The sequence below is a fragment of the Lepidochelys olivacea genome (assembly GCF_965140295.1).
Source record: "Lepidochelys olivacea isolate rLepOli2 genome assembly, chromosome: 2".
Taxonomy (NCBI): Eukaryota; Metazoa; Chordata; order Testudines; family Cheloniidae; genus Lepidochelys; species Lepidochelys olivacea.
The window spans coordinates 187,727,718-187,871,896 of record NC_140412.1 but is presented as its reverse complement, the minus strand read 5'-3'; the positions used below and the strand labels follow the sequence as shown (position 1 = coordinate 187,871,896).

The 144,179-nt window shown below is 42.0% G+C and overlaps 1 protein-coding gene across 1 annotated transcript; it reads left to right on the top strand.

Annotated features, from left to right (window-relative positions):
- Nucleotides 1–87,753: 87,753 nt before the first annotated feature.
- Nucleotides 87,754–139,063, top strand: TMC2 (transmembrane channel like 2; the record flags this gene model as incomplete). The annotated part of the gene is made up of 19 exons (XM_084621108.1): nucleotides 87,754–87,799; nucleotides 88,114–88,161; nucleotides 91,325–91,661; nucleotides 93,686–93,841; nucleotides 95,891–95,981; nucleotides 96,990–97,071; nucleotides 97,208–97,314; nucleotides 103,347–103,445; nucleotides 108,498–108,640; nucleotides 110,112–110,259; nucleotides 114,151–114,339; nucleotides 119,465–119,644; nucleotides 121,557–121,709; nucleotides 123,931–124,059; nucleotides 128,989–129,056; nucleotides 129,852–130,091; nucleotides 133,481–133,606; nucleotides 137,704–137,782; nucleotides 138,929–139,063. The coding sequence occupies 19 exons, from the start codon at nucleotides 87,754–87,756 to the stop codon at nucleotides 139,061–139,063; spliced, it is 2,556 nt and encodes an 851-aa protein (XP_084477234.1).
- Between the last annotated feature and the right edge of the window lie 5,116 nt (nucleotides 139,064–144,179).

Below are 144,179 nucleotides of genomic sequence, written 5' to 3'. Positions count from 1 at the left end.
AAGGTTCTACTGAATTATTACTACTTTAATAGATCAAGATATGGACAGCATAGCCCTTTGCATATGTAACAGTAGATATAACAGTCTAATCACATGCTACAATCAAGGTTGTGTTTTCTACATAACACTTTTGTTTGAGTGTTGTATGTCTCCTAAGATTCAAATCCAGCACATTGTTTCCTACACGAAAAAAACTTCATGTACTAAAGATGACATGATGCTAATCACACAATATGCGAAGTTAAGTAACTTCATACTCTACTATCATAATGCCATGGCATGGTCAGCATAGCTTTCTCCCACTCGTCTCTCACACCTGAGCAGATGTGTAGAATATGACCTAAACTGTGGGTTTGTCTACATACAAAGTGGCACTGGTTTAACTTGGCGTTATTTTAAAGTGATATGGTTAAACTGGTGCAAAATACTGCAGACTCTCTTATTTCAGTTTAAATCAGACATATGTCAGTTTAGGTTGAGTGGAATAGGAACAAGCTTAAACTAACCTGAAATAATCCAGTCTTTAACAAAAATAGCCACACCACCACTTGCACTGGTTTAGTTATGCTGACAGAAGTTTGTGTGTAGACCAGATCTGATGTCGAGTCTCTTTCCAAAATAGCACTGGTTTAACTTTAACATGCAACAAGTATGATTTTAATTGAATTTAGTTGAACTAGTGCAATTATGTGTGTTGACACGCTTAAACAGATTTAAACCTATCTTATATCAGTTTAGCTTGCCTCTGTAAATTTGCAAGGAGACGCTAAATTAAGAGAGCCAGCTTTAAACTGATATAAATGTGTCCACACGGGGATTTGCAAAGGTTTAACTAAATCAGTTGTGTATAGACAAGCCCTCAAGTCAACAGACTCCTAAGGTCTCTCAGACAACACACATACAGGAGGGTAGAGCTTGCAATGAATGACAGCCACTGCTACAGATGTCTTTCAGAGTGAAATGGGGACAAGAACAGTTTCTTGTTGAAGTCTATGTCTTTTATTATTACAGACACTTGCAGATTCAGTATCATTAATATACCTATATAAGAACATAAGAATGGTCATACTGGGTCAGACCAAATGTCCATCTAGCCCAGTATCCTGTCTTCCAGCAGTGGCCAATGCCAGGTGCTCCAGAGGGAATGAACAGGTAATCATCAAGTGATCCATTCCCTGTTGCTCATGCCCAACTTCTGGCAACAGAGGCTAGGGATGCTATCCCTGCCCATCCTGGCTAATAGCCAGGGCCGTCATTAGGCATACACAGCATATGCGACCGTGTAGGGCATCCAAAAATTTGGGGCACCACTGGGCTGTGGGGCCCCGGCTTGTTCCGCTTGTGCTGTGCTCTGACTCCTCTGTCCCTACCCATAGGCAGGCTGGCCGGGGTTGCGTGCAGTTTGTACCCAGCATCTTCCTTGCTGCAACCAATCAGCAGAGAGGGTGGGAAATTTTAAAAAAAAATTAAAAAAAGCGGGGGGAAATGGAAGAAGCCCCCTGGCCCCTCCCCCGCACCCACTGCTCACTCCCTTCAGCTCGCCCGCTGGCCGGAGGGCTTCTCTCCACCCCCTGGGAGATCAACAAAGTAGGAGCTGGCATGGGGCTGTGGGAACCAGGAGGGAGCCATGCACACTGGAGAGCGGAATATCTCCTCTCAAAGCTGGGTTCATGGGGGGGGCCCCAGCCAGAGCTTCCATCATTTCCCCATGCAGATTAACACACTGGCCAGTAGGGCACTGCCCAGAGCCCCTCCCACCCAATATGAGACCCCCAAGCAGACAGCCCAAGCCACAGGGTGGAAGAAGCCCTGAGTTCGCTTGGGTGCCCTGGCAGAAGCTGCACTGAGGGTGCAGCGGAGGGAAGCCGCGCTGGGCAGGCAGGTGGCGGAGAGAAAGGTGGCAACGGGAGGAAGGGAATTGGGGGGTCTGCAAGCAGGGATGGTGGCTGTGCCCCCTTGACACATCAGTCAGCTGTGCTAGCTGGGGACCGCCTTCCTCTCCCTCATCCCTCAATATCCCCCCTCAGGTAACTTGCATAGGGCCCCATAAATCCTGTGGAAAGCCCTGCTACCAGCCATTGATGGACCTATCCTCCATTATCTAGTTCTTTTCTGAACCCTGCTATAGTCTTGGCCTTCACAACATTCTTGGCAAAAAATTCTAAAGGTTGACTGTGCATTGTGTGAAGAAATACTTCCTTATGTTTGTTTTAAACCTGCTGCCTATTAATTTCATTTGGTGACCCCTAGTTCTTGTGTTATGAGAAGGAGTAAATAACACTTCCTTATTTACTTTCTCCACATCAGTCATGATTTTATAGACCTCTATCATATCCCCCTGTAGTCGTCTCTTTTCCAAGTTGAAAAGTCCCAGTCTTATCAATCTCGCCTCATACTGAAGCCATTGCGTGTTCCTAATAATTTTTGGTTTCAGAGTAACAGCCGTGTTAGTCTGTATTCGCAAAAAGAAAAGGAGTACTTGTGGCACCTTAGATACTAACCAATTTATTTGAGCATAAGCTTTCGTGAGCTACAGCTCACTTCATTGGATGCATAAGCTTTCGTGAGCTACAGCTCACTTCATCGGATGCATGCATCCGATGAAGTGAACTGTAGCTCACGAAAGCTTATGCTCAAATAAATTGGTTAGTCTCTAAGGTGCCACAAGTACTCCTTTACTTTTTGCTAATAATTTTTGTTTCCCTTTTCTGAACCTTTTCCAATATATCTTTTTTGAGATGGGGCAACCACAACTGCACGCAGTATTCAAGATGGGGGCGTACCATGGATTTATATAGAGGCAATATGATATTTTCTGTCTTATTATTTATCCCTTTCTTAACGATACCCCACATTCTGTTCACTTTTTTGACTGCCGCTGCACATTGAGTGGATGTTTTCAGAGAACTGTCCACAATGACTCCAAGATCTCTTTCTTGAGTGGTAATGGCTAATTTAGATCCCATCATGTTATATGTATAGTTGGGATTATGTTTTCCAGTGTGCATTACTTTGCATTTATCAAATTTAATTTCATCTGCCATTTTGTTGCCCAGGTACCCAGTTTTGAAAGATCCTTTTGTCACTCTTTGCAGTCTTCCTGGGACTTAACTATCTTGAGTAGTTTTGTATCATTGGGAAATTTTGCCACCTCACTCTTTACACCTCTTTTTCCAGATCATTTATGAATATGTTGAATAGGTCTGGGCCTAGTACAGACCTCTGGGGGACACCACTATTTACCTCTCTCCATTCTGAAAACTGACCATTTATTCCTACCCTCTGTTTCCTATCTTTTAACCTATTACCAATCCATGAGAGAACCTTCCCTCTTATCCCATGACTGCTTACTTTGCTTAAGAGCCTTCGGTGAGGGACCTTGTCAAAGTCTTTCTGAAAATCTAATTACACTATATCCACTGGACCCCTTCTTGTCCACATGCTTGTTGACCCCCACAAAGAAAATTCTAGTAGATTGGTGAGGCAAGACTTCCCTTTTCAAAAAACATGTTGATTATTCCACAACAAATTATGTTCATATAGGTGTCTGACAATTTTGTTCTTTACTATAGTTTCAACCAGTTTTCCTGATACTGAAGTCAGGCTTACCGGCCTGTAATTGCTGGGGTCACCTCTGGAGCCCTTTTTAAAAATTGGCAGCCCATTAGCTATCCTCCAGTCATTTGGTACAGAAGCTGATTTAAATGATGTTATACAACCATGTCTCACTCTTTTCTTGATCTCTATTACATTTTCATTTTCACCTCCCATTATAATCCCCTTCTGATTCCAGTATAAATGTTTTATTACTCAGAGTTCGTATCCATCAGTCCCTACATATCTTAATATACTGAGAATTTGTAGTGGTAAATTCTGTCAAATGCTTTTTGGGAGTCAGTGAAACAACTCTACCATTTTCCCCATGTCAGTTGATCTTTCTAAAAGGAGTTTCATATTCAGAATAAAATGTATCATTCCCTTTTGACCTTTGAAGCCATATTGTTGGCTTTGTATTTCCTTATCAATCTTCCCTTGTATTTGCTCTTGAACAACTTGCAAAAGCGTCAATCTACATCTACAGGGACAAATGACTAACAGCACAGCTGCAGCTGGCCCGGGTGAGCTGACTCAGGCTGACAGGTCTCAGGCTGAGACACTAAAAATCACTGTGTAGACATTTGGGCTTGGACTGGAGCCTGAGCTCTGGGCCGTCCACTCTCCCAGGGTCCCAGAGCTCAGGCTTCAGCCCAAGCCTGAATATCTACACAGCGATTTTTTAGCTCTGGAGCCTGAGTCCCGCCAGCCAGCAGCTAACCCAGGAAAACCACAGGTTTTTATCCCTGTGTAGACATAGCTTAGTGTTGCATGCTTCTAAGGGTAATTGTTTTGTAGTTTTTACAATCCATAGCATTCTTCTTGTGGGGGACTTGAATACACAGTGAGGTTGGAAAATCTTCTGGCAATTCTCCTGTCTCAAACATATTCTTCATTACCTCTGACAGGGCTGTGGCAGCTACATTAACAAAGGTGAATATATATTTTATAAGGTGCATAAAACCTAATGTTTTAGAGCATAAGTCAAACCCTAACAGACTGGGTTGGGAAGAAACATCTCCTATTGGCAGGCTATTCCACGTGTGTCCAGTATGGGGTTTCTTCTATCTTCTTTAGAAGCATCTGGTGCTGGCTGCCACTGAAGACAGAACGCTGGATTAGAATGTATCACAGGTCTGAAGCGGGGAAGGCAACTGTTATGTTCACAACTCCACTTTTTCCCCTCCTGTCATGTCTCTAACATCCTCCATGTAAACTGAAGTTACAGTATTGCCAATTTAGGTGATCACTTGTCAGTTTTAAAAATGTACTCACCAGTTGCATGGCATAAAAGGAGTTTACAGATTAAAGAGTCTCCATTAATAGAACCTTTAGATTCATGGAGGGGAATCCTGAGTCCTCTGAAGTCAACAGCAAAACTCTTCAGTGACTTCAGTGGAGGCCAGATTTCACCCAAGATTCCAGTTAGCTATGCACCTGGTGAGATGTCTGAATTGGTCCACCCTGGACACAAACACTGACACTGAAAAAAACTCCTTAATTAGTTGCTTACAAATGTCTGCTGCCAATTCATAAATTCTTCCTGCAATGCGATAATTAGAAAATACAATTATTTTAATTTCCTTGGCTGCAGCAGAACAAAAAAGAGTTATTTCTGTCTGTTGCACAAGGCATAATTCAATTGTATGCTACTGTGCAAGGACTTTCTTATCTTTGCTGCTGAGAGAGGCTTTCAGGCCTTTTAATGAAATATTTGTTGGGTTTCACATTGTAATTTGTTGTTCTGATATTTTTAAATACAAAATTGACATTCAAAAATACAATCTTTAAAATGTTAACGGAAAAGTTTGAAGTCATGTTTTCTTAATAGCTGAGTATATGGATTGGCCCCTTCCATCTCAACTTGCTGTTCAGAAATGACTGTTTTTAGCAAAGAAAAAAGTGTTCTGTCTCTGGCAGCGGGGAGTATATAGTGCTCATGAACAAAGCAGTTGAGAAGAACACTTTTAAATGAAAATGGACAGTACTAACAGTTAGACTCAACCTTGGATTTCACACAACCTAGATTTTCATGTGCTGCTTCACATTGCCTTCTATAAGGAAAAAAGATTACATCAACTGAGTAGCTTCTGTACCTTGCAGACATCTGAAAGATGAACTGGTTTTCTGACCCAAAAGGTTTTGAGCAAAGATGCTTAATACAGATCCAGGGAAAGCCTTTACATTAAAAGGTTTAAGTTACAAATAAAGGCATTTAAAAAGCAAATCAACCCACTTTGGAGCCAAAAAAAAAAAAAAACCCAAGGGATTGAACTGTATACATATCCTATCAAAGGCAGAGGTGGATATAATACAACAAGACTCGGATACCTGAGAGTTCTCATACTGGGGCTGTACAACATGTTAAGCCAATGAAGTATTATGGATATGAACTTGATTTTGAGAAACAGTGCCCTGGGCCAGTCAATCCTCCATTTTAAACAAACAAAATTGAGGGGGCTGGAATAGTTTCAGAGATTGGTGATGGGTTGCAGTCTTATAAAACATAACAGTCATTAATCAATAAATAAATGAGGGTCCTGATTAGAAATGACATTATTAAAAAGAAAATCAAGAAATGGCCTTCACTGATATATTTTAAGTGTGACCAAAGTGTAGTAAGATTAAAAAAAAATTTGAGGTTAGGATATCCCCTATCATCACTTGTTACACAAATACTTACATCAGGGAACTGCTCTGAGCACAGCCTCCCATAGCCAGAAAAGAGACACAGAATTAATGAAATCCATGAAGGACTAGGTGTTACCAGTCTGGGCACTGCTCAGATACTGTAGAGATGGGTGCCAATAAAAAACCCTGAACTAGAAAAGTAGGTAACTAGGGATGTCCTGAATTTTCTTAGTGTAATTTGAGCAGGGAGAAAGCTATGATAAAGTTAAAAAGCCAGTGTGATCAAGTGGATAAGACACTAGACAGGAGATCTGTCTCTAATCCCTGCTCTACTGTAGGACACCTATTGTGTGACCGTTTGCAAGTCACTTCCCCACTCTGGTTCCTCTCCCAACCTTTGTCTGGTCTGTTTAGATAGCAAACTCATCATGGAAGGAATGTACCAATGCAGTGGTACGTGCCCCAGTCTTGGTTTGAACCTCTAGGCACCGCCACAATACAAACCATAACATGTGAAAACAACGAGGAGTCCTTGTGGCACCTTTGTGACTAACACATTTATTTGGGCATAAACTTTTGTGGGCTAAAATCCACTTCATCAGATGCATGGAGTGGAAAATACAGTAGGCAGGTATATATATTACAACACATGAAAAGATGGGAGTTGCCTTACCAAGTGGGGGGCAGTGCTAACGAGGCCAATTCAAATAGGGTGGATGTAGCCTATTCCCAACAGTTGACAAGAAGGGGTGAATATCAACAGAAGGAAAATTACTTTTTGTAATGGCCCAGCCACTTCCAATCTTTATTCAGGCCTAATTTGATGGTATCAAGTTTGCAAATTAATTCCAGTTCTGCAGTTTCTCGTTGAAGTCTGTTTTTGAAGTTTTTTTGTTGAAGAATGGCCACTTAAGTCTGTTATTGAGTGTCCAGGGAGATTGAAGTGCTCTCCTACTGGTTTTTGAATGTTACAGTTCTTGATGTCTGATACATGTAGACAATGGATCGTGTGATGTGGTCTGGGTGTGTGATGTGGTCTGGGTGAAAGCTGGAGGCATGTAGGTAAGTTTAGCAGTCAGTAGGTTTCTGATACAGGGTGGTGTTTATGTGACCATTGCTTATTTGCACTGTAGTGTCTAGGAAGTGGACCTCTTGTGTGGACTGGTCCTGGCTAAGGTTGATGGTGGGGTGGAAATTGTTGAAATCCTGGTGGAATTCCTCAAGGGCCTCCTTCCTATGGGTCCAGATGATGAAGATGTCATCAGTGTAGCACAAATAGAGTAGGGGAGTTAGGGGATGAGAGCTGAGGAAGTGTGGTTGTAAGTCAGCCATAAAAATGTTGGCATACTGTGGGGCCATGCAGGTACCCATAGCAGTGCCGCTGACTTGAAGGTATAAATTGTCCCCAAATCTGAAATAGTTGTGGGTGAGGACAAAGTCACAAAGTTCAGCCACCAGGTTTGCTGTGACATTATCGGGATTACTGTTCCTGACAGCTTGTAGTCCATCTTTGTGTGGAATGTTGGTGTAGAGGGCTTCTACATCCATAGTGGCTAGGATGGTGTTTTCTGGAAGATCACCGATGGATTGTAGTTTCCTCACGAAGTCAGTGGTGTCTCGAAAATAGCTGGGAGTGCTTGACAGAGTCCACATAGCCATTTGCTGATAAAGACTAACACGGCTACCTCTCTGAAACCCATAACATGTGAGAAGCCTTACTCTTGGCTTATCTTCTGCATTGGATCTAGGTGTGGGATAATGTACCACAACGAACAAGATGTGTGTTGAGTGGGACCATGATGCAACAGAGCATGTTATTTGTATTCTGGTAGCACCTACAATGTGCTAAGTACTGTTCACATGTAGAGAAAGACAGCTCCTGCCCAGAATTGTTCTTAATATAAGAAGCTTGCAATAGTCACAGGATCTCTTAATGCTTTTCAGCTTCCTGTGGAATTTACCAAGCTCTATATCCTTCAGCAATGCTGGGAACACAGATATGCCTTAAAGAATAGTGATCATTTCTGTGTAAGAGCAAATGACTCACTCCAAGAATATGTTTTGCTCTGTAGACCCAACTAAAAGCTAATCAAGGGAGTCTCATGAAAATTATCCATTTCACTACAGTATGTCAAGGACTTCTGATTGAAGAGTAAATGAATGAATAATAGGCCATTTGATGTGAAATATCTACTGAGTTGTCATTCATCAATAGCAGATTTAGTTTATTACTCTGACATTTGCCAGTGACTCGAGAGCTCTGATAACATGGTCTGTACTACCAGAATCCAATTATACTACAAGTTTGTCCACTTAGTAGATGTACTTAGAAAAAGACAAATTTAGCTCGTATTTCCAAGTTGACAAACCTTGTAAAACAGATCAGCCAAACAGTGAAGTTATTTTTTTCTCATTAAAGATCATAGCTGTGGATGGCCACCTTGATTAAAGAGAGAATTCCTTTTTTATCTGATTCCATTTTTTCCCAAAAAAGATTCATACCAGAGCTTTTGTATTAGGATTCTATATTTTGAACACACCTTGAAAAGAACATCCTTGCCATGATTAGGTTGTAATGAATCCATAGCTGCAAATAACAAAACACAGTTGCCAACTAAACTGCACACATACAGTATCGGGGATAAAATCCAGAACCTTCTGCTAAAAAGGAAAAACAAAAAGAAAAACCTGAACACAGCCAGAGGCCTCTGCTACTCTAGCTAAAGAAGAATTTCCATTATGTATATTCTCTTTGTAGAACAGCTAGTAGAAGGAAACATTGCTTGAGTAGACCTGACATTCCACCCAGTATTAGGCAATAATTAGGTCTGTGTATAAAAAAAATGAAATGAGAGAACATTAAAGTGAACACTGAATCCATCATGCAAAAAACTGAATTTTTGTTTGGGGTTTTCAAAAATGGTCCAGTGTTGCGAAAAACCCATCAAATGGTTCCAGTTTTATTATATTTCTGTAAAAAAAAAAAAAGACAGTTCTGGAGAGAAAAATGGGCCCCCCCTTTTTTTTTTTTGCACAAAATTGATTTTTTTTTAAAATTTCAACATGCAAATGTTTGGGTTGAAAATCAAACTACAATTCTGCATGTTTTATCAAAGAAACATAGCCTACTATAACAAATTGATTTACAAAAGAATCATAATTTGGTGAACAATCATGGGGGATTAACAATAATGAGGTCACCGTCAACGGGCATACTTTCCCTGTAGCAACCCCTGCTGGCTAGCATGGTTCTACTGAGGCCTGTCTCAGTTTCCTCTAAACTCAGGCTCCCTTACAAAGTCCAGATAGGCCACATGTTCAAAACATTCCCCTTCTGGGGTACAATTTATTAGGTCCTGAATGGAGTTTTCAAAACACAAAGAAACTCTCAGACTTACAAAGTCTTCTTCCCAGTTTCAGCTGGGGTCAGCCCCTGCTCCCTGTGGGTCTGTCCTCTCTTTAGAAGTTCATTTCTTTCACCCCACTCCCAAGCAGAACAGAGCCTTTCCTACCTGAGGGTCTGTCTTGCTTAGGGTTACCATATGTCCATATTTTCCTGGACATGTCCAGCTTTTTGGTTCTTAAATTGCCATCTGGGAGGAATTTTTAAATATCTAAAAACATCCGGGATTTTGCCATTATTATTTTTCCCCAAAGAAGAGTTGATCATTCAAGAAAGAGAGTGAATGTTGATCATTTGAGAAAGAAAGTGAATGTTGATCACTTGAGAGAGTGCCCGCTTTTCCCCCCTAGCTCCCAGCGCTTGCGCCGCTAAACAGCTGTTTCGCACAGCTGGGAGGGAGGGGGCAGGAGGGGGAATGCAGCGCACTCAGAGGAGGAGGTGGGGCTGGGGCAGGGATTTGGGGAAGGGGTCCCATGGGACAGGGAAGGGGCAGAGTTGGGGTGGGGACTTTGGGGAAGGGGTTGGAATGGGGACCGGGAAGGGGTGGAGTTGGGGCGGGGGGGCACGAGCAAATACCCCCCACCCCCCGTGGAAGGTCCCCTTTTTTGAATGTTCAAATATGGTAACCCTAGTCTTGCTGCTCACCCTGGAGTTTGGCCTTGTCCCTGGCCTTCCCCACTGGTGCTTCTCCCCCTGGTGACTCAGAACCCTGCAGGAACCTTCTTACTCCCTGCAGACACCAACAATCTGCAGCTGTCTTCACCTCCCCACCTCCCTTTGTAAGTCCCAGATGCCCTCTGTGAAACCCTATTGGACAGCAGGTAATCAGTCTAGGTGCACTAAACTCTCTCAAAGAGGTCAGTCACCTTGTGACAGATTCCTATTGTCATCTTTCGAGCTTCGTGCCTGATTCTCCAAAACTTCATTACACTGGGTCAGAATGAGGAGCACTTAACTTACAGGACTTAAATGAGGAAATCAGTAATCAGTGGGACTATTTTTGTAAGTGATTGCCGGCATGGTGGCATCCTTAAGGTACAGAAAGCTTGGATTTCACAGAGACATTATTCCTTTATTCAAGTGTTATGTAACATAATAAGCAGAGCTGGCTGAAGTCTGAATTTCCCTGATTTGTGCCTGCAGTCTGGTGCCCTGCTTTCCAATATAGGGTTGCCAAGCATCCAATTTTTGACCGGAATGCCTGCTCGAAAAGGGACCCTGGCGGCTCTGGTCAGCACTGCCGACCAGGCCATTAGAAGTCTGGTCAGCAGAGCAGCAGGGGACCTGGAGCTAAGGCATGATTCCTGCCTGCCCTAGCTCTGTGTGGCTCCCGGAAGCAACCACCAGGTCTCTGCAGCCCCTAGACGCTTGGGCAGTAAGGGAGGCTCCACACGTAGCCCCCGTCCCGAGGGCCAGCTCCGTAGCTCCCATTGGCCAGGAACCACAACCAATGGGAGCTGCGGGGGCGGTGGCTGCAGGCACAGGGCAGCGTGTGAAGCCTCACTGGACACCCATGTGTCTAGGGGCTGCAGGGACCTGGCGGTCACTTCCTAGGAGCCACAGTAAGCGCTGCCGGTACCCCATACCCCAAACTCCCTCCTGTACCCCAATCCCTTCCTGCCCCAGACCAGAGTCCCCTCCCACACCCAAACTGCCTCCTGGAGCCTGCACCCTCCCCCAACACCTCTTACCCCAGCTCCCTCCTCCATCCCAGAGCCTGCAGCCCCTGCCAAAGTCCTCAGCACCCGCCCTGAATCCCAGCCCCAGCCTGGAGTCTTCTCCCACACTCTGAACCCCTCACTGGCCCAGCCCAGAGCCCACACCCCCAACCAGAGCCCTCATCCCTCTCCCACATCCCAACCCCCTGCCCCAGCCAGGAGAAACTGAGTGAGGGTAGGGGAGAGCGAGCAACGGGCGGCGGGGGTGGGGAATGGAGCGAGCAGGGGTGCAGCCTCAGGAAAAAAGGGTGGGGAAGGGTGTTCAGTTTTGTGCCATTAGAAAGTTGGCAACCCTATTCCAATATGAAGGATGACCTCTGATCTCTGTAGACACACCAACATCCTTCTGCAACGATGACAGCTACTCCACACAACCAGGATGAGTAAGAGCTCCACAACTACACACACTGAGTTGTACTTACTTATACAAACAGTCCTATTGAAGTTAATGAGACAACACACACAAGTGCTACTCACTATGAGTAAGGGCTCCAGAATAGGGCCATTAAACAATAAATATGTGAATTTACTGAATTCAGTGACCAAAAAGAAGTTTCCCCTACCTGTCCTTCCTGCACCCCCTGGACCTCCATTTTTTTTTCAACAATGCCCCTTTCCCTTTTCCAAAGGAGATTTCCTCTCAAGAGGTTCCTGGCCAGCCTATGCAGAGAAGACTGCATTTTTTGCTGGATTTAGCCTAGAAAAAACAAGCTAGACCATCTATCCTTCACATCCCTCCTAGACAAATTCATCAATGAACAATGACAATCACAGTGGAAAGTAATGTACAGTGACAGAGTCTAAGATCCTGAAGTAGACATTTTGCAAAGCCACTGAGCTCGGGGAGGGAGAATAGCAGGAGTGGGGCTAGAGCCCAATTTACAATCACTAGCACCAGCAAATGAACTGCAATAGGATCAATTCCAGTTAAGCTCAGAGGGCACACTTGACTGACCACTCATTCCTCTCAACACGTGATCATATTATCATCATAATAATCGCGAACAATGATCACAGAATCAAGGAGAACTAAACACAATTTTCCCTTAATTTTGGACCCAAAGATAATAGGAGAATTAGAATATTTCAGTATTCACTCATCTTGTATATCCATGAGCACAGAACTTTAACATCATGCTCAGCCTGCTGTGCTCTCCCACGCCATTCATGAGGGACTTGATTCTGCCACACTTAAACTGACTGAATAGTACCTTCCGATGAGTTGCAATTAGCCAGAGTAAGGCTGATAGAATCAGGCCCCAAGTGTGCACGCTGTTAATGAACATAATGACATGAAAAAGATTGTCAAGCGTACTGTAAGTATACTATGGGCATTATCTTGTTTCTAGTGAAGTCAGTGGCAAAGCTCTCATTGAATCACGGGGAGCAGGTCCATGCCCTGTGTATTTGCAGAAATTTTTTCTTTAAACAATTACTACATTTGGAGGGGACTTATTCCCTCAAAGATTCATCATACAACTGTGTAGGATAAGTATAAAATTAAAGAATTAAAGTTAGCTTAAATCCGGGTAAGGACATGTGTGTGTTGTAAAGAAAGGCCCTGACTAGCAAGTAGAAGGAAGGCCTTGAAAATAATGAGTGATAAGGCTAGAAGGAACAAAGAAGGAAGGATTCCTGGTTCTAAGAATAACTAATGTAATATGGGAAATTTTCTAATATAAAGGCCTCTGACCAATAGGGGTGTCTGCAGATGGTTTTTAATAAGACAAACAGAATCTCTCTTAAGAGGAGCCAACATGGCTCTTCCCACCCCACATGCCAGTGGTATCTCCTATGGGAAGCCAGGTGCAATGGAAAACCTGTTGGACAGCAAGAAGGAGAGGAGGAAAGGCTGTGGAAAGAAAGGAGGTGGTAAATCTTATATGGAGTAAGACTGAAAATAAGGGTGAACTGTCTCGAATTGTTTTTGAACTAAAGTCAGTAATTGGCAGTGACATCACTTGTTTGTTAAAGGGTATAAAAAGTGAACTCTTAAAGCATTCACTGCTAATACTTGCCTGACCATGTTGGCCCTGACCAATATGGGTCTAAGCACCCCTGGGTTTAAGCCCATTTGTAGGTATCTTGATCAAATGCTTAAATGTTTTGTTACTGTTTGGATGTATTTAGGCATGTTTAGAGTAACTGTGTAAATACCATTTGGCCTCTGGATTTAAGAAAGGAATTTATATTTACATTAGTAGTTTGGTTGTTTCCCATATCAATATTAATAATTTCAGTTATTACTAATTCCTCCACTCTGCCTCCACTCTTTAAATTAAAACAGTTTAGGAAAAAGAGGACTTGAAGCCACTGATTTCCCCTGTCTCCCCTCCAGAGAGCTATTTCTTTCTCCTTTTCTCTGATAGACCTTGTTGGAAACCAGGAGAAAAGTTATCAAATCCTTTCCCTATTTTTCATTAGAAAAAAAGATGTGGGTGGAAATTTTCTGGCTAGCTCTGCTTAACATTCCAGTCCTGCAGAATTAACAAAAGCCACAAGAGGATAAAATGGTAAACAATAACATTCATGTCTCAGCATAATTTCCTTTACTAGTGTCATAAGCTTAAAGAGACTTTTATTTCCCGTCTTTCATCACATACTAGTCTGGGTATTTCTAAATTGTTCATGTCCACACTAATGCAAACATGGCACAGTTACTCAGCAAGTTACAGTACTGGCTTTTCACATCTAGACCAAATTCTGCTCACAGATATAGGTGCACAATACTGATTGAAATCAGCAGTTGTGAGCAGCCTTTGGCTCCTCTGACGTGTCACTTAGTTTGATGTTTTTATGCTAACATCTAGGGTACATTTGTCCCCATTAAAAATTCACCATTTTGTCACAATTGGCAGTCTATGTCCCAGTGAAGCTCTAGACTTGCGTAGCAGGGCTAGAATTTAGGCACACTGACAGATCTATGTATATTATCCTTTTCTCTAGTGCTTACCTCTCACCTTTCTATCATTTGAATGTTGTTTAAGGCAAGGAATATAGAAAAGTACATGCCAATATTACACCTGGATGTTCTAGCTAGTGCTGTTTTCATTTTTGAAAATACTAAATATGTATACAATACAAATGCTGGGCTGAGAGCCCTTTTTCATCCCCTCTTTATTGTAACAGGAGTGTGCTATTTTCCAATGGATCAAAAGTGTACTTTTCATGGGTAACAAAAGCATTCAAAGGGACTGATGCAAGATTGCTCTGGGAGACAGCCAAGTCAGTGACCAGAGAGAATGTAATTTCATTAGTTGTGGCTAAGAAACATATAGTGTTGGCTCAGCATAGGGACTTTCAGATCTATTTAGAAAATTTCAACAAAGCTCTTAAAGTGCTCACTGAAGAAAAATGTCATCAAGGGGGGCAGGAGATTCCATTATATTAGCAAATACCTAAAGGAAATCTATCCAGTGAAATGAAAACAATTTGTTCTTCATATCAAATAGAAGTGTTTCCAAGTTTACACAGGGTATAAGGAAAAGGTTTGCTGCAGATTCTGTAAAGATGATCACTAGATTTTTTAAATGAGCCCCTCAGTTATTTCTCCTTTTGAAGATTTCTATTTCAAAGCATTAAAGTTTGAGTTGCAAACAAGAATGTGTTTCAGAGTAGCAGCCGTGTTAGTCTGTATTCGCAAAAAGAAAAGGAGTACTTGTGGCACCTTAGAGACTAACCAATTTATTTGAGCATAAGATTTCGTGAGCTGTAGCTCACTTCATCGGAATGCATCTGATGAAGTGAGCTGTAGCTCACGAAAGCTTATGCTCAAATAAATTTGTTAGTCTCTAAGGTGAAACAAGAACGTAGGACTTGTGATACGGAAAGAGCCCAGTGATTCAGAGTCTGGCATCCTGTCCCCAACAGAGGATGAAGTTCCAGAAAAGCAGTCACCCACTGCGTTTCCTCAGCATGAAACCTGATCCTTTTTCTTCAGTTCTGCCGATCATATTACACAGTGTGCCTAGGTCTGCCATTTTTGACATCTCAAGAGAAAACTGAATTTCTTTGAAAAAATGGGATGACTTGATGATTTGGAATCTCTCCATTAAAGAAGATTCTCCTAGACAACACTTATTAGGTGAAAATAAAAATTCACTTTTGACCTAACTGTTCTTTAAAGGTGAGGACAATTCCAATCTGATTGCAGGGAGGTGGGGGGGAATGGTTGGAGTATTATACTGTGTGTAGTCAAATCCTATAACAGCACCTCTTTTATAAAATAATTCTTTCAGACTAAGGATTCCAAATGGATTTTCACAGATGGTGTTGTGGTAGCCCCTTGAGGCCCCAATCAGGAACCAGGGCTTCATTGTGCTAGGCACTGTACCTACAAATAACAAAAAGACAGTCCCTGCCCCAAAGAGCTTACAGACTTCAAATAAATATAAAGGGGCTGCTTGAAGGCTGTGTTCAACAAATCAAAGAAAAATGCTTCTAACAGCCAGCATCATCCCCTCATCCTCATTCAGATCTGGCTAACCCAAACCATTCAAATACTGAGAGCAAGTGACTCAACAGCTGATGTGTCCTTTACTCCCTGCTCATGGAACCATTCTTCCCAACTGAGCCCAGCTACATTGTCCCTTGTACATTCTCTGCTCTGGGAATGTTAACCCTTTTCTTGCCAACCATGGGGTGGCTTCCATTCACCCCATCCCAGGAATCCAGCAGTACAGTGAATTTTCCTGAAATCCTAGCATGTATTTCAAAGGATAAAACCACTCTGTTTAGGAGCCAGTTCTGCTGTGATGATTACTGTGTTATATAGTTTAGTATTTGATAGACCTTGTGATGTGATTTCTAGGCCAAGCTTCTCATGGCACTGTCTGTTAGTGCAGTTTCACAGAGTTTGTCATTGCTATGTTCTGTATACAGCACAGCATGGATCTGTCATATTTTCTCATGTTTCAGAGAAAAAATGAGTGGGGCAAAGGAGAGAGAAAAGCTCTCTGCTGATATAGTGAATTCCCTGCAAAAGTGATTTCTTCATGACAAATAGGAATTCACAACGAGATCTTTTCATGGTACTGGCAACATGGTAAAATTAAATGCACAGCAGAGAAGATTTGCATTGATTTGGATAGAATTGGGGCTGGATTTTGCTAAATAAAAGCTCTGCCATTTCAAACAGGGCATATGCCTGCCAGCAAAACTGCATGCAGAGGCTGTGACACATCTCGAATAGAGGGTAGCCCAATAAACAATAAGTTAAACTTGCAGTAAAGTCACAGGCAAGACTTGAATCCTTAGCTGCTTCTTTTCTAGGTGTTCTGCCAGTGAGTTAAAGTAGCAATTCTACTATCTCCAGCATCCCTAATGCAGAAACTCTGGTCATGCAGCTAGCTATTGCATGGATGAGAAATTTACTTCTGCATGACAATTTGAAATGATGTCTTGGAATAGGTTTTAGTGAAAGATTTCAAACACAGTAAAAATACCCCAAATATACATACACAATATGTATGATTATATAAATGTCAAAGAGGTACAGTCAGGAAGGCTAAGATTCTGACCGGATTCTGCACTGATGCTGGTTTTACACGTAACTCCAATGATGTCAGCAGAGCTACTGACACCAGTTTAAATCAAGAGTAACCTATGTGAAAGTCAGCTGAGTTAGATCCAGGCTAAACTAGTGTAAGTGAGAACAGAACCAGGCCCCAACGTATTCTGTAACGTCATGTAGTCTGTATGGACCAGACACTAGCTAAAATGAGCTCAGAATCAGGCCTAGATCTCAACATTCGGAACCATGGTTGTGTAAGGTATTTATTGAAACAGCGATTGTATCCCAGAAATTATTCTTCTAAAGATCTCATTCATGGAATACACTGTTCTCTTAACAAGATATTGTGAACAGGATGAGTATCTACCCCATCCTGACTCAGATTCTCAGCCGGTGTAAGCTGACATAACTCCACTGACATCAAATGAGTGACACCAATTTGCACCAGCTAAGAATATGTTCCTTTGTGTCCAAATTTATTCAATCCCTGGAGTATGATTTTTTTTTAGTAACGCAAACAATGACAGCTGAACTTAGCCATCCCAAGGGTTTCCCTATAGTATCTTTTCTTTCCTAGTTCCATCTCCTTCTCCACCTCCCTTGGATCTCATTTGGAGTTAATGAGCCACACTGCCATAGTGAGTCAAGAGGTCCTCAGCAAATTCTATCATCTGCTGACAGAGCAGGTCAACAGAAGAGCCCTGACACCAGGCTATGTATATATGTGGAGAGTATGGAAGCTGTATGATATTTATTGATATGGCCAGCCCACCCTAAGGGCCTAGCCAAAGACTGATCTGGGTAGTACTTGATCTGCAAGGAGGCCACATCTTTTGGATTTGCCATGATGATGACGATGGCTATTTATTGTGAGCTATCAATGTCCTCAGTCCAATGCACTCAGTCCTAGAGGAAGATATGGTTTCTCTCTCTCTCTCTCTCTTTCTCTCAAGGAGGTCAAAATCAGACACAGACAACACAATTCAGACATATACAAAAACCCAGGCTGAAGGTACAGATTCAAACTGGTGAAGATTTTAAAAAAAAATCTATTTTAGGAAGATTATAGAAAAGCTCCACAATGGTCGTCTATCTGAGGGAAGTCCAGGAGACCTGTGCATATATAAACCACCAGCTGGCTTCATTTTTGGAGGAGGATGTAGAGGGGCTCAAAGAGTTGTTGGAATCATAGGGAAATAACAGAGAAACTATTTCAATTGAAAGATAAGAGAAGTCCAGATCTGAAGAAGAGCTCTGTGTAGCTCGAAAGCTTCTCTCTCTCTCTCTCTCTCTCTCTCTCACCAACAGAAGTTGGTCCAATAAAAGATATTACCTCCCCCACCCTGTCTCTCTAAGAGAACTCATGTCAGAAACCTTGTAGGTTGAGTCCATGCATTAGATACCTACAAATGAGGAAAACAGAAGTTAAGCTAATGTAGCAACTAGGAAGAGTGGTAAGAACAGAAGCATAGAGGCTTTCAACATAGTCACCCACAAATTCAATGAGTATTATTTCTTTGAGTTGACAGAACAGACTGAGAACTAGCTGGTACCACAGCCGGAAACTGACTACTTGAGTACTGAAAGGGAAAATGTGGGTGGAGGGAGAGAGAGAAGTACTTCTAAACTGATTAAACTCCAGTGACTAGCCTAGCCCAACAAATCTGTGACCCAGATAAAGAGAACAGGATTGACCCCTGGATGACAAGATCTGAAATGTGACAAAACAAATGATGAATATCCTTGAAAACACAGACTTACTCCTACAATTTATAGCATATGTGGGAAGAAATAACATGAATAAAGAGAAATCTGTTAAGATCAAGGATGTTTGCAGGGACCTGGAAAGAGAAACAAAGACTAGGGTGCTCATGTAATCTCATAAATCCTTTTCTGTGCCTAGCATTCTTCCCTCTATCTCCACTAAAGGAGGTCAGATTGAGCCTGTGGATTCTGACTGGAAGGGGTACAAAGAGGCTCTGGCTTTGTGTGCTGGGAATCGGTGCGGCTCTGCTAGAGTCTCTCCTCCTACCTCTGAAATCCAGACCAAGATATTGCAGACAGTTAGTAATTTGTGGAGGTCTGTCCTCTGTGCTGTGGAATGCCAAAGGAGTTCCACCAGAGCAACAGTTGTGTGAAGTGTCCCTGGCAGCATATGGCTTTTGCAAGAAGTCATAGGGAGCTAGGTGTGTGTGGGTAAGATGGTAGTGCAGCAGCAAGGAATCTTAGTTCAGATCTCAGGAACAGTGCTGGTTTAGGCACCTGAACCACTAACCATTTTTGCTTTGATGGGACAAAGCTGGTCTGCACAAAGGAAGAATAAAGATTCTGATTCTCTACATAGAATAGGTCTTGCAAGGAGAATGAGGGCTCTGAGTATGTAAAAAAAAAAAAGATACACAATACTGGAAATCAACCAACACATGACAATGTGAAAACACTCATGACATTATGAGTCTGGATTAGATGGTCTCCAGTGAAGCAGAAGGAATGTTGGTACCAATGTGCTGGTCTGAAAATTAATTCATCAGACTTTCAAATGCACAGGAGGGGGGGAAAGATCTTTATCCTAACTCAAATACATGCTTGCATCTAGCATACAGAGTAAAGCTGAAGATGGAGTTATTCTGAAAGAGCAAGATGGAGAATGGGAGGAACATTTAATGTACGAAAGCAAGGAGTGTGGAAATGAAGCAAAAAGAACAAGACATGATAGTAATGATGGAGTTTACAACCAAGTGGGCATAACTGAAAGCTGATGGGATGATTCCATATGTGTGAATGAATATACCTGCATGCTATTTATATAGGAGAGGTAGAAATACTTCAATGCATTTGAAATTTGTACATATAGAACAGCCACTTCAGATGACATACATCCTAGGACAATTCAGGGATTAGCAAAGGAACTTAATGTACCACTGACAATCACTTCTGAAGACAAAGTGGTAATGTGTGGCACAAAGAAGACATCAAAGGATATTTTATTAGCGCACACAAGCAGCAGTGAGGATTTCAGAAGTGCCACACTGCGCGATAATGAAACGATATGCTCGTTTGTTGCAAAAGCCAGAGCTCTCACTTCTCAGTGAGCATGCTGAAGTAGTTTTAAAAGGAGCCTTGATTAGAAGAGTGGAAGTTGTCAACAGAAACAGCAGTAGTTTGAGAGTGGGCTAAGCACAATCCGGGATGGGCTGGGAGACATGTGGACCTGAAAATAGATTTTATTTTTCTAAAGATCAGCAATAACATAGAATATGTTTTGTCTATTTCCCTTTTTAATCAGGACACATTCGCCCACACTGTTGTGTTTCTATCATTATTACCTCTCAAGCACTCAAGGTAAGAACTGCTCTTCAGGACATAGAACGATGTCCTTTTAATGTTTAGTGTCCTGGATTTGTAACACATCGGGGAGGAACACAAGAGGAGGATGTCACTTTAATCAGAACATGACAACCATTGGAACATGGGAAAGCAGGGCTGCAAACAATCAGCACAAGAAGATGGAATATTGTAAGAGAAACTGAGTGAGCACCTTGCTTAAAGAGCATTTTGCAGTAGATGTCAAATGTGAAGTCCCCAAGGTAACCTGTACTGAACTCTTAGCTGTATGACTCATCCTGCTTTGCACACTTTACCTCTGTTCACCCCCAATGGGTGGGCAGCTTCATTAAGTGACAGATTATTCCTTTTTGTTGCCTTAAATTAAAACTAAAAATCTCTCTCTCTTTTGCACACACACAGACAGACACACACCCCTACCTCCCCGGCACCAACACTACCTCGTTTTAGGAAGTACAAGGTTTCCATTACCCCTATATCTTTTTTGGAGGGTACACAAAAATATATTTGTAAAAACTGCAGATGATACCAAGATGCAAGTTTCTGATCCAGGTTAGAAGTTCTCCAGAATCTGGGGATGTTCAGAACCGCTAATCTGGTTACAGAGTAGCGGCCGTGTTAGTCTGTATCCGCAAAAAGAAAAGGAGGACTTGTGGCACCTTAGAGACTAACCAATTTATTTGAGCATAAGCTTTCGTGGGCTACAGCCCACTTCATCCACTGCATGCATCCGATGAAGTGAGCTGTAGCTCACGAAAGCTTATGCTCAAATTAATTTGGTGCCACAAGTACTCCTGTTCTTTAATCTGGTTACCACATTCATTCTGTGATTAAATGTAATACTATGCCTAACAAAAGCTATTGTGCAGAGACAGCAATTTGGAATGAAACGGTTTAACCCCAATTTTCACATGAACACTCAGTTAATAGAAAATGCCCTTTTTATCCTTTTGGAAAGGTGAACTCTGTGCATTAAATGTCCATTTTTAAAAATCTCTATAATATTATATATAAAAAAGGCAAAGATGACACAAGACAAGATTTTCAAAAAGTGACTTAATGATTTTGGGTGCTTAGCTTCCCACTGAAAATTAGGCCCCTTTAAGCTTTGTTGCCCCTTTTCGACCCGAACCGCTAGTCAAATTTCGAGACTTTGAGGATGTTCCACTTGGAAGTAGAAATTGATGGAGTTTGGCATTTTCTTTGTACATTCCTTGTAAATAAACAGGATTACATCAAAGTCCTGCTTCTCCAAACACAGGAGAAACCAAGAACAAAAGAAGCCATTTCTTAGTTTATACCCGCAAACCTCTTTAGCTAGCACTAGACCCAAAAACACACACTAATTTTTTCTGAGGTCACACTGCTCACAGGCTACTGCTTGGCTTTCTTGCCTCTGCCTCTCCCTCTCTTCTCAGTTTCTGTGCATTCTACCTTCACACACACACACACGCAAACACAAAACTCAGAAAAAGCCTTCTATACCTTCAGTCCAAAACTCCTGGATGTGTTCACAACTATTCTACCTTAGGTAGGGGCTTGTGATAAATGTATCTTTACAGTTATGTTAACTGAAGGATGAGTTCAAATCCATCAATCTCAGCAAGTTTTTAACTCAACCCATTTCAAGGTTTCACCCAGCTCATAACAAGTTTCTCAAGATGGGAATCTAAAAATCACTGAAAATCTTTCATAGAAATGTAGGGCTGGAAGGGACACAGAGAGGTCATCTAGTCCTTCCCCCCATGCTGAGGCAGGACCGAGTAAACTTAGACCAGTGCTGACTGGTATTTGTACAACTTGTTCTTGAAAACGTCCAATGACAGATTCCAGAACCTCCCTTGGAAGCCTAGTCCAGTGTTTAACTACCTTATAGTAAGAAAGTTTTTCCTAATATATAATCTAAATCTCCTTTGCTGCAGATTAAGCCCATTACTACCTGTCCTGCCTTCAGTGGACATGGAAAACAATTGATCACCATCCTCTTTATAACTGTCTTTAACATATTTGAAGATAGTTCTCAGGCTTCTTTTCTCAAGACTGAACATGGCCAGTTTTTTTAACCTTTTCCCATAGATCAGGTTTTCTAAACCTGTTACCCATTTTTGTTTCTCTCTTTTTGACTCTCTGCAATTTGTCCACATCTTCCCTAAAGTGTGGTGCCCAGAACTGGACACAGTACTTCAGCTGAGGCTTCATTAGTGCTGAGTAGACCAGGACAATTATCACCAGTGTCTTGCATTCAACACTTCTGCTAATAGACCCCCAAATGATATTAGCCTTTTTTGCAACTTCATCACTATTGTTGACTCATTCTCAATTTGTGATCCGCTATAACCCCAAAATCCTTTACAACAGTACTACCACTTAGCCAGTATCCCCATTTTGTAGCTGTGCATTCGATTTTTCCTTCCTAAGTGTACTACTTTGCACTTGTCTTTATTGGATTTCATCTTGTTGATTTCAGACCAAATCTCCAGTTTACCAAGGTCATTTTGAATTCTCATCCTGTCTTCCAAAGTGCCTGCAGCTTGGTGTGATCCACACATTTTATAAGTATACTTTCCATTCCACTACCCAAGGGCTGAGGAAAAGCTGACAGATATGGAGAAGCACATGGTTTGGACAGAGACATCCCATAGGAGAAGATCTATTAATAGGGATTCTCAATGTCCTAGTAAAGAGGAGAGGATAGAAGTTGGTAAAGTACAGGTAGCAGATGAAGAAAAACAGTCAAATGAAAAAGAAAGTCCTACTATTCAGTTACATCACAGAATGGCAGACAGCTACAAAGTGACAAATTTTATAAATGCTTGTATACAAATGCTAGAAGTCTGAATGCTAAAATGGATGAACTTGAGAGCCTGAGATTAAATGAGGGTACTGATATAATAGGCACCACAGAAAGTTGGTGGAATGATGATAATCAATGGCACATGGTAAGACTAGGGTACAAAATATATAGGAATGACAGAGTAGGTCATGCTGGTGTGGGAGTAGCACTATATCTGAAAGAAAGCATAGAGTCAAATGAACTAAAAATCTTAAATGAATCAAACAGTACCATAGAATCTCTGTGGATAGAAATTCCATGCTTGACTAATAAGCATATAGCAGTAGGCATATACTACTGACTACTCGACCAGGATGGTGACAGGATGCAGAGATAAAGTTTCTTGACACCATTAATGACTGCTTCTTGGAGCAGATAGTCCTGGAACCCATAAGGGGAGAGGTTTCAGAGTAGCAGCCATGTTAGTCTGTATCCGCAAAAAGAAAGGGAGTACTTGTGGCACCTTAGAGACTAACAAATTTATTCAAGCATAAGCTTTCATGAGCTACAGCTCACTCACGAAAGCTTATGCTCAAATAAATTTGTTAGTCTCTAAGGTGCCACAAGTACTCCTTTTCTTTATAAGGGGAGAGGCAATTCTTGATTTAGTCCTAAGTGGAGCACAGGACCTGATCCAGAAGGTGAATATAGCTGTACCGCTCAATAATAGCATCAGTAATATAAGTAAATTTAACATCCTTGTAGGAGGGGGAATAACAAAGAAGCCCACCACAGTAGCATTTAACTTCAGAAAGGGGAACTACACAAAAATGAGGAAGCTCATTAAATGGAAATTAAAAGGTACAGTCACAAAAGTGAAATGCCTGCAAGCTGTATGGAAACTTTATAAAAACACCATAATAAAGGATCAAATTAAATGTATACACAAAATAGAGAACATAGTACGAGGACTAAAAAAGTGTCACCATGGCTAAACAGATTTAAAGAAAAGTAAAATTGGAAGTCATGTCCTACTGAGGAAAACAGAAAGAAGTATAAACTCTGGCAAGTCAAATGTTGGGTTGGCAGGCCAAAAAAAAAAAAAAAAATTTGAAGAGCAACTCGCAAAAGACTCAAAAATGAACAGAAAAAAAATTGTAAGTACATCAGAAGCAGGAAACCTGCCAAACAACGAGTGGGGTCACTGGACAATTGAGATGCTAAAGGAGCACTCAAGGGAGATAAGGCCATTGCAGAGAAGCTAAATGAATTCTTTGCATTGGTCTTCACTGCAGAGGAGTAGAGGGAGATTCCCACACCTGAGCCATTCTTTTTAGGTGAAAAATCTGAGGAACTGTCCCAGATTAAGGTGTCATTAGCGGTGGTTTTTGAACAAATTAATAAATTACACAGTAATAAATCACCCGGACCAGACGGTATTCACCCAAGAGTTCTGAAGGAATTAAAATATGATATTGCAGAACTACTAACTGTGGTATGTAACCTATCACTTAAGTCAGCTTCTGTACCATATGGCTGGAGGATAGCTAATGTGACACCAACTTTTTTAAAAGGCTCCAGAGGTGATCTTGGCAATTACAGGCCAGTAAGCCTAACTTCAAGACCAGCAAATTGGCTGAAAACTGTAGTAAAGAACAGAATTTAGACACATAGATGAACACTTTGTTGGGAAAGAGTCAACACGGCTTTTGCAAGGGCAAATCATGCCTCACCAATCTATGAGAATTCTTTGAGGGAGTCAAACAAACATGTGGACAAGGATGATCCAGTGCATATAGTGTACTTGGACTTTCAGACAGCCTCTCACAAGGTCCCTCATCAAAGGCACTTAAGCAAAGTAAACAATCATGGGATAAGGGGGAAGGTCTTCTCTTGAATCAGTAACTGGTAAAAGAAAAGAAACCGATTAGAAATAAATGGTCGGTTTTCCCAGGGGAGAGAGGTAAATAGTGGTGTCTCCCAGAGATCTGTACTGCGACCAGTCCTCTTTAACATATTCATAAATGACCTGGAAAAAGGGGTAAACAGTGAGGTGGCAAAATCTGCAGATGACACAAAATTACACAAGATGCTTAAATCCAAAGCAGACTGCAAGGAGTTACAAAGGGATCTTAGAAAACTGGGTGACTGGACAATGAAATGGCAGATGAAATTCAATGTTGATAAATGCAAAGTTATGCATATTGAAAAACATAATCCCAACCAAACATACAAAATGATGGGGTCTAATTTAGCTGTTACCACTGAGATTCTGGAGTCATTGTGGACAGTTCTCTGAAAACATCCACTCAATGTGCAGCAGCAGTCAAAAAAGCTAATAATGTTGGGAACCATTAGGAAAGGGATAGATAATAAAACAGTAAATATCATAATGCCATCATATAAATCCTCAGTACGCCTACACCTTGAATATTGCATGCAGTTCTGGTTGCCCTGTCTCAAAAAAGATATATTGGAATTGGACAAGATACAGAGAAGGGCGACAAAAATGATTAAGGGTATAGAACAGCTTCCGTATGAGAAGAGATTAAAAAAGACTGGGACTTTTCAGCTTGAAAAAGAGATGACTAAAAGATAATATGATAGAGATCTATAGAATCGTGAACAGTGTGGAGAAAATGAATAAAGAAGTGCTATTTACTCCTTCACATAACAGAAAACTCCGGGTCACCCAATGAAATTAATAGGCAGCAAGTTTAAAAACAAACATAAGAAAATACTTCTTCACACAACATACAGTCAACCTGTGGAACTTGTTGCCAGAGGATGTTGTGAAGACCAAAAGTCCTAATAGTCATTATCATTAAATCCCTGATGCAAGGAGAGTGAACTCTAGGATCTATCACTTATTATGACACAGAATCTGTTTGGAGAGTGAAACTGAATATTCATGCTGTAGCTCACGAAAGCTTATGCTCAAATAAATTGGTTAGTCTCTAAGGTGCCACAAGTACTCCTTTTCTTTTTGTGAATATTCATGGCAATTCAAATTGATTCAGGAGTAGACTTTGCAGTCACCTTCAACCACTCCCAGAGTTGAAGTTACCTGACACAGCTCTGCTGAGCCCAGGAGGCATTCTGAACTGCACGGGCCATTTCACCACAGAAACAGCTTACAAAGACAAAACCCATGCATTCAGAGTGTACGTGGCCAAAGGACCACAGACCAACAGCTTTCTCAGCTGCAGCGTGACAGTCATGATGAGCCTAAGGAGAAAGGTGGAAGAACTCAAGGGAATATTTTGCGATATTGGTCTTTTGAAAGGAGATCCAGTACAAATAACCTTAAGAGACAGTGTTGAACCATAAAGTGTACATACGCTTGGCAGGATTCCTATCCCATTACTTTATAAAGTGGAAACTGAGTTACAGAGAATGAGAAAAATCTCTGAACTAACACAATGGTGTGCCCCAGTGCTACCACATCCAAAGACAAATGGGAAAATATGAATCTGTGGATCTTAAAAGACTTAATTACGCAATTGTGAAAGAAAAATATCTGCTCCCAACACTGGATGACCTTCTCACCTAAGCGAAAGGGACCGCAGTGTTCTCCAAGCTGACTGCCTCCAACAGATTGTCAAACTCCTTTTGCCAAAGAAAGTGCTAAACGGACTACATTTAAATTGCACTCTTTGGGAGACTTTGCTTTCAAAGATTACCTTTTGGGATTACTGGTGCAGCTGACATTTTCCAAAGAAAGATGGCAGAAGTGGTAACAAATACAAATGGAGTTGTAATTTTCATGGATGATATTTTGATCTATGGGTCTTTGATGGAAGAACCCAACAAAACTGTCAAGGAAGTTCTAAGCCTAATCAGTCAGTCTGGACTGAAGCTCAACAAAGAAAATAGCATGTTCTGCCTACCCTAAATTGAGTTTTTGGGACAGACAAAGAAAGATGGAATCAGTCCTAGCTTTAGAAAGTAAAAGCAATTAGAGAACTGAATGCACCAGCTAATGTACCAGAACAGACACACACAGTGGGGATGGTAAATTACTTTGGTTGATACCTACGAGACTTTTCTACAATGATAAACCCCCTGAATGCACTATTGAAGGGCAACACAGCTTAGTTATGGGGGCTAACTCAAGAAATTGCTTTCAAAAAAGGTAAAAGGAATTATTTCAACTGCTCCAGTTCCCAAGTACTGTGATGTAAACAAGCCCACCATGGTCAGTGCAGATGTAAGCAGCTACAACAGTAGTGGGTCTCAACCCCAAGCTGGTCATTCCATCAGCAGATTCGGTCATGGCAAGCCCTAGTTTGCAAAGGATTTCGTTTTGCTGTGCACAGCATGATCTTGCATATACGGTGCATGCAAAGCCATGATGGAGGACAACATTTTGCTCAACAAAATGGTGTCCTCTGCACAGCGTGACCTCACACATATCATACATAGGAGGTCATGCTGTGAAGAGGACACCAGTGGTGTTCTCCATGCTGTTTAGGGTCCTGGGAGAAAATAATTCATTAAAATGGGGACACGACGACAAAAAGTTTGGGAACCGCTGAGCTATGACCTAGATGGTGTATTGTTGCAATAACATGGCTCTGAATGAAAATCAATTGCATTTTGCTCTCACCCACAGACAGAAGCATAAAAAATAGACACACAGATTGAAAAGGAGTGCCTGGCAAGCCTATCAGCATGCGAGAACTTGTACAGGTCTCTGTGAGGATCGGATTAATTTACACTGATAATAAATCGCTTATAACCCTCATCAACAGAAAGCACCTGGATCAAGCACTCCCACTGCGACGTCAACGTCTATTGATAAGGCTAATGCAATTGCTAAATATGTTCCTGGGAAAAATCTGGTAGTAGCAGACACTCTGTCACTGAGCCCAGAATCACACTCAGCTACCTGTGAGCTTGAAGACGACGTAAAGTTGTAAGTGGATGCTGTGGACACATACAGATGGGTGTCAGGAAAAGAAAAAAAGACTACACTGGCTACAAAACACAACTTCAACAGGCATACATCTTCAAGAATTTCTAAGTTACATTAGATGTGGCTGGCCCAAGTATCTAAAAGACACTAAGGAAGTGACAAGAGAGTACTTTGCAATATGTGACAATTAAGTGACAGACACCTTCAGACATTTGGATGATCCTTCCATGATTGAACTGACAGCAAAATCTAACCCTACCTGCGGAAATAAATATTGCTCCTGCTTAAAGCAAGCATGGGTTATTTAGCATCTAATATGGTGATGTTATTGAAAGCAGACAGTACTATTAGTGGAGACAAGCACAAATTAGAATTCCAAAATATCTGATTTTTTGAAAGGGGGAGTGTTGAAATACGAGCCAAATCTGCATTAGAATGTTGAGAGTCAGGCTGATCTCTAGATGTGAGTGATTGATTTCACAGCATCAAATACAGATACAATATCTGTAATAAAAAAAATTAGAATGAAAGTAATTAGAAAAGTTTTCTGACGTGGAGTAGTTCCAAAAAATATCCAAGTACAGAAATAATGGCAGCTGACTTTGTCTGAAACTCTGTTTAAAAGAAATGTTAAACTTAAAATTTTCCAGTGCCCTAAAGTCAGACATCTTTTCAAAGGGAGAGGCAGCGGGTAGCTTTCACAAGGGTTCCAGAAAGGCTTTTAAATCTTGCTCTTCAGATTTTCCACTCTCTTCTTCCCATTGTATTTCTCCTTTGATATAAACTCTTCAAACAGCGAGTGCCCCGCACTCACTCTTTGCAGTGACAGCATGCCAAGCCCATTGCATAAAATGTTGTGACACTTTAGTCCAGGGAGAGGTGGCTTCTAGTCTGTTGGACTGTGTGTGGAATGTTATTTACCAACAGAGATGGCAATATTGAAGGCTCAGAGCTTTCAGGCTGACTTCCCCAAAATAGTCTGCAGTTTTTAGGGCAAGAGGCATCTGTTTTCTGAAAGACAACTGGAGCTGATTTTAACCTGAGTTCTCTTTTTGAAAGAAGTGGCTTTATTTGTGTGTACTGCATAGGACACTTCCCTTAAATACAACTACCACCACAAGGAATATGCTGCAGTTCAGAAGTAACCCAGATGTCCACTGGACAATGTTCAAACTGAAGTGAGAGTTGAAAAGGAGATGGGATTCTCCCTATCTCTTCTCAAGATACTGCTAAATCATTCCTGGTAAAGCCAAGAGAATGTATATTCTTGACTCCTAAAATCACTTTGGAAGAGCCCATATTACGCCTTTGGAATTCAGCAAGAGGGAGATTTTCAAAGGCATAATAAGGAGTTACGCGCCCACCTTCCAGGCAATGTCAATGAATACCTTGCAGTCCTTTGTGCTTTTGGAGGCTGCCCCACAAATGAATTAGCCTTATTATTAATTTGCATCTCAGTAGCACCCACAAGGTCCGTATGCATTGGAAAACAGACAGATTTTCAGAGCTCACTAGGGGATTTAGACTCATAACAGCCACTAAAATTCATGGGAGTGGTCTTTCAATGAGACTTGTGCTTCTAATTCAGAGCCACTTTTGAAATTCCAACCCTGTGTCTCTAAATCTCCTAGTCAGATTTGAAAATCTCCATAGTCCTTGTCCCAAAAAGTTTAGAATCTAAGATGACAAGTAACATATAAAGGATGAGGGATTCGGTCACAATGTGCATAACTGTATAGAAATGTCAATTAAATAAATATAAGTAAATCTGCTAATTGCACCAGAGTGTCACACTCAATTATTTACCCTGGGGAATGTTCAGATAACATTATGTTAGATGTGGGTATATATGGCTGCCCCAAGTCTAATAGCCTCAAGTTAATTAACTAACAGTGCTATTTCACCTGACCTCCAGAAGCCTTGTGAAAAAAGAGTCACATTTTGCCTACTTCTAAATTCTGATATATGGTTAATTACATCATTTGAATGGGCTTAATTTCCTGTTCTTGCCCGATAGATGCTTTGCTGAATATGGACGACAACCGAGATCTGTCACTGTGTATAATAATTTCAGCTGACAAAAACAAAACTGCCAGGTCATGAAAGTAGAACTCTCCTCCAACTGAATTAGAATGCCTGAAAAGAACATCATGCACACCTGCCGCACTGCACATAACTATGAAACTATAATGCCTTTGCTCTGTGAGTACTGTGTCTTCAAATCAATGTGAGCAGATGTAATGACACCCTCATTGGGTCATAAGTGGAGACTGAACCCAGGATCTCTAAGTTCACAGTTACCGTTTGCTCCATCACTTGAACTAAAAGTAGGGTTGCCACTTCGCTGATATTTGGCCGGCCAGACTGGATTTTTTTTACGTATTTGCCAATTGCCAGAAAAATAATTTAATCTGCTGGGGTTTGTTTTTATTTTACGTGGGTCTAAAGATTTGCATCATCATGTACACTAGGATATCTAATGTTAAAAGTTTCTGTGCTCAGCTAAAATTGCTGCAGTGTTTCCACTTCCACAGTTTAAGTGATAACAGATCAAAACTGTTGAAAATACAGCAGGTGTCTTCCTACCAACAAACAAATGCACCATGCATGCGTGAGAGAGAGAGAGAGAGAGAGAGTTTGAGTCATGCAAGAGGGAGGAGACATGCGAAGCATATTAAATAATGGAAGATCAGGGTGATGGTGCAGGTGATCCTGCTACATCTTACCTAGGGAGGTGGTGGAATCTCCTTCCTTTTAAGGTCAGGCTTGACAAAGCCCTGGCTGGGATGATTTAGTTGGGAATTAGGTCCTGCTTTGAGCAGGGGTTTGGACTAGATGACCTCCTGGAGGTCGCTTCCAACCCTGATATTCACACCCCCGGAAAAAAAGCTCACATCAGAAACTGCACATTCAATGACAACTGGCTAAATGAAATAGACTACAAAGACGGGCTGGCAAAATGTGCTGATAAAACAAATGCCCATTTGTTATCAATGAGGTTATCAATCTTATCTATATGTATTATCTCTGTAGATACTATAAGTGGCTGATGAAGGGGAGGAGTTGTGGAGTTGTCTTATGGTTGGGGTTGCAGCAGGCTTGCCTTGTGCTGGGGGGGTGCCTTTTTTGCATTTCAAATGTGGTAACCCTTGGTAAAGGACTAAGACTGTCTGCTAGGAGAAGTAGCAGGTCGCTTATTTCTGTGGATTAGCCACAGAGGGAAATGACATAACACACGCAGCCATTGTGTTACACAGGAAGAGCCACCATTTTGAATCTTAGAGATTCTGCTACCTGTTAAAAGAGAAACAGACTGTGCTCTATCTTACAGGAACTTTACTTTTATTCCTTCTCATTGTGTTCCTTAATCTCCTTCTCATTGTTGCGCTTCGTGTGCAGAGAAATTTAACGCTTACGGTGGGAAAACTTTCATCCTTAAACTGTGCTAATCAACAATACAATATTTTCATGGGCAAATATATATATTTGAAAGCAGGCTATATCTCCACAGAGATTTCTGTCATCTTTGACTAGGGCTTGCTTTGTGTCATGCATAGAATGGTTAGTCAGGTGTGAGGGCCTCTCTGCCTATTCAGGGCATTCTTAAGTAGGTGATGACTAAACCATACATATATGAATGCATTGATCCTTAAGTACATTGAACACTCCACAGGACTGAGCTCCAATGGATCAAACATACAGACCTGTCTATATGTTCATTGTTCATGTCTCCATACTGATGTTTTCTATAATCTATCCAATCCCCTGTTCCTATTGCATATCTGGAAGGCCTGTGAACTGTTGAGTATCCCCAACTAATGCTACACTGTAAAGCATTTCTGGTTTATAATAAAATATATTATTCAAAATGTGGATTTCCCTGATGAATACATCACCTGACCACTTCTCACCCTTCTGTTACCAGAGCTTTACTCCATGCAGAATAGACTAGCCAAGAAATTAACTCTGTATGCTGGCATACATGCAAGTCCCTTCTAAATGTTTCAGCACCATGCTGGAAGTTTGAGTGACCCTCTGTCCGAGGAGTTGAAAGACCATTTTGTGTTTGGGGTTCAAGACGACAGCACAGCATGCATAGGCGACCTGTGGAGAAGTAACTGAATAATGGAGATGAAAACAGAGTTATTCCTTATTCATACTTACTTGAATAATTCTGAAGTTTGTTCACAAGGAAGTTGAAAGAGTGTAGCTCTTTGGGTAGATAAAAATCTAAGGGCGATTGCAGAAGTAGTTCAGAGACAGGCAGGGCAATATTAATCAACTACAGAGTAAATGGGCTCAATAATAGGAAGTTCTACTATTTCCGGCAAGTTCTGAAGTGAGTGACAGGAGTAACAGGCTTCATCTATCAAAACCTCAATTACTCCCAGGCTTGCTTCATGTCAGCTTTATGCCTTTTGTGTCAGAGGATTTGTTTGTTTCCCAGTAAACTTGTCAGCTTCTGTAACAGCAATTTGATGACAGATACATTCTCCAAAGCACTCCAGCTGAGGGACTAACAGCAAACCCTGCTATAACAAGAGCTGATGCTAACACGCCAGAGGATTCCCTGAGGGAATCCTTTGGAAAGCCAGAGCTAAGTTTGTATGTATCAATGACCTGTGGAGAGAAAGATGCCCTTAATAGAACAGTGTAGTTAAAACACAACACCTCAAAGCCTGGAAATTCAGTTACACTGGAAGACATTTTCAAAGGCACAAAGGAAAGATAAGCATCCACTCCCATTGACTTGCAAAAGGATAAGGGGGGAATGTTTATCCCCTCAACCCTGCCCTGCTCTGTCCCTCTCTCATGCAGATCACCTTAAAGGCCTCTGTAGGCTGGGGGTGTGGGGGGGTAGGGGAGGAAGGAACACTGCTGCTGAGGTGACTATGTGCCCTTTCCACGCAGAAGAGGGGATCTACATACAGAGCTCCCCTCCATCTGTGGGTTTCCAAGGCACAATCAGGTTCTTAGCTTTGTCATTTTCTATATGCCTGCTGTCAATCACAGCCTGTGTTACACAGGAGGTCCAACATCATGATTATAATGGTTCCTTCTGGCCTATGAATCACTGGAGGGAATACTCTGAGGAATCTGATCCCAGAATCTTAATCCTATTTAGATATAGATACATATGCCTCCTTCTCTGTGCACCTTAGCTCAGGGTCTCCGTTCCAAGCCCACATGCCAGCACAGAGAGGGGTTGAAGTAGTAGGGACTCTCCCTGGCCAGGCTGTCTTTGGGCCTCCCTGGGTGAAAGGATAAAGTCCCAGGCTGAATTATTTTTCCTGGGGATTCTCTGCAAAGATAGAGGGGAAGACAATATACACCCAGAGGGGCCCCCACCCCCGCACCTTCCCACAGCAAGAGAGAAAATAAAAAAGCCTCTGTAGGAGCCAAGAAGGATGGGAACGTGCCAGTCCTCCATTTGTACAGAAGGGGTGAGATCTGTGCTTAGTAAGTTCCCTCCATCTACTGAGCTCGGGGGCACAATCTGGGCCATAGTTTTGTGACATTAATAAGATGGTTACCATCCATCACTACCTTTGTACCCTATGTACTACAAATATTATAACGTGTTTATTTTTTGTGCTCAGTTCACTGAAGATATGAAAGATACATAATGGTCTCACAGCTGATGTTCATGAGTAGGACTGGTGGGCATTTGGAAATTTAATGAGATCAAAATTTGTCTTTGGAAGCCAAATATATCACAAAAGGACGAAAAGATGTCAAATGGTAGCACATAGAAAGAGCAGTTAGACCAACAGGAAATATCATTAAGGAAACTCAAGAAGAATTTGTCTTAGAAATATGCGGCCAAAAGCAAGGTTTATGTTTCTTTTCAAAGAGAGTATAGGAAGACCTCCATTCAGTCAATGTCTCACTGCTTAAAAGGTTTGGGTCTAAGCTGGATCTCATTTAAGTCAATAGGAATTTAGTTCAGTAGGACCAGGACTGGACACTTAATTAGGAAAATACTCAAATGTCTGCAGCAAATGGCTTCAGAGGTATCTACCGGAATAAATCCAATAGGACTGCTGTCAAAAGGGCTCTGTTTCTATTCAACAGCCTGAAATAGTCAAGTCCTAAAGTTTCTGTCAAATGAAAGGTCTTGATTGTCCTCTCACTTATACCAGCATAAGACAGAGGTTATGTCCTTAACAATCCAGGACTTCATGATGTAAAATCAGCATAGTTTTTGGACTTCAATAGAACTTTGCTTATTTAGGCCATCTGAAGTCCTGGTCCCTATGGATTTACATCAGTGTTCAAATAATAAATCCTGATTATCCTTTTACTAAGATTATTTGAACACCAGGGCCCAATCCAATAAAGTATTTAAGCAAATGAATAGTCCCATTGCGTAAGGTTAAGCACCTGCTTAAGAGCTTTGCTGGATAGTGAATTTCCCCCAGTACTTTAGAATAAATGGAGATCAGTGTGCTTTGATATCACACTAAATATTATTTTACTATATTTTCAGTGCAGGCCAGTTTCAGTATCTACATTTTCTTGATTTTCATCATGGGCGTACTCCTGTTCTCATGGAGGTTAACAATGGACAAACTCCCACTGATTTCAACAGAAGCAGGCCCTACCTTTGTATATACAAAAGAAATAGAACACCACACAATAAATTAAATTCACTGATGAGGTAAAATGGTCATGGCCATTACACACATTTATAATTCATTCATATAACTTAATTCACACAGGACTGAAAGAGAGTGTAGTAGGAATTGGGTGTCAGTAATAGGTTGACCAGAAAAGGAGGTATGCAGGTTGTACATGGATGCAGCTTGCACCAGTGAGGCATTCAGCGGGTGGGCAACTCAAGTGCTTAGATAGTAAGGGTGGGAAGGTCAGTATTTCACAAAAACAACCAACAGAAGAACATATAATAAAGCAGTTCCTGCCACTTTACTTTACACGCTTCTGATGTCTACATCTGACCCTCCAGCAGTATAAATTAGGGCTGCACAGCTGGAGCCAGATTTGTCCATTTGGTCCAAGTTCAAACTAATAATGCCTCAAGTTTCCCCATGTATAAAAATCAATCAATAAATAACCACATCCCTTTGCAAAGTGTTTTGAGCCCCCCTACATGAAACACACTGTTTAGGCTTCCTGAAATATAATTTTCACAAGATAATCCCTGCGTGTAATTCCATAGTCTAAAAAATTGAAAACCTGAAAAAACACTGTTCCCTCCTAGGATTTTTCTTGGGTTTTTTTTGCAGGCTAGTCCTGTATTTTGTCACCTGCCAAGATGAAGATCATCCCTGGGATTTTCAGATGTGAAAAGATTAGCATTATAGAAACTAGCCAATGGAAGGAACATTCATGAGCCATCCCCTGTAGTCATTAAACTAGCTTGCTGAATACATCAATTTACTAAACATGCAAATGCAAATGTTTAAAAATAAATCAAGCCACATCATTTCTGTTCTACCACATTAAATTCAAGACTATTTAATTAAAACAGATATTCAGTTTCAATGTGCCTGGTACAGAATGTGCTAAAGTACAATGAGAGCCACTTGCAGAAGGAAGTGTTGAAGGAACAGATATGTTAAGATTACATGTGCACTACACCAAACAAAATATATACAGAAATACAGCAGAGCTCTTTCAGATAAGTATCTGCTCAAAAAAGCTCCAAATGGAAAGATACAAGGAAAAAAACACAGCAAAAACTAACCTATAACCAGGAATCCAACTGACGCAATGCCTGGGTTTGCAGACCACCTGAAACAACAGCTCTAAACTGTGTGATTGCTCCTGGCCATCTCAATGTAGCATTAAGTCAGATGCCCAATGAAAATCACTTAAAATGTTAACATTGTTGCTAAAGCATGTAAAAAGGAAAGGAATGAGAGGAAAATTTACATGATCTACTCTGAGTCTATGTCTACACTACAGCTTTTGTCAGCATAATTTATGTTGCTCCAGGGTGTGAATCACTCACCCCCCTGAGCAACATAAGTGATACTGACATAAGTGCCAGTGTGATGGGTTGTACCACTGAGCCCACCTACTCCACCATTCTGGGCTCCCTTACAGTGGCCTGCTGAGCCAGGCCCTCAAGCCTCCTCCAGCACACACAGGTAGAGACACACCCAGCTGCAGAAAGACACAGACACTGAAATCACCACTGCATGGGAAGGCTTCAGCTAAGGACTTGCCCCCTCTGGAGTGTAAAACTGTACAACATAAGCTCGTTGAACTCGCTCCCTCCCTCAACGTGGAGGAAGATATGCACAGCTTTTTGCCGGCCCCCCCTTTATGAATTCCACAAACTGGTTTTATAGAAAACAAAAACAAGTTTATTAATGACAAAAGATAGATTTTAAGTGAATGTAAGGGATAGCAAAACCGGTCAAAGCACATTACCGAGCAAATGAAACAAACACGCAAGCTAAGCTTAATATACCAAAGAAACCGGTTACAAGTAGTAATTTCTCACCCTAAATGTTGCAGAGGTTCTTGAAGGCAAGCTGCTCTTGTTTGCAGTTTAAGACTCCAGGTATTTTTTTCACAGGCCAGACACCTTCCCAGTCTGGGCTCAGCTCTTCTCTCCTGCTCAGTCTTTGTTTCCTAGATGTTTCCAGTAGTCATCCTGGGCAGGGATTCAGTGAAGAACGACCCCTCATTTTGTCACTCCCCTGCCTTAAATAAGTTTTACATATGGCAGGAATCCTTTGTTTTCCAGGGTGGTTCCTCCCCCTTTCAGTGGAAAAATACTGGTATTCTATCATGGAGTCCAATACTAGGTGGCATGATCACATGACCCTGAAGTGTCAAAGCAGCCCTGAGTCAAAGGCTGTCTGTAGCATCCCAGGAAGGTGGAGATTTGCATCTTCAAAGACCTATTGTTCTCCCTAATGGTCTATTGACTTGTTTCCAGGTAGCCAGCCAGATTGATTGCATTTTGTCTGGTGGGCATTCCCCAGGTGCAAACACTTTTGTAGTACAGATGTATAGTCAATATTCCTAACTTTAGATACATGCATACAAATAGGATAATCATATTCAGCAGATCATAACCTTTTCAATGATCTCCCATGCCTTATCTTGCATAAAACCCATCTTAGTTATGCCGTACTCATATCATAACAATATCTCTATGAAAAGCTTCTCCTTCCAACATAGCTTCTGCCGTTCATGGGGGCTGAAGTAGTTAAACTGATGGGAGAGCTTTCTCCCGTCGGATTAGAGTAGGTACCTTGGAAAGCTTACAATGCAGCTGCACTGCTGTAAACTCGCTAGTGTAGCTATGCCCTGAATAACATCTTATTATGGCATCAGGAGTGGGTGACACTGCTTACATTTTTACCCCAATCAAGGGTGAACCAAGTCCAAGGAGCTTAGTAGGTGTCAAGGAATTTATAACAGCAAAGAATAGGGCTCATCATTTCCTGAATAACCTCCTTCAGATGATCCAGAGTGAAGAGATGGCTGTGGCTGCCAATAAACACAGGTACCGAACATTCAACAATGCAAACCTCTTGTGCTCGCTCCAACTCTCTACAACAGAGAAGTCCCAGTTCTGAGTCAGAAATTGCAATGCCTTACTAATGCCAACAACCCTTATTCATGTGAGTAGTTGTATTATACATTTCAGTGGAGCTATTCCTGGGAAGATGTGATTTACTTCACATGAGTGAAACTTTTCAGGACCTGGCCCTTAATGTGGCAGAATAAAGACTCCAGCTATTCAAATCTGAATGTGAGATTTAGGCATCTCGGGGTGAGGGGGAAGGGAGGGGAAGACGACAGGTACTATACTAGAGAAAATAAAGTACACCTCAGATCCTCCATATCTTTTGGCACAGAACAATCTCAAACCAAGATCTATTGACACAGTGCAGCCAAGAGGACATGAGCACCATCATTGCCAGGAGGCGCTGGAGATGGATTGGCCATGTGCTTTCGATGGAAACTGATTCCATCACCAGAGTAGGAATAAGAGGGACAGCTGAAGATAAGGGAAAACGAGGCCACCCGAAAACAACATGGAGAAGAGCTGAGGAAGCCGAGCTGAAAAACCTGGGGCACAGCTGGGGAAACCATTGAAAGACCTGCCAGAAACAGACAGGAGTGGAGGAGTTTCATCACTGTCCCAAATCCCAGAGGCATAATGAGAACATGATGATGACGATGACGACTACTTCTTGTTGTTTTTTTAAAAAGACCCCACAATTCATCACCCTTTCCCCTTGTGCTTTTCTTTTCCTCTCCAATACACAGGAGGGAGACACCTCTAGAGCAGCCTAAAATCCAACACTAAACACACACTGCAGGCTTTACGCAATTATTGATTTTGCTATTCAAGTAGAAAAAGAGTAGTTACCATAGCAACTCTAATACCACATGGTGTGTACAATATCACTGGATCTAAAATACCAAACCCCCCCCCTTTTTTTTTAAAGGCATAGACATTCATTCTCAAACTGCTGGCCCATGAAGAGGATTTTACTTTAGCTTTGCATGGGCGTAGGTGACCAGACAAGACACAAGACGTGGGAGAGTCAGGATCCTTGTTTGTGGCTGCTTCAAAATACGTCGCTTTCCTGATATTACTTTTCCGTATAAGGAAATGTTATAGTTGCCTCAGAAATGTGGTGCTGCAGTCAGCATAATAGCCAGTGGAAAGGGGAGAACAGTCCACAAGATGCTATCCCTGGCTCACACTGAGAGAATCCTGATATAGAGGTTCCATGCTTTACCCTCTATGGGATCCATGCCAAACTACACATGCATCATTCCCAAAAATGGCTGAGAAAGGGGGCTCTCCATTGTTCTCAGTTTTACTGTCTTGCTGAGGTTCCTCTCATTGTGACTGAAGAACTTAGACTTTTAAACTATTTGTCCACTGCAGGGTACACTTGAATGAGAGTCACCAGAATTCTGCAAAGGAGAAGACCCTGGTTCACCAAAACTTTGCTTATATATACACAACAAGTTAAAACTGGTACAAGTGAGAGATGAATCAGGCTCAATGTTCATTGTATTTCTCCCTGACATTTTGTAAGCTTTATAAAAATGAGGGTGTAAACAAACCATAACATTTGGATTTTTCTAAAAAATGACATCACATTATAAAAATAACCACTCCTTCTCGCCCCCCCCCCCAAATAAACTACTCTGGATGTTCATTGTACTTAAATTGTACCTTAACAGCATGGGCCAAATCCTCAGTGTAAATCAGTGTAGCTCCTCTTACCTCAGTCAATCTTTGCTGGCTACACCATCTGAGGATCTGGCCCCATCTCAGAGAATGCCAGGAAAAGGAAATTGCTTACAAAAACGTGAGATGGTACATCAGCATTTTGAGACATGTAGGGGACCTCTCAGTAAAATCAAAGGCATTTCACATTCTGGTTTGCATACTGAAGCATTCCACAGTCCATGTCATAGCAGACAAGCCAGCATGTGATATGGCTTTATCTTCACTCAGAGGCCTGCCACATGGCAAAATATGCTGCAGGCTGGACTGAAAAATGTTGTAATACATACTGATAAGTAGGATCACTGAGCTACAGTCTATGCAGTTCATGACTAACTGTCACACATGGCCAATAGGAGAAAATGTTAGTGAAGTTTATTATATTTTCCATACTCAAACAACACTAAACCAGTCTGGCTGAAATGTACACTTTTTTTAAAAATCAATATTTGAGCAGAGAATAAAGATGGAAAATTGCACTCCAAAAAGGTATTCATTTAACAAAAATAAAAACTGAAAAATTGTTGGAGAGATGTGGCGTTAGAAATGGAAGTTGCAATTCAACCTTATAGCTAGTTTGCTCTGCCTGTAGTCACAATAATATTAGATAGAAAAAGAAGGCAAGTGTGTGCACGCACACACACACACACACACACACTACGAACTAGATTCTTCTGACTGAACCCAACTCCACTTGTAGAGTCATACAGGCTACCTGCATGTCTTGCTCCGCTAAGGGGTGTGGAGCTCTGAGCTAGCAAGATCTCTACAAAGTGGGTTGGGCTAGCCAGAGCAATTAGGGTCAGGCCAGCCGGGTAACACATTTATTCAGTGCAACTACTCTGTGAGAGCTTTCACTCGGAAGGCACTTACGGAGTCCTGGCTGGACGTTAAAGTTGCCCTATCTGTCCAGGTTGAATCCCCTCTAATGGAGCCATAGATTTGTTACACCTTCTGGCACAGTTGTTACTCATTTGGGCAATTCTGGCTCTGTGTTTGGAGACATGAGCAAGGAGATCAGAGTCTACAGAAGAAGTTGGCTTTAATGATGCCTTTGGAGATGGAGAGGGAAAACACAACAGGCAAGAGAACAACTCCTTTTCTAAGTATGAGGAGTGGCATGAAAGAAGACATGAGGGCAAGCATAGGGAAAGGAAATGAAGGGGCATCCTGAGACAGGGTTGGATGAAATGAAAGCAGAGAATTAGGCTGGGGCCAAGTTATATCGTGCCTTGAACTGGAGGAGCTGGATGTGTTAAAAAGCAGAAAAGCAATGAAGGAATTTGAGGAGAGGAGTGAAATGCTTGCAGCAGTAGAAGTGGGTGTAGATATGTTTTGAATAGATTGAAATGAGATGAGGAAAGCAGCAAGGAGGCCAAAGAGGTTATCGCAGCCAAGATGAGAGACTGCCAAGATGTGGACAAGGATTTTATAGCAGTGATGATGGGGAGGAAAGGGTAGGTTTTGGTGACATTAAAGAAGAAGATACAATGGCATTTAGTAAGATCCTAGTTATGGAGGTGGAGGAGTAAAAAATGACAGCAAGCATTGTAACCCTAGGTGACTGGGAGGATAATGAAGTGACAGACAAGGGGTGGAATGGAGAGGGATTATAAGGTAAAATGCAAAGCTCAAATGTTTCCATCCATCCAAGAAGCCAAAGGAGTTACAACAGGAATAGGTTTAGTCCACTAGGTTTGAAATAGTGAGAGACTGTCTAGGAGAGGATAGCAGAGTGAGCTGGAGATGCAAGGAAAGACATGGGAGAAGTCAGGTGTATAGAGAGAATCATCACAGAGGTGGTAACTGAAACATAACATAGCAATATAGATAGTAGGGCAATGGATTCTCTAGAAGTACTTAAGATGGACAGATATTATGGATGAATAGACTGTTCAATATTTCCTATATGCTCATGTTGATAAGCTGTTTGAATCCTGAAGTTTCAGAGATCCATCATATAATGCTGTTAGTATGCAAATATTATGTTCAGGAAATAAATGGTTACGAAGCCTATGTTAATGGAGACATGCAGATGAGAGAGAAAAAAATACATGGAGAGATGGACAGAGATACAAATTAAAAATTTTAACATATTTAGTAGACACACACTGATCTGCCAAGATACAGCTGAAAGATATAGGTCTCTATTTCTAACAGCGATTGCTGTTTTCTAATAAAGTTCAAAATTGAAATATATGCTCCAAGGGAATTTTTTTCCTACAAAGATATACTTTCCCCAATAATTTTATGCTCATTTTCCGCCCTCAGGCTGTTGAACAAATATACAGGTGCCTCTTCATAATTCACTTGGTTGGCAAAGTTGAAAATTTCTGGCAGCTGGTAAATATTTTCTGTAGAATAGTATCCTCCTTTCTGGGGTTTTTCAATCAGGTTTTTTTAGCTGGTTGGTTTTCGGGGATGGGGGGGGGGTTGTTTCCAGGGGTGTGTGTGGTTATCTTATTTTATTTTGTTGCTAAAAGTAGGACAATGGGGAATGTTTTTTAGGACAATGGGGAAACTTGTTAGCTGCCTAATATGTGCAGTTACAATTTGTGTGTTTTAAACTATTCTCTTACACTATTTTGGCTTTGCTGCACTGTTTGGGCCCAATTCTACAAATCCTTACTCATGCAAACGGTGCTTATTCACGCAATTAGTCTCATCGACTTCATTGGCACCAGTAATGTAAGGAAAGGTTTTTGGAATTGTGCCCCACATACAGGAAACCAGTGGCTGCTATAAGACACGACTTTGTGTCTCAGACTGTAAGCTCTGGTCACAGTTTAAGCAGAGGTGGAGAAAACTGGTTTGAAATCCATACCTTTGATTTCTGTTCATGAACATATGCTCCTTCTAAGCGGTACTAGCATGATTCAAAATAAAACATCAATGACAGTTTATTTTTTTTAATAGCACACTCTATTTATCCAATATCAATTGCCTACAGCAACGAAAATTTCAGGTTATTAACAGTACTTTCCGCTTCCCATCCCGCAAATGACCTCTCAATTTCCATTGATTTCAATGGGAGCTGAAGGTTGCACAGCATTCACAGGATCAGGCCCCAGAATGGTATCAAGAGAGAAATAGTTTTCTGTCTCCTCCTCAAATCGAGATGCTTTGATATGAATAATCAAACTTTCAGCATCAGCTTCTGGATCTACACAGAGAAACAAGTAGCAGCTGAAAAATTCTTTAGGAATAAATATGAGCAGCAAGGAGCTCAGTGCAAAAGGCTACTTTATTATCTCAATCAGAACCCAACCTGCTGTTGGCTAGTATCATGGAAACAGAGCTGTGTCGGATAGATATCTATTTACTAGACCGCTGTCATAAAACTGATGCAGGTGACTGTGTAGGGAGAATATAAACCTTCTGTCTGGCAATCTGATCACTGTATTGTTTATGGCAGGAAAGCTGTAGCAAAGAATTTTTATTTTTGACTTCACTGATAAATAAAGGCCAGGTGCAATAAAAACCGTGGGCATACCATACAAAAGGCCATATCAGCTATGGAAAATCTTTTTGTTCAGAGTGCCCAAGGCCTTAGTCAGGCTTCCAAAGCGCAGAATCCAGACAGAATCCAGATTATTCATTTACCTATTCACACTCCAGAATAACCTCCCCCTGGATGTGGAGGGAGAGGAGAGTAACTAGAGTCTGCTGGTCTTTGTTGTAAAAATGGAAGACAACGAAGGAAGAATCATGTCCTGTCTATAATGTACCAACCTATAAATTAGTCACTACAGGCCAAGTCTCTTTAGGATATGTGCACTACAATCTTTTAATTGGACTAATTTATGAGCGTGTTTCATGGTCCAGTGTATCAATTAGTCATAAGTTAAAGCAGTGGTGCTCAAAGTTTTGTACTGGTGACCCCTTTCCACAGCAAGCCGCTGAGTGTGACCCCCCCTTATAAATTAAAACCAGTTTTTTATATATTTAACACCATTATAAATATTGGAAGCAAGGCGCCGTTTGGGGTGGAGGCTGACAGCTCGTGACTCCCCGTGACCCCCTGAGGGGTCCTGACCCCCAGTTTGAGAACCCCTGAGTTAAAGGGTTTGTTCTTTTCGAGTCAGGAAAAACTCAGCTCCCACATCTCGGCTTTGGGCTCCAGGCACAAATGGCAGGAAAGGAAATGTTTTCTCTCTACTTGTTAGCGCATAATATTCCTTTCACATGTCACTGAAGCAGACTTCACCCAATTCCTCAGCCTGCTGGCAAAATAGTAACCTGTGGGCCTCTTGTAGTAATTCAGAGAGTTAGAATAAGGGGTGCAAAGAGTTAAAATGCAAAACTCTAAGCTATTGTAGACCTACTGTGGATCACTCCAGTGTAAAAGAGATCAGAATTTAGCCCCAACTACCTACCCTTGGGATGCTACATGGTAATGGGATACAGAGCCTTTCATCCTGACTGATACCAGTCAATCCCAGGCACAGGCACAAAATTTCCAAAGTGCCGGGGATGCTCAACCCCGGGCACTGTCCCAGGCCCCATCCCTGCTCCTCCTCTTCCTGCCCCCGCTCCACCCCCTGCCCTGAGTGTACCATGTCCTTGCTCCTCCCCCCTCCCTCCCAGCCTCTTGTACGCCATGAAACTACTGTTTGTAGCAGGTGGGAGGCATGGGGACAGAGGGAGGGAAGGGGGGGCACTGATCTACGGGGCTTGCTGGTGAGTGGGAGGCACTGGGTCGGTGCGGGAGGGAGCTGATAAGAGGGCTGCTGGTGGCCCGTGGGTGCTTCAGCCCCAGAGCACCCATGGAGTCAGCTTCTATGATCCCAGGTCTAACAGTAAAATTATGGTTGTTAACAGCATATGTTAAAAAGACCGCTGCCAAGTAATTTAGGGCCCCAGATCTAGGCTCTGTTTAGAAAAAACAGCTAAAAATATTCATCCATAGTCGATAAAGATCAAACACAACCATGATTGTTTCCCTTTTAACTCCTTTTTTGCCCGATGTTTCATACTAGTGGGCAGCAGTGTCCCACCCACATTTTCAGACCATAGGGGCACATACCTCTGACATGGAGGACAGAAATACACCTTCACATAAAGCCATTAGCCTTTTTTCCCCCCAATGATCTGGGAGAAGATAAAAAATCATTGTTGATAAAGTTAGCAGACATGAAAAAAAAGTGGTGATAATTAGGAATGGTCAGTTCTACAGAGTGATCTCTGGTACAGGTGAGTGTGACACTGCACCCCGTATTTACCATGGTGATAGGATTATGATATGTTTTGTATAAATTTATGCCTTGTGAGGTGTCATTTTAAAAGTCTTAATCTGTTGAACATTAATATCCTGTTAAGTTGTACGTGCTATCATTGTATATGAACTTAAGAAGTTTTGCTATGTATGATTTAGTTGGGGATTCATCCTGCTTTGAGCAGGGGGTTGGACTAGAGGACCTCCTGAGGTCCCTTCCAACCCTGATATTCTATGATTCTGTGTGCCACTGAAACATGTTGTGAGATTGGGAACACCCACAAGCAGCCCTTCAGGTACAACAATAAGAAGGCCAAACTACATTAATGGCCTTAAGGAAAATACAAACACTCACAAGGATTATCCCAGGAACTATGTACAATGGAAACCTCTCAGAGATAGCACATACCTAACAGAGACTGTTTGACTCATGTCACAGCAAAAGATCTTTCCAGCAAGTTGGAAGAAGATCTAAAAGAGGGAAGAGACATCATCGCTTGGCCTCACTCCCCCTACAACAACACAACACCTGGAAACACCTTAGGAACAAAGACTGAACTGGGAAAGGGCGGTCCCAGGAAGGAAAGAAGTAAGCCTGCCTTTCTATGGAAGCTTAGTGGACTGTTTGTACTATCTAACAGGGTGAGACACTGCTTGATGCAAATCCTATCCAGTTCAGAAAACTTAGATTGTGATTTTGTTTATTTCTTAGGTAATCTTCTTTGATCTGTACGCTATTACTTATAATCACTTAAAAATCTATCTTTCTGTAGTTATTAAATCTGTTTAATATTTTTACCTAAAACAGTGTGTTGTTTCAAGTGGTAAAGGGAAATCTGCTCAGGAGCAAGGGCTGATGCACTGTCCTCTTCACATTCAGGGAGAGGTGGACAGGGTAATCAATTCATAATGGTCAGGCTTTTGACCAGGGTAAGACAGTACGGCTCTGGGGTCCTAGGCTGTGGATCTGGGGAGAAGCTTTTATGTAACTGCAGCTGAGTGTGTCCCTTCCTGTGTGAGTGCAGGACGAGGAGCAGTCCGCAGCTTTGTCACAGCAGCACAGTGTGAGAAGGAGCCTAGGCTGGTGAGACAGAGGGCTCATTGGCACCCTAGTTCCAGGTTGCACCACAGGGAGGCCTGTCACAGTGGGATCATTTGAACACTCTTTTTAATACAGCCAAATGCTAGATTATACATCTTGGAATAAAGGCTGCAGGTCATACTTATGTAGGCATGGCAGAATTCAAACTTCTTAAAATAGATTTCAATTGATAATATGAATGTTTACTTATAAGCATTTTTCAATATTCATTGATTTAAATTTTCTGAGTTGTGCAAAATTATGGTGTTTAAGCTATTTTATTTTTATCTATTTATATTTTCCAGTTGGAGAAATTATGGGGGGGTGTCGGACAAGAAGGGAGGTCACATAATTATTTAATAACAGTAGACATTTCATTAATATTAACAAGAAAGGGGAAGGAACGCAGACCAAAACAGAGAAAAAGACAGGCTAAAGAGTATTTAGATAAGTTAGATGTATTCAATTTGTCAAGGCCTGATGAAATACAACATAGGGTAGTTAAGGAACTTGCTCAAACAATCTTGGAACCATTATCTTTGAGAACTCATGTAGATCAGGTGAAGTCTCGGAGGACTGGAGAAAAGCAAATATAGTACGTATCTATAGGGGAACAAAGACGACCCAGGGAATTATAGCGCTGTCAGCCTAACTTTGATATCAGGAAAGATATTGGAACACATTATTAAACAATCAGTTTAATGGGATGGTAAATAACGGGATGATAAGTAATGGCCAAAATAGATTTGTCAAGGACAAATCATGTCAAATTAACCTAATTTCTTTCTTTGCCTAGTCAATGGGAGGAGGAGAAGTACACAATATACCTTGAATTTAGTAAGGCTTTTGATATAGTTCCATATGACATTCTCATAAGCAAACTACGGAAATGTGGTTTAGATGAAATTACTATAATGTGGGTTCACAACTGCTTGAAGGACAATACTCAAAGTGTCATTATCAATGGTTTACTGTCAGACTAAAAGGACATATCTAGAGGGGTCCCGCAGGGGTCAGTCCTGGGTCTGATACCATTCAGTATTTTCATTAATGACTTGTATATAGGAGTGGAGAATATGCTGATAAAATCTGCGGAAGACACCAAGCTTGGAGGCATTGTTAGTCTTTGGATCCCAGGATTAGAATTCAAAACAGCCTTGACAAATTGGAGAATTTTTATATCAGACCAAGATGAAATTCAAGTGAAAAGTACTACACTTAAGTAGAAAAAATTAAAAGAACACACACAAAATGGGGAATAACTTGCTAGGCAGTAGTATTGCTGAAAAGATCTGGGTGTTATAGTGGATCACAAATTGAATATGAGGCAATAATGTGAAGCAGTTGCGAAAAAGGTTAATATAATTCTGGGGTATTAACTGGAGTATTAACTGGAGTGTCACGCATAAAACACATGAGGTAATTCCCACTGTACTCGGCACTGGTGAAGCCTCAGCTGGACAACTGTGTCCAGTTCTGGGTGCCAGTTCTAGAAAGATATGGACAAACTGCAGAGAATCCAGGAAAGAGTAACAAAAATGATAACAGATATAGAAAAACTGACCTATGAGAAAAGGTTTAAAAACTGGGCATGTTTAGTCTTGAGAAAAGAAGACTGAGGGGGGCCTAAGAACAATCTTCAAATATGTTGGGACTGTAATAAAGAGGACTGTGGTCAGTTATTCTCCAGGTCCACTGAAAGTTGAACAAAAAGTCATGGGCTTAGTCTGCTGCAAAGGAGATTGAGGTAAGATAGTAGGAAAATCTTTCCAGCTATAAAGGTTACGTTCTGGAATAGTCTTCCAAGGGAGGTTGTGGAATCCCTGTCATTAGAGGTTTTTAAGAATAGGTTGTGCAAAAAGCTGTCAGGGATGGTCTAGTTATACTTGGTCCTGCCTCAGCACAGGGGACTGGACTAGATGACCTCACACGGTCCCTTCCAGCCCTACATTTCTAGGATTTAATAAGTTCTCAAGCAGCATTTTTCTTAATTTGCCTACCTGCATATTTCAACTTTTATTGATGGAAATATTTTGTATTGGTTTGTGTTTGTACAGTGAAATGGACATTTACCATAAAAATCTAATCCTTCCTTATCTAATCCTTATCCTATACATAGGATAAGGGACAGTATTGTGGAATACAATACCTAGCTGAATAAGCAAGGGTATATCAAATAGAAATAAGGAAGTTGTATTACCTTTGTGTACAGTTTAGTGAGACCATTGCAGAAGTACTGTACCCAGCTCTCAGTACCACACTTCAAAATGAACAGTGACAAACTGGAAGGGGCTCAGAAAAGAACTATTAGAGAAATTATTGAAGTACTAGGAAATGTGCCTGATAGTGAAGAGACTAAAGCAGACCAATCTATTTAATTTATCCAAGAGAAGGTTGAGAGGTGATTTGATCATGGTCTGTAAATACCTGCAAAGGGAGAAGATTTCTGATAGCAGAGGACTCTTCAATCTAGCAGACAAAGGGATAACAATATTCAATGGCAAAAGGATGAATCTAGGTAAATTCAAACTAGAAATAAGGTGCAAAGCTTCTAACCATGAGATGAACTGATCACTGGAATGATTACTTTTGGGTATGGTGGATTCTCCATTACTTACTGAAGTCACTAAATCTAGACTGGATATTTCTCTCAAAGCTATGTGCTAGGTGAACCAGAGGTTTTAGGCTTATGCAGGAATTGCTTGGTGAAATGAAATTCTATGGTCTGTGTTACACAAGAAATCAGACTGAATGGTCCCTTCTGGCCTTTAAATCTACAAATCAATTCCTCTTTGGGGATCAGTACTAGCAGATATTTCAAGATTTACCTGGGTTATCTGTGATAATTTCAGTCTCCAGTTACAAAGGGAACTTTTGCTTGCTAAACAGCTACCTGTTTGCACAAATCACTTACAGCAATCCATTCACGGATGCCTACAGATCCCAAATGATCTGAGAGTTGCTGGTGGTCAGACCTCTGTCCCATCCCCAAGTAACCAACTTTTAAAATGAATAATTGTGCATGTCTGTTTTTTTATTCAGCTAGACCTAACTTTTCAAAGGGTCCACTAATTTTTGAGTACCCCCATTTTTGGGTTTCCAGTCAGAGGCACATAGGGACCGGTTTTTCAGAAGTACATGAGCACACATCTCTGCTGGCTGAAAAATCACGTGATAGATTAATCAAATTGGACACTGTGACCCAAGAACCTTGTAATGCCAACTAGCAGAGAGCATGGGGTGCATAAAGTTTACAGGGATTCACTGGGTCTGGTATTTACATTTGTGATAACTGAAAAGGGGGTAGCTCCCTTTTATGGACACCCAGCTAGCCAGTTAGCTATCAAATCCCTGTTAGTAGTGGTTCTCTACTTGCTTTACCTGTAAAGGGTTAAAAAAAGCCCATAAGTAAAAGAAGGAGTGGGCACCTGACCAAAGGGGCCAATGGAGGGCTAGAATTATTTTAAATTGGGAAACAGCTTTCCCTTTGTCTGTCTGTTGTTCTCCGGAGAGAGGGGACAGAGCAGAGACAGGGCTAAAGCTATGCTGTAAAAAGCTGTGAATCAGGTATGAAAATCACCAGATCATACCTAGAACTACTCAATTTGAAACCCCAGATATGTAAGTAGATCAGGAAATGTCTGCAAAGACGTGATTAGGTTCTTTCTTTTATTTCTGTAAGGTGTGGCAAATTGCCGGCACTACTTTGATGGGTCTCGCGCTTTCTCTTTTGGGGAGGGTTCAGGGCACCGTTTCTCACCCCTGAACTGGGGTATTAACTGCCCCACTAGCAGAGTGGAGAAGGAGGGATCCGGGCCCACCCTCTATTCCAGGTCCCAGCCCAGGGGCCCTAGGGATAGCGGTAAACGGCTTGAACTAGCGATACCTTCCCCTGGGCTACTTCCCTCTCCTGCCCTTCAGCTTGTGGGGCTTCCTGCCCTCCCTCTGCACAAACCAGGTGTCCCTTTACCTAGGGTCTTGGTCTTCTTAGCCCACTGCAGCACTTCTCCAAACTCCCCTCTGCTTCCCTCCAAACTGCCCTCTGCTCCAACACCAATCCACTCGGCTTCAACTCCTCCAAACTGCTCTCTACTCCAACACCAATCCACTCTGCTTCAGGTGCTTTAATTAATCTATAGCAAACTTCCTTCCCTCTACAGGGAAGAAGGCAGGCTCCCTTCTAACACTCTCCTGCTGCCCTCTGGCCATGCTGTATCACAAAGGCTTGTGGACTTCTCTGTGCTAACCCCCAAATGCTTCTGTTTTGCTGGTAACCATTAAGCTGGACCTCAAGAAAACCATTCTTGATGCTAATTATTATATTTGCTCTTTTTAAATCTAGCAATAGCCTAAGTTCCAGATGTACTTTCTTTCTTTTTGTTTTCAATAAAATTTCCCTTTTTTAAGAACAGGATTGAGTTTTTTGTGTCCTAAAAATCATCATAGAATACAAGGGTTGGAAGGGACCTCAGAAGGTCATCTAGTCCAACCCCCTGCTCAAAGCAGGACCAATCCCCATTTTTTGCCCCAGATCCCTAAATGGCCCCCTCAAGGATTGAACTCACAACCCTGAGTTTAGCAGGCCAATGCTCAAACCACTGAGCTATCCCTTCTCCCCCCACAAAGAGGTTTGTGCATATGTTGTTTCATTAGATGGTGGCAACAGCTGATTTACTTTGTTTTCTTTCTCAGCTCTTCCCCAGAGGGGGAGGTGAAAGGGCTTGAGAGTACCGCACAGGGAGGAATTCCCAAATGCGTCTTCCTGGGTTCAAAGAGTTGGGTTTTTTTGCATTTGGGTGGTGGCAGCATCTACCCATCCAAGGTCAGAGAAAAGCTGCAACCTTGGGAGTTTAATACAAGCCTGGAGTGGCCAGTATTAATTTTTAGAATCCTTGTGGGACCCCACCTTCTGCACTCGAAGTGCCAGAGGGCAGAAATCAGCCTTGACAACATTCTAGTTCACCAAAGAACCTCAGATAAAGGTTTCTACTGAAAGCCTGTGTCACACTGGTGATCATCATCTTTGTGAAGTGTCTGTGTTGACAATATGTATGGAGATGTGCAAATGTATTGTCCACACAGACATTGCACAAAGATGATGGTCACCAGTGTGACACAGGCTTTCAGTAGAAACCTTACGTGAGATTACATATATATAAGAAATTATAGAAACCTTATATGAGGTTATATATATATAAATAAAATAAAGAAATTATGTTACTAGGGCCTTGCAATTAAAGGCAGGTCACCCAGAGGTAGCGTGCCTTAAGGCAGGTTCTAACAGAAAAGGGGTTGAAAACACATCTCCTTATTTGACCATTGTGTGTCTTCCAATGGGACTCTGTGGCACTCTGTACCTCAAAACAGCACCCTGCAACTCCCATAATCACCGCTGTCATATAATAATGATATTTTTGTACAAAGTACATCTTGTGAGGTATTATTTTAAAAGCCTTGATCTGTTGAACATTAAAATGCCGTTGTATTGTATGTATTATCTGTGTATGTAAAGTTATGAAGTTTTTCAGTGTGTGTTACTGAAATACGTTGTGAGGTTGGGAACACCTATAACCAGCCTTTCAGATATAACAATGGAATAGACAGATGCACTAATGGCCCAGTAAAGGGAACCCACACTCCCAACTATCATCCCAGGAACTGTACACAATGCAGACTTGTCAGAGATGTCACAGACAATGGAAAATGCTTGACCAATGAGGGTGGACCCCCATGTCACTAGAAAAGATCTTTCCAGCAAGCTGGAAGAAACTGTAAAAGAGCGGAAGTGACATCACCACTTGGCCTCAGTTGCCCCACAACTCAACACCAGGAAACACATGTGGAGGACAAAGACTTTGAACTGGGGAGGTGGTCCCAAGGTGGAGGAGACTTCCAGCCTGTGTATTGAAGATGTGTGACCTATTTGTAATATCTGTCAGAGGGAGACCCTGCTTATCAACAGGCACCAGACTCCTTCCTGGGAGAGGCAAGAGCACATCAAGGTCACAGAGGGGAGCTGTGCTGCCAGCCCTGTCTGGGGACCACCTGGCCATACAGAAGTGGCCCAGCTCTGGGAGCAGGGTAGGGAGGGCTGTTCAGCAGCGAGCCAGCACCTCGGCTCCCACGGCGCAGAGAGTCAAGCACTCAAGCAACCTTGGCAGCTCCCACCAGCTTCCGATCCGCTGGCTCCTGGCAGGTGATAGTTTGCAAACTCTAGGGCATGCCCTAAAACCTCTGTGCTAAATGGAGGCAGAAATCGGTTTATTGTTACATTCAAGGTACCCTTGAGAATTATTTTTCTGTTTTTATATAAACAGTTTACATTTAACTTTATACAAGCTGTAACCCTGTAACCTTTATACAAACCAGTAGATGAGAGACCTCAGAAATTACTGAAACTAGAGGTGTCATAATGACTAACACCATAATGCAGAGGGCCTGTGGGGAAATTAAAAGGCACAACTGAAGTGGAAGAGGGCATGATTTCAGAGGGGTTCTGGGCTCCTTTGCAATGGCCCAGATACCGTACTGCCTATATTCTGCCTTTGTTAGAGGGATAGGCCGTCCAATTCCTCTAACAAACAGACAGACAGTGCTCTGGCTCCCGCAGCACAGACAGCCAGGGCCCGAGTGGGCCGGGCAGCTCCCACCATCTTCAGATCCACCCGCTCCTGGCAGGAGGTGACAGTTTTCAAACTCTGGGGCATTCTCTAAATTACATTAAAACAATGTCATATCGGGCTGTTAAGAAGGCAATCCTGTCCTAATAGTACCCACCATCACCAGATTAAGAATGAGATCTTAAGACGTTTAAAGAAAGTTTTGTTTGATAGCATTCTGTCTGCCAAGGACAACAGTTGTGGTTGTGAAATCTCTACTACTTTACTGTTTTGTCTTTATGGTCCCCACTTCTCTACTGTTTATCTGTATGGTTTCTTTCTGTTTTTTTAATTGTTTCTGTCTGTTGCATAACTAACTTTGCAAGATTTAAATCAACTAAGGTGATGGGGTATGATTGGATAAAGAATTATTTTGCAATATGTAAAGATTGGTCAAAGAATTATATTGTAATATGTTAGAGTCAAGGTTCCTTCCCCACTCTGAACTCTAAGGTACAGATGTGGGGACCTGCATGAAAACCCCCTAAGCTTATTTTTACCAGCTTAGGTTAAAACTTCCCCAAGGTACAATCTATTTTAACTTTTGCCCTTGGACTTTATTGCTGCCACCACCAAGCGCCTAACAAATATAACAGGGAAAGAGCCCACTTGGAAATGTCTTTCCCCCCAAAATCCCCCCCAAGCCCTACATCCCCTTTCCTGGGGAAGGCTTGATAAAAATCCTCACCAATTTGCATAGGAGAACACAGACCCAAAACCTTGGATCTTAAGAACAAGGAAAAAGCAATCAGGTTCTTAAAAGAAGAATTTTAATTGAAGAAAAATTAAAAGAATCACCTCTGTAAAATCAGGATGGTAAATACCTTACATGGTAATCAGATTCAAAACATAGAGAATCCCTCTAGGCAAAACCTTAAGTTACAAAAAGACACAAAGACAGGAATATACAACCAGCACAATATACATTCAGCACAACTTATTTTACCAGCCATTTAAACAAAACAGAATCTAATGCATATCTAACTAGATTGCTTACTGACTTTTTACAGGAGTTCTGACCTGCATTCCTGCTCTGGTCCCGGCAAAAGCAACACACAGACTGAGAGAACCTTTGTTTCTCTCCCACTCCAGCTTTGAAAGTATCTTGTCTCCTCATTGGTCATTTTGGTCAGGTGCCAGCGAGGTTTTCCTAGCTTCTTAACCCTTTACAGGTGAAAGGGTTTTTCCTCTGGCCAGGAGGGATTTAAAGGTGTTTACCTTTCCCTTTATATTTACGACAGTTAGTAAAACAATTGGTTAAGGGATAGCTAAGCAGGACTCAAGTTTCACTATATAAACTGAGGTCCAAGAAAGAGACCAGCTGGGAAAGGAAGGAGAAGGAGAAGAAGAACTCGCCTCGCCTCGCCTCGCCTCGCCTCGCCTCGCCTCCAAGACACAGCCCAAGATCAGAGCTGCAAGAATCCTATGCCTGAATGTGACATGCAGCAACTAGAACCCAGATGAGACTGACCTTGCATAGCCATTAGGGAAAGTCTGCCTGTGTGAGCAGGATTGGTGAGCATAGCATTGTATGCTTAGTGTGTGTATTCTGCTTGGTGATTGTTAATAAATAGAGGTTAAGGATATTACTGTATAAGGCTCTTTCACTGGTAAAAGGTTCTGCAAATCCACAGAAGAGTACGCCCTGAGCCCTGGGAACTGTGTGAGGTGCCCTAGAGCGTATGGGTAACAAATTTGGTGGGGAACCTAGGCAACCTAAGGTCGTTTGGACTGAATTGATCTAGCCTAACAAAATAATAGCAGCAGAATACTGGTGCCATTTTGTCAAAAAGGGTCACTACCTGCTTGGCAAAATGTCTACCCTGAAACAACAGGTGGAAAAGAAAACAAAAGCAAAGGGACCAGGATGGGTAGGGGGGTTAGCTGAAGAGCCCACCTTCCTTGCTAAATGGGTAGCAGAACAAGGTCCATGCCCACGACGCAAGATTCTTTCCAGGGGAGGGATTCCCTTAAGTCTGTTTGTAGGAGGTGTGAAGCATTCTGTATGTACATGAGGCCAAAACCAAAGAAAAAGACTATAAAAGCAGCAGCTGCATGTGCATTATGGAAAGCTGTCACTAATCTCTCCAGCCTACTAGCACTCCAGGAGAGGCAGTTGTAGGATTACAAACTGGAGTTGGATATTGTTAAGGATAATTTGGCTCAGTATAAGGCATCTCAGCATGCCCGTGGAGCTTCAGCATTACAGAATGCAACAGCTTTACAGATGAAAAAAGAGAGTGTGAGAACTGAAACTAGGAAACCTGGTTGGGGGAAGTAGCCACATTGCACATGAAGCTGGGGCATGCTCAGGCAGCTGTCAGAATAGTTTTAGAAGAAAATAAGGATCCCACCCAGACAAACAGCAACAATACAGTCTACAGGCAGCAAGCGGAAACTAGAAAACATGTTGGGAATCCAGCGGGACACAGCAGCAGCAGCAAGAGGGGGAGTAAATGCTGGCACCAGGGACATAGATATCTGGGATAATATTTGGAAGGGAGATAGTTGGGTCGATCCCGAACAGAGAGCTCTTGGATGGTCATACCCCACCAATGCTTTTCCTGAAGCTCCCCCATGCCCCTGTAAAAAGGGAATTGCAGGATTTGAAATTAAAGGCGTGACAATTCAATCCTGTGGCTCCAGTTACCTTTAGGGTGGTAACAAAAACAGAACCTGGCCCAAATAATGCACAATAACAAAGGGAAACAAGGCAAAGTATTACAGAGATTTCCAGTTTTACCCAAGAGCAGGTTTGGGGAACTGCTCAGTTACTGGGACCCCTAGATAGGGATATGTGTCTGGACTGGATGATGAAGGTGTTGGTGTGATCTGGTGGAGGCTGGCAGACTAGGAGGTTTTAGCCTAAGCATGTATTAAAGCTTCAGACTGGGCAGTAATATGGACCCCTGAAGAGCAGTTAGGTATGAATGGTGTTCTTGCTAGAGGATGGAAAGTAATGACATCAGCCTGACAATTGGGGAGGTTTTTTATGTATCAGAACAGGGACCCCGTGAGCCTCTGGAATTTTATCTTATTAAAAAGGAGGTATATGGCTGCTGGGGTTCTGCCAATGGTATTTGGGACCCCCCCAATTTCAATACATTAGCTTCTAAGATTGCATTGTTAGACAGTTTGAATTCAAAAAGGAAGGTGATTTCAGGATCCCTAGATCCAGCTAGGGGGTACCGCGAGTTAAAACAGGACATTTTTCGAGTGGCTGTAGTTTTGAGACACTCAGGGGTGAGCTGTGATGGGTTTGGTCACAGAGACGTGCTGAATTTACCTCTGAGCCCGTTTTCCCTGCCAGCTTGGGACTCCAGAATCCTGCCTTGTTGATCCAGACACACCAGCCTGCTGCAAACACAGACCCAGGTCTGGTCCACACCTCCAAAGCTGCAGATTTTAACCAAAAACTGCTCAGCAGGCTACCTATCTCCAGCACCCAGACACCTAGCTCCCAATGGGATCCAAGTCCCAAATAAATCCGTTTTACTCCGTATAAAGCTTATACAGGGTAAACTCATAAATTGTCTGCCCTCTGTAACACTGATAGAGAGATATGCACAGCTCCCCCAGGTATTAATTTTGCTCCCCCAGGTATTAATCACTTACTCTGGGTTTACTAATAAACAAAAGTGACTTTATTAAGTATAAAAAGTAGAATTTAAGTGGTTCCAAGTAATAACAGAGAGAAGAAAGTAAGTTACCAAACAAAATAAAACAAAACGCGCAAGTCTAAGCCTAATACATTAAGAAACAGAATACAGATCAATCTCACCCTTAGAGATGTTCCAATAAGCTTCTTGCACAGACTAGACTTCTTCCTAGTCTGGGCCCAATCCTTTCCCCTGGTACAGTCCTTGTCAGTTCCAGCTCATTTGGTAACTAGGGGATTTCTCATGATTGGCAGCCTCCTTTGTTCTGTTCCACCCCCTTTTATAGCTTTGGCACAAGGCGGGAATCCTTTGTGTCTCTCTGGGTTTCCACCCCTCCTTCTAAATGGAAAAGCACCAGATTTAAGATTCCAGTACCAGGTGACATGGTCAGATGTCCTGTGAGACCCCCTAGTCTCCATTCTTGCAAGGCTGGCCGGCACATACCCAGGAATTTTTGCAAGTAAACAGAGCCATTCACAACCAATTGTCCTATTTAATGGGATCCATCAAGATTCCAAGCCACCATTAATAGCCCACACCTTCCATAATTACAATAGGACTTCAGAGTAATACTTCATATTTCTAGTTTTAGATACAAGAATGATACATACATACATATGAATAGGATGAACACACTCAGTAGATCATACACTTTGTAATGATACCTTACAAGAGACCTTTTGCATAAAGCATATTCCAGTTATGCTAATGAGTGTGAATATAATGTATTTCCATAAAACATATGGAGTGCAACGTCACAGAACAGGGAAAGGAAATAAGGACAGAAGAATGAAACCCGCCCATGTGGTAACTTTTGCCAACAACAGGCCCCCATGGGAAAAGGGCCTGATGCATTATGGCACTTTACAGGAAGAGGACAGGGAGGTGCAGTGGGCAACAGTGGAGCAAAAGGAAGAAATGGGTATGAATAGAAGATGCAGAATAGAGGATATATGGCTGAAAGTGGAAAAGATACATTGAGAATGGAGGCATGGAGGAAACTCATGATGGCAGGAGAACTAAAAGAAAAATAGGATGGGAAGCCCACAGGTGAGTTACTGTAGAGGGAGGTCCAGTTATAGAGGCAAGAGAAACTGATTGACGGGGCTCCTGTATCTCCTATAATGGACCCCAAACCATTGGCATCACCCTGATAGGGGTGCCCACCTCCCCACACTCCCATTGAGGAAGTGGCCTAACTACAGTATGACAAATAGAAGTGTCCCATTCTAGGGGCAATAATGGGGAGATTGGGAAACAAACATGCCCCATTATGTTAATTGACACAGGTTCATTGGTATATGTGCTTGGAGAGCAGTGGCTTCCTGGGGACGCTGTGGAAACCAACAATTCAACACAACTAGTATCATATACAAGGGAGACAGTGAAATACTAATCACAAGACCGATCCTGACCCATATAGAAAACTGCGCAGGAGTGACAAGTGGCTTGGGGAGCATCTCATGGCAGTCAGGCTTCACATTCAGGGGCCAGCTCCAAGGATGTCGGCAGCTGGCGCCAGGCTCCTTCAGGGAACGACAAGAGCATATCAGGGGTGCAGCTCAGAGCTGTGCCACCCACCCTGCCTGGGGAACGCTTGGCCGTGCAGAGGTGGCCTGGCTCAGAGAGCAGGGTAGGGAGGGCTGCTGGGCAGCCTACCCACACTCCAGCTCCCACAGTGCAGAGAGCCAGGCGCTTGAGCTGGCCAGGCAGCTCCCAAGAGCTTCTGATCCCCTGGCTCCTGGCATGAGGCAATGGTTTTCAAATTGTGGGGTGTGCCCCTGTGCATGGCGCATCCCACAGTTTAAAAACCTCTGTGTTGAAAGGATGGCAAAATTTGCAGGGGGCATGCGACAGTGTGTCCCCCAACACACCATCCCTTTTTTTCCCGCCCTGTGGCTTTGTACCCTGGGCAGCTGCCCTGCTCACAGCCTGGCAAAAGAAGATTAAGGCCAAAGTTTTTTAAAATGTCCACTAATTTTGTTTTTGGGTTGGTTTCCCTCCCCCCCTGTGATACCTCCTAGAGGTACCTATGGTTGTCTGGCACCTCGCTACCACCAGCCATTACTGTGTGATAATCTTGTCTGTACCTACCAGGGGTCAGATTCCGGTCTCTCCCAGCCACTGGCAACACAAGAACTCCCCTCTCAGCCCACATGGGCTCCACAGTACCTGCTACAAGCTAGCAGTAGACACTTTCCAACCCTTGAGGCCTCTGAGCATCCCCCATGGTATCCAGGCCCCTAACCACTGGACACTCTCAGAATTACCAGACCCGCTGTCCCCAAAGGAACAGTACACCACAGCTTACTAATTACACCTTAGGGCACAGCACCACTGAACACACAGCCCTTCCATTGCTTTACAGAGAAGGCAAATATAAGTTCCTTTAAGAAAGAACAGAGAGACAATAGCAAACAGAAATATTAGTAACAAGGAGTTACATATAAAATACAATCATAACACACATCCTAGAGACTAAACTTAACTAATAAGATACCCCCTTGTGTAATAACATCCTGCCTACCCAAAAGTCCTTCTCACAGTGTTCTTCAACCAGGGTGCCTTTCATGAGACCAAACCCACTGGCAGGCTGTCCACCCAGGTAAAGGATGCCAGTGCCTCTGTCTATACCCCTAGATACACTAGACCAGCCCTCGGTTTTTTACCTGTCAGCAGGGTACCCTCCCCTGCTGTTTACTTTTTCCTTTTAATTTCTTCTCTTGAAGTCCCTGCCATCTCTTCTTTAGAATTTGACTCAGTATGCAAATAGACTCCCATTGGAAGACACAATGATCACCTAGGGCAGGGGTTCTCAAACTGAGGGTCATGATACCTCAGGGGGTCATGAGGTTCTTATGTGAGGGTCGTGAACTGTCAGCCTCCACCCCCACACCCCACTTCGCCATTTATAATAGCGTTAAATATTTTGTTAAGTGTTTTTAATTTATAAGGGGGATTGAACTCAGAGGCTTAGTGTGTGAAAGGGATCATCAATACAAAAGTTTGGGAACCACTCACCTAGGGAGATAAGTGCCTTCAACCTCCTGTCTCTTGGGACCTGCCTTCAGTTACAAGGGCTTGAGAACATAATTTCATATATTTATATATGTGTGAGTGTGTGTGTGATCATGGTCTGTAAGTATCTACAAAGGGAGATGATTTATCATAGCAGAGGGCTCTTCAATCTAGCAGACAAAGGGATAACAATATTCAGTGGCTAAAGGATTAATATAGGTAGATACAAACTAGAAATAAGGTGCAAAGCATCTATCTGTGAGAGGAACTTATCACTGGAACAATGACTTTGGGGTGTGGTGGATTCTCCATCACTTGAAGTCTTTAAATCAAGACTGGATATTTCTCTCAAAGCTATGCACTAGCTCAGCCAGAAGTTTTGGGCCTATGCAGGAATTGCTTGGTGAAATGAAATTCTATGGTCTGTGTTACACAAGAAATCAGACTGAATGGTTCCTTCTGGTCTTTAAATCTATGAATCAATTAGGGTGACCAGATATCCTGATTTTATAGGGACAGTCCCGATTTGGAGTCTTTTTCTCACATAGGCACCTATTACCCCCCACCTCCTGTCCCAATTTCTGACACTTGCTATCTGGTCAGCCTTGAATCAATTCTTCTTTGGGGATCTGAATTAGCAGATAACCCAGGTAAATCTTGAAACATCTGTGATTTCAGACTCCAGTTACAAAGGGAAGTCTCCTAGAAGACAGCTTGGACCATCTTGCTTGCTAAACAGCTCCCTGTTTGCACAAATCACTTACAGCAATCTGTTCATGGGTGCCCGCAGATCCCAAATGATCTGAGAGTTGCTGGTGGTCAGACCTTCATACCATCCCCAAGCAACCAACTTTTAAAATGAATAATTGTTCATGTGTGGGTTTTTACTGACCTAGGCTGAACCTTTCATAAAGTATACTAATGAGCACGCATACCTCCACTGGCTGAAAACCAGGGTTTAGATGTATTAAATTGGATACTGTGACTCAAGATCTTCTTAATGCCAACTAGCAGAGAGCACAGGGGTGCATACATTTTACAGGGATTCCCTAAGTCTGGTAGTTACATTCCAGTTCACTAAAGAACCTCATGTCAGATTTCTACTGAAAGACTGTGTGACAATAGTTTTCTTTGTGAAATGTATGTCTGGGCAATATGTGTGTGTGTGTGTGTGTATCTATATTGGAAATTATATTATCAGGGCCTTGTAATTAAAGGCAGGTCACTCAGAGGTAGCGTGCCTTAAGGCAGGTTCCAAGACAGGAGGTTGGAGACACTTATCTCGCTTGGTGACCATTGTGTCTCTTCCAACAGGAGTCTATTTGCATATTGAGTCAAATGCTAATGAAGAGATTGAAGGAACTTCAAGAGAAGAAATTAACAGGAAGAGGTAAACAGCAGGGAAGGGTACCTTGCTGATAGGTAAAGAATAAAGGGATGGTCTAATGTATCTAGCCTGTAGACAGGCCATGGCATCTTTTGTCTGGGGAGACAGGCTGCCAGGGGGCTTGGTCCCACGAAAGGAGATTCTCAGCCATCCTGGTTGAAGAACATTCAGAGAAGGACTTTGGGGTAGGCAGGACCTTATTCCACAACAGGGCACCTTGTAAGTGAAGTTTAGTCTCTAGGATGTGTGTTATGATTATTTTACAAGTAACTCCTTATTGCCAGTATTTCTGTTTGCTATCGTCTCTATCCCTGTTCTTTCTTAAATGAACTTATATTTGCCTTCTCTGTAAAGCAATGGAAGGGCCGTGTGTTCAGTGATGCTGTGTTCTAAGGTGTAATTAGTAAGCTATGGTGTATTCTTCCTTTGGTGACCGTGGGTCTGGTAATTCTGTGAGTGTCTGGCGGCTAAGGGGCTGGGTACCTCAGGCACACTCGAACCTCAGAGCATCTCCCTATCGCTAGCTTGCAAGTGAGACAACGGAAGCCATATGGACTGAGAGGGGAGTGCTTGTTTTGCCTGTAGCTGGGAGAGACAGGGGGCTGGCCCCTGTTAGGTACATTCAAGACTATTGGCCACTGAGCGCAGGTGGTAACAAGGTGCCTCACAACCCTGGGTACTTCTGGGAGGTGTGTCAGAGGCCAAAAAACAAACAACATTACTGGACATTTCTAAAAACATGGGGCTTAATCCTCTTTTGCTAGGCTGTAACCAGGGCAGGGCGAGTGGGGCAGCTGCTGGGGGCGGAGAAAAGGGGAGACGCGGGGTGGGACACACAGCCACGTGCCTCCACCTCGGTTTTTGCCTTCCGTTAAGCACAGAGGTTTTAGGCATGCCCCACAGTTTGCGAACCATTGCCTCCTGACAGGAGCTGGTGGATCTGAAGCTGGATGGAGCCGTCTCACTTGCTTGGGCCCCAGGCTCTCTCTGCTGTGGGAGCCAGGGCTCTGTCTGGCAGCCATCCCTGCTCTGCTCCCCGAGCCAGGCCACCTCTGCATGGTCGGGCGCTCCCCACGGGTTAGCTCCTGACACTCCCAGCCACAGGCAACACAAGCATTACCCTCTCAGCCCAGACAGGCTCCTCCTGCAAACTAGCGATAGGCACGCTCCAACTCCCAAGGCCTCCTAGTATCCCCCTGCAGTGTCCAGTGTCCAGCTCTTTAGCCACGGAATATTGTCATCCCTTTGTCGGCTAGATTGAAGAGCCCTCTGCTATGATAAATCTTTTCCCTTTGTAGGTACTTACAGACCATGATCAAGTCACCTCTTAACCTTCTCTTGGATTACGTTAAATAAACTGAGCTACTTTAGTCTCTTCACTGTCAGGCATGTTTTCTAGAACGTGAATAATTTCTCTAATAGCTCTTTTCTGAACCCTTTCCAATTTATCAAAATTCATTTTGAAGTGTGGGCAGCAGTGCCGAGCACAGTACTTCTGTAATGGTCTCACTAAACTGTACACAGAGATAATACAACTTCCTTATTTCTATTTGATATTCTCCTGCTTATAGAGCTAGGAGTTGTCTCGTCTATCTTTACACTGGCCCTACCAAACACGCACACATTGAGAGCTTACATCCCTTCTGAAATTCCTGCATTCCTGGATACTCTCCCTCATCCTATAAATAGGTTTGGAAGCATTAAATTTTTAATTGGAAATGACAATTTCACAAACTGATGAAAAAAATATTTCCATGAATAAAAACTGAAATTTACAGATAAGCAACTTAAGAAAAATGCTGCTCAATAACTTATTAAATCATAGAACTGTAGGGCTGGAAGGGACCTTGAGAGATCATCTAGTCCAGCCCCCTGTGCTGAGGCAGGATCAAATAGGACTAGACCATCCCTGACTGTTGCTTGTACAGCCTATTCTTAAAAACTTTTAATGACAGGGATCCCACAATCTCACTTAAAAAGAAAAGGAGTACTAGTGGCACCTTAGAGACTAACCAATTTATTTGAGCATGAGCTTTCGTGAGCTACAGCTCACTTCATTGGATGCATTCAGTGGAAAATACAGTGGAGAGATTTATATACATAGAGAACAAGAAACAATGGGTGTTACCATACACGCTGTAACGAGAGTGATCAGGTAAGGTGAGCAGGAGAGCGGGGGTGAGGACTTCAATAGCTCAGACATAGGTGAGATGTTTTTCGCAGGAGTGAGTGGCTGACATTCTGTGGCCTGAGTTGTGCAGGAGGTCAGACTAGATGATCATAATGGTCCCTTCTGACCTTTTTTCAGAGTAACAGCCATGTTAGTCTGTATTTGCAAAAAGAAAAGGAGTACTTGTGGCACCTTAGAGACTAACTAATTTATTTGAGCATAAGCTTTTGATCGGATGAAGTGAGCTGTAGCTCACGAAAGCTTATGCTCAAATAAATTGGTTAGTCTCTAAGCTGCTTCTGACCTTAGTATCTATGAATCTATGAACAGCCTTAACATATTTGAAGACTGTTCTCAGGCCCCTCTCAGTCTTCTTTTCTCAAGACTAAACATGGTCAGTTTTTTTTAATCTTTTCGCATAGGTCGGGTTTTCTAAACCTATCATTTTTGTTGCTTTCCTCTGGACTCTCTTTAGTTTGTCCACATCTTTCTAGAAATGTGGCACCCAGAACTGGACACAGTAGTCCAGCTGAGGCCTCATCGGCACTGAGTACAGTTGGACAGTTACCTCATGTGTTTTACGTACGACACTCCAGAATAATATTAGCCTTTTTAGCAACTGCTTCACGTTATTGACTCATATTCCGTGCGTGATCTGTATAACCCCAGATCATTTTCTGCAGTACTACCCCCAGCCAGTTAGACCCCATTTTGTAATTGATCTTTCCTTCTTAAATGTGGTACTTTTCGCTGGTCTTTATTGAATTTCATCTTGTTGATTTCAGAGCAATTCTCCAATTTGTCATGGTTGTTTTGAATTCTAAATTTATCATACAAAGGATAGCGACACCTCCAAGCTTATTGTCATCCACTTAATTTCTAAGCATACCCTCTACTCCACTATTCAAATCATTAATGATAATATTCAATTGTGCCAAACCCTGTAATCAGCCTGTGGAACTCCACTAGATACAAGTGACTCTAGTTTTACTTATGACATCTTCATTCTATATGGAAGACATTTTCAGTGATATGAAAACACTCTGGTCCCACTTACACTGGTAACTCCCATGGAGTGGAGCCTCAGTCAGTGAAAATTCAAGGGATGTAGCTGACCTCTGGTTAAACAGGAGTTTTAGTTAACTGGAGTTTGGGAAAACCAGGGTTGCCCTAAGTGGTACTGGGTGTCTAGAAATTTTTCAAATAGCCCGATCTGCACAGCCCAGATTTCTGCTTTAGACAGAGAAGGACTCTGATTTATTCCTGTACCCCTGCTTACGTGCAGGCACTATAATCAAGTGCAAAAGTGATTATACTGTTTAGCCAATAGGCAGCACTGTGTTTTAAATACCTTATATAAGCTAAACCTTAGCTATACCTGGCAGAGCAATAAAAAGGTCTTATAATGAACACATCTGACATGTATCTCTTTAATAAGTAAGCTCTCTAGTCAGTCTATATCTGACACAGAAACCTGACCTGCTAGTAGCAGCCCTGCAACCTACTGTGTACAAGAAGTATATGACATAGTGTCAGAAGTAAACTAGTGCCGGAGGAGAACAAACAGAAGGAACAAAGCAACAACAGCTGCAGGATTTCATCTATATGCCAGTTGCCCCCAGAGAACATCAACTTTGAAAAACCTTGACAATGGACATACTGGAAGCAGTATTTTGCAATATTTTGAATTGCTATAAAGCTCCACCAGGAATGAGATATTCAAATATCTTTAATTTATGGTACAGGGAAGCAAACAGAGCATATCTTTAAATCCTTTGACTTTACTGAAGACAGTCACAAAGATTACTATGAAAGGGATTTGGCTATGTCTGATACATACTTTATGCTTCAAAGAAACATTGTTTATGAAAGAGCATGTTTTCACTACAGTATTTACCAATCAGGGAAAAATGTTAATGTTTTGTAAGAGCTCTGCATGCACTGGCTAAAAACTGATTTTTGGAACTGGAAAACGTGAAAATATCAGATAAAGGCTGGTTGTTAGATTAACAGATCAATTTTTACAGCAGCTACAACTGAAGACAGATTTAACTCTAGCCAGAGCTACACAGAGAGCAAAGCAGTCTGAACTAGTCAAACAGCAGAACAAAAGGCAGAAGCAACTTGAAAAACCTAAAACCAGCTCAAAAGCTGTAAACATACACTTGAGTTTTAAACAGTCATCATCATAAAACCCCTGAAGCAAGGAGAAAGAACTCCAAGACTAAGAGGGACAAATTCCAGCCTATATGCACAAGGGGTAGAAAAAAAGTCTTATCCCAAGAGAAGATACTTGTCCAGTCAGAGGCACATAGTGTAATAAATGCACAAAATATGGGCATTTTGCAGATGTTTGATGCACCAAAGCAGTTAGGGAGTTGACTAATATTAGAAACTATCAATAGTCATTATTTCTGGGATCTATCACTTGTTATGACACAGAACCTGCCTGGAGAAGGGAATTGAATATTCATGGAAAGATTATTGACTTTCAGACTGATTTAAGAGTAGATGTCACAGTCACCGCCAAAGGGATTTACAGTCCCCTTCAATCCCTGCCACAGCTGAAGTCACCTGACACAGCTCTGACTAGCCCTGGAGGCACTCTGAACTGCATCGGCCATTTCACCAGAGAAACTACTTGCAAAGACAAAAGTTATGCATTAAGAGTGTATGTGATGAAAGGACCACAGACCAACAGCCATTCTTTGCCACAGCATGGCAACCATGGTGGGCCTAGGGGGAAAAGTGGAAGAACTCAATGGAATATTTGGTGATAGTGGACTTTTGAAAGTAGATCCAGTACGAATAACTTTAACAGACAGTGTTGAACCATAAAGTGTACATATACGTCACAGGATTCCTATCCCATTACTTCATAAAGTGGAAACTGAGTTAAAGAGAAATTGAGTGGATTGGCAAAAATGAGAAAAATCTGAGCCAACAATATAATGTGCCCCAATGGTACTCGTTACAAAGAAAAATGGAAAAATATGAATCTGTGTGGATCTTAAGAGACTTAATGAAACAGTTGTTAGAGAAAAATATATGCTCCTAACACTGGATGACTTCCTCCCCAAAGTGAAAGAAATTACAATAGTCTCCAAGCTAGATTTCTCAAGTGGATTCTAGCAAATTCCTTTTGCCAAAGTGCTACACAGACTACATCACATCACACCCTTTGGGAGATTTTGCTTTCAAAAATTACCTTTTGAAATTACCAGTGCAGCTGAAATTTTCCAAAGGAAAATGGCAGAAATGTTAAACACAAATTGTGTTGTAATTTGCATGGATGACATTTTTATATATGGGTATGATGTAAGAATGTATGGGTAAGAACACAACAGAACTGTCAATGGAGTTCTAAGCCTGATCAGTCAGTCCGGACTGAAGCTAAAAAGAGAGAATTGCATTTTCTGTCTACCCCAAATTGAGTTTTTGAGACAGACACTAAAGAAAGATGGACTCAGCCCTAGCCCTGAGAAAGTAAAGCAATTCAAGAATTGAATTCACCAACTAATGTACCAGAACTGAGGATGGTAACCTTGGTTGATAACTACAAGACCTTTCTACAATAGCAAAACCACTGAACGCACTATTGAAGTCCGACACAGATTCTCTTCCTAATCCCAATCAAAAACAGGGATTTGGGTGGGAAAAACCTAGGTAAGCCTGGCTTTTCCTTGTTGGACTTCGTCATTATGATTAATATGACAAATAGGAGTTTGGTAGGGAATGGATCAGAAGGGATTACATATGCTAGAATGTAATATGCATGGGTGTATCCAATAAAACAAAGTTCTGAAACCTTCCAAAATCATTTTTGGTGTTTGAAAATCTTGTCTGAGTTCATGAGCCTTCCTCCTCTCCCCCTGCCCCATCATTCAAATCCAAGGGGACTTCCCCCATTTTCCCAAGAGCTTAATTTTAAATGAACCACAGCAACACATTTTGTGAGATAAAGGGAAGTCTGTGCTCTTTATTAGGTGATAAAGAATCTCTCAAAGGCTAGACTACCACAAGTGAATACCTTATATATGATATAGATTTATTTATTTTCCATTAAATTATCTCTGTCATTCCTCTGCACTTCTTCCCTCCCCAACAGAATGTGAACCAAATTACTTCTGAGTGTGTCTCCAACTCATTATGGCTCCAGATGTGAAGAAATTTGTTCCATCTAAAAATGACTTTTTGTAGATTAAGGAAGAGAATAACATAATGTAGGTGTCTGCTGAAGAGCACAGTGTGTGGGTGAAATAAATTCGATACAGTCTGCAGCAGTTCCAAGAATTAAATGGCTGCAGCACTCTGTATACAGGCAGAGTCCTTAGATATTTTAAAGGTTCAGTACTCCATAAACAGATGCATCACATTTGCTGATGTAAGCAGGGTCTGAACGAGTTCTCCCCTGACAGCTAGCTGGGAGGGAGAAGAGACTTCAGCAGCAAACTGTATTTATGTTAACAAACCTACTCTGCCAGCATATCCAGCAGATAGAGGTGTGTTGCTCAAAGTGATAAACTTTGGCTGGTGTTGGGTTATAAATCACTTTAGTACTGAATGCAGCGGTAGTGAAATGTTATCAGTGTTGTCGTCTTTATTGTATTGAATAAAGGGGAGCAGAACTGTACTTAACCTGTCCCAAATGAGGGGGTCACCCTCAGCTGAAAGGACCTCGTTAAGCCAGGAGCTCAAATGCCAGACCCCTGTGAAAGTAAGAGGGATGGGGACAGGTGCCCCAGCCAGGAGGTGTGGACTCTCACTAATGGTCCCAGGTCTGATTTAACCTGATCCTCCCCACTGTTCAAAGATAGAGCTAACTAGGTTTCATTGAGAGCCTTTTGTTATTTTTAAGTGCTCAAATGAGAGCTGAAATCACTTGTGGTGGGACCATGTTTCTGCCCAGCCTGCAAAGAGCTGAAAATCACTAAGACACTGAGGTGCAAAGGTCACAGCAGACAGGCAGGTGGCAGCAGAAGGTGACTGACAGTCGGTCGGTGAGCGGAGCGGAACGAGCGGCTGGTGGGTCGGCTAGCCAGAACAAGTGCTCAGATGGCAGAGCAAACAAGGTGCCTTCTTCCCCAGGTAGGAGGTGAACTCACACAGATGCACCTCTGAACCCTGGGTCCTCACTGACCCAGGCCAACCAATGTGAGTGGGGTATGGTGGGGGAGCAGAGAGGGGCACAGAAAAGGAACTTTTGGCTGTAGAACTCAAGAACATGAGGCAGAAGAGCCTGCCCCATGCACTCTGGGGTGGGTATCCTGCTCAAAGTTTTATGATTATGAATCCTGTGTGTGGCATTTTCCCTAATTAATGTCGAGTGACTTCCCTTCTTTCATTAAAAGTCTCTTTTCTACACTCAGACTCTGTGCTTGCGAGTGGGGAAGTATTGCCTCTCAGAGGTGCCCAGGGGTGGTGTGTGATTTTCCCGGGTTACTAGGTGGGGGCTTGAGCTGGTTCTGTGTTGTATTGTTGAAAAGGAACCCCTAGATATTAAACCCAGCCCTGGTTGCTGCCGGCTCCACCAGGCAGAAGGGTTACACTTAAGTATTTTCACATCCACACCAGAGAAATTCTAAATCCTGCATGTTCGAGTGGAAGTAAAATTAACCGGAATGAGTTGGTGGTTGTTCCAGTTTGGTAATGCACTTTTTCATATTAGTGTGGGTCCCAAGTGGACACAGAGCGACTGACTTTATGAATATCCTCTCCTTCTCTGAAAAGAGCCTAAGTTCTTTTCCTACTGAACAGGGAATGATTCTGCGAGCTGGTGCTATGTACCCTCTAAACTGAGTTATCAAAGGAGCAAAAAGGAGCGTCTGTGCTACCACCACTTTCTGAAATCAGGAGCTCAAAAATTAAATTAATTCCTGTTGTCTTTAATGGTGATTTTGTCAAACTATGGGATCAGCATGGTGTTTCAATATCTACACTGCTTGCTTTTGCCAAATTTGACCTGGAACACTTCATTATGAACAGTCTCTCTCTTAGCCCTGTGCTCAATATCTAGACAAATGATGGCAATTGGTACCAGCGATGACTCCTGAACACCAGGCATTGTAGAAGAGCCATTTGCATCTCACTCTCTGCAGCTATGGGCTAGGTGGTGTAAATCAGTGTCACTCCATTGAAGAGAACAGTGATAGGTGGTGTAAATTGGGCCAGGCTTTGAGGGACTGACTACCTTAGACTGCAGTGTCTGGATAGGTGGGAAATAGGGTAAACTAAAAATGGATTTTTTTAAAAACAATCCTAAATACCCTTTTGAGGTCTAATGGGTGGAATAGATGCTTGGGGCTGGAAGACAACACTCTACACAACAAGGCAACAAAGTATACCATTAATATGAAGCTGGCAATTTCTCTCCCTCCCCCACCCTTTTTTTTTTCTGGAAAATTTTGCCTTCTAGTTTGACCAGCTTCCCTAGAAGAATTAGATTCCTTTTATAAAGGCTAACTGATAGGTATGAGTGTTAACTCTTCCCCAAGCCCTAATCCTCTCACACTTTGATTTCATCTCTCTGGTCTCAATGCCTGCAACCACACACACACACTCAAAAGGAGGTCACCCTCTTTAAGTTTCTCCACTGGCTCCCTCTTTTCTGGTGCATCAAACACAAACCTCATGTTGTTACTTTCCAAGCCCTTCACAAGTTAGCCCTGCTCTATCTATTATGACAAAATTGACTCTTTCCTTCCCTCTACGAATAATGCCAGCCTCGGTCACCCCCTTCCCTGGCAAGCATTTTCATAATTTCTCCTATGCTGCCTCTGCCCCTTGTGAGTTGGAAAAACTCCCAGCCAAAATCTAGAAGGCCATCTTGTCCTTTTTCAAGTCCAAGTCCCTCCTCCAGCTCATCTCAGCAGTAATGCTACTGCAAAGTACAACCTGATAATGGCAAGGTGGGAAGAGGGCTGTGATCACGACTGCCAACTGGCTACAAATTGTGCACATTTTTCTTACCTTCCCTGCACGTCTCCTCCCCCAGCCTGCTTGTTTGTCTCATCCACATATTACATCTTGCCTTTTGGGCTGTATGCTCTTTGGAGCAAGGTCTGCCATTGTCTTGATGTTTGTAGGAGTATCAACCCTGTTGGCCTTCAGGTTCAACCACAATATAGATGTTAAATAATAATAAAATAAAAAAGTGGTCTGTGCATTAAGGTTCAATGAGAATCTAAATATCACAGTTTTTCTATTTGTGTATTTCATAGGCTTGTGGGTGTGTGTTTTAAGATGCCATTTATAGGGCTAAGTTAAATGCTAGATCCGTCTTCTTATGGTATTTGTACCATTCAGATACAGAAACCTCATACAAAAAAGATCTTGTGACTTTCCACTCCATAAATTGTGCCCTGAGACATTTTTAAAATCGATACAGAACCTGCACACCTGTTTACCGATTTCATCTCTTCCCTCTCAAACTGAAATTACCTCTGTAAGTCGACTAAAAAGAAATTCAAGTGTCATTTGAGATTCTCCTGTAATATTCATCTGTAATAGATACATCCTAGTACAACAGCCATCACAAGTTTAAAATTTGTGGTACTGAAAGGAAGAATTCACCTCAAAAAAGTTTACTTTTTAATGGGCATACTTGGCTTATTTTGAAGAATAGGATACAGTAACATAGTTATCTCTTCTGATTCTTAAAGCCTCATAACATCTCATAGTCAAAGCAACACTAAAATAAATGTTCCTTAACAGTGCATTGGAAACAGAGCTGTGTGGCTAATTTAACCTTCAACACAACAGCCAAAAGCAGTGCAGCCAGTTCTGAGAGAAGAGGCTTTGAATTACTGCTAACAATCTCAAAAGAAAGCAGGTAACTGACAAGTCAGTTTATGAGAAGTAAATATAATGGACTCTGTTATTCTCAGGTTGTAGTCACACACAAGAATCCCAGTCCTCATTGCTGGGGCTTGCATCCCACAGCCATAGCCAATAAATAGCCTTTGCTACTCAAAGTGAGCAAGGGTGCCAGAATCTGTCCCTCCGTCTTTTTGTGCCTTAGTTCTCCTATTTATAAAATTCGGATAAGACGACTTCCCTGCCTCACAGGAGCATTGTGAGTAGGGTGACCAGATGTCATGATTTTATAGGGACAGTCCCATTTTGGGGGCTTTTTCTTATATAGGCACCTATTACCTCCCAACCGTCCCGATTTTTTACACTTGCTGTCTGGTCACCCTAACTGTGAGGAAAAACTCATTAACATTTGTGAGGCGCTCAGACACTACTGTGATAGGGAGCAAAGGAGTGTCTAGACACTCAAGTAGCGAGTATGTTTTCAATACTTCTGTCTTTCAACCCATCTTTGGAGGTTTGGCCATTGGTTTCTTTGGTGATTAAAGAAACAAGCAGCCAAATTCTGTGCTCTGTTACATGGTTGCAATTCTGGAGTAATTGTATTACACTAAGCAGAGTTACTCGCAATTTACACCAGCGTAACAGATCTGACTCTGGCCCAAAAGCTCTAGAAAATGCTCCTTTTTGGGATCAGTGCAGCTTCCAGAGTGCTACAAGTACTATTGCCTTTACATGCTAACTGCCTGGGGATGTCAAAGCATAGCAGTGTGTGTATGTATGGGCAGCCAGGTTTGGTGGGACTGAACAGCAATTGAAAGTGGCTCTTTTAAATCTTCAGTTTGGTGTGTTTATAGATGCAGTGCATTTAGGGGGTAATATTCACGGCATAAGAATAATATCGCTATTGTGTATTTAAGTAGCAATTGGGAATGTCACAGGGTGGCAGGCCTCTGCAATTCAAGTAGGTGCAGTTCCCCTGTGCCAGAACAGATAATCCCAATTGGGCCAATTAAGGGGGTGGGACTGCACCTGGAGCAGGAAGGAGCTCTGCAGAGAGAATCTCCTATCGTGGTCCCCGAGGAAGGGAGTTGGGGCTGGGTAAGAAGACCCAGCTTAAAGTTGTGTTTTTCTATTGGGAAGGAAGCAAAGAAGATAGACCAGGCCCTGCATCTTCTCCAGTGCTCAGACAGCAGGAAAGGACAGTACCTTAGAAATGAGGGACTGTGCCCAATTTAAGGCTCGGTGGAAGAGTTTTGCTGTTTGCTTTTGAAACTGTTAATAAACTCAGACTGCCAGATGGACTGTGATCAAATGAGACAGGCTGTGTGGAGTTGTTAAGGGGCCCTGAGGAGGGGAAACTGTCTAGACAGACTGCCACAGAGTGACCTCCGGCCATGAGGGGGTGCTCAGGAGATGGCTTCCCTGGTACGGGGAAAAATTTTAAAGAGTGCTTCCCAAAATTGTAAGGGGGATAAGTTTATACCAATTTTCAAAATGGGCAAATTTGCTGAAGCCCACACAAAGATCTTTGGAAGAGCTGGCAATAGAACCCAAGGTTTGGTCCCCAACTCCAATCACTAGACCATACAACCTCCCATGCCACTGGGATATGCAGCTTTTGCAGGCGATTAGACAGGTGTCTGATGACAGTAGAATATCACTAATTGCAAGTATACACACCAATGCCAGGAAAAACTATTCTCTCCAAAGACAAAAGATGGTTAAAACTGATAACATTTTTAAAAGGTTTCGTAGTATTTGAAATGCATGTGCTGCTGCTTCTTGAAATTTTTATCAATGTGCTCAGATTGCAGATGCAAAGATGAAAAGCCATCCAGTGCATTGGAAATAAGGGGTGACACAGAAAAGCTTAATGTACACTCAGATCAAGTAGCCAATTAGACCATTGTTTGTAAATTCTGAAAGACTTTTGAATCCATGTTATTTCCCTGTTGATTGCAAGTTATTTCACACACCTTGATTTTTTTCCCCTGCCTTTTAAGAGAACAATCAAATATGGCTCCATTTTATTTATTGATGCCTTGGGGCTCCAGCTTCATCGGCTGTGTGAGCAGAAGCCTGCACAGTGCAGGGAATAATGTGTGTTAATTAACTGATACTTCAGAGAAGACACAAGAATCAAGAACAGAAAACATTATTTTACTGATGCCCAGCAAAATATAGGGCCCAATCCTCAGGTGTGTAAGTCAATGTAGCTCCATTGACTTGAAAAGGAGATACATTGATTTACACCATCTGATGATCTGGCCCCATTGTACCTATCTTTAAAATAATTCTTACCTATTTTAATGTTGGATTTAGATATTTATTTAAATGAGCCCACTGGGTATTTCCTGTTGGATTACAGTCATTTCAGAAAAAAGAAAAGGAAGACTTGTGGCTCCTTAGAGACTAACAAATTTATTTGAGCATAAGCTTTCATGAGCTACAGCTCACTTCATCGGATGCATTCAGTGGATGTCATTTCAGAATAGAACAAATTTGTGAGCTAAGGTATTTGACAGTGTCCCTTGAAAAGGAGCACTTTGATTCAGGGAAAATGTTTCAGATAACAATATTTCACACTTACATTGTACCTTTCATCCAAAGATCTTAAAGACTTGTACAAACAATGAACTGAGCTTCGCAACATGCTTGTGAGGTAGATAAGTACTCTCCCCATTTTACAGAGGAGAAACTGAGGCAGAGAGTGGTTAAGTAACTAGCACAAGCGTAATCCACTGGTCAGCATGTATTACATCTTCCCCTCTGTGCTCAAATCACAAACAACGTGAATCTATTATAGTCCCTAGCTATAGAGTCTCACTGTTTAGGTCAATCTGCATTTAGTTAGGGAGATCCCCAGTTCAATAGCCAGTGCCAGCCAAGGTGGCAGACATCACGTAAGCAGGGTCTCCTCTAGGATTTGAATTGCTGGGGCCTTCAGATGCACTTCCTCTGTCTAAAGGAAATGCGTGACCCACTGAGGGTTGCCTCCACTGAGGTACAAAAAACAGGACCTTAAGTTTTTCATAATTTTTTTTGCCATGTTCACTAATTATTAAGAGTATTTGTGTGTTGGTTTTTGTTGTTTGTTTGTTTGTCTTAAAGTTTTGATCCTTTCTAGTTCATGTTCTCTTCCAACTTGGTCTTTAATGCTGTTATACATTCCTGGAGTGACAGATTGCAATTTCATAAAAACAGGAGTTTGGCTCTGTTGCAGGTGCTCAAGCAGAAGAAAGAAGTTCTCATTCAAATCACATCATCAGTGGGAACAGAAAATATATGACTGGTCAAATACAGAAAATTGCCTTTTGTAAGAATGTTCTGAAGCATATAAAAACAGCTTTATTAAATCACAAATGTAGGAGGTAAAAAATTGCTGATCGCAGTAGGTATAGTACTGTGACTATGGCACAAGACTGGGAACCAAGAGATCGAAGTCCTCATCTCAGCACTGACCTTCCAGAGTAACTCATTTCATTGCCCTGTACCTCAGTTTCCCTATCAAAATAGGGATAACAACAGGTTCCTCATCAGATGTGATTCATAGATTCATAGATATTTAGGTCAGAAGGGACCATTATGATCATCTAGTCTGACCTCCTGCACAACGCAGGCCACAGAATTTCACCAACCACTCCTGCGAAAAACCTCTCACCTATGTCTGAGCTATTGAAGTCCTCAACTCATGGTTTAAAGACTTCAAGGAGCAGAGAATCCTCCAGCAAGTGAGCCGTGCCCCATGCTACAGAGGAAGGCGAAAAACCTCCAGGGCCTCTTCCAATCTGCCCTGGAGGAAAATTCCTTCCCGCCCCAAATATGGCGATCAGCTAAACCCTGAGCATATGGGCAAGATTCACCAGCCAGATACTACAGAAAATTCTTTCCTGGGTAACTCAGATCCCATCCCATCTAATATCCCATCACAGGCCATTGGGCCTATTTACCATGAATATTTAATTACCAAAACCATGTTATCTCATCATACCATCTCCTCCATAAACTTATCGAGTTTAATCTTAAAGCCAGATCGATCTTTTGCCCCCACTGCTTCCCTTGGAAGGCTATTCCAAAACTTCACTCCTCTGATGGTTAGAAACCTTCGTCTAATTTCAAGTCTAAACTTTCCAATGACCAGTTTATATCCATTTGTTCTTGTGTCCACATTGGTACTGAGCTTAAATAATTCCTCTCCCTCTCCGGTATTTATCCCTCTGATATATTTAGTGATGTTAGACTAAATTCATGTATTTCACACACATGTAAAGTAGTAACAGCAGTATTTTAGTAACATAAAATACCACCTATTAGAAACTATTTTAGCACAATTTAATGAGTAAAATCTGAAGTCTTCGCTAAGCCCAAAAGGAACACTAATTCAGCAGGTCAAAAGGAGGGCATTTCAAGCTCCTTGTGTGTGCAAAGAGGTACATGCCTCGGAGAAAACTCTTTACAATTCCATAAAGCCAAATAAAACAAACTGCTCTGGTGTCTGTGGAAGAGAGAATGTACTTTAATAGTAAAGCTTCTTCTAACCAGAGCTACCAGAATTTCTCATCCTGTTGCAGGGAGAGAATGGAAACTCCCTGCCAAAAGGGAGAGAGTTTAGCAGAAGGATTTCAGAACCCTCATTTAGAGTACCCCTTCTGTACAGGAAGAGTCTAAGAGCTCACAGCAGTGCTGTCTGATTATAGCTGTTTTCACCAACTCTGCCTGCCTGGACTGCTCTCTCAGTTTAATGACCAAAACTAGCTCAGACTGGTTTTGATAAGAGAGGCCTGTATTCACAACAATCCTTATACTAACAAAAAAACCACAGGCATATTATAAAGCTAAAAGTGTAATTGAACAGTCTCACTGCAAACAATTGTTTGCTAACATATTGCACCAAGAGCAAGCCAATGCATTGAGAGTATAAATGGCGGGGGGGACGGCGGGGCGGAAGCTCTCCATGCATTCAGTGCAAAATATAAAAGATGGCATCTGGGGTAACTGGTTTTCTAAAGTGACCTGTGTCATGTCTCAGACCATTGCCTCCTCTTCTACCTTCCAGATCTTCATAATTTACCTCAGCTATTCTCTAACCCACAGGACAGAGACACAACAAATGGAACTGTGCTACAAATGGAGGTGCCTGCAGCATAAATCTCCAATGGAGGATGTGCAGCCAATTGCCCTACAAACTGAGCGAACGTGACAACTTCATACAGGTAACACGTAAAACATGGGGCTAGATTCATCTATTACTACAAAGTGGGTTTCGGCAGTGGAAATTAAATCACAATCTGCCCCATCATTCTGCAATACATTTAGCGAAAAACTGTCAGACACAGAGCTAAGCAAGGGATTCACAACACAACCGCAAGCTGCTTGAAACGGATTTAATTTCATGTTTTGTTACAAATTGTTACCTGACCCAAAATTCATAAAAAAGATTTGTAGGGATTCACCAGCCTCTCAAGCAAACCTGAGCTGATTCATTGTCATATCAAAATTTTGCAAAATTCACCTTCATATCCTGAGTAACTAAGTAATGGCTATTTGCTTTAGATGTTAGGTTCATTCAAACCTGAAATTCAAAGTGAAACTTTGGGGTGCAAACCCTTGACGATGAACCCCTCCCCCCAAAAAAAATTATTCACAAAAAGCAAAATTTCTGAGTTTACTACTTTCCTAGTCACAAAGTTTGCAAAGATCTAGTATAGCAGATGCATGGCAGTGTCCATTGTCTATAGTTCAAACTGGAAACCAGTGCTTTGTTTCTGCCTGTGAAAAATAACTGTATGAACATGTCTCACTATTAATCTATGGACTTCAATACACACGTACACATATAGTCCTACAAACTGTTAGAAACCACTTACATGCATATGCCATCAACAAAAAACAAAAACAGGAAATCCCTACTTTAGTTCTCATCCAACCCGGACAACTACAAGCAGGATTTCACCTTCTCTGTATTACCTCAACCACATTCACAATACAGATACCCCCTCCCTCTGCCCCAAAACTGTAATTAAATTTTAAAAATAGGTTAATATGGTGTCTAGGTTGTACATTTTAAAAAAAAATCACAAAAAGTCAGGGAATGCAAGAGTTCCAAGAGTGATATAAAATCAACTGCTGTGCACGTCATACTTCTGTATTCCTGCATTTCTGGTTAAAATGTGCAGTGTAATATAGTACTGTTTATATTTTAAAAATAAAAAAACAGGCTATGCAATACAATCAAGATAATGTTGCTGATGAACCCTCACTTTTGCATTTCCTGATTGTTAATTTTTTTTTGTGATTTTTAAATGTGCGACATGAACATTGCATTAATTATACACATGTATTCCAGTATGATTTGTTGAAATTAATATGGAAGGGAAATGATCAAATCTATTAATTTCCCCCACAATCCAGTGCATTCTACTGGTTAGACAAAAGAATTTGGGGGCTGGAATCCTGAGTTCTATCAGCTCTGTCACCTACTCACTGTGTGATCTTTGGGCAAGTCAGTGTCTCTGCACTTCAGTATATTTATAACTTAGGGCTAATATTTACTGCATATCTCCTCCGGGGCATTGCAAGGCTTACTGTGCACATGATTTGAGGTTTTTGAACAAAAGATGCTATACAAGCACAAATTATTAATACTAGTAACAAACTATTCTTGGGCCTATAAATAGAAAGCTTTTTGATTGAAAAAAAGAATCAAAAGGATAATGAACGCAGTAAGATATATTCAGCTTCCCTGCATAACGTCCATATAGAGCGAGGGCTTTTCATAATCTAGTCACATCCACAGACAGCAGCACCCCTCAAGAGTTGTGAAAAATGGTATCTCTCTTATCATAAAATCTCCTAGGCATTTTTGGTTCATATGCACAAAATGAAATGACTGCTCAAAAGCAGGTAGATGCATAGCCTTTCAGGGAAAGATTTTTCCATCGGACATTTCATAGATATTTGATCTGCTGCTGAATCACGGCAGCAAAATTCCCACTGAACTGTATTAACTGCAAGTCATTTCTATGGATAGCAAACGATCTTGGAAGAGTGCTCAGGCAAGCAGACATGCTGGTCTGTTGCCTTGAGATCTGATACCACAGCTCAGTATTAGCACATTTAATGAAGGAAAGGGAGCGGATGATGACAAAGGAAACCAGTTTAGAGGCAATTTAGAACATTGCCCTCAAACCTCTCTGGGCTCAATTAACCCCATGACTGCAATGGAGTTAGTGTCAAATTCATTTCTGGTTTGTCACCTGTCCCTAAGTGTTCCTTTGGGCCCTGAGTCAGCAAGATACTTAAGCCCATGCCTAACTTGAAGCATTTTAATAGCCTCACTGAAATCAGTTGAACTACTCAATTGCTTAAAGTTAAGCATGGGCCTAACTTTAAGCCTGTGCCCTAAATAGCTTGCTGAACTAGGGCCAAACTTTCCACTCACGGACTGTTCTCTCCCCTTGTTTGTTGTATTTTTATCATTTGATGGCTATGCTGCATTACTGACCTCAGTTCACAGCTTCAGTGCCTCTGTATGGCTTCCTTCCCCCTAAAAATCCCACATTTGCAGCATTCAGTAGTGATTTCTTACTGTGTATCTAGCTCAGTCAGGAGACAAAGAAAATGGGACTCTTCCCACTCACCCCATTCCCAATGTTCCCTCTGTACAAATTCACTGAGCAAATAGGGACTCTCCAGAAAATGGATTGTTTTTATATATTTCAGCATTCAGCGGGAACTTCATCTCCTTTCTTGCTTGATGCTGAAATAGAATGCAGGCCTTGCCTGTATTTTGTTAAACACAATGGAGGCAAGATGCAGTTGTGGGGGAGGGGGAGGAGAAATATAGCCTGAGATAGTGAGATTTTGTTAAAAGTGTTTTTGCAAAGAAATTCTATTAATTCATATACTTACATATTAAATTATAAAGATCCCTATATTTTAAAAGGGCCTCACCCAACCTTTCAATGTGTGTGCAGACAACTGCATATGCCAGAGGAGAATGGTCTAGCGGGACAAGGAAGCATCAGCAGTTATCCTAGGGGGCAGCAGTCAAGGATATTCTTTGCTTAGGGCCTATTCTAAATGATAAAACTACATTTCAGTCAGTCAGTCAGGGCTCGATTAAGTCATAAGCACTATAGACCCATGTCGAGGAACCCTGGAGTCATGTGATTCCATCAGGGTTTCAGCTTTTGTTTACACACACAGAGAAAAAGTTTTGCCCCCTTAAGAAAAGCTTGAAAATGTGACCTGAATATAACAAATTCAGTAACATCTTCCTGAGTCTGCAGACAGCCTGAAACAACAGCTCAGAAAGGGGCAAATGCCCCATGCTTCTCTGTGTTGTTAATTCCAAGTCACCCACACCCACCCGCCCCACTCTGGGGTGAGGCACCCTGCCTCCTACTGCTGCCGCTACTCTACCTGTCCAGTTGGGAAGGGAGCCTTAGCCAGCCCAAATAAGTGTGGTGGATGGGGGGTGTTTCCAGCAGACAGTTGCGTGGGTAGCACTTACCACTCCAAATGAGGGGCAGGCCATGGGAGCCCCCTAGTTATGGCAGGCCTAGAGCCTCAGATTGCCTTAATCTGGCCTGGTTTATGTTGTGTTTTTGACAATAATGGGTGGAAACAGGGAGTCAGAGAATTGGTAGTGCATAGTTCTGTAACATATGTTGCGCAGAGATGTGTGTTTTAAAAGTGAATTGGCTCAGTAAGAGATGAATAAATAATAAAGATTGTCTGATGAATTTTGCCTCGCTCTGTTTGGGAATTGTCCAGGAGTTAATCATCTTGGTACTGAATCTAACTGGAGGGTGTAGTGCCGGCCATCCCTGACCCAATGTCAACAGGGAGACAAGCCACTTTCCTGTCAGAGTGTGCACTGCTTAGAGGCTCGATTTCTTTGTTGATTTAAGTCCAACTGCCCTCAACTAGCCTTATGTGGCCTGACTGGGCTTCCACAGTCACACAACATTCCCCAGCCGGCGATGTGTCAGACACTCCATCAGAGACAGGGCGAGAGCACAACATGACCGGTCCATGCCGGTTATGTGCTGCTTCCCCCGTGGGCAGATCAGTGTCCCCCAGTTCCACTCCCCATGTCAGTTTTAGGAGTAGAGGGGATATAGAGTAATCACCAAAAAAAGTTGTCTCTGGAGCACCAGAACAAGATGGTTAGCCGGAGGTTTCTGGCCGTTGGCAGAGTTGGCTAATTAATCTGAAGAAACTAACGCAATGGAATGCAAAAATCTCTCTAAGGCTGGGGAATGGGAAGCGTGCCAGTTGCCAGCGTTACCTCATCAGTAGCCAAAATGAAACATTCACTGTCTTGGGCAGGTTTTCAGATTCCTTCTAGTGCATGTTTTAGTAATGGAGGAAAAAAAGCCAGGGATTTTTTCCCAGTTCTGCCCTTTTGCGTTGTGCAGACTCTGCTATTACTGATAAATTTTGTAATTCCTTAAAATCAGCGGGGTGAAAACAACACTGCTTTAAAGGGATGAATAAATAGGTTTATAAAAATCAATAGAACCTAAAGTGCTATGTACAAAACACCAGGCACTTGAGGAACTGCCAGACTCTGACGGAAATAATAGGTGTGAGAGGATGGATTATGGAAGAGGAGAGGCTTGTTTAGAACTAATGGGCCGAGAACGGATGGCTAGCAAAAAAAGAAAAACAGCAGGACAGCTCATTTTGAAATGTGAAGGTAAACTAAGAGGAGTAAGAGCTTGAGACGAAATTCCCTTCAATCATATCTTTGGCTTTGCATACACTAAGGAAATTATCTACGAATGCCCTGCCATTGCTAACACCAGCTCAGTTCCCCTAGTACTAGCAACAGTGGGATCCTTGGTGTGAATGGTGCGCCAAGCACAGCAGCAATTTTAACACTATCATTTAGCCCTGCTCAGAGGAGGTCTAACTAAGTGTTAATAATGCTAGTGGCACCTGCCGGCATGTCTACACTAGGGCTGTGTGGAAAATTTTCAGAGCATGTCCCTAGTGTAGATAGGGCCTTTGAGTCACTGCCATTTTACTCCTTCAAAGCAGCAGAGTTTCTGTTGTTTTGCGAAGATGACACACTTTTCCTGAAAGAACAAGTTAGCTTTAAGGAACAAAATCACATCAGAAGTTAAGAAACGAAATAAAGAAGGGAGGGTGTAGTTGTTTCAGGTTCTATATATTTAGACTTCCGAGAGCCAGGGGTTCAAATCCTGGCAGGGTTGATTTAAGATGAAATCTTAAAAAAGAAGGTACTGTCTGGTCTGATTGGATCTTTCCTGTGGTAATTTTTGAAGAGATTTTGTTCCTCTTTGACCAAAGTTTTCCCCAGACTGCCCACTGTTGTTCAGTGCACTATATTCCATTTACTCCTACTCTCCACCTCTGTGGTGGCTGCATTTCACTGGTACTATCAGAACTTGCCATAGTATTTTTGGGCCTTAGCTGCAGAAAAAAATTACTGGCCCACTTTCCCATTCCCAATTATCTCAGGCAGCAGGATTATGCTTTGGAGTACCCTCGAGTTCTGTTAGTTTCAAAACAAGAAAAAGGGTGGAGAAAAATCTTTGAGCAGCTCACAACTTCTCCCTGTAGATAGCTGGAGCCCAGCTGCTTATGCTGAGGTCTGAGCGTAGTTGCTAGCTGCATTCAAAAAATACATGCAAAGAACAAGTTTCCAAATAAGCTAGAGGTCTGAAATCACTGTAGCCATTAGAGGGTTGTGTGTGAGTTTTAGCACTTAAATAGTGGTCCTTTACAAACAAACATTCAAAATATCCCTGACTCTGATCCTCAGCTTCTCTAGGAGCTCCACAGAGATTATGTTGAGCTTGAACAGCAACCTTTTGTTTCTAAATTAATGTTCTAAGTCGTTAACACCATCTTTGGTCTCCTTTATTTCTCCCCCTTATGTTGGTCTACCTTATTTCTAAATCAGTTGCTATTGAAATACCCCCATCAGTAAGTTAGAAGTGATGCAGCAAGTGGGCAGAGCTTATGGGGAGAAATAAATATATCTTTTGCACTTTAAAAAAAACCCCACATTCCTTTGAAAACAGGGCCCCAGCTCTCAGAACACGTGACAAATCTCTCCAAATTGAGTAACCTGCTATGTAAATTTACTGCCACAAGAGGGAACTCTTATTACATTATTACAGGGTTCACTATATGGTTAGCATTGACCAGACCCCGCTGCATAAAGTGCTAGAACAGACTCTAAAATGGTATAGCACAAAAATGAGTATCACATTCCTCCCCTTTCTGTATCTTAGGCCTTTTCCACATGTGAGTTAAAGGCTTATAACAGACTGACAGCCCTGAAGGCTGAAGTCCTCTCTCTGTGATATAGGTACAGTAGCCAGGCAGCCTTCTCTCTATCATGTTCCCAAAGTGGAGTCTAAAGATCAGGTTATACATGAACAGTGCATGTGTAGAGCATGTTGTACAGGGATTTGTTCCTACAAAGTAACCAAGCCAATCCCAAAATGTGCAATGCAGTGTGTAGCAAATGCAATATAGTGTGTAAATGTATATCAAGGAAGTGGTTTTCTGTGTAACTTTGGATGTGTGGCACGCTCTATACCCACCCCCTACGTTTCAGTCTGATCAACTCAGTATAGCTTTGCTGTCTGCCAAATAAAGATACATAAGTGATGAAATCTGGAGGCGAACTGAGTTTCTGAAGGCCAAGTGGAAAGAGGTTGCAAAGGGAATCCCAACAAATATGTGCCAGAGATCCCTGCAATCCTAGAGAAAACATGCATTACATACATCCTGATGGGGACGGATACACACACACAGAGAGTCATGGACTCCTTTGCATCAAGTTACAGCCTACAGACAAGGTAGAGTGACAGCATTGTGCTCCCGCAGGATCTTTAGAATTCTTGGGGCAGATCCTCAGCTAGTGTAAGTTGTAATATCCCCCCTGAAGTCAATAAAGCTTTGTCAGTTTACACCAGAGGCTCAGGCAGGCATTATGCCTTCAGGAGCCCTAGGGAAACACAGCTGCAGGGCTACTCTTGGCAGAGGTGCAGAGTGTGCTTCTTCTTTTGAACCCCTAATCCCCACCATTCCCGCGGTCAGTAAGCTTGCCCTATGCCTTGCTACGTAGAAGTATTAATTTTCCTGGGGAAAAAAGCTTCAGAGAAAAATGAAGAAAATTACTGTTTGTTTTCATATTTAAAAAAAATGCAGCAGCATACTTAAATGAGGAAAGAGCAGCCAGCCTCCTCTTCCTTCCTTAGGAGAAAGCAGGGAACTATAGCAGCAGGGCTCTTCACTTCCTGGGAGAACTGAAGTGGTGGGGTTCAGCTATTGTTCCAGGAAAGCTCAGGAAGGAGGTGAAGTGGGGCTCTTGCTCTGTCCCTACAGCATCCATCATCAGCCAGCTGAGCACCTCCCAAGACCCTACAGCATCCATCATCAGCCAGCTGAGCACCTCCCAAGAATTAACAGAATGAAACAAACTCTCTCCTCGGAGACCCAGTGAGCCCTAACACTGGAGGTTTCCTTCATTCCCCAAGAGATCCTGTGCAAATTAAGGAGGAGCCCCAGTATAAGAATTCCTCCAGTAGGGTGCTTTCTAATGGGAAGTTCTCATACAGAAAAAAGTGTCTAATTCAGGTGTTTCTATGTACGTTTTCTACACAAGAGATTTCTGCATATTATGTTTTCTACATGTAAATCCCTCACATGGAAAGTGTTCTACACCAAAACCTTTCCACATGAGTCTGACTCTTCATACAGCATGAGTACAGTTTCCCGGACAGAGATTGTCTACAGTCAAGTCTCTCACACACAGGGGTTTCTTTTCATTTACTAGGAGATCGGGGGGAGCAATCTGAATGGTTTTCATAATTCCTCTCTTTTCTCTCTCCTGGTACTTTGGGGCTTTATCAGTGGAGCCTATAAATTCTTCAAAAGGGAGATATAGGGACACTTCAGGCCAAAACAGGATCTTCTTACAAAGTTAGAGGGGAGGATGGTAGTGATGGATGGACGCATGGGTGTCAATGCAGTATCAGGCTGAGAATGGAAATGGTCGTACCAACTCCAGTTAACTAACTATGGCATGGTATCACAGACCAATAATGGAGAGTGCTTTGCAGTTTAATACAGCTCCCTGAGCACAAAATCTCTTCCCCACCCAATATATGCAGACCACGACTTCTATTCATTTAAGTCTTAATTCAGCAGAGCACTTAAGTTATGTCATTTCAGACAGACAGCAATATTGGCAATAAAAGTGGGTTTTTTAAAAAAAATAACCTTATCACAACTTTCCACATGTAATAAAGTGGGGTTTTGTATAATTTCATTGGGTTACATTTAAGAAATGATTTCTCTTTCTCCTCCTACCATTCTAGTGCATGCACGTACCCCCAGCTTCTTTTTTGTGTTTGTTTGAATTCTGCCAGACTATCTATATTGACATCTTTCTAACTGTAATTGTTATTCAGATAAAATAGATAGTAATAGATTATACTGGAGCTCACTTTCCTTTTATTGTTTTCATTCCTAGGAGGTTCTCAGCTGCTCTCTGGATGAGATGAGCTATTGACAGGAATAAGAACAGGAAATGCTAACAGAAGAGAAAGGAAGTATTTGATGGTTCCCCTTGTCTGTTCCCTGCCCCTTCTCATCATTCCTAGAATTATGTGATGAGATTGTTTCCACAGAGACATACGGCAAAAGTAAGTGCGGATTTGGGAACTCCGCTGTTATTCAGAATGCAGCATTTTAAAAGTTATACTAGCTGCTCTTAATCCTCTCAGTTTAACTCACTGTGCAATCCATAGAGGTAATTTAATGCCCACAATATACAAACATATATCATTTATAAGATAATTTTGAGTATACCCTTTCTACAAAGCGTCCCCCCCCCCGCCTCCCTCCACAATGCAAGTCAATTGTTAATAGGCAATGAATTCAGGAGTCTCCAAAAGGAAAAAGTTAAGTGCTCAGAAATTTCTTTGTCATATTCTGCTAACTTAATGTGACTCTCTACCTCCACATATACAATGAATGCCATTAAAAAGTCAACTGTTACTAAGAGTTACCATACTGTTGTTTCTGAAATAGAATTAGAAATGACCCTGAAATTAAGTAAGAGAAATATAACAGCATATCAGACATTACCGTATGTGAAGTTGGCAAATAATGACTTTTTGGTGATAACCACTGTGAATATCTGTACATGTGCACATTCACATGCACCCCAAGGCTGGTTTTGCAAGACTCAGTCAAGATTTGTTCTGCAAAATCCAAACAGGGCCTGATCAAATCTGAATCTCATTTTATCCAAATAAAGTTAAGGGACATTTGGATACATGATTATGCCCATCTCCAAACACATGTATATTTAATAGATGTTCAGTAATACATTACAGTTTACATGCAACAAGGGACTGTTTCCCTTGTTGCATGTTAACTGTAATGTATTACTGAACATCTATTAAATATACATGTGTTTGGAGATGGGCATAATATATATGCATGTGCAATATGGTTGAGTTAATGTTGAGGAAGCACTCCTAACTTTTGAAATATCTGGACTTCGGAGAGCTTGATTTCTCAAACTTAACATGGAATTAATGCTTGCTTTTGCAATTTACAACTTCAGTGCCTCACCAGAATAATAGTAGGCACAAATCAAGTATTATTGGGAAACCTTCTCAAGCACAGATCACTTATGAATGAGATGAATTCATTAATTAAGGGATTAATTAGCTAAAGCTCTATGTTTACCAGACAGAAAGGAAATTCTATCTCATTAAATATTAAGATGCATGTTACATGTGCTTCCAGGATCCAGTTACACTTTCTTCAAAACACAAACTGTTTTTAATTTAAAAACTTGGATGTGGGTGCAAAGTCTAATATCCCAGTTTATTAAAACTGTAATGTCACAAGTTAGACACTATTAGTCATCAAAAAGGAGAGAGACACCTAAGTAATATCAAGCAGAAAAATTAGAGTTCTATGAATTGTTCATGCTCCATTCACAAGTCTGACAATTACATAAATAATTGTTTAGGTTCTTGATTGTGCATTACTAATTTATACCTTGTGTGGAGCAAACTTAGAGGTAAAAGAGCAATCCTTTCTTTTCCCAGCCCATAATTCTAAGGAAGAAATAAAGCGTGCAAGACATTTTATCCTCCTAGGTAAACCAACCCCATATACTAAGAAAAATAGAGGATTCAAATCCTCATTGCTAAACAAATGTGAAATAAATTAGCCACATTATACAAGTATATAAATCCATGTCAAATATACATAGACTATTTTGTGGTCTGTTCTCTACTCGGATTCTGTGATGCATGCACACCGCTGTAAAGGGAGTCCTGGTATGCAGTGTGCCAGACCTTTCTTTCCCTGATTCATGCCACTTCATACTGCTAAGATAAATTAATCCTTCCTGTCGCATGGTCTTTGACTGCTAACCTTGTGATGCCTTTGCATCCATGTGCCTACTCTGAAGATGCTCAGACCACTTCCCCCGTCACACTAATAGGAAAAAGATATCGCTAGTACTTAAGTACTAGCAAGAAGGAACCCCTGGATATCAAGTAGTCTGTCAAATGATTTTTGTATGTGAAGCAGTTATAGATTTTCTCCAGGTAACCCTGGAGATGTGTCAGACCCTGGAGATGTGTGATCACTAACCCAGCAGGTGCAGCTGGACTGAGAGCTTGTGTGTGTTACTCAATGGCTTCATGGAAGACAAAACCAGCAATGCTCCCAGGAGATTAAAAGTTGTGCTCACACCCCAAAAGGAACAGAACTCTTCCATTTTTACCATGCTTTTGCCCCTGCATTTCAGCCTTAGAAAAAAGCTTGCTCTAATTTGCGAGGAGGATAATGCTGATCAGGACGTGATTATTTTGTTCATGCAAATCTGATCTAACACGGCTAAAGCAAACAAAGTAGAAGATGAGGTGAAAGGGTCATTGTGACACATTAGGCAAAATCATGGATGGGAACGCGGTTAATCTGAAAGGGCTGCAAGACTGAGGCAAGGGTAATCACTCAGATAGCTATTAATAAATCCCTTTGATAAAAAAATAATTGTGTGCCATTGCATATGCCTTCCTACACACATGCTAACAAGTTTAATGAGGCAGATACTGCAATATATGATGATCACTAGCTTTGAGGAGGACAAGACTGCCATTTCTAATGTGTGATTACTGTTGATGTGAATTGGATTCTGGTATTATTTCAGTTTATAAAATCATCAGATGACATGCACCTAGGCTAAGCCTCTTTCCTCCTCACAGCATGAGACTGTGGAATTACCGAACTTCATAGTTTAATACATTTGCACGTCTTTGGCTTAATGAGTGGAGATGGTACGTGTGCACACACAGAGAGAGAGAGAGAGAGAGAGAGAGAAAGAAAAGCAGCAGGGGCCATCTATGGGCAAGAGAGTGAGCCCTTGAATTGCTGCTTCTGTGAAAGACAACCTCTTTCTCAGGAAAAGGTTATACAGACAAGCCCTGAAGACATCAAATCAAACTGCATTTCTAGTGAACCTTCCATGCCATTTATTCCAAGGCACTTTTGAAAATTATATAATTAGCTGTGAGCGTACCAAAACAGGGCTTGAGCCTGCAGCTACATTTTAGAGGATGAATGAATGATCAGTTACTAGCTATGTGATTAGGTGGAAATCTTGATGCTTAACCCAACAGTGAAGTGGTCATCTGACCCTGCTCTCAGCAGCTATACACTCAATGATCAAGACCACCACCATTAGGCAGAACCAGTGATGCACACAGAGGAATATATGTGGGATCTGTGCTTGAACAGAGCTGGTAGGCACTCATATTGGCACCATCTTGTTCTTCAGAATCTCAACTTTCATTTAAAAAAAAAGTTGCTCGTTGTTAGGGTTGGAAAGAAGACACTAGGTTCACATTTTTGAGGTAACTGACGCAGCACCTGCAGAGAGCCTGGAACAATAGCTCTGAGAGGAATACGTGGAGCCCCACTGCCCTAACACCCAGTCCTGTGCTTCAGTTATTAGACTACGTGTCCTCTGTAGGAATGTACACGGACAACAATAGAGGACACAAAGATCTGTGCCTGAGAAGCAAAACATCGACTGGGTTAAGATGGTCATTTGATGTTTCTCCCTTAGCAATAGGGTTACATAAATTGATTTAGGTAAGAAAGATATTACAGTATGGAACTAGGTACTCCCAAAGCTTTAGTGTACATGCTTAGGTCAAAAATGGACATGACTTGTGTCTGCATGTCGTAGGATACTGCTGAGTATCCATCAAAGGGCTTTCCTTCATGTTTAAATAATGTGATGTAATGTAACACTGACAGGTGCTTTCCACACTGAAAAAGGATCGGAGCAGAAAGGGTTTGGATTGGATTGTTGTAGAGTGTGTGTCTCCCCTTCCCCCAAGCTCAGACCCTGAAGTTGCTGTCTAGCATGCAACTGATGTCAAAGTGAACTAGATACAGCTTCTTGGACTGCTCGCTTTACTGCACAGCAGCATGGAGACAAATAATTGGACTCTGAAAGAGGGGAAATAATAACCTACTGATAATTGGTGTGTGCACCGTACAAGGGCTACAGTGTTTCTGGGGGGAAAAATCATGGGGAGGAAAAAGAAATGTGCATTACAGGTCATCATGGAAGATGGTTAGTATGAACAAACAACCATTTCAGTTTTGATATATTGTATCAGTTTTACCAAATATTTGTAAAAATGTGTCTTAGGGCTCCACTTTGTGTGTGCCAATACATTTGATATTCTTTTGTGTTGGGAACTTTTATTAATTCACTTGCAAAGAGCTAAGAAATATTAAGGACTTCATAGCATAAAGATACAGTAGCGTATCATTAAAGAGGGCACTCTGCGGTCCTCAGCCAGTACTTCAGAACGACAAGTGTAAAACATTGTATGTGAAAATCCCAACAACAAATTCAATTATTCAACATGCTTTGTCTTGCAGTTGGAATGGAGATTGATGGACAAGTGGAAAGTGACTCAGAGAGTGAAGGTAGAGTGGAGAATAATAGCTGCTGTCTTATTTGGAAATACACAATGAGAGATCTTTTTTCTCCAGAGCTTTATTTTGTGATTTGACTTGCTACACAGTGGTAATAGTCTAATGAGGTATGCATGGTTATATGCAGTGTTGTTGTAGCCCTGTTGGTCCCAGGATATTAACAAGACAAGTTTCAGAGTAACAGCCATGTTAGTCTGTATTCGCAAAAAGAAAAGGAGTACTTGTGGCACCTTAGAGACTAACCAATTTATTTGAGCATGAGCTTTCATGAGCTACAGCTCACTTCATCGGATGCACTGTGTTTCATGGGTGGTGTGATGTGAGTGAATCTATAGGATAATGCAAACACCTAGAAACTGTCACCTTTCACTGCTTTTTATGTAATTCTTGTCATTACAGTAAGGGTGAGTCTTCGTTACATATGACTATGAGGAGAGAGAACTAAAGCCAAGATAGATTTAGGACAGACTAGCAACTCATGGCAAAAATCAGGAAAAGCCATAGACCGGATTTAAAATGTTTAAAAATACTCTCACAAATACAGTAAATAAAGAGACATTGCTAAGGGCTAGGATTGCTGGGGTAGTGGATGGTTTTTGGTGATAGACAGACCCTCTAGAGCACAGTTCAAATCCAGCTTAGGTAAATAGTAACTGAAAATCATCATCTGATGGCCTCTGTGAAATCAATTGATAGTCTTAGTCTAGTTTCCAGTGGATAAGGGAACCCACTAGAGCTGGTTAAGTTTTTTCCATTAGAAGCAAGAAGCCTTTTGAGAACAGTGTTTGGTAGTTTCACAATTTCCCTGTTTTTCATCTAAACCAAAAATGTCAATATTTTGAACTGGTTTTTTTTTAAACTCTTTCTTCCCACTATTTTATTTTTTTATTTTAATTTTTGTGTGTGCCACTGAATGCAGCAAAACAGGTGATCTGTAGAGTTTTGGTTTACCACTTAATCTTTTCTTCCTCTCCCCCCCGCTCCCCCCCCCCCCATTTTCCCTTCTGCCACTCTAACTTTTCAGAGTGTTTCCACCTTTGGAAACATTCTAGAGAGGCAGAGTTACAGACTTTTCATTTTTCCTTTTGCCACTGTGTAACATTTCCAAAGTTGGAGACATTTGGAAAATTAGTGGCAGAAAGCAAAAATGAAAAGTGAATGAAGCCTTAGAGAGGGTTTGTTTTAATCCTCTTTTTGCCAGACAGTTAAAACGGGGGTGGAGGAAGAAAATTAACAACATTTTGGGGAAAATATGTTGTAATATTTAAAAAGGTAGAAACACATGTTCCATTTCAAATGCTGCAAAATGGAAAAAACTTTGAAATTATATTTTTTTCTTTTTTGCAAAATAATGTTTTGATCAGCTCTAGTATCCACATTACAACTGTTACAAATTAGTGTCTCTGTTGACAATAGGAACAAGAAAATTAATGTACATAGAGACTGGTCTACCTTTTCCTCCCTACATCATTCCCCTCCAGGTAATGATTACAGCTTATTGAAGGCAGAGCACGGAGAAGCTTATTGCTGTCTACTTGTTCTGCACTGACAAGGGACCTCAGTCTCCAGGGCTAAGAATCAAGCCACTTTCCTGCACATTAAATTAACATGCTGTTGTCTAAAGTATAGCCAATTGGTTGACCACACTTGAGATTCAATATTAAAAATGTTCTAGAGACCAAATCACCAAGCCTAGCCATCTTATTGTCTAGAAACAGAGCAGTACAATACACAAAAGAAAGAGTTAATATGTTACCAATGCTTCCAAGAAGCAGTTTTCACAGCATGCACTCCGCCTTATATAGAAATAGGATTTCAAAACCAGTCACATATATTGTGAGGTTGTTTACAAATTAAAAAGCGCTTTATAATTCACACAAGACCAAAATTCACCAATCAGCTTTTACTTTGTTTTTATGTACCATGCTGTACCCTTCTCATTTTCTGTTTTGGAAACCATATCCAAAGATTAGAGTGGTGAAGGCACTCCTTACCTGCACCAGGACATAGAATGAATGTATCTTGTGTTTGATAGGTTTCATATTTGCCAAAGCTAAGTTCAGCTTTGCAAAGTGCTGTGGGATACTTGGCATGGATGAATAGAATTATTGGAAGAACATGATACAAGTCAGTTAGCATAATGACCCAGCACTCATATTTAACAATAACATATACAATATTAGTACCATGCACATAATACCTATTAACATGGGGGGGGGGGCGTAATCTGTAACATAGGTGTTGGATAACAATGCAATTTTTTACAAGAAAAGTAGAGTAAATTAAACAATTTGCTTTCACAATTCTGGCATATATTTAAAGGTCAAATTCAGACTAAGGTCAGAAGGGATTATCATGATCATGTAGTCTGACTTCCTGTACGCTGCAGGCCACAGAACCTCTCCCACCCACTCCTGTAATAGACCCCAACCTCCGGCTGAGTTACTGAAGTCCTCAAATCATGATTTCAAGACTTCAAGTTACAGAGAATCTTCCATTTACTCTAGTTTAAATCTGCAAGTGACCCATGCCCTATGCCGCAGAGGAAGGGGGGAAAAAAACCAGGGTCTCTGCCAATCTGACCCGGGGGAAATTCCTTCCTGACCACCAAATATGGCAATCAGTTAGACCCTGAGCATGTGGACAAGACCCACCAGCCAGACACCTGGGAAAGAATTATCTGTAGTAACTCAGAGACCTCCCATCTAGTGCCCCATCTCCAGTGGTTGGAGATATTTGCTGCTAGCAGTCACAGATTGCCTACAGTGGCATGTAGCCAGTCTCATTATACCATCCCCTCCATAAACTTATCAAGCTTAGTCTTGAAGTCAGTTAGGTGTTTTGCCCCCAGTGCTCTCCCACTAACTTTGAAAGAACAGGGTCTGGAAATGATTTCTAGCTTTCAGCTCCTAGGATCCATTGACACACAAACATGAGTTTCACGATCATCAGTGGACACTGTGTGCACATGACCAAAGCTAAATGCAGTTCTCAGCCTGCTTGTCATCCAAAGTCTGTGGAGGTCATTGGTAGCTTGTTCAGACACCAGCGGGGTTTGGATTTGGCATTCTGTCTGTACTTTTTGAATAAAGGGCAAATTTTTATTGCACCAATATAGACTGTTTCCAAAAATACTTGGTTTCATCAATTGCAGAGGATGAAGAGGGGGAAAAGGCAACCAGAAAGCAGCACTCCAAGGAAGCCATCAAGTCAAGTGGACATGAAAGGAAAAAGCAAAATAAGAATGGGGAAGAAGCTGAGCTTGAAGAGAAAGCTGAAGCCCCAAGGCAAAAAAGAACTACTAAGAAGAAAAGTCACAAAATGAATGACAGTGATGGGGAAAGTGAAGCAGGGGAAGCAGCAAGTAGGAAGAAAAAGAGAGAGAAAAAGGCTTCTGGCAAAGACCAAAAGGAAGCAGAAAATAAAGAAAAGCAAACAAACAAGAACAGGAAGGAGCAGGATAAGAAACAGAAGAAAAACCCGGCAGAGAGGTACTCTAACAATCCCCAGACAGAAACCTACATAGTAGAATCTCATTTTTGTTGAATGCTAGCTTCCTGGGTAGCAGGTTCATGAACCTGTGACGTAGTGGTGCGGGTTACTATAACATATTACAGTAAATTATTACCTGTAATAAAACTTTAACTCTGAGAAACAAAAAAGAGTTGTTTTTCTGGTTAAAATGCAAGCTAGAAACTTCTTCTACCACAAATACGATCATAGAATTAAGTATGTAATGGATTCCTAATGTGTAAGTATTGGAGCAAGAAAAAAAAGTCCTTTTAAGGAAGACAACTGAAAGTAAGCCAGAATAAGGCACCTTCCTTTGGCTGGACACATGATAATCCTAAAAGGTTAGAATGGATCTCTTAGGTTTTACAGACTATTCCTGTTAGTTTTCCTTCGTTCCTTTGTCCTTTCCTTTTCTTCTTCACCCAGACTTTTTATTTGCTGTGTCGCCTGGCTATCATGTTTCTCACAGCGATCATATCTGGTTAACTGTGAGAACCCCCCTGGCAGTCAAACAGGTCACATGATACTTATGAAAATGGTTGAGTTACTTTACAATAATAAGAACAAGAAAAGATCTGCAAGACTGAATTGGAGTTATGGTTGAATCCCCAAAATGACACCTGTTTCCACTAAGTGTTTGTTAGTGTCAGCTCATGTGATGCCAGTGAAACTTAGGTTAGCTGACAATAAAACAATTAATTTAAGGTCTGATTTTGCAACACTTACTTTGGGCAGTTCTTAGGCAAGGAGCGTCAATAGGACAACTCAACATCAAGGCTCCAGAATTGAGCCTTTTATAAGTGAAGGCCAAGACAAGATACATGTGCCAGATTCTCAGCTGGTGTAAATCAGCATAACTCCACTGAAGTCACTGGAACTATACTGATTTATAGCGGAGAAGCTGGTCTGGGACTGATCAAGGTCTGGTGTTTATATAAAGCACACACCCCTCCCTCCTAGGCCACCGTTCTGAGAGGACTTGTGTCCTGGGTGAAGGTAACTATTTTTATAACTGAAATGTGGCAGGCAATGTCTTTCATCTGGTATTCTGTAACCTGAAGCATTTGCCCAAAATCTTCTCCTTGACTTGAGCATCTTAAAGAAACTGGATCACTTTGACTACCCCATCACTGTGTCAATTTAGTTGGTAGCACGGTCACATTTGGGCCAGAAAGGCGTATGCTCAAATTTCCTCCCTTGGTTTGGATTCATCACATGCAGTGTTGATATTGAAGGACAGCACCAAGTGGGGAAAATATCATGTGAACCCTCTCTAGTAGATACCAAGATTAAAGTTAAAGATCCTAGAGAATTTTTCAAAGAGCAACAGAAAAAAATCAGTGTCTTAAGTAGAGTTTTCCTCCATGAAAATTTCACATTTAGAAAATTTCACAGGAACCAAAAATCAAAACCAAATTTGGATCAGGGAATTCAAAATGTTTTGTTTCGATAATTTCAAAGTGATTGATTTCAATTTCTATCTTTCTTTTTTAAAATGTTTATTAAATAAACTTACCCTAAATTAACTTACATTTCAAAATGAAAAGTTGTTTTGAACCCAAAAGAAAATGGAACTCCTGCTTTGGAAAAAGGTAGCACCATGGGGCATTTCAGCAATTTCAAAATATTTTTTTAAAAAAATTTGAAACAGGAAATTTGTCAAAAATGCCATTCTCCTGAAAGTTTTCAATCTGCATTTTCTGAAAAAAACTAAAACAAAAAAATTACATTTCATCAAACAATTACCAACCAGCTCTAGTCCTGACCAACATTCTCCCCCACTCCCAAACATGGTTTGGGATACAAAGTTCTCTCTGTTATCGTGGAGTACATAATGGCTGCTCCATTTTTTGTTCAGGTACTGAACACTGCCTGTGTCTAACTCACTGGTCTGCAAAGTGCTTTATAATCCCTGAAGTATATAAGGTGCTATATACAACTACATTTTATTACATTGTGTGTGTGATTTTTTTCCCCTGATTTTACTCTACTCTCGTCCTAGCTCTTCTTCCTCATCTGCTTCCAACTCATCTGATGAAGAGTCTCTGTCAGAGGAAGAGCTGATGAGGCTAAAGGAACAGGTGGAGGAAAAGAAAAAACTAATATCTACCATGAGGAACAAACCTTGGCGTATGGTGAAGAAATTAGCATTGCTCAGGTAGCCCAGTCCATTCCCAGCTATTTATAGTTTTCACAATAGGAACCACTGAAGCTAGATCTTGTGTTTAATAATTGTTGATGCACATAACATTTTAGGATTAAATCATGCTGTCATCACCCCAAGAATCCAGTCTTGGAAAAGCAACCAATGGAATTTAGCCAGCATGATTTGGTTTAAATGAGAAGGGCTTAGAGGCAGGATTCTGTTGTCTGTCTCTGTAACTAGAGAACAGATGATGAGCAAAATCTGTTCAACTGATACCCAGGCTGGGATCATTCTGTCTTTTTATTTAAAGGCAGAGAATGACTTTCAGACTCCCTGTTAAAGCTAACTCTGTGCCCTTCTTTGCTTATTCATGCCTACTGTTATATAGCAATCAGAGCAGCATGTCTCCATCTTACTTTACACTTCCTGGAGCATTGCTGCTTGCAGGTAACTTGGAAAAAAATACAGTATTGTTTACAGCCAAGATAACATTGTCTGCCATCCCACACTGTACGGGTGAGCAATGCAGATGTTTCCAGCGAATGCAATGAGCAACCTGTGAGACTTGTAAGACAGATTTTGGGTCCCCCCCAGTCAATGTCAATGAAGGAATGGCTCAGAAGCCCTTGATAACTGGCTGAGGGACCAGCACTGATGATGGTAGAGAGGGGTTTTAACCAAACCTAAAGTCCACTTCCAAGGAGAGAGAATTTCACTCCTCAAGGTAACCTTGCAAAAAGTCCCATGAACCCACTGGAGGGTGAGGGGGAGAAATGGGTTCACTGTTCTGTGTTTGCCTGGAGGCTATTCACAGCACCAGCCACCCATGTTGCCAAAGCAGGCAGTAGCTGCGGCACCTCCCCTCATCTGCTCCTCTCTTTCACTCTGAAGAGCCAATCTGACCTTCAGACACCTGGCCTCTCTCACATCAGCAGCATGCAGTTTGATTCCCACAGATTAGTTACAGCAGCCTGGTCCTTCCCTTTGCCTCTCCTGACCTGGGTCCTTGGGGGAGGCGGGAAGGGGACTTCAGCTCTCTGTACCTAAATTTCCTTATCTGTAAAAGGCAACTAATCATTTTTGATCTCCCAGGTGGGTTGGGAAGGTCAGTCTGTTAGTTGTAAAGACGTTGGAGATCCTCAGTGTGAAAGGTGTTACAAAAAGGCATAAAGTATTACATTTTTATATTGTGTCCTAGGAGCTGAGAGGTTGCCTGGGATCATGTTTGACTACACACTCACCTCTTTGTCCCCAAAAGAACTGCAAAGAACAACTGAGAGTGAAGGAGGGCACATATACCCACTCTAATTTACTTAATCAAACTGCTTCATTACTTTGGCTGTGCAAGAATATTTAATGAATAGGTTGGAGTACATAATAATACTAGTCTATCCAAGGACCTCAGAATGTTTTACAATTAGTTAATTGGGACTTATAAACACAGCTGCTGTGAGCTAGGTAAGTATTAATCCCATTTTACAGATGAGGAACTAGAGCAAAAAGAAAATAAAGTCAACATTTTCAAACATGGGTACCTAAATACAAATTTGGTGGCCTCTCTTTAGGCATACAAGTTTTGGAACATATCCACAAATGACTGGCCCAAGGCTACATGTTAAGAAATCCAGGAACAGAACCTAGACCTCCTACCTCCCAGGCATATGCGTTAACTTCAAGATCATCTTTCCTTCCTTCCTTCTGGACAGCAGCACTGTTAAGAAAGTATAGAAGGAAGAACCAGACTTCTCCCATCAGTATGGAAGGAAGACCCAGAATATGAATGCTGTTGGAAAGGGAACCAGGTGACCTTAGGTCTACGTATGAGGAAACTCAAACAGAGGGATATTAAGTTACTTGTTCCAAAAATCATACCAGAAATGTTTGACAGAGCTGGGACTAGAATCCAGGTCACCTGACTCTCACTGTCTTCCTCCCTTTGCTAAGAGCACAATTCACAGAAATTAAGTTACTGTACAACGGTCTCTGTACCCAGTGCCTTCTTGGGGAAGATTCTTTCAATGTTTTAATGTAAACATAATCACCTTTATATTTTTGAATTAGGGAGGCACAAGCTTTTGTAGAGCAGTTTGAAGGAGCATTGGGAAAGGGAAAGGGGAAAAAATTCTACACATACAAGATGATGATGGCAAAGGTAAGTGCTGTCGTAATGACAAATAGAAGAGTGGATGCTTGGTCACTAATACAGTGTATTTTGGCTTCAAGCAATAAACTCACATTGGGCAAAATAGCCACCATTACAGAAGCCGAGATAGCACTACCTGTATGTATTTTAATTCTCTGAATAGCTGCATGTTTCCATGGTTCCTAACCAAATTCATGTTTACGATTATATGCAGGATATGAGCCAAATTCTGCCCAGCTTAAACCTCATACAGCCTCCCTACAGTACAGGAGGTTGCAGAGCATGTAAAATCGGGGAAGAATGAGGGTCTCTGGGTGTGGTCTCTCACAGGTTATAAAAGTATTGATTGCACTAAGGATTGGAGAGACAGCAAAATCCAGGCATAGTACCCTTCGCTTCCGTGGAATTGCGCCAGTTTACAAATTGGACCACTGAATGGGAAGATGAACATGGAGAATTGTGACTTCTCATTGCAAGACTAGAGTCAGTAATTAAGTTATTGCTTTCATTGAGATTCCACTGATTTAAGACTTTAAAAAAAAAAAAAAAGATCATGTCCTGTTCCCATTGACATCCGTGAGAAAAGAATCAGGGTTGCTATTTATCAAATGAATCCTTCTTTTAAATAGAAATGGGCTCAATTCAAAGCCTCACACACAGATCTGGCTCTGCAGCTTCAACCTCTCTATCAGTGGGTTAAATCCCAACACTAACTCTGATCCCGCAGAAACCTAGCAAAGTTAGGATTCAGGACCTGAATTTGAACACCTGAGTTTGGAAGTGTTTGGATTCAGGGTTTTGATGTGGACTGTTACAGAAGTAAAAAAGGTCAGACCCAGATGGAAAACTCCAGGATTTGGTTCAGGCTCACCTCTGGCTTTAAAGTTTGCCATCAATTTTTAAATAACTCAACTAAGCATTAACTTTAGGAGCTCCTTCGACAAAGCAACCCCAGATTCCTCTCCAGGACCAGTTTAACATTGTATCTCTATTTGCAACACTGTTTTCTTGTTTCAGAAATGGGTGAAATTTAAGAGAGACTTTGACAATTTTAAGACACAGTGTATACCTTGGGAAATGAAGATAAAAGAAGTGGAGAGTAAGTGCAACTTCCATTTAGACTGAGACATGACTAAGATATTTTGTTATACTGTTTTGTGTTACTTCAAATAATCTCTTGGTCACTGAGAATCTTACCCGCCCACAGGACTAACCACTGTCTCTTTTTGTTTAAGGTCACTTTGGTTCCTCAGTAGCTTCTTATTTCATATTTCTGCGATGGATGTATGGAGTAAATCTGGTCCTTTTCGGTTTAATATTTGGACTGGTTATAATTCCAGAGGTAAGAGTTTAGGCCCCAATCCTGCATTCAGGTTCATGCAAATAGTATCTTGTCCATAATAAATGTCAAAATGAGATTGAAGGCATATTGTTACTTATTTCCAATTGTACTTTGTTACTTCCAGTGTTATTACCTCTGGTAATGTCACATCCAGTCACGTCATCATCCTTATCTTAACTCATGATCAATTTCTTATCTTCTGCATCCGTCCCATTTTGACATTCACTAGGAGCAAGATACTGCTCATGCAGGCCCAGAGACCTTGGGCTGCCTTACTGATAGATCTGTGGATAATGTCACTTCATGATGCTCTATCTTCCTGGAATGACAGAATAAACTTCAGTTTTACTTAGCCTTAGTTAAAATATGGTAGAAGACACACCTTATACACCTATGTGGATTTATAGTAGCAAGTTAGGCTCCTGTTTTTGAAAATGTTGGCTTTTGTGACTGTCCCTAAATCCATATTTATCACCAATGGAAGATATTTTCTAAAGCATGTTAAGAGACTTAAGACCAGAAGCCCCACTGAAGTCAATGCCTGATAATCACTTAAAGTCCTCCACTCACCGCCAGGATGGCACCTCCTCCTGGTTATTCTGGGGAACAGCTCATGAGTTCATAGAATCATAGAATATCAGGGTTGGAAGGACCAATCCCCAATTTTTGCCCCAGATCCCTAAATGGCCCCCTCAACGATTGAACTCACAACCCTGGGTTTAGCAGGCCAATGCTCAAACCACTGAGCTATTCCTCCCCCCTTCGCATCACCCCTTCTTGTGGTTGCACACTGTCTCTCAGTTTCTCTTTCTGGGTCAGCAGCTCCTCTTTCACTCCACAAGCTGCTGCCTCTTTGTGACTTGACCCTCCAGCCAGGTCACCAAACTTTTCCTCTTCTGGGGTTGGAAAGTCTCTTCCCACAAACAGGCTCAGGCAGCCTTCCCATTCACTGATTTGTCATGCCACTCCCTCAGTGGCTGGCATGGGAAACTGGGCCCACCCTCTAACTCTGCGTTCTGGCTCAGGGACCCTCTAGCCAGCAGTTAAGGCCTGTTCCATTTTGACCTTGCTGCTTTTCCCTGACTCCTCTGATACCTTTCTTACTCTCCCGCCCCCAGGTTTGCCAGCCCAAATGTACCTTCCTTCTCCCAGGGAGTGACTGCAAGCTTTCCCAGCCACCCCTTTTCTGTGGCCAATTTCCTGCCTTTATAGTCCCCAGCCCAACTCATTTCTCCTCAGCTGGGCTTCCTCATTCAATCAGGGGATTGCTTAGCCACTGGATTCCCCTTAGCTATGACTTGTTGGGTTAATTAACCCCCTTCTCAGTCTGCATTAACCCTTTCAGGGCAAGTGTAGGGTGAATACCCTTTGAAAAATTCCACCCTTAAGCAACTAAACATGGATTTGGAAGCCTAATTTTAGGCTCATATTGCTGAAAATTTTAGGCTGAGTGAAAAACAGAACTCAAGAATTCTATTGGCTTCAAGTATAGGCCATCATATCTGTAAGAAATCCAGGATGTACATTTCCAAAAGTGATTAAGAAAACCATAGTGACAATATGACACTGTCAAACACATTTCTTAATCCCGACATTCTTGTAAAATATATATATATATATATATCACAGTAAAGGTAACATACTGGTAATATTTAATTACACGATTGCCTATTGAGGAGTTATAAAATGTATATACAAAATACTTAATGATGTGATTTAAAAGTTCTTACTGGTGCTAATGTTCTTATTGGTGTTAATTTGACATCACTGCTTGACTAGTAAGTGGTAAGTCTGACTAAGTTTTGCATAGTTTTTCAGGTTGTTTCAAATTAAGAGGATGCATAAAATAAATAAGAGTTGCCAAATCCTCTAACAACCAATAATTGTTGGTTTCCAAAATATCCCCATTTTCCACATCTTAAGTCAGCCAGTTGTTTCTTCATGAGAAAGGGTTTTCTTGTTACTCTTTTCCATTGTTATTGGAGGAGGCTTGGCCAAAGAAGAGTATCATGGAAATACTTAGTTATGCTCCTTTTAAAAATAGATGTGTGTATTTAGCTATAGAATACTATGGCTCAGTTTCTGTGTGCTGTGTCTAAGGGCTCTGCTATCCACCAAGACTGCCAGATGTTCTTGTTCAGTGCAGGTTATTACAGAGGAAAGACAATGTGTGGTCTCTGATAGAGATTGCAATTTTTTCCCCTTGTTTAATTTTGTTGTTTGCTTTATCTAAAATAAAAGCCATTCAAATTGAAAGTATCCTCTGAGCATGGACAGGCATAACCATTAAAAGTGAACAGTACAAATGCATTTTCTTTATTTACGAATTGTACATTTCTGTATGATGAAGTAGTTGTGCCTGTTTTGTTTATACAGTATGTATATTATTCATGGTGCATTAAACTGTTACAATGTATACAGGAGCTGGGCAATAACCATTTAATTATAAATGGCTTTAAAACTAAGTATATAACCCTTGCAAAACAAATGCATTAGAAGCAATGGACGTGCTCTGTCTGCTTCATGCTGCAAATGTATTCTAAACTATTTATGAGCCATTTAGACTTTGCTGTGCACTGGCCATAGCCTACTTATAAATATATTAACTCTTTATGACTCCTTCATAGACAACCCTTAAATTAAAGGGTTACCAATCAATTCTGATAAATCTTGGTCTTGCTGTGAGTCCTACCCTGCACAATGCTATTGTGAGATGCCATGGCATTAGTCTGTTCTCATGTCACCTTCCTGATACCAGCTGCCCTCCTGACCCCTGCCATTTACAACTGCTTAATGTTGAGATTATTTCATAACTCAAGTAGCTGTATAAATTTAAAGCTATCTGTAAGCATGAACAAATGCCCCTCAGCTGATCTTGGCTTCTCTTGAGGGAAGAATACTGCATCAATGGATAAAACTAATCCCTTTGTTGCATTAGAGAGAGATAACCCATGAAGTTCAAGGCAAAGGAGCCTTCTATCCAAATAAGTGAAGTTTAAATTGAAGCTGTTGCTGTGCAGACATGCTCCTCTCTCTAGCAGCGTCCATTTCCCAGGCAGTATTTAGCCAGAGAGACTATTCCAATAACTCTGGGGAAAATTCACTCGGAATGTTTTCAGATGGTGCTGTGACATGGAGAAGAAAAATAAATTATTCTAAAAGGTACAGTATATGCTATTGGTGGGCTTTTATGAAGCACTCATAATTTGTCTCAACTCCAGCATCACTGGGATTAGAGCTAGACCAATGCTGAGCATTTTGAAAATATGACCATAAAAACATCAAAGTCCAAGCCCAACCCCAGCAATGCTCTGCTTCATCCTCCACTAACAATTGATTTGTATGCCATTCCACCACTACATCATAGAACAATTTTGCTTTAGATCAGGGCAAACCCTTTCAAAGGGGCATCAAAAGAGAAAAGTTAGATGAAAGGATCCATCCCATCCCCCTACCCCCAAACATGGCCATTCCTTCCATTCCACCATCAGAATCTAGAGAAGGCAGTTCTGGAATTCTGGGTCCTGCACTTAGGACGGAAGAACCCAATGCACAGCTACAGACTAGGGACCGAATGGCTAGGCAGCAGTTCTGCGGAAAAGGACCTAGGGGTGACAGTGGACGAGAAGCTGGATATGAGTCAGCAGTGTGCCCTTGTTGCCAAGAAGGCCAATGGCATTTTGGGATGTATAAGTAGGGGCATAGCGAGCAGATCGAGGGACGTGATCGTTCCCCTCTATTCGACATTGGTGAGGCCTCATCTGGAGTACTGTGTCCAGTTTTGGGCCCCACACTACAAGAAGGATGTGGATAAATTGGAGAGGGTCCAGCGAAGGGCAACAAAAATGATTAGGGGTCTAGAACACATGACTTATGAGGAGAGGCTGAGGGAGCTGGGATTGTTTAGCCTGCAGAAGAGAAGAATGAGGGGGGATTTGATAGCTGCTTTCAACTACCTGAAAGGGGGTTCCAAAGAGGATGGCTCTAGACTGTTCTCAATGGTAGCAGATGACAGAACGAGGAGTAACGGTCTCAAGTTGCAGTGGGGGAGGTTTAGGTTGGATATTAGGAAAAACTTTTTCACTAAGAGGGTGGTGAAACACTGGAATGCGTTACCTAGGGAGGTGGTAGAATCTTCCTAAGAGGTTTTTAAGGTCAGGCTTGACAAAGCCCTGGCTGGGATGATTTAACTGGGAATTGGTCCTGCTTCGAGCAGGGGGTTGGACTAGATGACCTTCAGGGGTCCCTTCCAACCCTGATATTCTATGATTCTATGATTCTACGATCACTAAAGACCCAGATCACAAGCACTTTTCCTTATTTACAACACCACACTGAAGAGGGAGCTGAATGACACCAAATATATCCAAACAATATGAAGAAACATCGTCTATCCTCGGGTTGCACTTTACATCACCAGTTTAGTAACAGATGAAAACAATAAAAGGAGGCAAGAAGTTAAACCATCCCATTATTAGTTGCTGCATTTCATAATCTATATGTTCATAAAGCATTAAGCCATATTCACTGTAGCCCTAAACCAACTCCGGGTTACCAGTGTTCATGTACAGAGAAGTGCCAACAACATCAGTATCTCTGAACAATGAAAACAAAGGAGTATCTGGAATCCTGCATGTACTCAGATCAAGTTTTGACCGCCCAGGAGCATTTGATTATCCATGAGCCATCTGCATGGCAGCCAATGGCTCTTCTTGAATAAGTTTAGTTCAGGTTACATAGAAAACATTTTATCAACAGCATCACCACTAGATTACTAAGAGAAAACAGGGGAGACAGAGGGGGAGGGAAAATTCTGCTCTCTCAGACACTGAAGTAACTCCATTAAAATAATTGGAATTGCTCTGGACTTATGCCAGAGTAAGCAAGAATAGAATCTGGTCCAGAGAAGACATGAATTGGTTGCAAGTTAATTTAGATTCCTCCATCCTATGTTTATTCCTGCAGAATAGATCTTATTTGCCAGAGTCTCCAAATCCATCTCTCAGCCCTTTTTAAGACTTTCTCCTTTTATTTAGGGGTGGTGGGTGGTTTGGTTTGGATTTTTTCTTCATTTTTAACAACGTAGCCATCACAACTACAATCACATTTTATGGACTTTACGATATACATGGTATATGAACATCAAAGTAGCAGCAGTAAAAGGGTGGTGGTTAAACAATATAGGGCCCAATTCTCATCTCACGCAAGTTTTTCACTGGTCTAGTTCTAGGAATTACTCCTCATTTACACCTGTCTGAGATCACAATCAGGCTCTAGATGAAATCCTGGCACCAGTGAAGTCAATGGCAAAACTCCCATTGACCTCAGTAGGACTAGGACTTCACTCTGTCTCTCAGCATTCTTGTGAAAGTGTTCTCTATTAGATAACCATCTTCTTCACTCATGTCATTCACAGTTGATTCCAGATCTGGAAGTTTGTACCCTTCCCACAAGAACTAGCAACATCAGGGCTGGTAAAACTTCAACCTACTGGTCGAGAGATTCTCTTTTTTTACTACTAATTTTTAAATTGTAGAAGAAGTAATTCTAAAATCTCCCAAATTCTCAGAGCAATTTGCAGCAAGTCATTGTAACATGGCAGCAGAAAACACACTCTCACCATGTCAAATCCCAATTCAGCAAAGAACTTAAGTTCAACTAACTTGACTTCAATGGCACAATTCACATGCCCAAAGTTAAGCTAATGTTAAGACAATATGGTGAATCAGAGCCATAATCTACACACATCATGAAACAACAGAATTTTCTGCACTTTTGATAGTCCTGGGAAGCATTAGGAAGCTTATGGGGATCATTAAATGTGCATGTGCTAATTCAGGTTGAGTCACTTCTTGCAATCGGAGTTCTATAACTTTTGCTAAATAATCCTGTTTGTGAATTTGTTCCACATTTTAAAAACTTCCCTTTGTCTGGTTGTATCTTATTACAAGGAAAATATTTAGTTAGTGGAAAAATGAAAGATGATATACACTCTGCTATACTATAAACATGTCTTCATAAACCTCACCTAGATCTTGATGGGAATCCCATATGGAAGTATACCTAGAAAAACTGTACCCAGAGCTGAACAAGCTACCGCTATGGATTTTTCTGTCCTTTGGGATTTTGAGGTATGTATTGTACTCTTCCAAAGTAGATAAGACATGTTAATATGTAAAGGAACAAAATTCACCCCTGATGTAACTCCATTGAAATTGCCAGGTTTACAGTGATTAATTTGGTCCCAGATGTTGATTACATCTTTTTATTTTATAGTTTTTACACACACACATTTTTCCCCAGACAGGGACATGAAATGACTCCCATTGACATCAATGGGCTTTGGATCCCCAAAACATTTTGGACCAAAATCTATTGTGTGTGCGCATTTGTTTGCATATGGATTTAGCAGATTTCCGTACACAAATGTATTTTCAATGCACATACTGCACATATATATGCAATTGTTGGTTCTGCACGAAAAAGCTGCTGCTTTTTTTTTTTATTAAAAAATGGGCGCACATGCACAATTACAGAGCATGTAATTGTTCAAGTTCAAGAACTTGCTGTTCAAGTTGTAGATTTAATACTCATTTTACAAAAAGATAAAACAAATAAATCCACTGAAGTCAATGGAATTACATCAGTCTTTCATTGGGAGAAGTGAAATCAGAATCAGACACCTGCTATCTCTATACCTTAAAAAACAAAATTATCTGTAGCCCTGGGAGACTGAAGTTATATATATCTCAATCCTTGGCTTCTTTTATTAGAACTACAACAGGCAGGCCTATTAGTTTGATTTGCAATAATAATTTTGTAGCGAGGATAACTGTTCACAGCTAAGTGGAGTGAAAGCAACTCATTTCACATATGCCACTGAATAAATCATCAGATAGCAGTGACTTTTGGCACTACTGACGTAGGTTCACATAAGTGATTTAGACTTACGGGCAAGGAAAGATTCTGGAAAAATAAAGACCGCTTAATAGTTACATCTCTGCTGCACTGCAAGTCAATATAGACCAAGTATCACATCATCATTTTACATTTACATAGTGACTTTCATCCTGAAAAAAATCCAGGACTTCTGTACAAACAAGAATCACTTCACTAATTACTAGTGCATAGGTTCAGTATTGATTCCGAGGGAAGAGTTCCACTTAGTTACCAGCACCACATCCCACAGCATCTCAAGTTTTCCCAGTGGGGCCAGAATGTCAAACTCATGTGCGCACTGCCTCTAAAATTTAGGTATGTCTAAGCAGAAAGCATCTTCACATAAATGGCAATAAATGGAGAGAACGAACCATGAAATGAGGGGCCAGAAGAAGGTTGGTGAGGTGCTCTTGCCACTTATCAGAAATAAAGTGGCAGACACTGTAGGAGTTTGCTGAATAGACAAAATGGAGCGAACTAGGAAATGAAATCTCCATTATCCTAAATTTCCAAGTTCGTCTAGTGAAACGATGCCTCCGCTTTTTGGTGCCCAACTTGAGGCACCTTGAAGGATTCAGTTTTCAGATATTCTGAGCCCCCGGTTGTCTGAAAATCAGGTCCCTTGAAAGGAGTTTGAAGTTTGGCAGCCAAAAATTGAGGTGCCCCCAAAAAATCAGTAGTCCCACTTGAAAATTTAGGCCATCATGCTTATGTGCCGTTAGGAAACCTTCAAACTACTAAATCAGCCCTCAGAGAAAACTAGCAGGAGGGTGAGTAGGTTCTGTTCTATATGATACCTCTCCTGAGGTCAGACAATAAAAGATGGTATTTCTGGAAGTGCTGTTGAGACACTATCCAATGCTGTGGAGAACCACTGTTGAAGGTGGTACTTCCAGAAAGATCATCATCATCGACGTTTTCTAAAAACCACTCATCTGAGAGTAGGTCAATTTATTAGAAGGTCTTCAAATGTCTGTTTTGAACAACCTGATACAGCGGTGATATTGTCCCACTCATTTTTAATTGAGGACCTTACTGGAGTTTTAGACTTACTCTCCCCACTCCCTAAGCCCACTTGTTAGCGTTTAAAACTTACCGAAGCTCAATGCTAATTATCAGTAATCTGAGTATGTTTGCGTAGAATGAGCAGTGCATCTTTAAAAATTAAAAAAGGAAGGTAGCAGCAATCTTTAGTCTGTCTTGTTAGGGGAAAAAACCAACCGCAAGACAGAGGGAAATTTTTTGCTGACCTGCATCTGGTATTTTTATTTGAATGTCTGTAAGTTCCGCACATAACAACTAAGGAAATTTGTTCTGAGATGGGGCCATGTGTGACCATGCTAGGGCAAAGAGCAGATCTACAATTAGCTGCCAGATTTTTGCCTTTTGCTTGGCACACGTCCACACTGTGCAGCTGTGACTAACATCCACAGAGACTCACCCTTTATTACTACAGTGTGCACCATATGTGTGGTACAATGGGGAAAAAAAACTTGAGTAAATTTAAAATGAAGAGAAAAAGCGTCAACATCACCAATCCCTGTAAAACAGATTTCTAACAGACACAACGTTGGAAAAAATATTTTTCAACACAGTAATGAATAAGGGAATACTTTGGCAGCAAGTGGGTTGCATCATTGATGACAGCATTAGAAAAGAATAGATCTCATTTGGACATAAGACTACATGTATCACAGAAGGAAAAAATTTTTTAAAAAAACCCAAACATGTGGTGTGATGTTCCGTACAATTTTGACCAGGGACCAGAAAGCTAAAACATTAGGAAGGTTATTTTCAGGCTTGAGTTTCACTCTGCAGTAATGAACTCCAGAATGGTCCTCTTTCTATTTTACAAGGCTTTTTACTTTACTCCTCCCCACCACACACAATCATAGAATATCAGGGTTGCAAGGGACCTCAGGAGGTCATCTAGTCCAACCCCCTTTGCTCAAAGCAGATCAATCCCCAATTTTTGCCCCAGATCCCTAAATGGCCCCCTCAAGGATTGAACTCACAACCCTGTATTTAGCAGGCCAATGCTCAATCCACTGAGCTATCCCTCCCCCATAATATAATCTTCTACCATTTCCAAGGGACTGTGTTGCTGCCATACCAGCTGCTGTGTTGTTCTCTGCTCTCAAAGACTCCCCAGAAATGGCAGAGACATGCAAAAGGTCATGCTGTACCTATGGCATTATACTCCGAATTGTAGTGTTCCCTCCACCTGCTGGAAATCAGGAAGAAATAACTCTGCAGCCAGTGTTGTGGCCTGGATTACTAGAAATCTCCCATTAATAAGCACATGAATAACTAACAATTTTACTGAATGCATCCATCATTTTACAAAGAACTGATTAAACTGAGTCAAGTGTACAGCCTAGGATATTGCTTTCGTTGTTCCGAAGTCCTGATCAGAAGCACAGATGGGAGCTTTCCAGAATGTTGTAGCCAGGCAGGGCTGGATTAATGCAGGGGCTTTAGGGGCTGCAGCCCAGGGCCTCGGGCTAAGGGGAGCACCGCAGGCCAGATGCGGCCTGCTGCTTCTTTTCATCCGGCCCACGGCAAGTCTCCAAGCCGCGAGCCGGACACTGGTCCCCAAGTCTCAGTGCCCCCCCCCCACCGCCTTCCCCCAGGGCTGGAGCCGCAAGCACTGGCTCACTGATGTGTCCCTGTGGCCCCTAGGCAAGGGGTGTTCAGGGAATCTCTGTGCACTGCCCCCGCCCACAGCACCAGCTCCGCAGCTCCCATAGGCCAGGTACTGCAGCCAATGCGAGTTGCGGGGGTGGTGCCTGTGGGCATGGGCAGCATGCACCATGCAGCATGGTCTGGCCCCTCTGCCTAGGGGCCAGACATGTCAGCCACCTCGTGGAGCAGAGCAGCGCAGAGCCAGGGCAGGCAGGGATCCTGCCTTAGCCCTCCTGTGCCACCAGCCAGGAGCCGCCTGATGTAAGCACCTCCCAGCCGGACTCTACACCCCACACCCCCTACCCCAGCCTGGAGCCTCCTCCTGCACCCAAACACCCTCCCAGACCCCACACCCCCACCTGCACCCCAACCCCCGTCCCAGCCCTGTGCCCCCTCCTGCACCCAAACTCCCTCCCAGACCCCACACCCCGAAGCTCCTGCTGCATCCCAAACCCCTGTCCCATCCCTGGCCCACCTCAGAGCCCACCCCCCTAAGCTGGAGCTGCACCCCCTCCTGCACCGCAATCCCCTGTCCCAGCCTGAGCTCACTCCTCCACTCCAAACCCTCAGGGGCCCCACAAAATCTAACAGCCCCGAGCCCACAGGCGAGTTAATCCGGCCCTGTAGTCAGGTCTCTACTATCCAGTAAATATTCAGTTAAAGGGTAGAACAGCCAAAGCAGAGGAGATGGACAAGATGTACAATATGCTACAGTATATCCATCCGTCAACATGGATCGGCTCTTACAGAAAAGTGGGGAAGAATCTGCTGATGCGCAAAGAAATAAGATTTTCTAGGAACTCAGTGAATGTCCACTTGTGTATGTAATAAAAACACAGCTCCATTTCAGAAACGAGAAGAACATTTCCTGAGATCTGATGGTCCATCAGAGTAGTGGTTTCATGGAAAAGAGTCAAGATCGTTTTGATTTTAGACTTAGGTGAATTTGCAATGCAGACTAAGCCATAAAAGGAGATGCTCTGGGGTGAAAGTCATTCATTTTCCAATTAGAAGAAAAGGTTTCAAGTGGGTGTGATGGGACCTTGGGGAGGGGAAGATGCGATTGTTTTGGATTCACCTCAGAGTTTTCAGAAAATTGGGATGTTTGGTCCAGGATTATGTTAGTAACCAAGAGTGGCACGAATTAACAACTACATCAAAGGGACGTGTAAAACAGGGAGAAGAGAGTCATTCCCAGGGGGAGAACAAGGCCTCAGTTGTGGACAGGTTCAGCTCAGACCTCAAATTTCACCCTCTGACTTGCTTCCACTCACCTAGACAGGTTCTTCTGGTCAGTAGAGGGGCAGAGTGTGTGTATCACAGGCATTTGATAAGGATAGCAATGGAGTGGTGTTTCAGAAGCTAGTCGCTAAAAAGCAAAGATTAACCCAAAAGAGTAGAACTAAAAAACTTCATCGTTAAAATGACTATTTTAACTTGCAACATTTACAAGAAAGGTTAAAACAATGCAATAGCCTTCACTCTTGTAAGAGAAATCCATGTAACAGATAAGGAATCAAACTTATTGGTTGGATTTTGTTTGTTTTGTTTTTCTTTAGGGTTATATCAAATATTCTGCTCTTTTTTATGGCTACTACAATAATCAACGGACAATTGGCTGGTTGAAATACAGGCTACCAATGGCATATTTCATGGTTGGAGTTAGTGTATTTGGCTACAGCCTGATGGTTGTTATAAGATCGTAAGTATAGTTCTTTGGTTTTAGTGTTTTTCCTGCTTCTTTCTCTGAAATTCAAACTACTCTCTATTGCATTTCACCTTTCTCCTCCACTTATTGTTAAAATAGCAGATTTAGGGGCGTGGCATAGCACTTTCAGTCCAGTTCCCAGGTGATTGGAATTCATGTGACAATTTCAGAAGACTTTTAGGACCTACTTCACCAAAGAGCCTACTCTTACATTCCTTGCACCTCCAAAACCTCACACTGATGCCAATAGGAGCTGTGTGGTGTTCATAATGAGTACACATTAGAACCAAACTCTAATGAGCAAAGCAGATGTATACCCAAACCAATCTGCACTGGGCAGAATAATAATGTTTTGCACTAATCTATCACCTTCTAGTCCAGGATCTCAGAAAGATTTAATTTAGCCTCCCAAAACACTGGAGATAGATGTTACTGACCTCATTTCACAGATGGAGAAATATAGGCACAGAGTTAAGTGACTTGCCTGTGGTCACACAGAAAGAAGTTCTATTCCTGCTTTTGCACAGACTATTTGCTGACTCCACATCATGCGAGTTAACCACAAGACTATCCTTCCTCCCCATAGGAAAGCGTAAGCCAAATGGATTTTTATGTTTATTGAAACGGGCATGTTGCTATTCAGTGCACCCAAAATCTTGAGTCCTTTGTTGGAATGAAGCACAGAAATACATCCAGACACTCAGATGTGCTGTACATTTACATTATTACCATAAAATCTCAACATCTGTTGTCTCATCTATACTGGAGGGATTTATGCTAGAAACTCTAATAGGAATTACAAAATATTTCAGGGATCAAATAAAAGAGAGGAAACAATTGAAGACGTATCTCCTCCTGTGTTGATTAACAAGTATGCTTCTCCCCCCCCCCCGCCCCCTCCTCATGTTGGTTTACTGCAAGTACTCTACTCCAGTGTTGCGTAACCATTGAATCTCTCTGGAACATCATGCTGTAGCTGGTATATCTGACAGCATCAGAAATTTGTTTTCCTTAATCTAAATAGCATGAAAAATAGTACAGATATAGTTTGATGGTGATGGTGGCATTTATTTGTATTGCCATAGTGCCTAGGCATGGACGAGAACCCTATTGTCCTAGGCACTATACAAATAATTCTGCTCCTGGTCTATTTATGAATCCCCCTAAATTTCATTGATGTTACTGTTATTAAAAATCCTCCAATATAGCTATCATTTTGTAATGAATAGTGGATCTGCATCATGATATATGGACTTAGCCCTCCTTAAACCAGAGGTATTTATTTAAAGAAAACAGCTACAACCAGACACAAACCAGATACTGCCACACAACTTGAGTCCCAGCTTTGTTTTCCTTATTTACCAGGAATCACAACTTGTCTGAATTTCTATATAGCACACAGGGGCATCTAGTGGCTGAATAATATACTGCAAGTAAACACATTGCCATTTGTGTCATCGCACAGGATGGCCAGAAATGCCAATGAAAACACAGGAGATGGGGATGACAACAATTTCACTTTCAGCTGGAAAATGTTCACTAGCTGGGATTACCTCATTGGCAACCCGGAAACTGCAGACAACAAATTTGCATCTATTACAACCAGCTTCAAGGTAATATCCAAATGACATACACTTTCTCTATAGGGAGTTCTCTGCCTCTGGAGATGCTACCAGAATCCACCTTAGTAGCATTTCAAGGGGAAAATTAGACAATAACCTGGAAAACTATATAGCATCCTAAGGGGTCCCCTGGGATAAAATGATTAACCATGGTGATTCTAGTTCATACGTTCTGTGATGAACTGAGCTCCATATTTAGGGTTAAGAAGACTATAGCTGTTTTAACTTTCCTCTGGGGAATGGAGTAGGGACTATCAGTGAGGAATAAGTGAGTGGTTTTCAATTGCAAGGGACTGAGATACTCTTGTGAAGCATGATCTTTCTGATATGCCCTCATGTGTTTCAGTTAGAGATACAGCAGAGCTGAGAAGTTTGGATCCAGATGCTAATTTCCCCCAAGTTCAAGAACAATATGGGATCCTCCACTCCTTCCCAACACAGCATGCACACGATAGATTCTTGTCCAAACTCATGCCCTTGCTGGCATTTGCTTTAGTTTGCTGCCTTGGAGACTCAGCTTAAGAAACAGGATTTTGCTTATAAACAGTTCTATACTGAACTTAATCCAAGCTCCTTCATAGGCTGGTTATCCCGAGGAGTGCTGGAACAATTTGTATAGTGAGAATGGTGAGAGCCATTGAACCAAACTGTAAACCCTGCATATGATGAAAATCACTTTAAGCTGGGGGTGCAGTAGCACCCCCAGCATCCCTAATTCCAGCACCTCTTGTGATCCCCAGGGCTTTTGCCTACAGGGCTTCTTGTCTCTCCTCCTTGCTCTCTCTCTCACCTCCAATCAAAGGTCTTCTCTTCCTGAGCTAAAATGAGATCCAGCTGCTCTGGCTGCCAAAGAGAGTCTGTGGAATTGTGCTGTACATCCTCACAAAGTACTAAGTCATGATACTCTATCACAGAGCTCATTAGAGAGATTAGCCCTAGTCCTGATGCATTAATATGAACTTTCTTAAATACAGTGGGATCAGATCCAAGGATCTGGTATGGAGTCCAGCTCTAATTCCAATATAGAGGTTGGGTTCATTTTTATTTCTAATATAACTCTCACAATCTGCCAGTATACAAGCTGAATTTGAATGAAGGGGATTTTGGTGGGGGGAGGGGTGGGTCTCTTTGCCAAAAATTCTTTGTTTAGCTTATTACATGTTTATGTAAAAGAGGGGACAGACAAGGAGTGTGTGTACATTTGCATTTGGGTCTTGACTACCATGTTACACAATACCAGCCAAATTCTGCTTCAGTTATACTGGTGTGAATCACAATAATGCCACTGATGTTAATGGAGTCATTGCAAATTTACACTGGTCTAGTTGAGAACAAAAGGTTGGCCCATATTGTATTAATTCCAAAGAAAATTGTTATGGAGAAAGCAATTATTGAGAAGATCCACTGTGGAGCTGGTTGAAAAATGGCAATTTGCAGAAAAAAATTAATATCTCATGAAAAGTTTTGGATTTTCAATAAAAATCCATAAGCCAAAAACTGAAAAAAGTTGTTAATTTTTCAAAACTATTTTCAATTTTAAAAAAATATCAGGTTTTGCTAACAATCTTTTGTTTTGAAAAGCAAAACACTGAACATTTTAACTGAAAACCAAACAAAAAATGATTAACTTTTAACTTTACATGGTTCCCCTCCCCCCATTCAGTTTTGGAGTTATGGAAAATTTCCATTAACATTTTGGTCAAAAAGCCATTTTTTTCATTAAAAACAAGTTTCAATTAAAAAGTCAACCAGCTGAGATGAACTCTGTGCATAGAAGAGCCCAATATAAAATGGACTGAGTAAAACATTTCTAGAATTCTTGAGAGGAGCAAAGAGCAATTTAGGTATCAGCACACCTAAAATGATTTTACACACGGAGAAAACCAAATGCATAGATCATTGTGGAAGGAGAAGTCAGTAATTAAAGGTTATGTTCAATTTCCTAAGATACAAATTCTTGAGCTGAATCCTACATCATAAAGTCCTTGAACTTAATTGTCTGCATTTGTCACACTCAAAGACAGACCTTGGAGAACGAGGGAGGTCACATGTGCATCAAGCATAGATAAAAACAGAAGGATCTTTGCTACAACAGAAGAGCCAATTTTAAAGGTGTATTAGATTTAGGGCTTATAATGTCTAATAGTAGGCAAACAGCATCTGGAGTGCTTGCATTAGTCATTTTAGTCCTCTCTATTTTAATATTTGCTGTTGAAAAGTTCATCCTTGAAGCTGGTAAAACTTTTGGGAACTCTCCAGAGAAAATTACTGGCTCAGACTGCCAAAGTAGTGGGTTTTCTTGTTTTTAATTTCTTTTGGCTCAATCCTGAAAAGCCTGGACCATTTCCTTTATTGTATGGGTAAGCAGGTAGGTAGGGAAGATTTAGGATCCTAACAATTCAGAAAAGTGCGACATCGAGTCGGGGTAAATGGCTTTTATAAAAAGATTGAGTGTGGGTAAAATCCCTTGTAATGCTTTGAAACAATGGTTTTACTCAGCTGTAATCTAAGCAAACATCTTGGACAGAAATCTCCCTGGTTTTGAAAGCACAAATTTGTTCCACAAGTGGTCTGATAAGTGCCCATGCAAATATTGCAATAAATGAACAAGGCAAGGGGAGGGTGCTAAGAAGGCAAATGTGCTACAACTCAAACTCACAGAGTGGAGAACAAGCTGAACTAATGTGACAAAGAATCTGAAGGAAAAACATTTTTCAGTTGCTTAGATACCAGTGCTAGGAGTCTGGACAACAAGCAAGAGGAATTGGAATTTCTCATTGATGAGAAGAAATTTGATACAATTGGAATGTTAAAATCACTGGTTACAATCTGTTTAGGAAGGTCAGAGTGGGTAAAAGTGGGTAGCACTCTACATTAATGACACCTTTTTAGTTGAAACTCAGAAGGACAGGATCTTGAATGCATTTGGATTAATATGCTAACTCACTAACAGAGGACAGGAGTGGGTACTGCGGGGGACCTGTTACAGACCACCAAATCAAACCAGAGAACAGGATGAGTTACTCCTGAATACCCAGCTATCGTGTGTGAAAAGAAAAATTGTGTTATGGGATATGTATGCTGGAGGTTCTGTGTGACCAATAGTAGAGGTTTTTAGAGTTTCTAAAAAATTGTATATATAAGAAAATTTTCCAATGCAGATAGTATTGTACCCAACATGAAGAAACTTAATTATGGACCTCACTATAACAAAGACAGACAATTTTATTCCTGGACTGGAAGTTGGTGGTTGCCTAGAGACTACTAATCATGATCTGATTATATTCAATCCAGGCAACCCCACCAGAAATAAATATATGCTTCAAAAAGTCCAAATTTTTCCCAAAGCTGAGGAAAACGTTGAGTGGAATTGAGAGGAAATCTTTAAACATAAAAACATGAATGAAAATTGGGGGAATGCTTTAAAAAGAGTTTATTAGATGTCCAAAAAGCCATGATTTCACAGTCATAGCTCTCAAAAAACAGATTGAGAAGTGGCTTGATTACAGGGAGAAAAGGGTACTAAACAGCTCTTTAATCTAGCAGAGAAAGACATAATGAGAACCAATGGCTGGAAGATGAAGGCATAGATGTTTAACAGTAAGGGTTATTATTAACTTCTGGAATATTGGAACAAACTTCCCAGGAAAGTGAAGTCTCCGTCTCTGGATGTCTTCAAATGAAGATGGGATACTTTTCTGGGAAGATATGTTTTAGTCAAACACAAGGCATTGTCCTCAATAACAGCATGGTGTAACTGGATGATATTCTATAGCCTGTTATATACAGGAAGTCAGAGTAGATGATCTAATGGTCCCTTCTGGTTTTAAACTATTAATCTATGTATCTGCTACAATTCTTTAAATGTATCTACTTATAAAGGAGTCTATTGTGGATGAGCAAGAAAGTAACAAGGATGAGAACATCCATCTGAGAAGATTCCTTCGGGTTCTGGCAAATGTGCTTATCATATGTTGCTTGTGTGGAAGTGGCTACCTCATTTATTTTGTGGTTAAACGGTCCCAGACTTTTTCAAAAATGCAAAACATTGGATGGTATGAAAGAAATGAGGTAAGAAGAGTTTGTTTCTGATTTTCTGTAATATTAACTTTCCTTGGAAAGAAGTGTAGTAATTGTTAGCATGAAGATAGCTGCTAAGACAAAAGATTGTGGGTTCAAATCCCACATCAGGATTAAGGTTAAAATGTTAAAAAGCACCAAAGTGTACATCTAACACGGGGCAGGGCAGAGGGAGTGAGTCTCGGAGTTTGGATCAACTGACTTGGGCTTGTGGTACAGGGCTAAAAATAGGTATGTAGACATCCCTGCTTGGGCTGGAGCCCAGGCACTAAGACCCACCCACCTTGCCAGATTTCAGAGCCCAGATTCCAGCCCAAGCGGGAACGTCTACACTGCTGTTTTTTAGCTCCACAGCCTGAGCCACACAGGCCTGAGTCAGTTGACCCAGGCTCTGAGACTTTCTGTCACAAGGTTGTTCCCTCCCCCCACCTCCAGTGTAGATATAGCTGAAGTGACTTAAGTAACTAAGGGCATGGCTACACTTGCAGATGTAGAGTGCTTTGAGTTAAACCAGCCTTCGGAGAGTGAAGTAGGGAAGGCGCTGCAGTCTGTCCACACTGACAGCTTCAAGCGCACCGGTGTGGCCACATTTTTGGCACTTGCAGCAGCACTGGGAGTGGTGCATTATGGGCAGCTATCCCAGCATGCAAGTGTCTGCAACATGCTTTTCAAATGGGGCGGGAGGGGTGGAGGAGAGAGAGTGGGTTTTTGGGGGGCTGAGAGCATGTCAGCATGCTGTCTTGTAAGTTCAGACAGCAGCAGACCCCCCTCCCCCCGCGCCTCTCTTTCTCTCACACACAGCATTCCACACAAATGGTTGCTTTGTCTCGGAGCAGAGAAGCAGCCGGCTGTCAGAAACGGAGCTTTCAAAGGGCATATCTGCATCCCTGCAGAGATTCAAAAACAATGACAAGAGTGGCCACTTGACTTAAGGGGATTATGGGACGTTTCTGGAGGCTGATCAGAGCACAGTAATGCAACATTTCGTTCACACTGGTGCTGCGGCGCTCCACGAGGGCACAGCAAACGTTATTCCACTCGCCGAAGTGGAGTACCAGCAGCGCTGTAGCCGTGGAGTCAGAGCACTCTACGTGCCTTGCCAGTGCGGACGGGTAGTGAGCTCCTGCACCCGGGGCTCCTTTATTGCGCTGTAACTCACAATGTAGCCAAGCCTTAAGTCCCATTAATTTTCAATGGGGCTTATGTAATTTAGGTGCTTTGGAAAATTTTATCCCAAGTCTCAAACTTGGTATTGAGATGCAGTATTGTTTAAGAAGGGTCCCTTGACTGTTAGAGGTGCCCTCCCCTCAGATAAAAGGTTAAACTGAGCTCCCTTCTGTCTGCTGCTGATCAAGCTGGTTGAAAAATAGAATCTCCACCCCATGGGAAATGCTGAGATTTTGACATTTGGTTTTGTTACATTTTGAGGCAAAAAGTTGAAATCTTGGAATCTTTCAAAGAATGACGTATTCCTGAATGTGTTTTGTTTTGACCTTCTCAAAATGTTTCATTTCAACTTCTGTTATATTTAGAATATATAAAAGTTGAAATGATGAAGTCCAAACTAAATGTTTAGATAATTTCCTGTGAGAATTTTGACAAAATTGATACATTCCTGCAAAACATTTCAATTTAGTAGAATCAGCATTTTCCAACAGAAAAATGTTGCCTCAGAAAAATTTCAACCAGCTGTAACCTCTGAGGCTTTTCTGCTGATATTTTAAGTTCTCATGGCATTTTTCCCAAAAGAAAAAGGGATATTCCTGATGTTCAACTTCTGGCCAGCGTTCCCTCCCTCAGTAAGGTAGGTACTAGAAAAACCTACACATTCTATCAGGGACTACACAAGTGCAACTCTCCCTAAAGTCAGTGGGTGTTGTACATGTGTGACCAAGGGCAAAATCTGTGCATCATTGCTGGGTTCATAAGAAAACTGAGTTCCAGGTATGTTTCCATTCTAGTCAGCAACATATTCTTAAAAGTGTGAAGGAGACACTCATTTTTTTAAAAAATAAAGATTATTTTACGCACAGGCTGACAGCTTAGTTTCTGTGATATTCTTGCTACATTAAAATAGGAGCATTGGACCTCATTCTGAAAGGCCTCCGCTCTCTTTAAAGTAAATGGGAGTTGTGGTTAGTAAGCTCTGGGGTCACAGGAGCATCTTCTGTTGACCTCATCCCTCCGATAACAACATAAGTGTTCTGGCAAAATGCACAAATCATCCCAGATTATTCAGCCTTTGGGACTGTAGGAGGTACAGTAATTAGATATGCCAGGAACTGAAGTCATTTTGCAATCTGGGAGGTACCTCAGCTGGGTTTTCCCCCTTTGAGTTATTATACGGACACCACCCCTGTGGCATAGTAGATATCACAAAATAAATCTGGGAAGAGGAACCCAATGAGGGGAGAAATATAATTGACCATGTGTTGCAGATGCGAGAATGGATAGCCCGGGTCACCCCTATTGTACGGGAACATTTGGAAAAGGCGCAGGAGGCCCAGCAAACCCATTACAATTGCCAGGCAAAAGTCTGACAGTTCTAACCAGGGGATCAGGTGATGGTGTTGGTACCCACGGCAGAAAACAAGCTTTTGGCCCAATGGCAGGGGGCCTATGAGGTGATTGAAACTGTGGGGGAAGTAACCTACAAGATGTGGCAATCAGGATGCTTGAAACAAGAACAAATTTATCACATTAACCTCTTAAAGCCTTGGCACAAACGGGAGGTGCATGTAGTGGCCCAAGACACCCTGATCCAGGGAAATAACATGCAGGAGCAGATCAGGATATCTACTGATCTGACACCAAACCAGAAGAAAGAGGTAACTGAGATGATCAACCGATACCAGGACGTGTTTTCAACCAAACCAGGTCAGACCACCGAAGCATATCACCACATTATCACAGACCCTGGGGCAAAGGTAACTTTAAGGCCCTATCAGGTCCCAGCAGCAAAAAGGGAGGAGATCAAGGTAGAGGTAAAAAGGATGTTGGAGCTGGGAGTCATCGAAGAGTCTCACAGTCAGTGGTCAAGCCCAATTGTGTTGGTGCCCAAACCCAATGGAACCACTAGGTTTTGTAATGACTTTCACCAACTGAATGAGATATCCAAATTCAATGCATACCCCATATCGACGAGTTAGTTGACTGCCTGGGCAATGCCCGATTTTTTACCATTTTTGACCCTTTGATTTAACAAAGGCATACTGGCAGATTCCCCTTGCCAAAGATGCGAAAGAAAAGACGGCATTCTCTACCCCAGAGGGTCTGTTTCAATATACTGTTCTTCCTTTTGGACTGCCTGGGGCACCTGCCACCTTCCAGCATCTTATGGACAAGCTCCTACAGCCCCATACGAGTTATGCAACGGCATACCTGGATTATTCACACCCCTAAACTGGGAAACCCACTTGGAAAAAGTGGAAGTGGTTCTGGAAATGCTATGACGGGCTGGCTTCACAGCCAACCCAGCCAAGTGTGCTGTAAGGCTAGTTGAGACTAAATACCTTGGCTACATTGTAGGAAGGGGCATGGTCAAGCACCAACTAAACAAACTAGAGGCTATCCAGAATTGGCCCTGGCCAAATTGGAAAAAGCAAGTCTGGGCATTCCTGGGTGCGGTGGGGTACTACTGACAATTTACTCCCCATTTTGCTACCAGAGCGAGTCCCCTGACAGACCTGATAAAAGCCCGGGGTCCAGACATAGTGAAGTGAACAGATGCCACAGAGAAAGTATTCATGGATCTACGGACAGCCCTCTGCAGTAACCCTGTGCTTATAGCCCCAGACTTCAACAAAGAATTCATTTTACAGACAGGTGCATCTGAAGTAGGATAGGGAGCTGTCCTATCGCACATGGTCAGAGATGAAGAACACCCAATCCTCTACCTCAACAAGAAACTCCTCCCAAGAGAGTAGAAGTATGCCATGGTTGAAAGAGTGCCTAGCTGTGAAATGGGCCCTGGAAACACTACGTTATTACCTTCTGGGACGATGGTTTACCCTTGTGACTGACCATTCACCCCTCCAATGGACGCAGCGAAATAAAGAGAAGAACGCAAGGGTGAACAGATGGTTCCTGTCCCTACAACTTTTCCAGTTCACCATACAACACCAGGCTGGAAGCCACCATGGCAATGCAGTTGGCTTGTCACTGGTACACTGCCTAACGTCCCAAGTTGCCCAACCCTGTGGTGTTTAGCGGTGGGGGGGAAAAGATATGTGACAGGGTCAGGCCAGATGGCTACAGGAGAGTGATAGAAGGCAGATATATTAGCCCCAGTTTAAGTAGGTCCCGTTTCCAGAACAATCAGGAACTTTCTGGAAACAATTAAGGCAGACAGGCTGATTAGAACACCTGCAGCCAATCAAGAAGCTGCCAGAATTAATTAAGGCAGGCTAATCAGGGCAACTGGTTAGTGAGGGGTGAGTAAGGAGCTGGGAGCTAGAGGACGTGCTGCTGGAGGACTCAGGAGTACAAGCGTTAACAGACATCAGGAGGAAGGTCCTGTGGTGAGAACAAAGAAGGTGTTGGGAGGAGGCCATGGGGAAGTAGCCCAGGAAATTGTAGCTGTCGCACAGCTGTTCCAGAAGGCACTCTGCACAGCTGCAGTCCACAGGGCCCTGGGCTGGAACCCGGGTTGAGGGCAGGCCCGTGTTCCCCCCAAACCTCCCAACTCCTGATCCAACACAGGAGGCTCCACTGGAGGGGAAGGTCTCTAGGCTGTTCCCTGACCCACATGGTGGATCAGCAGAGACTGCGGGGATTGTTCTCACTCTTTTTTCCCCATGCTGGCCAGTGATGAGGTTATCTGAGTGAAAGGCAGATTTGAGCCATGAAAGTGGCCAAACTGAGGGCTACTGTGAATCTCTGAGGCGAGCAAATCCACCAATAAGCGCAGGACCCACCAAGGTAGAGGAGGAACTTTATCACAATACATTTCCTGACCTGCATTAACGGAAAATTGCAGACTCTGAAAAGAGATGTCAGCTTTCTCTTCCTAGGAAGTGAAGCGGCCTTCATATATGAAATACTGTAAGACCTACTTTTGATAAGTGCTGAAAATCTCATTATTGTTATTATTAACAGCAGTATCCTCATTTGGCAGGTTGAAATTGTTATGTCCTTGCTAGGAATGTTTTGTCCTCCACTGTTTGAAACCATTGCTGCCTTAGAGGAGTACCATCCTCGCATTGGATTGAAATGGCAGCTGGGACGTATCTTTGCTCTGTTTCTTGGAAACCTCTATACCTTTTTATTGGCCCTAATGGATGATGTCAATGAAAAGGTAAGCAGCACTACAATGAAAGAGAAAACAAGAACCATAATATGTTCTAGAATCCAACATGTGTGATCATAATTCTTAAAGCTAACATGAACAAAAGACTCCCTTGCTATAGGATATTACTGATTTTTTTCCATTCATATGTACTGTCATAAATATAAAGGGAAGGCTAACCACCTTTAAATCCCTCCTGGCCAGAGGAAAAACCCTTTTCACCTGTTAAGGGTTAAGAAGCTAAGACAACCTCGCTGGCACCTCACCAAAATGACCAATGAGGAGACAAGATACTTTCAAAGCTGGAGGGTGGTGGAGGGGGGGGACAAAGGGTTCTCTCTGTCTGTGTGTTGCTTTTGCTGGGACCAGAGCAGGAATGCAGGTCAGAACTCCTGTAAAAAGTCAGTAAGCAATCTAGTTAGATATGCATTAGATTCTGTTTTGTTTAAATGGCTGGTAAAATAAGTTGTGCTGAATGTATATTGTGCTAGTTGTATATTCCTGTTTTTGTGTCTTTTTGTAACTTAAGGTTTTGCCAAGAGGGATTCTCTATGTTTTGAATTTAATTACCCTGCAAGGTATTTACCATCCTGATTTTACAGAGGTGATTCTTTTACTTTTTCTTCAATTAAAATTCTTCTTTTAAGAACCTGATTGCTTTTTCCTTGTTCTTAAGATCCAAGGGTTTGGGTCTGTGTTCACCTATGCACATTGGTGAGGATTTAAAAAAAAAAAAACCCTAACCCCTTTTATCTCCAGGCAAATAGACAGAAAACCCCTCTAGCTGCTCTTAGCTAAAAAAAAAACCTCTTCAGGTCTGTGAAGACTGGTGAATTTCCCTGTAGGAGGTTAACTACTGTGCCTTTAGGTAGAGAAAACTCCAGCTCACAAAAGACAATTCCCTTTTGTCTCTGCTCTGGCCCCCAAGCAGAGACAAAAAAAAAACTAACTGCTTTCAGTTTAAAACCTGCTTTCCAGCAGCCCAAAGGAAAAAAAGAATTTCCTTTTAAAAATCTGTGCTTCTGGTTCAAAAAAATCTCAAATTGATCTCAAAATGATTTCAAGTTAATCCCACTGCTCTGCCACCATGTCAAGGTTCTTTCCCCACTCTGAACTGTAGGGTACAGATGTGGGGACCTGCATGAAAACCCCCCTAAGCTTATTTTTACCAGTTTAGGTTAAAACTTCCCCAAGGTACAAACTATTTTACCTTTTGCCCCTGGACTTTATTGCTACCACCACGAAGCGTCTAACAAATATAAAAGGGAAAGAGCCCACTTGGAAACGTCTTTCCCCCCCAAATCCTCCCAAACCCTATACCCCCTTTCCTGGGGAAGGCTTGATAAAAATCCTCACCAATTTGCATAGAATTTTAATTGAAGAAAAAATAAAAGAATCACCTCTGTAACATCAGGATGGTAAATACCTTACAGGGTAATCAGATGCAAAACATAGAGAATCCCTCTAGGCAAAACCTTAAGTTACAAAAAGACACAAAAACAGGAATATATATTCCATTCAGCACAACTTATTTTATCAGCCATTTAAACAAAGCAGAATCTAATCCATATCTAACTAGATTGCTTACTGACTTTTTACAGGAGTTCTGACCTGCATTCCTGCTCTGGTCCCAGATTTAAAGGTGGTTAGCCTTCCCTTTATATTTATGACACACACCCCCAAATCACAGATAGGCTGAAACGCTGGCTGTGATTTGTTGTAGGTCACTATTTACATTAAAGATGGCACCTACATATCATGGTGGTGGCCACATTAGATAGATTAAAACTATACAGCTTGGGCCTATCTGGATTTGGGTTGGAGCCTGAATTTGCCCTACGTGTAGGTGTGCTCTAATCTGGTGTGTTAGTTTAGGCCCAACACTAGAGGTTTTCAGCTGCATGTGTCTCTTCTGTTTTAGTTGACTGAAGAAGTAGTGATAAAGAACATCACACACTGGACCCTGCTTAGCTACTATAACTCATCTGCAATGAATGACAGTGCGGTTATTCCACCTCCTATTGATCCTGCAGACATGCCTAGAGGTCCTTGCTGGGAGACAACTGTGGGCATTGTAAGCAATTTTGGGGACCTCAGCTATGATAATATGTAGAAGTTTCTTAGCGGATACTTTTTTTGGTTGTTATTAATTTTACCAAAGTCTGAAGTTTGATGCCCAAATGACCAATATGGGGGTGCTTTAAAAAACTTCCATGCAGTAGCACTGCTGTACAGCATAGGGGCCTGCAAAGAGCCAACTACCTCCTCATAGCTGATGGAAGCACTCAAACTACCACTGACTGAGGAAATTACAGGCATTCCTCCCCTCACAGATGAAGCTCATTTGGGGCAAAATTTTCAGGAGTGGCCACCAAGTATCCAACTTGGGATACTTTCAAGAAGGCTGGTTTTCAGAAACACTGAACAGCCAGAACTGGAAGCTATTGCAATTGGTGATGTAGACTGTATTATCAGTTTGGTCATACATTAAAGAGTAGCTTCTAATTTATTGTTATTCACCATGTTTCACCTTTCACCCAGTATTTAATATAAAGAGTAGGTAATATGCAAAGGGAGGTTCTGAAACCAACCAACAAATTGCAATGAAGTTTTAGCACAACTTGTTCAGAAAAATGAAATTCATAATAGAACAGTTTATGGGGTAAGCCACATTAATTCAGAGTTTTCGGTGAGCATATTTGCAGAATGCTATATGGTAAATCAGAAAAAACCACCTCAGCATGTGTATGTTTTAAATTAGCACTGGACCTGCTCCTATTTCCTGGGATCACAATGTATAAGGGAGACAAAGTGGGTGAGGTAATATATTTTATTGGACTAACTTCTATCGGCTTAAAACCACCTTCACCAAAACAAGCACAGTACACCAGAGAAGTAGATCACATCGTGGAACAGAGCACTAATTCCCCACAGAACCTACTTCAAAATAGCATAAAAGCCACTGACCACACATCCCTAGTTATCAACCCCCACCCCACACTGGAGCTCAGACAAGGTATTGAACAATTACAACACATACTTGATGGGGACCACATCCTGAAAGAAATCTTTCCTGAACTTCCTCTCCTGGACTTCAAAACAACCCCCCAACCTCATCATCTGAAGCAAGCTCTCCATAGACCAGGACCCACCAACTCAAAGTGCCACTAGCCCCTGTCATAACACCACATGCAAAACCTGCAGACATATTTCCATCGCTATGATGATCAATACCCCCACAACACCCCTTTCAAGATTCATGGGTCCTACAAAAGCCTATGACAATATATAGTGTACCTCATCCAGTGCACCATATGCCCCAACAACTATGTAGGTGAAATGAGAGAATCACTACACTCTCAAATGAACTCACACAGAAAAATAATGCAAGACAAAACCAGCATGTCACCTGTGGGTGAACACCTTTCACAAAACAATCACTCTATATTGGACCTTTCAGTCCTCATCCTCAAAGGAAACCTGCACAACACCTTCACAAAAAAAAAAAAAAAAAAAAAGAGCTAGGGAGCTCAAATTCATAAAAAAATAATAATAAAAAAAACTCTGCTAGACACAAAAAATGGACTCAGTAGAGACACTGATTTTATGTCTCATTACAACAATCTGTAATACACTAACTCTCCTTTGTGCTATGACTGCAGAGGTGTTACCTGCCCACTTCATTTTGAATGGTTTCTTGCAATGTGTGTTAACTCCTTATGCTTAACAATCAGTACCACCTTGTATTTAGCTCTGACAATTTGATTAACTTTCCCAGACTTCCAGAAGAGGATCTGGGGAGCTCAAAAGTTTGTATCCTTCACCAGCAGAAGTTGTTCCACTAAAAAGATAATACCTCACCCAAATTTTCTCTCTCATATCCTGGGCCAAACACAGTTACAGCAACACTGCCATAGAATTTAGATGATCCGGTTGTCCCTTCTGGCCTTAGTTGGACCTCCTGTATATCACTGCCCGCCAACGGCACTCAGCATCTGCACTGTAAAGCCAAACAATCAAAATGAGAACAAAACAACTGAAATTAGCCCTAAATAATCAAAATTAGATCAAGGCAGCCAGCCAGCAATTGATAGTTGGTGGCTGTAATGCAGCCTGTGCTTCTTGAAATACACAGCTGGTGAGCATCACCAAAAGTGAGAAGACAGGGAAAAGACCAACTTCTACTCTGTTTAAAGGGCACTCGTGGAGAGAGACCGATTAAGGGAGGATAGAGTCTTCCAATGCACCACTTAAATTACAGTAGCTAATTGCTCTTTCCTTGTGTTCAATTGCAGGAATTTGTAAGACTCACGGTGTCTGATATTCTGGTGACCTACGTAACCATCCTGGTGGGAGATTTTATGCGTGCTTGCTTTGTCAGATTTGTGAACTACTGCTGGTGCTGGGACCTTGAGGCTGGATTTGTAAGTCAGTGTCTTAAAGCTGAAAGGATATAAGCAATTTTTAGCCATTTTATAATTGATTTTTTTAATGCATCAAGCGTTATTACAATCTAATTAGATATTTTCATTCATGAAGTGTATCCATGCAACATTTCTCTGCAGGTCAATAAAGCTCACCTTAAAAAAAACAACACAACACAACAAAAACTTAAGAAAAACCCACCTTGCTCTAGTCCTACTAAGATAAGGACTGACTGAACCCTGCAAGATTCAGTCCATTTTGGTGTTCATGAACTAAACCATGCAACTGAGTTCACAAGGAATCAATTATGTGTTTGCTTGCAGATTGAAATTCACTTAGCTGAACCTTCAAGTCCTCCACATTTAGGTCTCCTTCTCAAGCCCCAGGACCTCCCTATTTATAGGGCCCACTATGGATGAGGCAGGATACCTTAAGTAACAATATGAATCCTATGCAATATTATCTGCCCTTGAATACAGTGTTCCTTCTGCTGTAAGTACACATGAATAAACAGTAAGTGCAAGGCTGAATAAAGAGTAAGTGCAAGAATTCACCTCAGGCAACATGGAGGAGCATAATGCACACCATTTATATCCACCTTTCCTACCCTGCTCCCCAAGCCGGGCTGCCTCTGCACAGCCAGGCACTCCCCAGGCAACTCCAAGCTGCATCTCTGCTCCCTCTTGCCTCTTCCCTGAAGGAGCCTGGCACCGGCTGCTGACACCCCCTGCCCACAGAGCCTGACTGCCATGAGATGCTCCCCAAAGTGCTCGCTCACTACTGCCTTGGTGCTCATGGCTCTGCTGCTGCTCCACAGTGGTGACCAAGTGCCGTGGGGAGCATCTCATGGCAGTCGGGCTCTGCGGGCAGGAGCTGGCTCCTTTGGAAAGGCAAGAGGGCGTCAGGATCACAGCTCAGAGCTGTACCGCCCACCCTGCCTGGAGGGTGCCTGGCCATGCAGAGGTGGCCCAGCACAGGGAGCAGCCAGCCAACATCCCAGCTTCCACAGCATGGAGAGTCAGGCGCCCAAGCAGCCTGGGCAACTCCCACCAGCTTCCGATACAATCGCCTCCTGCCAGGAGCCAGAGTTTTAAACCTGTGGGGTGTACCCTAAAGCCTATGTGCTTAATGGAAGGCAGAAATCTGTTTATCATTACATTCCAGGGGCCCTAGAGAATTATTTTTCTGTTTTTATACAACAATTTATATTTTATTTGTATACAAGCTGTAACCCAGATGCTTCACAGCATTAAATACAAGACAGTAGATGAGAGACCTCAGAAATTACTGAAACTAGAGGTGTCATGATGACTAACACCCTAATGCAGAGGGCCTGTGGGGAATTTAAAAGGCACAACTGAAGTAGAAGAGGGCATGATTTAAGAGGGGTTCTGGGCTACTTTGCAATGGCCCAGATACCATATTGCCTATATTCCTCCTTTTTTAGAGGAATAGGCTGTCCACATGCCTTTTGTTGATGACAAACTAACCTAATAACAAGAATAATACAAAACAAAGGGTGCCACCTACTTCCATTTTGACAGCATCTCTCCTCTCTCCACACTTACCCCTCATCCTACTGTGACACAGACAGAAGTGTCTCCTTACCTAAGGAGGGAGGCTAATGGGTTTGTGAAATGCTGGCCCCAAACTATTGGCTAAAGAAAGTACCGTGCAACTGTTGTATGACAGAGGATGAACTATTCGATCGGGTCTGATGAGTAAAGATGGAAGCACCTAATTTTACCCCTGAAGGAAACGAAGAAGCCGATTCTCTGAGAGTGCTACATTATAATTATACAGACAACTGGGCACATAGACTTAACCAGTATTGCATTTCTGTTCATACTAGTGGTATAGCCCAGTGCTTCTCAAGCTATCTGATGTGGGGGACCGGCAAATATTTTTCCCCAATATGCACGCAGACCGGCAGCCGATGGCTCACAGACCAGCACCAGTCCGCAGACCACCACTTTGAGTAGCACTGGTGTAGCCTAGAAGAACTTGATGGTATTGGGAGCCCGTTGGAAAAATAACAAATCTCACAACCATATGTAGATGGGTGGTTGTTTTTTTTAAAGCGGCAATCTAACTCTTTATGATCTGTTATATAGTTTACAAAGTAAATGTTCTTATGTCTGCAAAGAGAATTTTAAGCCTGTCCTACACAATTTGGTTTCCTAGAAAAGACGATATGTTCGTTGCCTTAGGAGTTTCTACTTTTAGTTTAGTCCAGCCACGAGGAAGTTTGTGTGGAAGGTTGGTTTTTTAGGAGAGTATCCAGTTTTGAGAGCTCATTCTTAATCTTTCCCTGTTTGCTGTAGAGGATGTTGATCAGGTGGTTCCGCAGTTTCTTTGAAAGCGTGTGGCACAAGGTGTCAGCATAGTCTGTGTAGTATGTAGATTATAATGGATTTTTTACCTTCAGTCCTTTTGGTACGATGTCCATCTGTTTGCATTTGGAAAGGAAGAGGATGTCTGTCTGTATCTGTACGAGTTTTTTCATGCAGTTGATAGATTTCCACTCCATACGGCTAAATTCAGTGCCTTGCATAATGACAGGTTTCAGGTGCCACAAGTCCTCCTTTTCTTTTTGCGGATACAGACTAACACGGCTGCTACTCTGAAACCTACTTTTAGTTTGTTAGCCATAGCCATTGAGAGGTATTTCACTCTGATTAAAAGGAACATGAACTCTGCCAACAGCCTTCAATTAGTTCTCACTATGTCCCACAGCAAACGGACTACCTAGAAGTCATCATGTTCCCCATGATTGTTCTTGCAGTTCTACAAATACTGAAGGATCGTGCATCCTGTGCTTGCAACACTCATGACAACAGAGCAGAGCCATGCAGGCTCCATGCTTCTGGCAGACAATGACAAGCACTGCGCAGGTTCATGGGGAAATTTAAAGTAGGCATGAAAATTATGGGACAGAGATGATATTATGGATGGAGAATATTGCATTATGGGAAGTTGACCCCCTCACTCCCACTCACCACTGAGTGAGTCATTTCTGTCCCACTATGCATTGCCAAAACTACCCAGAAGAGAGTGTGATGAACAGTGGCAAGTTGCACGCTTGGATACCTGTCCAGGGTACACCGCACTGTGAATCAACACAAACACAGCTGGTGAGTACATGCTGCACCAATGCAAGGAGCCATGTATGCACACACACAAGTAGTGTACTAACTGCAGCAGCTGTATGTCAACATAACTTGTGTTGGCAAAACTTTGTAGTTAGACATGGTGTTAGACTAAGCATTTTGAATTACACTTTGTTGTAGGACTACTGTTCCCTTGGCAGCCTCACAAAAACAAGATGCTGTTCTCTCAGGGAGCAGCATTTCTACTGAACGAAACAAAATTATGCATCATGCTTGACCTGTCTGTAGCATTTTAATAGATAAAAATCTCTCTCACACACACAATTTACAGAATCACAAACATTAGAGAGAGAAAAGACCTTTTAGCTTGTCTAGTCTGTTTTACCAGCACCCTTTTCTGAATCCAGGGCAGAATTGTACTCTGAAGCATATTTTTTGGGAGGGGGGTGAGGGGGTGAGAGAACCTGGATTTGTGCAGGAAATGGCCCAACTTTATTATCATGCACATTGTGTAAAGAGTTGTCACTTTGGATGGGCTATCACCAGCAGGAGAGTGAATTTGTGTGGGGGGGTGGAGGGTGAGAAAACCTGGATTTGTGCTGGAAATGGCCCACCTGATGATCACTTTAGATAAGCTATTACCAGCTGGACAATGGGGTGGGAGGAGGTATTTTTTCATATTCTCTGTGTATATATAAAGTCTGCTGCAGTTTCCACGGCATGCATCTGATGAAGTGAGCTGTAGCTCACGAAAGCTCATGCTCAAATAAATTGGTTAGTCTCTAAGGTGCCACAAGTACTCCTTTTCTTTTTGCGAATACAGACTAACACGGCTGTTACTCTGAAACCTATTTCTCTATTGTTTCCTCTGTCCAGTTTAATATCCCAGGCAATCAGGCTTTCCCCATTTCCCCTTGGATTTGAATGCCACCATCCGGTAGATCAAATACATATCTATACTATAGGAATACTACAGCACTGTCAGCTCCTACATCATCAAGAGACTCAGTTTCACACAAGGCAATTCTGCCCTTTTGTATTTAGAGAGAGACAGGATGGGTGAGGCGTAATATCTTCTATTGGACCAACTTCTGTTTGTGAAAGACCTCAAGAAGAGCTCAGTGGCGCTTGAAAGCTTTACTCTTTTGCCAGAGAAGTTGGTCCAATAAAAGACATTACCTCACCCGCCTTGTATCTCTCATATCCTACGACCAACATGGCTACAACAACACTACAGACAACTTTGGTATTTAGGTAGTTCAGTACAAAATGATACCACATATTGGACAAGCCACAAGTCCTCTCAGAACTACCCCCTCACCAGCCCTTCTCTCCCCCCAACCCCCACCTCACAGCCTGCTTCTGGGAAATCTAAGCAAGTGGTTGTAGTATTTTTCACTCTCAACCTTGTTATAACCACTCAAACATTAAACATCTTGCCAAGATGTAACTAGGCCAGTGGGTCGATACAGCAGCTGGAGAAGTAAAATAAACACGCACGCTGTAGACCTTTTCCTCATAGCTGACTATATTATTCAAAGATTCAAAACAAGAGCAAAGCAACTCCAAACACTTGGTAACCACCACCAGCGGCCTTTCCAGCTTTCAGCAAGCCAAGAGAGGAGTGGTGGTCCACTGTGCATAGCTGCCCCTTTGTTTTCGTAGCTGCACAGGTTACCTACTCAATAGGCAGGGAATCTAGGCTTTACTTGGAATCCCCTAACACACTAGGACTTAATGAGCACCTTGATACCTTGGCAGACCAAGCAAGAGCAGATACTTTATACATAAATTATTTTCCCCTCTCGTTTCATATAGCCCTCTTATGCCGAGTTTGATATTAGTGGTAACGTGTTGGGCTTGATCTTCAATCAAGGAATGATCTGGTAAGATATCTTTGTTTTCCCACTCTCTCCCCCCGCCCCTTAGAATGGAAAAGTCCTTAACAGCACTAAGAATTCAAGAGATTGGTAATGCACCTAGACTTTCCAAACTGGATGGACTTATTTGCATGGGGGGGTTTTGTTTTGTTTTTAAAAAGTTTGACTTCTATGTTCCTTGCTATTAAAAACAAAACAAAAAACCCAGCCCACAAAAATATCTGGCCGATTTTAAATGGAAATTAGTACTGCAGACCCTGACCTACTCCTTTTATAGGATTATTTTTGGATGATAAAATTGACCTTTCCCCCAGATTATAAATCTCTTAAGGATGACACTATAAACCCTTTTGATTTTTCTGTTGGGGAGGGAGATCTGCATGCTTTGAGCATGTTACCAGATGGTACAAGTTTGACCATTAGCAGATGCATCAATTGGGTGGGAGACTGGGCTGGAATAAGGCAATTTGGGGCCAGAGGCACAGCCTAACATGGGGACCTGCACAGCCATCACCCAGTAGTGGCCCCTTTCTGCCTCCACAGTGTTGGGAGCAGTGACAGGTGTGTCTCTACATATGTGCCTCCAGCAGTGGGTGGATGCTCTTTCAGGAGTGGTCATTTTCTCCTCAACGGTGTGCATGTGGAAGATAGAAGGGAAAGGAGAGCAGCATAAACTGACCTAGCCGGAATCATTTCCAAGTATACCCGTCACCAATGCTAACGTGTTTGCTGATCCTGAAGTAGAACCCTAGTCTAGGTAAATAGTGCTCCTGGTTTTTTTTTTTGTTGTTTTTTTTTTAGGATGGGATCATTTTATGCACCTGGACTGGTTGGCATAAACGTGCTGCGCTTACTAACCTCCATGTATTTTCAGTGCTGGGCGGTTATGAGTAGCAATGTCCCTCATGAACGCGTGTTCAAAGCATCCAAATCCAATAATTTTTATATGGGACTCTTGCTGTTGATCCTGTTCCTAAGCCTACTGCCAGTGGCCTACACCATAATGTCCCTCCCTCCTTCCTTTGACTGTGGACCATTCAGGTATGAAATAACCACAAGCCTGAATTCTTCTTCTGCTTGTATGCACAAAATATTGTAAAAAGTTAGGCATTTTGCTCAACAAGGACTGTATAATACTTTTATTCTTGTCTAGTTACATTCTTTTTTAGAACATGCACCAGTGCATCATGACCAATACTGAGTTGCAAACAAACTGTCATCTGGGGTGACGAACCTACTCCTCGTTCACGTCTGCTATCTTCCAGATAACAGAATTCACTGAGTCTCCTGCCATCTCCAAAACCAAAGTATCCCATAATATCCCTACACCTATTCCTGTAGTTCCTCCTGAAAAAGTGCAGTAGGAACCAACAGAGGATTTTGGAGCAGATCCATGGAGGATGGATGTGTGTCTGAATATGGTGCCCTAGAACAAAAAGTCTCGGACACACATTTCAATGTTATACAAACAAAGAGGAGTCCCAAAAGCCATCTTTCAAGGGCTTCTCTATAGTCAATAGCTACCACAACATGTGATCATTTTTGTATTTGGTGGAGGAATAACAGAAACCAGATTGTTCTGAGCTTCTCTGTTGCTACTTTATTAATGGTATTTCTCCCTGTGTTTCCAAACCAGCACCACACAAAGTGTTCAAGGGACTGGATTAATATGCCCATGAGCTCTGATTTGATTTAGTAACATTATTTCCTGGTGCACACAGAGTCTGACTCAGCAAGGAGCCAGATTGGAACAAATTGTTTCTTTAGTTGCACTGTCTTAGGTTCTTCAATTGCTAATGGAGAATGTCAGTAGAAATCTGTGGAGAGTTGGAGAATGGGAGGAAATACCAAGATGTTCTTAATTTATAGACCAGACTAGCAGGATTTAATTATCTTGCCCTTTAAAAGTACATCACAATATCCAGCCCTGTGTACTCAATCCTGCCCTCACATACACAAACACCCATTATTATGTAACTTGTATATCATCAGCTACTAGGTGGCTCAGGGGAACTAGTGAGGAGATACAGAAGCTTTCATGTTGAGGTTGCCAGTTCAGCCTAGCATAGGGAACCAGCAACTGTGCCTTGTTACCATCTGACGATTGTTGAGTGGTTATGTTGAAATGAGTTAGCAATCTCCTCCCACTGCAGGGTTCCATATCACAAAAGCTACCAGACTATCTGGAAACTTTTTGGCAGATCAGGAGAGATGACTGAACTACTTTCCCCCTTTTTCCTCCACCCGCCCCCCTGAAGTGGGCCCTCTATTTCCTAGGTCAGGGGTGGCCAACCTGCACCTGAGAAAGAGCCAGAATTTACCAATGTGCATTGCCAAAGAGCCACAGTAAATCGTTAGCAGTGCCGCCCCCTCACATCAGCTCTGCCCCACCCCCAGTGTCTCCCACCCACCAGCAGCACTGCCGATCAGCACCTAACCCTCCATCCCTGCGCCTCCCGCCCACCGCGATCAGCCGTTTTGTGGTGTGCAGGAGGCTGGAGGGGGGGAGGGGGGAGAGCAAGGGCGCAGCAGACTCAGGGGAAGGAGTGGGGGCCTTAAGGGGGAAGGAGTGTGGTGGAGCTGGGGCCTGGGGCAGAGCCAGGGGTTGAGCAGTGACACCCCCCGGCACAGTGGAAAGTTGGCGCCTGTAGCACCAGCCCCGGAGTCAGTACCTATACAAGGAGCCGCATATTAACTTCTGAAGAGCCGCACGTGGCTCCGGAGCCGCAGGTTGGCCACCCCGTCCTAGGTTGATGTATGTTAGTGGAACAGTGCAGGAAACATTTCATTCCTCATGCTGTACCTGGTTTATAAGATACAAGTACTTCAATCTCCAGAGCCACTGAGCCAACACCTTTCACAGACATTACAGTCACATGCAGGGCTGGCCCTTGGTGTTTTGCTGCCCAAGGTAGAAAACATTTTTCATGCCTCATGAGCAGCACTCGCCCCGCCCCGCGTTGGCATCCATGAAAGTTGGCACTGAGCGCAATCAACTATAAGGCCAGCCGTGGACACATGAAAGTACAAAGCCCAATACCACCAACTATGGTACTTGCACGCAGTCATGCACTACTCTCAGCGACAGAATCTGTATATAGGCAGATGTGAGTGGTGTACCTGAACCATAAGAGATTTTCAAAGTCCATAAATCATTTCACAACAATCCCCAAGCATTGTCTGAAGCATTAAAGAATTATTTCAAACCTTGAAGCCTCTTTCTCAAAATCCACTCTTATCTGCTTTGTTCAATCCCCTCAGCACAGCTCCCACCATAATGTTGAGGATTTGGCTAGTAATGTACCATACTTGACTAATGAAGAAGGGTGAAATTGTGGCACTGGTTCAGCCTCTGTCTGTCTCTGTTGACCCTTGTCATGAGGATGGACTGTGACTTCTTTCAAATTGGAGTCCAGAATAATTATTTTAGATCCTAAAAAGTAAAGGAGTACTTGTGGCACCTTAGAGACTAACCAATTTATTTGAGCATAAGCTTTCGTGAGCTACAGCTCACTCCATAGTGAGCTGTAGCTCACGAAAGCTTATGCTCAAATAAATTGGTTAGTCTCTAAGGTGCCACAAGTACTCCTTTACTTTTTGCGAATACAGACTAACACGGTTGTTACTCTGAAACCTTTAGATCCCAAATAAGCAAGAATACAGTGAGTCTAAGGATTATGAGTAGGGCTAATACTACCCACAGAAATGGTCACTCTTTGAATCCAACACTGAATCCGTAAGTGTTGGATGCTATGAAAGAAACCTCCTAGCTTATCTAGCCCATCCTCTTTCCTGTGTATGATTATTTCATTTGCACACAGCATATTCTCTAATGCTTTATTCAGTGTAGTTTAAAATTACTCCTACTTTAAAATTACTCAGTGGGCTTCCTATTAAGTGATAATCACAGCTTGCTATTTTTGATCTTACTTAGTTGTTCTTGAAGTTGGCTCATTAGTTAAGAAAGCATTGATTTGCAGAAGCAGAGCTATCTCCACAACAAAAAGACCATCTTCAATGTGATATGAAAGTCACAAATCTCAGATTATTTTTTTTAAAGTCTGTAGGATTTGTGTGGATTCAAGGGAAATAAATAAGTAGAGCTCATGAAGTAACTAGGAGTGGTAACATACACATATATATTAGTGCTTGAAGCAAGTTACCTTTGTAGAGGTCATTCACATAATCAATACCACTAAAGACAGATCATTAGAACTCAAGAAAGAGTGGCTGGACTGAAAGATATTTGTAAGTAAGTCACTTCAACAGTATTTTAATATCTAAAGTCTTAGTAGCAAACAACATGTTGACAGACAATGAAATAATTGTATTGTTCTTTATAAAATCTTTTAAAGTTGTTTAACAAGGCACTACTGTGGCCTTTCAGTAACCAGCTACACAATGCGTAATTGATCATTTTATCTTTCCAGTGGAAAGAAAAGAATGTATGATGTCATCCAAGAGACCATCAAGCAGGATTTTCCACTTTTTATAGCCAAGATCTTCAGTTATGTGGCAAATCCGGGACTGATTATACCTGCAGTTCTGCTTATGGTGTAAGTTATATTTGCAATAATACAGGTTTGGAAGGAAGGGAGACTTGAGAGATCATGAGGTTTTAATGAGATACACAGCCTTTTATCTCTAGATCACAACTAGATAGCCTAGATCAGCAGTGATTAAAAGTCACTGCTGTGATTAACCCATGTAGCTTTAAGGACTATTGTGATTATTTGTGGTTTCTACATTTTTAATGTCTGGAACATTTTGCATGGCAGAGTTCAAAAGATTTGCTGTTTGAAAGCAGCCGGAGTTGGCTGCAGTTGGAATTTAGGAATGAAGTAGCCTGGAACTAAGAACCCCTCTCACTGCTTTAACTTGTCTATTTTTTGTTGCTTTATTTCTTTGGTGTTTTTCTGAGCCAATTAAAGTGGCAGATAAGCCAACTGTGCCTTTCAGTTTATCGGATTTTCAGAGACATAACAGCTACCATCTGAAAATTTTTCAGTAGGGGTAGTGTGAACAAGCATCTACATAGCTAAAACTATCACCGCCGTTGATTGTACCATAATTAATGGCTGCAAGTGGCCACAGCCTTGGTTTTATGTCTTATCCACTTCTTTCTCCAGGAATAATTAGGTAGCTTTGAATCATTTATAGTTCCTGATTTCCTGCCTCCCTCTTTATAATCCATTAGCTGCTAGCACCACCCCTGCTATTGTACATACAGTTAGATAGATCCAAACCGGGGCCAGTCCCTTACATTGATCCTGCTCCAATTTATAACAAGATTAAAAAGAGAAAATGCAGCTGCCAGCATTTCACTTAGCTCTGAAAGATACTTCATCTCTCCCTCCTAAATAAAGCAGATAAGGCAACCTGCAATGCAGCCTTAATACAACAAATAACCTCTGCAAACTGTGGCGGGTGAATCATAAATTTATATTAGCTTGGTTTCAGTGGCAGGCAGCCACTCATAAAATGTGCTCTACCTTTCTAAGAACTGAATTAGTTTGTTCCCCCTCCACTCACTCTCACAATTCCCCCTCCTTTTCCAAAAACAATTTGAGATGTCTCCAATTCATTTACACTCTTTGCCTCAATTGCCAGAGAGTACATTGTAGATATTACACTTTAAGTGAAATTGTTTTGTCTCGGTTTCCTCTCTACTTCTAGTTGCCTCATTTTTCTGGGGAAAGCTATTTTACGTAAACAAGGTTTATGGATAGGTAACCCACCCTTACGTGTGCCAATAGTAGGATTTGAACTCAGGACCAACAGAGCTGAAAATCTGACCTTTACTGTTGGAGTTAAAGAACTCACCCCCTTATGGAAAGCAGTAGCAAACTCAAACCTCGTATGCGGACCAGCCACTAGCCTGGGACAGCAGTCCACACATGCCTAGCGCAAGTTACTTACATTGTCACAAAAATTAACTGGGGGGATGAATCACATGATAATGTGTAAGATGCAGCTGCTCAGAAAGCCTTTTCCACCACCCTTTTTCATGGTGTTCCCCCTCCTCTCCTTCCCTCCATCAAGTCCCCTTAAGTGAGGATCAGAAGCTGTATGAGCAGATCAGTCCTAAAATGCCCACAGTGATTTCACTCAGAGCCATAAGGTACAGTGAGGAAATGGAGCAAATCCAGAACAACTGCAAGAAATATGCGAGAGAGGGATCGCAGGCTGACAAAATGCCACAAGTAGTGTGGGAATGCATTAAATGCCCTGATGGGAAAAAAATTTAACCAAGTTCACATCTATTGATTCTGTTAAATAAATTGCTAAATGGGGAGAAGTTCCAAGCTTTGAAGATGGTGATCGCTATTAATGAAGGGATGCCACAGGACTGAAAAGGAAACTGGAATCTGCAAAAAGGAAAATTGATTTACTCAGAGTAACTCAAAGATCTGGAGAATAAGGGACAGAGAAAACAGAGAGCCAGTGGAGACCACAAGGGCTCTGAAGGAGCAGATCCCTTCAATTAAGTGCAGTCAGGTCAAAACCAGACATGCATGGAGGGCCTTAGAACCAAAAGCAACAGATTTAAAAAAAAGAGACTTAGGTGAATCATAAGATTCAGTTATGTAGATAGGAAACTATTATCTGCTTACAGATAACCAAAAGATGTTTCCATGAGCACAAGGAAAACATTCATTTTCAAAAATCTGCATCACTTATCTAGAGTAGATGGAGGTTTGTCTTGATTATGTAGGAGAGAGAGCTCTGCAAACTTAAGTACGTTCTTTCCAGACAGACCTTTTATATACACATTATTCACCCACCCACCCAGGAAGTATACTATAAAAAAAAAAAAAAAAAAAAAAAAGACTTCAAAAGAAACTAGTCATCCTCGACAGACTTGCCCTGTCTAGCAGTGTTTGGATTCACTCTTTTTAAATCTACCCTACAAACAGCCTTCTAACTTGGTTTCCAGCTCACTGAATCTGAGCCATAGCTACACAGTCAAATTATGAACTGTCAGTAAGCTCTGCTGTTCCAATATTCCTTGTTAGATACTAGATTTTTTTTTTTAAAGCAGTAGCAGCAAATTGATGGTGCTTTTCCAGGAATGGTCTGGAGTCACTGAGCAGATGATGTTTGGATTTTAAAGGAATAAAATCATTCTGCAAAAGCAGGAGACGACATTTTTGACAACCAAAATATTACTGGCTGGCTGGCAGCAGTGGGGATAAGACAGTCCCAGACACTTCAGCATGTTTTAAAATATGTACCTCTCTGTGAGCCAAAGGCTGCCTGCCACTGCCAGTACATCTCCTCTGATCCCTTTGGCTTTTGATTCCCTCTAGTGTGGCTCCTACCTTTATTTTATTTTTTATTTTGGGGGGCTTGTCCTCTTTGTGAGAGAAAGAATCAAGCCCAAAGCCCACAACTCCACTCAAAACTGGCTATGGTTTACACTGGTTTCCCAACCCTTGCCAATAAGTAACAGTTCAGTTGCAGGCTGTGGACTGGAGCAGTGCCTTGTAGAAGAGCAAGACTCTTCCACGGCTAGATCATTAGCCTCAACTTGGAAGAGCTTGGCTCAGTTCCCTGCTCTGCCACAGACTTCCTGTGACCTTGGACAAGTCACTTAGCCTCTCTGTCTCCGTTCCCCATCTGTAAAATGGGGATAATTGCACTGCCCTAGCTCATGGGGATGTTAAAGATTGTGAGATGCTCAGGACTACAGTGAAAGAAGCCATACAATATCCACATCAGCACACTGTTGTTCTCTCTTACAGTATGTGTGGGGCTGCTGTGAAAGTAATGACTGCTCAAAACAGGCCATGTTCATCCCTAGTTTGACTCTCATGAACTTAGCAGAGCTACACCAGAGAGTCCTTTGGCTCTTTAAATGTAGCCTTTGGGGGTTGGTCTTTATCACTAGATAACTTCAGTATCATCTTCCCAGTCTTCACTGGCCCTCCATCACTTTTGCACAATAAGCTTACAAACAGGCTTTTGGAACCCACACAGTCTAACAGGGAGACTTACTTTATTGCCTGGGGGAAGAGGCAATTTGTATAATAGTCTCCAATTTAACTACCATCTGAGTGCAGTGACTGGGGAAGGGATGATGGAGAGAGTTGGGGGAAAATAGATTGAAGGTCATTTGTGGAAGGTAGAATAGGGAGGAAGGGGTTTTGAGACTTAGGGTGCTGCCAGTGAGTTAGCCTTTGTGCTCCCGCCCCACCCCCCACAGCCTATTCATAGCCAGGGATAACTTTAAAGGTTTTTTAACTAGAGAAACACTGTCTAGTAAGTGCCCACTCCCACCCAACCACAAACACACAGCAGTGACTTGGCCATGAGCATTCTACGAGTTCACAGATAATGCCAGCTGTTCCCACTGGTCCTGCTGCTTGTGCTTTGCATCAGACAGCACCCCGATTCTAACACAACTCTTGTACTTTCCAAAATTGGCAAGCAACAGGTCAAATGAGAGCAAACCCATGCAGCATTGCTTATTTAGAAGGTTCTCTGTGTAATTCAGCTCCTTTGAAAAAATTTTCAGTGTTTTTTTAACCTGATCACATCCCTTGATTCATGCACATGCAGTAGGTGGAGGAGTTCTCTGCTCACCTCCCTTCCAAGATGGGCCTATGTCTCCACTATCCTGTCAGTGTATCTTTTTTTTAAATATTTGTAGCCTAGCCATCTACTATCTGAATGCTGTGGCTGAAGCATATCAGCACGCCAACACAGAACTGAAGAAGAAAATGCAAATGGTATGTATGTGATTTATCCAGTACAGATGTTTCTAAAATACCATGCACTTGCATCTTGACCTAGAGTATTATTTTTAAATAGCTTTTCATTTTAAACCATGTTATGGAACTGCATGATAAAAAAGTGAATTTTCTTTATTGTGCATTTCACTTTGGCAGTGTTCAGTATCTAATTACAATACTGTTAGGTAACACTTCCTAATAAGTGGATATTAACTCATGCTAAAATTAAAATGAAATTTCCCGAGAACTGCATTTTATACCCACATAACAAATTCCATGCCCAAATAATTCAGTGTGATTAATGTTAGTATAGTGAATGCCAAAAGGAGGCCGAGATTTGCCAGGGTTGATAAAGTGCTACCAACGTAACATGTAGGCTTTATAAAAATTACAGCGCAAACAGACTTGCTAACAAGAACAATGACACCTAGGTCTTTGTTATATAGCATCTTTGACCAGTTGCTCTTCAAGCACTTTACAAAAGGAGATCAGTATCATTGTCACCATTTTACATAAAGACAAACTGAAGTATAGAGCAGTGAAGTGACTTGCCCATGGTCACCCAGCAGGCCAGGAGCAGAGCTAGGAATAGACCCCAGGTCTCTTGAGAGTCTAGCCCTGCAAGAGGCTGTATCTGCCATTTTACTGGTATGACACAGGATCTTAGTCAGAAGAAGAATAAAAATTGATGCCACATAAAATACATTCCACGAAATATACCTAGGGATTGATGTAACATTAAGGGTGAGAAAATGAGCACTCAGGAATCAGCAGCCTCCAGAAATTAAGGCTAAATGTCAACTTCAGCTCTGCCCATAGCTTAAAATATGAGCTGCGTGTGTCTATATAATTTCTCAAATATGATATGGACCAAACCTTAGATCCACTGAATATGGCCTTTAGAGGCACATGAGCTCTTTAAAGTTACACAAATCAACTCCATAGCGGCACAAGTGATCATGAATCAGTACAGAAGGGGCCATGAAAGAGAAGACATTGTTACTCAGAGACAGAGACCTCATCAAATGTTGTGACTCTTCGTGCATAGGTAACTCCCCCTCAGAAAACACATGACACCAAGCCGCTATTTCACAAATCATGTCTCCAATTGCAAATGAAATCTAACACTATTAATTTGTGCAGCAACGTGATGAGGAGAAAAACAAGAGGAACAACAAAGCTATGACTAGTTCTGCAATGCAAGACTTAGACCACTTGCTGGATCCAAGTGCAAAGAGTGTGAGTCAGCCCAAACCAGCAGAAGGTAAAACATATTAGAGAGATTTTTGTCACAGCTCAGGGCAACTGCACCTGTATTTCCCCTCAGTGGTCCAGCAAGAACACCCACTCTCAGGCTCCCCTTGCTGCTGCCTCTCTTGAGCGAGACATGCGTCTCTCTCCCCTTGTGACCAAGTATCCCTAAGCTGAACCGTTCGCTGCCTGCACTGTGTTATTCCCAGCAAAAGACAGACTGCCTAAGCAGATCTGCTTGCTTTCTCTTCAGAGACTGATAGTGTAACTGCGCACAGTTAAGCTATCACACAGCTTTTTCTAAGCAAGGTAGAAGCATTGCAAAGGTAGGTGTGTTACAGAGAAAACATTAAAGAAAAAGAAAAAACACCACACCGTACTAGAAATCGCCTCCCTCCCCCGCAATCTTCATCAGTCCTTCCAACCCATCCCTAAGGATTGGGGCCGGTCCCGTGTTAGTTTAAACTCAGGCTATTGATTCAAAAGTCCTTCCTGTGTCTGTTGGGGCCTGGAGAATCTAGTTTGTCTTTTTGAACTGTCCTCCTGTAACAAGTGATCAGCAGACAAAATGTCACCCCGGGAGTAAAGCTGCAAAGGCTGAGATAGTTGGTGGGAGGTTGCAATCCCCTCCTCCCCAGTACTTCCTAGGAATTCTACTTCACACGTATTGTCCCTAACATTTCCCCAAGGTTTACATTAGTCAGTCTCCTCAAAACATTACATAGAACCCTACAACGCCACATCATGTAATTTTTAATACAATGGACTCCTAAAATACTTAAACTTAATTCAGTGAGGTTTGTCCAGGATATTGCTGGAAATTGACATCGGTCTCAGTTTTTACCTTGGAATGGCTGTGGACATAAAGAAATTGAGCTGAATTCTGTCCTCAGACACACTAGTGCAAGGGGATTGGATGAGCATAACTAAGGGCAGATTTTGTCTGACTAAGTTTCCCTGCAATACTGGAGGAATCAAGTAGTATATTTTTAATGGGCATATCCTGTGCAACCTTAGACTATGTCTACACTACAGACCTTACAGTGGCACAGCTGTGCTGCTGAAAGGTCTCCCATGTAGCCACTCTATGCCAGCGGGAAAGAACTCTCCTGTCAGCATAATTAAACCACCCACAACGAGCGGCGGTAGCTATGTCAGCAGGAGAGGCTCTTCTGCCAACATAGCGTTGTCTACACCAGCGCTTTTGCTGTTGAAACTTATGTCAGCTGTGGTGTGTTTTTTCACATCCGTGACAGACACACGTTTTCCTGACAAAAGTGGTAGTGCAGAGAAAGCCTTAGCAAAGGTCTTGGAATCCCTCATCTTACCCAGTGCCTGGAGAGGAATCCTTTCAACACAGCTTCCCAAAGGGAATTATTATTAAGAGATGCTACTGATACAAGATATTCCCATGGGGCAGCAGTTTGTTGACTCAACAGCAACCCCAGCTCCTCTGGGGAGTAAAAGCAGAATTAGGAATCAAATCTGGATGGGTGAGAACAGGTTTTTTTTAAAAACAATCATCCAAATGTGGGTTGTTGGCAAAAGAAGTTACTTTCTGTAATAGAACCATTGAATGCAATATTACTTATTCAGGACTTAAAACATATAGATCGTAAAGCCAGAAGGGACCATTGTGACCATATAGTCTGACCTCCTGTATAACACAGGCCATAGGAATTCTTTAAATTAATTCCTCATTGAATTAGAGCATATCTTTTAGAAAAGCATCCAATCTCCAACACATTGCTGGCACACCTCCAGGCAGAGTACGCTAAGCCATCCTTAAACCTATGCATACAGCCAGCTATTCCTACACATGCCATAACACAGCTCATTCTGGAGAAGTACAAATGAGTCTTAATACAGGGGATGGGCCTGTGCAATGCTTTGATCTGAAGTTGCCCAACATTTTGGAGAGTTTGCATCTAGGGTTTTGATTCAGGCCCAATCTCTATTTATCGTGTCAGGTGAAATTGCCTCAAGAATATTCTGAAAAAAAAACCCAGTGAATTCTGGGCTAGGGAGTATCAAGAATTTGAAGTGGAAACATGTTTTAAAACTGCTAAAAAAGGCCCTGTGCCAAGCTGAGTAACTCTTGATGAAACTGAATGGAGCGACAGTGAATAAAGAAGGTTGATGCTATTTATCATTTTAATTTTAGCTGGTGGTTACAGTTAAACACATTAGCATCTCTTGGATCTTCCCCCTTCTGTCCTACTGAATTTGAAATTTCTCAAATCAGTTTGTGATACATCCTTCCTTATAGTAGGGATTGTGCCTTTATTTAGGTTAGGAAAGTACCTTGCACATTGTGGATGGTAATGAAAATATATAATAAAAACCAATATTACAAATGCATAATCATCATAAATAATACATCTCTACCTTTGTGCTTAAGGAAGGACACTGGAACTATTGCCTTTTATATCTGTCAAAATAAAACTGCAAAGGGAACTTAGGCAGACAGGCTGTAGATACCTAAACTGGATGTTGGACAGAATACAGGTGCTAACATCTGTACTTTTGGTTTCTTAGTGTAGACTTCTACAAGAACAAACATACAGATAGGGTTATTGTATATAAACAGGGTGATGGCAGGAGCAACTATGGAGGGAGGTGAGGAAGGAGTGTTTGTTTTAAATGAAATAATTTTAATCACCTTGGCTCCTGTTTTTAAATCTATTTTTTTCCTGATACAAGAGAACAAATCAGACTCTACCAGAAGAAACAGCCCTGCAGAGAAAGGAGCAAGAAACAGCAACCACACCAGCTCTGGGAGAGGAGAAATGCTTGCACCACCACCACCTTGTGTGACGATAACACGACCACCGAAGCCTAGTTTAAGGGCATCTCACCATAGACAATCAAAACCCGTGGCTTACCAGAAGGGACCATACCCTGGAACGGTCAGGGGGCAACCGCATTAAAACATCAAATGTAGTTTTGTTTGGGTATAGGCGTATTGTTTATTTCCATTGTATCAAGCATGTTATTCAAACAATTTCTAGTCTTATTAAGAAATTATTGCACATTGATCATTAAACGTTGGCTCTGTCTCCAAACAGCTTTATTTAATGATCAGGTAGCACATTTGAGGCAGTGACAGTATTGATAATTCTTGTGCGGATGGTACCTATCCCCAGGGCCAATATCACCTGCGTTGTGGGTACCTCTTTTGGTGTTTGATATTTGCTAGTCTCTTGAAAGACTTTCAGTTTGTAGACCCAGTAAGGGTTTTAACTTCTCCCCTTGTTATTTAAATCAAAATTTCCCCTCCCCCAGAGCAGTTCTGTTCTGAAACAAAAAAAGAACAATGTCTTTCTAACTATAGAGAAGTCCATGGTAGGGAAAGAAGAATCTTGCAAAAGTCAGATTGGCACAAGAAGGTGTCCTGTGTACAGTATTTTATCCAGTACAGTTTCTCCCTATCTCCCACCCCGGCCCCTCCTCCCCCTGCTCCACCCTCTACTCCTTTTGGTTTTGGCTCTTCCAGCTCTCTGCTCAGTTTACACCCTATTTCGCACCACCACCGTTCCCTCTCTGCCCCTCTTTTCATATTCTCGTCACACTCTGCGCTTGCATTTGCATTTGCAACTGGGCAAGTTCACTTCTCACGTGGAGGAAAGGCAGAGGTGGGGTAGCCCAAGATGTCTGGGAGACTGGAAGTGTCCTGGCCTGTCTCAAAAACAGTCAGCTTTATCTTTGTTTAATCAGCAATGCCAGTGGCCACTTCGGGGTCAGCTAGACCATGATCCACCAGAGCTAGAAGCTAGGAGTTCCCAAGATTTGGTGGTTGAGATATCAAACCTTTCTGGGTAATGGTCATACTTGCATGCTTGCTGTGCTGCCCCTGGGCTTACAGAATCCCACCCCAGCCTGCGGTTCAGACAGTCTAGCTGTGCAGAGAGGGCGCTCTGTGCATTTTTGTTTAAATCATGTAGAAAATAAACCCGTGCTTCTGAGTAACAATAGAATCCTAAATTTCTTGCTGTAAGTTTTACACTTGAATCAGCTGAGAGGCTCAGGCTCAAAGGCCTCCCCCTACACCTCTTCTCCCTGGCTCTGCTGCTGCTCCTCAGCCCAGAGACGAGTAACTCTTGATAGTGGGGAGGCAGGTGACGGCCCCATCTATCGCCTCTAGGCTGAGGAACAGCAGCAGAGCCAGGGCCACCAGTGCAGTGGCAAGCTTGGGGTGCATCTCCTGGCAGTCTTGCTCCACGGGCCGGGGCAGTCTCCAGACAGAACAGCAAATCCATTATTTTTCAGAAATGGTGATTATCTAAGGCAAAGAGTAGCAAAAAGCAAGTTTTGCCATCCCCAAATATATTGTGATGGTGGACAGATTACAGTCTCCCCACAGCACTGCGCCTTTCCCTAGGAATTGGGAGGCTGTTTGCTGAAGAACGTCTCTGTAACTCGCTCGGTGCTCTTTGAGGCAAGTTGCTCGGATACACAGTGTTGATGAAAAATCTTCTCTCCCCCCATTGTCACATCACCACCAGTCGCAAAGTAGCACGGTGAGCCTTTACTACTGCACAAAGTCTGCAGAGATTCCCAATGAGCTAAGTTCAGAAGAGAATCAAAAGAAAATGCCTTTCAACTGCCTAAAGAGCAGCTGCAACTGTCAGAAGAAAAAAGGCTCAGTCATGAACACCTTAAATGCATCTCAAACTCTCACAAATGCCCAGTTAAGAACAAAACAAAACTGAATTCTGAACCTTTTGGACCTAATCTGGTTTCCACCAAAGTCCCACAGGAGGAATCGGTCACATTTTTCAAGGTGTACTTAGCAGACATGCAATCAGCCCTGTTAATCCGAATTAGGATGGGTTTGGGGTGACGTTAGCCTGATTTTCAGTCAAAACCTGAGTTCCTCTTGGGTGGCCTCAATTCTCAATACAAGTGACCCACAAAGGGAAAAAGATGGATTAACATCTCACCTGCCCTTTCGTAGACGCCCCCTTTGATGTATAAGGAAAATCTGAAAGATTGAGGAGGGGAGGGCAAGAATCTTTTAAAGATTTTTCCCCGTTTTTTTACGTTAACTTTAGAACTATGAGGGATATTGTTTATATCCTAGCCGCAGCCAACAGAAAGTAGGGCCCCACTGCTCTGGGCCCCGTACAAACACACAGAGCTG